Source organism: Salmo salar, chromosome ssa23 (genome assembly GCF_905237065.1).
Source record: "Salmo salar chromosome ssa23, Ssal_v3.1, whole genome shotgun sequence".
Lineage (NCBI taxonomy): Eukaryota > Metazoa > Chordata > Actinopteri > Salmoniformes > Salmonidae > Salmo > Salmo salar.
Genome location: NC_059464.1, coordinates 6,967,329 through 7,075,220, shown reverse-complemented (window position 1 = coordinate 7,075,220; position 107,892 = coordinate 6,967,329). Strand labels below are relative to the sequence as shown.

Below are 107,892 nucleotides of genomic sequence, written 5' to 3'. Positions count from 1 at the left end.
ATTGCTTAAAGTAAAAAATAAGTAAACACGTTTGGTGTTCGCCAAAAGGCATGTGGGAGAGTCCCCAAACATATGGAAGAAGGTACTCTGGTCAGATGAGACTAAAATTGAGCTTTTTGGCCATCAAGGAAAACGCTATGTCTGGCGCAAACTCAACACCTCTCATCAGTGTCTTGCAATCTATGTCAAGTAATGCAAGGGGAAGAAATGGCACAGCAGCCATTTTGGGACGGGGTGTGGATGACCACACACCATAGCAGTCATCTTTTTTTCCAGTTTGAGGCCTGACCACAGTGAACTCAACCTCATCATCAAGATAGATGACTTTGTGTATGTGTAGGGAAGTATTTAAACACTTGCTTAGGTCCAACCTCTGATCTTTCCAAGCATTTTTTTATATGCTAAAACAGGATAAAAATTGTAAGAAAAATAAGAAAACATATCAAATCATACTACTGTATGAAAACGTTTCCCTCAAAACCTTCCCCTCAAGATAACAAATCAATAACCTTTAAAACTATGGTTCTTCCAATCAATCACATAACAACTAGACATAAACGGGCCATTTAGATTCTGTGGGGATTCTGTGCTGTGGGGATGTTTTTCAATCGGCAGGGACTGGGAAACTGGTCAGAATTGAAGGAATGATGGATGGCGCTAAATACAGGGAAATTCTTGAGGGAAACCTGTTTCAGTCTGGGACGGAGGTTCACCTTCCAGCAGGACAATGACCTTAAGCATACTGCTAAAGCAACACTTGAGTGGTTTAAGGGGAAACATTGAAATGTCTTGGAATGGCCTAGTCAAAGCCCAGACCTCAACTTAATTGAGAATCTGTGGTATGACTTAAAGACTGCTCGACACCAGCAGAGCCCATCCAACTTGAAGGAGCTGGAGCAGTTTTGCCTTGAAGGAATGGGCAAAAATCCCAGTGGCTAGATGTGCCAAGCTTATAGAGACATATTCCAAGAGATTTGCAGCTGTAATTGCTGCAAAAGGTTGCTCTACAAAGTATTGCCTTTGGGGGGGTGAATAGTTAGCACGCTGAAGTTTTCAGTTTTTTTTTCTTATTTCTTGTTTGTTTCACAATAAAAAATATTTTGCATCTTCAAAGTGGTAGGCATGTTGTGTAAATCAAATGATACAAACCCCCCAAAAAAATCAATTTTAATTCCAGGTTGTAAGGCAACAAAATAGGAAAAATGCCAAGGGAGGTGAATACTTTCGCAAGCCACTGTAGGCAGCAGCCTCTCTGAGTTAGTATATGCTGTTTAGCAGTCTGATGGCTGCTTGAGATAGAAGTATCATGTGAATGAGCATTCTACATTACCATGGAAATGATTGCATCACAATACCAGGCAGCGAGTGTACCCAGGGTTAAAAGTTCCAAGCCCATTCTATTCATTGTTTTCTGAAACACCTTGCTTGTTTCAGCAATGGGCAACACCGTTTCATCACGCTGTTAAGAGTCCATGTTATCGCAGAAACGGACTCAACTGCACGAATGCCTGGCCCTCCCATCTTCAGTCAGCTGTTCATTCCAATTATTACAGTATATATATATATATATATATATATATATATATATACTGCGGTTCAAAAGTTTGGGGTCAATTTGATGTTATTTTAATTGATTTTCTTTCAAAAACTGACATTTCTAAGGACATTTCTAAGTGACCCCAAACATTTCAATGGTAGCGTATATATATATATATATATATATATATATATAAAAGGTTATACCGGTTATTTTATTTTGATGACAGTCTTCATCCACCACTGTCGGTTACGCGGCAATTCTGCCAGCCCTAGGAATGAGAACACCGCTCCTGCTGTCCTCTTAACTGTGCTGCTGCTAGGAAAGTACATTCATTCCCCTGAGATAAGGAAATAAAACACAACCCATATGTAATACACACACACACACACGCAAATCTTCAACTGGCGTCATCAAAGGAGTACTCACATATCAGCAGGAGGGAGAAAAAGAGAACATTCCTGAAATACTATCTGGATGAAAGGCTAAGAAATGCATAGCTAACGCTAAGTTTGTCATACAGTAGCTACTAGCCCTGACATACACTATGGTTATTACCATTTTTCAGCAGACAAAGCACTTTGAAACATGACAACTTTGAGAAGAGTTACAGCACACTTGGTCGCTAGAGAAACTAAATAAACCAGTAAAAGAATAGTCGCAACAAGAACAGTCACCGAGAGATAGAGATTGAGGAAGAGAGGAACAAATGGATTCATCAGATAGGCTATCCAGTGATTTGCTGTAGCAGGCAGCTGAACTGAATGGCATCTAGTGTAGCAGAGCAGGAGGAGAACTGAAGGCCAGGGGAGGGGGCTGAAAAAGGGGAACCAATTCAATTTCCCCTCTCTAATCAAAGCTCTTACTGATATGGTCTAACTAACCCGATTACCTCATCCTGACTGGAATGGGGAGGATGAGAATAGGGGGAGAGGGATAACAATCCCGCTCAACTGTAGCTGTGTAGCGAAGACTCACACTTTTCTCCTTTTCTTCTCCGAGACTAAGCGCCTGTTCATATTCACTAGTCTTGTTACCAGCGCCGGTCTCGTAAGTCACCAGATATACACATTTTTTGTGTTCCCATTATAATTAGATGGGTGCTTGGGTGCTTTTTCATAGATGTACATGTGTATTATACGCATGTGTGAATTGGAAATGTCTTTTTTGCATATCCCACTGCCCCTGAGACACCCTCGGAGAGTGGGGTCACGGCCAGGGATCAGGCATTATTGACGGCAACCCAGGAGCAATTAGGGTTAAGTGCCATGCTCAAGGACTCAGACAGATTTAGCTACACTTACTGTGGCTTCAGTGACGCTAAATTCTCCCTGCACACATGTAATACCGTAAATCCCACAGTAGACAGTTTGGAAGAATCCTATAAGAGCAGCTTCTCATCTAAACCATCACACTCTTCAATAATACAACATCATACACACCAATTCACAAGCATGTTCAGACATTTTATGAGGGTTTATTTTCCCATTTGCAAACTCAAATTACAGAACGAGTCTGACACAGCTACAGTGCCTTGTGTTTTAGGTTATTGTCCTGCTGAAAGGTGAATTAATCTCCCAGTGTCTGGTGGAAAGCAGATTGAACCAGGTTTTCCAATAAGATTTTGCCTGTGCATAGCTCCATTCTGTTTATTTTTCATTCTGAAAAACTCCCCAGTCCTTAACGATTACAAGCATACCCATAACAAGATGCAGCCACCACTATGCTTTGTGGTACTCAATAATGTGTTGTATTGGATTTGCCCAAAATGTAACACTTTTTTATTCAGGACAGAAAGTTAATTGCTTTGCCACATTTTTTTGCAGTATTACTTTAGGGAATTGTCACAAACAGGATGCATGTTTTGGAATATTTTTTATTCTGTACAGGCTTCCTTCTTTTCAGAGTTAAACATGAGAGAGTTAAACATGAGAAGCCATGTTGAGAAGGCATCACTACAGATTATAGCCCATGTCAACTGTCTACTTTACTAGGGGCCTCAGCGTCTTCAACCCTCAGCGTCTTCAAAGTGAAACACAACGTAAAACAAAAAGGTATTTTAATGAGGTCTTAAGTTTGTGTAATTTTCCAATGCCAGCAAATGATACTGTTGACAATGGATGTCTTCATAGTGCCAGCATGACCTAGGGACATATAGAGTGCGAGAGAGAGAGAAAGAGAGAGAGAGTGTCAAGACTATACACTGAACTTACAAACATTAGGAACACCTGCTCTTTCCATTACATAGACTGACCAGGTGAAAGCTATGATCCCTTATTGATGTCACTTGTTAAATCCACTTCTATCAGTGTAGATTGAAGGGGTGAGACAGGTTAAAGAAGGATTTTTAAGCCTTGAGACAATTGAGACATAGATTGTGTCTGTGTGTCATTAAGAGGGTGAATGGTCAAGACAAAAGATTTAAGTGCCTTTGAATGGGGTATGGTAGTAGGTGCCAGGCGCACCGGTTTGAGTGTTTCAGGAACTGCAACGCTGCTGGGTTTTTCACGCTCAACAGTTTCCTGTGTGTATCAAGAATGGTCCACCACCCAAAGGACATTCTGGGAAGCATTGGAGTCAACATGGGCCAACATCCCTGTGAAACACTTTCGACACCTTGTAGAGTCCATGCCCCAACGAACTGAGGCTGTTCTGAGGGGAAAAGGGGGTGCATTGTGCAACTCAATATTAGGATGGTGTGCCTAACTCAGTCTATTGCCTGGTTTAGGAAGGGAATGTCTGTGGAATGGTTTATGGAAACAAGGTGTTCCTCAAGTACCTAATGCTGAGTGATTAGTGCTTTTTGAGGTCGGTTTGGTTTCGGGTTTGATTATTTAAATAATAATCACAGTTTTCAATTTCGGTTTTGTTTATTTAAACATTAAATGCACTATGCATTCATTATGTGGGTTGACCGCTGTAACAACACAGAATAAAACAATGAATAATGGTCGCATGATGGTACTGCTTATCACTTATTAAGCATCATTTATTCACATTACTTTACATTAATAAAATATTTAAGTTGTGTATATTCCATGTGTTTTATTTTCTAACTTTATTATTTAATTCCAAGTCATCTTTTCATCTCTAATGAGCTGCTGCCTATGCTGTCTGACAACATCACTATTTTGTAGTTCTTCAAAGTAAATAAGGCATACTTTTATGACTGCTGAATACCATCTATCAATCACTTAGATCATGTATTTTCAGGTAGAGATACTTCGCGAAGCAACAGTTGCTCTCTATATGACCTCATGATCAATTGCGCATTCTTCTCTTCCATATCAGGCATAAAAGAAACAGACTGGACAAGTAAATGCGCAATGGATTATTGTCATTGTAGTTAATTACCACATTTTATGCGCTGAACTATGTAGAATATTGGCCTGTTGGAAATAACTCCCTACTACATCGCACGGTTCAGGCTGGATCTGATTTATCTCTATAGAGAAACTTTGCGATGTGCGCATTGAGTTCACAGAAAACAAGTGAACGAAATGGAATTCAAATAATTGAACAGGCGTCAGTCAATTAGTTGTTTGAAAACCAAAATGTTGCTTAATCATTTAACACCAAGTACTGCCAGAATTACTGGCAGAGGAGGTTTAACTTAACATCAGATGTCCATGTATCTGTGGCGATGCCTGCCCAATTGACCTTTAGCACAGACATCATGATCCCCAATATGGCCTGTATATTTTAACACCTCTCTTCTCCCTCCTCTTTCTCTTCACTTCTCTGGCTGTAGGACACAGTGAAGATGAAGAAGGTAGTACCTGCAAGATGGTGTTGTGGATGACAACAGACAAAGGAAAAGCTCATAGACACAAGCCAGCTGTCTGCCACTGTCCTACAAGGTGTGCCACAAATGCACTGGCTGGCTAGGCTGCCTAGACCTTTCATTCCAAATAAATTTACTGAAATTAACCTATCAACATAGTGGTGACATATACTGTGCAAGTACCTTTTTAATTACAGGTGCATACTAAACAATGAACCCTGCATAAAAAGCAAGCTCCGGCCTATTTGTTCTATTGTCAAATTGCAGTTGTCTCTGTGTCTGTGTAAGGGAACCCCTCCTCCCCTTAGTCTCAAATTGAAATTCATATGAACAAGAACAAGGTTGCTGTCGTTCGACAGGTTACTCATCCTCAAGTTGGAACCACTCGTAGCCCACTGAGTGTTTTACAATGTTATGGTTGGAAAACTGTCCCATAGACATCTAAATGTCCTTTCACTATTTATAGGAGTTCAGCTATTCAGAATCAGAACCATAATCATGCTACTATGAGGCTGAACCCGAATTGTTCCACTGCACCAGGGTACAGAGATGGATGAAAGACACCTTCACTCGACATCTTCACATTTCACAAAGTCATTCCAGTTATGTTTAAAGTATTGCCCTTTCTTAAACAAGCCATACAAAGCTGGTAACAAGTTTTATCCTCCAAAAAAGATAGAACAAATATTATGGTTGAGCTCAAATATACTGATTCATAAAAAAACATTCTTTATTGAAAAAATGTTTAAAAATTGTGTTCTATTTATTAATGATAATGTAAATAGAAACGGTGGAGTTATGTCACATATTCAGCTATCGAAAATACATGGGAATGTCTGCTCAACTGATTGCAGCGTTACCAAAAAAATGGAATAGGGAGACGGTAGGGAACTTATTTGTCTTCTTTGTCTGCCATATATTAAAGATACAAATTGGCAGAAAATAATTGGCATAAATGGAAAAATATACCAGTTTTCATTTGAGGAAAAAAAAATCTTGACATACATGTTGCAAAAAGGAAGATATTTTCGATGTACCGATTCCATGGCACATGGTTTATGAACTGATTCAAAAATCAACACAATTTAAATTATTATACAGAATTCTTGCCACCAACAGAATGATATTTATATATATGGGGCATACAACAATCTGTATATTTTGCTGCAAAGAAACAGAATCACTAGATCATTTATTCTGGTATTGCCTCTATGTACAGAGCATTCGGAATGTATTCAGATGCCTTCACTTTTTCCACATTTTGTTACGTTACAGCGTTACTCTCAAATTGATTACATAATTTTTTTTTATCCTCATCAATCTACACACAATACCCCATAATAACAAAGCAAAAACAGATTCTTAGACATGTTTGCAAATGTATCCAATATAAAAAACAGAAATACCTTATTTACATAATTCAAACCCTTTGTTATGAGACTCGAGATTGAGCTCAGGTCCATCCTGTTTCCATTTATCATTCTTTAAATGTTTCTACAACTTGATTGGAGTCCACCTGTGGTAAATTCAATTGATTAGACATGATTTGGAAAGGCACACACTGTCTATATAAGGTCCCACAGTTGACAGTGGATGTCAGAGGAAAAACCAAGCCATGAGCTCGAAGGAATTGTCCGTAGAACTCCATGACAGGATTGTGTCGAGGCACAGATCTGGGGAAGGGTACCAAAACATTTCTGCAGCATTGAAGGTCCCCAAGAACACAGTGGCCTCTGTCATTCTTAAATGCAAGAGGTTAGGAACCACCAAGACTGGTACTGGCTATACAATATCCCCAATCTTTTTCATTACCTTCTGCCAAAAGGTATGCAAGCTTGGACAGTTAGAAAACATATGGATTATGTCACCTGTACTTGACTGACATCTCCAGCATAGGTTGGATTCTATCAAACCTATTCTGTTCAACCTCAGAGGAGTCCAATAAATCTTATTAAACACTTTAAATTGAATTAGTTTGGACCAGGCTTTTCTCATAGGGAGGAGTATTTGTTGTACTATTATATTTATAGTGTAATGCAGGTAGTCCCAGCCCACCCTATCAAAGGCTTTCTCTGCATCTAGGGATAAGGCTGCCACTGAAGTATGCAAATCTTTAGCCTTGCAGATGACATGCAGTTGGCGTCTAAGATTGTCAGATTAATTTCTGCCTTTCACAAATCCCACCTGGACTGGATTTATGATATGACACACCTACCCACTGCCAGAAGTTTTGTAAACAATTTTTGTAAACAATTTTTCCATCACAATTTATCAAAGAAATTGGACGATAGCTCCCACACTCACATGGATTCTTTCCCTTTTCGAGGATTAGGGTCATTACTGCATTACTTATAGAAGGTGGGAGCTCACCTGTGTCAATTGATGTGTTAAATGTTTTCAATATTTCTCGGCTAAGCTGCTCTGCAAACCTTTTCTAGAAATCACTGTGTATCCCATCCAACCCAGGAGTTTTACCACTGGGTGCTGTCTTATAGTTTCGGTCAATTCCTCCAAATAAATGGGGCGGTCGAGCCAATTCCTGTCTTCCGATGTTAGTTTAGGAAGGTTCAAATTCTGAAAGAATACCTCTGCTTTCTGCATTTCTCCGTCTGAAGTATAAAGTTCCTGATAGAAGTCTCAAAATATATTGTTTATTTCTTTATGATTGGTAATCAGCTTGCCTGTCTTATTTCTGATTCCACCTATTTGCCAATCTGTTTCTCTAGATTTCAATTGACTGGCCAGCAGTTTTCCTGACTTTTCACCTGATTCGTACCATCTCTGCTGCAGCCTGTAGAGGGAATATTGAGCTTTTTTACTGAATAAAGTATTCAGCTCGTATTTGGTTTTCGTCCGATTTACCAGAGACATGTTGTTAGGATTGGACCAATATATAAATATGAACTTTATCGAACAAAAGAATGCATGTATTGTGTAACATGACGTCCTAGGAGTGTCATCTGATGAAGATTGTCAAAGGTTAGTGCTGCATTTAGCTGTTTTTTGGTTATTTGTGATGCATGTGGTTGGTCGGAAAATGGCTATGTGGCTACTTTTACGATATACTCCTCTAACATAATCTAATGTTTTGCTTTTGCTGTAAAGCCTTTTTGAAATCGGACAACGTGGTTCGATTCAGGAGAGGTGTATCTATAAAACGATATAATTTTAAATTTTAAAAAAATAATTTAATTATAAAATTTTGTTATGCTAATGGCGATATGATTTTTCGCTGGATGTCGAGGCCGCACAGGGGTTAAATTGAAGGAAGAAGTCTGGGTCCTCCTCATTCAGAGCATAAATATTCCCCAATATTATATTTTGTCCTGAAAGATTCTTCCATCTTTGTCCTTAAACTCTTTTTCCACTTGAACATGTATACTTTTGGAAAGAGACACCTCTTTTTTTGTTGGTTGAATGTATTATGGTAATCACTGCCCAGTCATCTGTCTCCCACTCTAGGAGCATCCTTTTCCAGAAGGTGGGTCTCTTGGAGCATAATCACGTCTGAGTGATTAGATAATTCGATACTTTTCGTCTTTTAGAATATGAACCTAATCCGTTCACATTCCACAGCGTAATTTTAATCACATTTAATCACATTGGTCATCATGTCTACAAGGTTGTAAATATACTATTACCAAAACGTGACGACTGTTAGAATATTTTAAATCAATGCGTTTAGGATAGCCTTTGCTTAGAGAATCAAAGAAAGTTAACAACTGGTAGTGCACCCCACCTAGAACACTAAACTTCCCATAGAACAAATATGTCATAAATATATCCCAAACCCACAAGATACACTTTTTTCTTTAAGTACAAAATAAAAATCACCCTACCCCAAAACCAGGCCTTCATCCATGTGAAGTGTCTCGAGGTCTTCCGTGCACTGACGCTCCAACCAGAATAAGAATGTTTTACCAACGCCAAATATAGGCACGACCATATACATTTTGATATGACAGCGATGACATGTCATAGAAATGACATCGATGTTTTTGGTTGATCTAACATAAAGACAGGCTGATCATTATACTCACACAGAGAAAAGATGACATTTCTCATGAACTGTCTAATTCCATAAGGCAGGAACGTAAGCAGAGAACAAACACCAAAGGGAGACTGGTATAGGTTTATAATAATGATAAAATAAGCTAACTAACACTTTGGCTTGTGCCCATCACGCATGGCACGAACACGCCTGTTGTGGCCTATATTGACCAACTATTGCTGTTATGATAAGAGTGAAAACTTAAAAGAATAGATATGTTTATCGCTACTATGAACATAAAACAGAATGATATGCTTGGAATATAATCCTCCAGAAAGGTAAATTGTAGGCAGCATTCGCAGCATAAACACTCGGTGAGACTGTTACTCACAACATAGGAAGTTATCCTATCAGCTTAGAGATAAATGGCAGTCCATCCGTGATGAACCACTGCCAACACGTGGATCTTCCATAGCCTACCACGCTATTCAGATTGTCTGGCCTCAATGACATCCGCGGCAACCTTCTTTGCCTCCTTTGAGTCTGTGAAACAATGTAGTGATCCTCTCACAGTAACGCAGAACACGGCAGGGTATTGCAAGGAGTATTTCCGTCCCCATTTCATGCACATATGTCTCACCTCCATGAACGCATTTCGCACCTCCTTGGAAAAGTCAGGGAAAAACACCTTTGTCCCTTTCCAGTGAAAAGTCCAAAGTTCTTTTGTTCTGAGCTCCCAGTTTGAATTGTTTTATATATTTTCAAAAATGTATAAAAATCTGTTTTTACATTGTCATTATGGGGTATTTTGTGTAGATGGATAAGGGATTTAAAAAATCCATTTTAGAATAAGGCTGTAACATACAGTTGAAGTCGGATGTTTACATACACTTAGGTTGGAGTCATTAAAACGCGTTTTTCAACCACTCCACACATTTCTTGTTAACAAACTATAGTTTTGGCAAGTCGGTTAGGACATCTACTTTGTGCATGACACAAGTCATTTTTTCCAACAATTGTTTACAGACAGATTATTTCACTTATAATTCACTGTATCAGAATTCCAGTGAGTCAGAAGTTGACATACACTAAGTTGACTGTGTCTTAAAACAGCTTGGAAAATTCCAGAAAATTATGTCATGGCTTTAGAAGCTTCTGATGGGCTAATTGACATCATTTGAGCCAATTGGAGGTGTACCTGTGGATGTATTTCAAGGCCTACCTTCAAACTCAGTGCCTCTTTTCTTGACATCATGGGAAAATCAAAAGAAATCAGCCAAGACCTCAGAAAAAAACTGCAGACCTGCACAAGTCTGGTTCATCCTTGGGAGCAATTTCCAAACGCCTGAAGGTACCACGTTCATCTGTACAAACAATAATACGCAAGTATAAACACCACCGGACCATGCAGCCATCATACCACTCAGGAAGGAGACACATTCTGTCTCCTATAGATTAACTTACTTTGGTGCAAAAAGTGCAAATCAATCCCAGAACAACAGCAAAGGACCTTGTGAAGATGCTAGAGGAAACAGGTACAAAAGTATCTGTATCCACAGTAAAACGAGTCCTATATCGACATAACCTGAAAGGCCGCTCAGCAAGGAAGAAGCCACTGCTCCAAATCTGCCATAAAAAAGCCAGACTACGGTTTGCAACTGCACATTTTATTTATTTTTATTTCGTCTTTATTTAACCAGGTAGGCAAGTTGAGAACAAGTTCTCATTTACAATTGCGACCTGGCCAAGATAAAGCAAAGCAGTTCGACAACATACAAAAACACAGAGTTACACATGGAGTAAAACAACATACAATCAATGATACAGTAGAAAAAAATAAGACTATATACAATGTGAGCAAATGATGTGAGATAAGGGAGGTAAAGGCAAAAAAAGGCCATGGTGGCAAAGTAAATAAAGTATAGCAAGTAAAACACTGGAATGGTAGATTTGTAATTTGAAGAAAGTTCAAAGTTAAAATATAAATAATATGGTGCAAAGGAGCAAAATAAATAAAATAAATAAATACAGTAGGGGAAGAGGTAGTAGTTTGGGCTAAATTATAGATGGGCTATGTACAGGTGCAGTGATCTGGGAGCTGCTCTGATAGCTGGTGCTTAAAGCTAGTGAGGGAGATAAGTGTTTCCAGTTTCAGAGATTTTTGTAGTTCGTTCCAGTCATTGGCAGCAGAGAACTGGAAGGAGAGACGACCAAATGAGGAGTTGGCTTTAGGGGTGACCAGAGAGATATACCTGCTGGAGCGCGTGCTACAGGTGGGTGCTGCTATGGTGACCAGTGAGCGGAGATAAGGGGGGGACTTTACCTAGCAGGGTCTTGTAGATGACCTGGAGCCAATGTGTTTGGCGACGATTATGAAGCGAGGGCCAGCCAACGAGAGCGTACAGGTCGCAGTGGTGGGTAGTATATGGGGCTTTGGTGACAAAACGGATGGCACTGTGATAGACTGCATCCAGCTTGTTGAGTAGGGTATTGGAGGCTATTTTGTAAATGACATCGCCAAAGTCGAGGATTGGTAGGATGGTCAGTTTTACGAGGGTATGTTTGGCAGCATGAGTGAAGGATGCTTTGTTGCGAAATAGGAAGCCAATTCTAGATTTAACTTTGGATTGGAGATGATTGATGTGAGTCTGGAAGGAGAGTTTACAGTCTAACCAGACACCTAGGTATTTGTAGTTGTCCACAAATTCTAAGTCAGAACCGTCCAGAGAAGTGATGCTGGACAGGCGGGCAGGTGCAGGCAGCGATTGGTTGAAGAGCATGCATTTAGTTTTACTTGTATTTAGGAGCAGTTGGAGACCACGGAAGGAGAGTTGTATGGCATTGAAGCTCGTCTGGAGGGTTGTTAACACAGTGTCCAAAGAAGGGCCAGAAGTATACAGAATGGTATCGTCTGCGTAGAGGTGGATCAGAGATTCACCAGCAGCAAGAGCGACATCATTGATGTATACAGAGAAAAGAGTTGGCCCAAGAATTTAACCCTGTGGTACCCCCATAGAGACTGCCAGAGGTCTGGACAGCAGGCCCTCCGATTTGACACACTGAACTCTATCAGAGAAGTAGTTGGTGAACCAAGCGACGCAATCGTTTGAGAAACCAAGGCTACTGAGTCTGCCGATGAGGATGTGGTGATTAACAGAGTCAAAAGCTTTGGCCAGGTCAATGAATACGGCAGCACAGTATTGTTTCTTATCGATGGCGGTTACGATGTCGTTTAGGACCTTGAGCGTGGCTGAGGTGCACCCATGACCAGCTCTGAAACCAGATTGCATAGCGGAGAGTGTGCGGTGGGATTCGAAATGGTCGGTAATCTGTTTGTTGACTTGGCTTTCGAAGACCTTAGAAAGGCAGGGTAGGATGGATATAGGTCTGTAGCAATTTGGGTCAAGAGTCTCACCTCCTTTGAAGAGGGGGATGACAGCAGCTGCTTTCCAATCTATGGGAATCTCAGACGACACGAAAGAGAGGTTGAACAGGCTAGTAATAGGGGTTGCAATAATTTCAGCAGATAGTTTTAGAAAGAAAGGGTCCAGATTGTCAAGCCCAGCTGATTTGTAGGGGTCCAGATTTTGCAGCTCTTTCAGAACATCAGCTGAATGGATTTGGGAGAAGGAGAAATGGGGGAGGCTTGGGCGAGTAGCTGTGGGGGGTGGAGTGCTGTTGAATGCAGTAGGGGTAGCTAGGTGGAAAGCATGGACAGCCGTAGAAAAGTGCTTATTGAAATTCTCAATTATAGTGGGCTTATCGGTGGTGACAGAGTTTCCTATCCTCAGTGCAGTGGGCAGTTGGCAGGAGGTGTTCTTATTCTCCATGGACTTTACAATGTCCCAGAACTTTTTAGAGACTGAGTTGCAGGAAGCAAATTTCTACTTGAAAAAGCTAGCCTTGGCGTTTCTAACTGCCTGTGTGTATTGGTTTCTAACTTCCCTGAAAAGTTGCATATCGCGGGGGCAGTTCGATGCTAATGCAGAACGCCACAGGATATTTTTGTGTTGGTTAAGGGCAGTCAGGTCTGGGAAGAACCAAGGGCTATATCTGTTCCTGGTTCTACATTTCTTGAAAGGGGCATGCTTATTTAAGATGGTGAGGAAGGCATTTAAAAAAAATAACCAGGCATCCTCTACTGACAGGATGAGGTCAATATCCTTCCAGGATACCAGGGCCAGGTCGATTAGAAAGGCTTGCTCGTTGAAATGTTTCAGGGAGCGTTTGACAGTGATGAGTGGAGGTCGTTTGACCGCTGACCCATTACGGGTGCAGGCAATGAGGCAGTGATCGCTGAGATCGCTGAGATCGCTGAGACATGGGGACAAAGATCGTACTTTTTGGGGAAATGTCCACTGGTCTGATGAAACAAAAATATAACTGTTTGGCCATAATGACATCATTATGTTTGGAGGAAAAAGGGGGAGGCTCGCAAGCCGAAGAAAACCATCCCAACTGTGAAGCACGGGGATGGCAGCATCATGTTGTGGGGGTTCTTTGCTGCAGGTGGGACTGGTGCACTTCACAAAATAGATGGCATCATGAGGTAGGAAAATTATGTGGATGTCTTGAAGCAACATCTCAAGACATCAGTCAGGAAGTTAAAGCTTGGGCGCAAATGGGTTTTCCAAATGGACAATGACCCCAAGCATACTTCCAAAGTTGTGGCATAATGGCTTAAGAATAACAAAGTCAAGTTATTGGAGTGGCAATCAAAAAGCCCTGACCTCAACACCATAGAAATGTATGGGCAGAACTGAAAAAGCATGCGTGAGCAAGGAGGCCTACAAACCTGACTCAGTTAGACCAGCTCTGTCAGGAGTAATGGGCCAAAATTCACCCAATTTATTGTGGGAAGCTTGTGGAAGGCTACCCAAAACGTTTGACCCAAGTTAAACAATTTAAAGGCAATGCTACCAAATACTAATTGAGTGTATGTAAACTTCTGACCCACTGGGAATGTGATGAAAGAAATAAAAACTGAAATAAATTCTTCTCTGACTTAAGACAGGGAATTTTTACTAGGATTAAATGTCAGGAATTGTGAAACTGAGTTTAAATGTATTTGGCTGAGGTGTATGTAAATGTCCGACTTCAACTGTAACTGTCACACCCTGATCTGTTTCACCTGTCTTGTGCTTGTCTACCACCCCCACCAGGTGTCTCCCATTTATTCCCGTTATTACCTGTATGTGGTCCTGAGATCCTCCAAAAGGTTCTACAGCTGCAACATCGAGAGCATCCTGCCTTGTTGCATCACTGCCTGGTACGGCAATTGCTCGGCCTCCGACCGCAAGGCACTACAGAGGGTAGTGTGTACAGCCCAGTACATCACTGGGGCTAAGCTGCCTGCCATCCAGGACCTCTACACCAGGCGGTGTCAGAGGAAGGCCCTAAGAATTGTCAAAGACCCCAGCCACCCCAGACATAGACTGTTCTCTCTACTACCGCATGGCAAGCGGTACCGGAGTGCCAAGTCTAGGACAAAAAGGCTTCTCAACAGTTTTCATCCCCAAGCCATAAGACTCCTGAACAGGTCATCAAATGGCTACCCAGACTATTTGCACTGTGCCCCCCCCCCCAACCCCTTTTTTACGCTGCTGCTACTCTCTGTTTATCATATATGCATAGTCACTCTAACTATACATTCATGTACATACTAACTCAATTGGCCCGACTTACCGGTGTCTGTATGTAGCCTCGCTACTTTTATAGCCTTGCTACTGTTACTTTTTACTGTTTTTATTTCTTTACCTATCTATTGTTCACCTAATACCGTTTTTTCACTATTGGTTAGAGCCTGTAAGTAAGCATTTCACTGTAAGGTCTACACCTGTTGTATTCGGCGCACGAGACAAATAAACTTTGATTTGATTTATACCGGTGTCTTCTGTCTTTTGCCAGTGCGTCTTGTCTTGTCAACCAGTGTGTTTTTCCGTGCTCCTGGTTTTCCTAGTCTCTATTTTTCTAGTCCTCAGGTTCTGACCCTTTGCCTGCCCTGACACTGAACCAGCCTGGCTGATCTCGAGACTACTTGCCGCCCTGTACCTTCTGGAATCTGACCTGATTAATGAACTTCTGCCTGTCCTCGACCTGCCTCTTGCTTGCCCCTTGTTTTTCAATAAATATCAGACTCAAACCATCTGGGTCTTTCTCTGTGTCGTTATGATAACAAAATGTGGAAAAAGTCAAGGGATCTGAATACTTTCCGAATGCATTGTAGCTTGTTTCTGGTCACAGGTTCAGGAATGGGTAAAAACAAAAATTACAACATTCAAAATTAACCTTACAAATAGCAGTGTTGGGGGATTTTGAAAGCCATAGTCAGTTAATAAATAATATAACAATACTCGTAGGAAAGGTTTTCATCTTCAGCTCACAATCTGTGGATACTATACGATTAGGTGGTCGATAGTGATAGTGGCTGAGGGGTGGGATTAAGGAGCTTATGTGATTGCTCTATTTAAAAGTACCATGTATGTAAATCTAACAGAAAATCTGTAAAATATGTGTCCTCCAAAGAGGGGGGGAGGGGTGGTGGATGGGTTAATAATTAAACAATATATATATTTTTTTTGCTTCATGCATTATCTCATCCTGTAAAATGTTGTACATGTTCTTTGTTCTCTGACTTGATGAAAGATGATTAATCTCTCTTTTGGTTTCATTGGTAATACTTGCTGTATGTAGTCTGATCTTTTTGGGCGAGACTATGATCTATTAATTTTTAGGGTACTTCATGTTCATGCTTTGCCAAAATTAGGGGGCAGGGAGGAAACTTGCCAGAAGTGAACATGGGTAGTACAGTAGTAGCTAGCTAGCTAGAATGCATGGTTGATTCACATCATTGCCCTACTATCTTATCAGAGGAAATAAATAATTCTTCAGTGGGATAAGGAAATGTGCAGCCTTTAATTAGTTAACTTGTTAATTTATAACAAAAACATACGATTTTGAGTTGATAGCAAGCAAGCTAAAGTTATCTTGCTGGCTTTCCATGGGCTGAACAATGCAAGCTAATGTTAGTTGCTTCTTGCAAGCCACAACATCATAACGTTTAACAGGTTGCAGTTGTCGAATACAGGGTTTCACAAACTCTGTCCTGGGGCCCCTCCTGGGTGCACTTTTTGGTTATTGCCCTAGCCCTACACAGCTGATTCAAATAACCAACTCACCATCAAGCTTTGATTATTTTAATCCGGTGTATAGTGCTAGGACAAAAAACTAAACGTGCACCCAGGGGGGTGTGCCAGGCCCGAGCTTGGGAAACCCTGGCCTAATATTTCACTGGTTTTAGTGTAGAATGTTTGTTAATGTTTTGAAAATGTGTGTGATTTATGTGCCCTATTCATATTAGCGGCAAACGATGTCCAAGCTCCAAAGGTTTGTGCTGGTTTGTATGTGCGTTTTTGTTTATCACATTTGTCGTTCAATTTGAAACGGGGATATCCAACCAGCGTAGGGGGCCGCCTTGAAGTCTGAGGGCACAGCCCTTTCACTGTGGTTGCTTTGTGCTGAAACATCAAAGCAGCCGTTCCAGACTATCAAGTCAAGGATGTAGAGAGGCTGGTGTTAGCAAGATGATGCAGTCACCACTATGCTTGAAAATATGGAAAGTGGTACTCAGTAATCTGTTGTATTGGATTTGCTCCAAACAAGACTTTGTATGCAGGACAAAAATGTAATTTCTTTGCCACATTTTTTGCAGTATTACTTTACATTTACGCCATTTAGCAGATGCTCTTATTGCTCCTGTAAGTCGCTCTGGATTGGGTTAAGTGCCTTGCTCAAGGACACGTTGACAGATTTTTCACCTAGTCAGCTCGGGGATTCGAAATCTGTGCTTGAAATGTAATACTCGATTTATGGACCTTACAGATACTTGTATGTGTGGGGTACAGACATGAGGTAGTCATTCAAAAATCATGTTTACTACTATTGTTCTCTCTCTGGTACAGTATGAGAGATACCGTAGCTTAGGGAGAGCACAGGACAAAGTAACTGCAAGAAAGAGCAGAGCTATTCACAGCTACAGATGCAGCAGCACAACCACATTAGGGTGGAATATTTTCCCAGTATTTTACAAAGATTCCATCCCAAGAATAAATCCCTTTTCTCCCGAGTAACCCGGTATTTCCCGCCAAAACCGGAAGTCTCATTCAAAAGCATTATAAAGCGTAGAAATAGGTGTCACGGGTATCGTCGGTGAAGGAGGACCAAAATGCAGCAGGACTGTGTTTGTTCATTTTGAACATTTATTTAAATCAAAACGAACACAAAAACAACAAATAAGCGAACGAACGAACGAACGAACGAACGAACGAACGAACGAACGAACGAACGAACGATCCACTGACAGTCTGGCAAGGCACAAGGCTAACACAGAACAATCTCCCACAAATGACAAACACACCCTAATATATGGGACTCTCAATCAAAGGCAAATAGACAACACCTGCCTTCAACTGAGAGTCCCAACCCCAATTAACCAAACATAGAAACAGACACACTAGACTAAACATAGAATACATGAAAATCAAACAGTGCCCAAAAACCCCGGAATACTTAAATCAAATGCCCCTTCAACAAACACACCACCCCGAACCACATAAAACGAATACCCTCTGCCACGTCCTGACCAAACTACAATACCAATTAACCCTTATACTGGCCAGGACGTGACAATAGGCCTATGTCTTGATTTAAATAGAGCTTTGATCGTTTATGAGATCATCCAATAGGATAGGCTATATGACACAGGCTACTGCACATTAAGCATGACAAAAAAACATAAAAGCCCATAGATGTAGCTATATGGTCTCTTGGATAAATAAATGAAACTAGCTCCAGTAGGCTAATCTTTCTGATTTATTTTCATTACTGTACTGTACTGTATTATATGGACTGGAATTAGGCACATTGTTCAAACCACATTAAAGCAGGGAGAAAACATAAGATTCTGGTGCAGCACATGAGGCACACAAAGTTAAACGTATGGGCTAGCTAATTATTTGAATTTTGAAATATAATAGGGCCTATTTTTATAGTTAGTAGGCCGATGCATATATACAGATCATAATATTTCCTCTAATGTTATTAGCCTACCTCCTCTTTCTCTATTGTTGCTAAATTATTTCCTCGCTTTCAACAGTTAAATGAAATAAGCTTTGTCGTCATCATTCCAATGACATCCTTGAATAATATAGGACTAGAATTAGATGCAGAAATCTTTCACTTCTCTTCACAAAGATTGAATGGTTATGGGTCTAAATAAATAACTGCTATAGCCTACCACCATCGCATGTTCACTCTTCTTTCAAACTATCCGTGAGTTCTATTGGTTGTTGTATTTAACGTTCAGCAAAAAAAAACTGCTTGTGTCCCTCTTTGAATAGTCTATTGGTATAAGAAATGCTCAAACAATTATGTCCAGCAAGCTATTCTAGTCCAAGAGACAGCGGCTATAAATTAGAAGCTTATTATGCATAACCCATTATTCATTAGCTAAATATAAGGCTAATACTGCATTGAATGTATTACCTGAAAGAGGTAGGCTAGGACATCTATATATAGGGTTATATATCAATCTAGGACAGGGTTACCTAGGTTGGAGTTGATGGAGTTGGAGTTGATGGAGAGAAAAGAGCTCACGCGTGCAATGATTTAAAGTAACGGTATTTTAGTGATAGGCTGTTTTAAAACTCTGCAGTTGCCATAAAAAATAAAACAGTTCTTTACTATTAAAAAATAAGGTGACCACAAAAGCCGGATTGAGATGGGTAAATTACGCGCATTCGGTCTTTATATTACTGTTGCATAGGCTATGCTGCAGCAAATGTAGGCCTGCCTGTCACAAGAAAGAAAGTTACCATGATGAGATGATTGGTCTACATTCATTGTGAACTGCGCTCCATAATACGATGGGCTGAGTGTTGATGATTCTTCATGCAGAGGCCGTAGAGAAGCCATATTTAGACATCGCATATAATTTAACAGTTCCATTTCATGCCATGCTGTTCATATAAATAATGTATTCTAATTTACCGTTTTCTCAGTTATTTATCCTGGGAAAAGGGAGTGGTTTTGGGCAGTAAATCCTGGTAACCGGGTTCCCGCCATTAAACCCTAAACCACATCCATCAGTCCCTGTCATGGCTGTCAAACAGAGAGTCCACAGTGTCCGCTACTCCCTGACAGGTAGGCCCAGCAAGGGGCCACAGGAGAGAGGGGCCACAGGCTGGAGGGATGGAAGTTAGAATGGACTGGTGCTGGAGCAAGGGAGGGAGTTAGCGGTGGAGGTAAGGTGGGATACACTAATATAGATATCCAAGCCTTCAAACTTTATACCCTGTATAACATCATACATTATGAACTTCAAACAGAAAACCCTTTAAACCATACAGTTGAAGTCGGGAAGTTTGCATACACCTCAGCCAAATACATTTAAACTCAGTTTTTCACAATTGCTGACATTTAATACTAGTAAAAATTCCCTGTCTTAGGTCAGTTAGGATCACCACTTTATTTTAAGAATGTGAAATATCAGAATAATAATAGAGAGAATTATTTATTTCAGCTTTTATTTCTTTCATCACATTCCCAGTGGTTCAGAAGTTTACATACACTCAATTAGTATTGGTAGCATTGCCTTTAAATTGTTTAACTTGGGTCAAACGTTTTGGGTAGCCTTCCACAAGCTTCCCACAATAAGTTGGGTGAATTTTGGCCCATTCCTCCTGACAGAGCTGGTGTAACTGAGTCAGGTTTGTAGGCCTCCTTGCTCGCACATGCTTTTTCAGTTCTGCCCACAAATGTTCTATGGGATTGAGGTCAGGGCTTTGTGATGGCCACTCCAATACCTTGACTTTGTTGTCTACAACTTTGGAAGTATGCTTGGGGTCATTGTCCATTTGGAAGACCCATTTGCGACCAAGCTTTAACTTCCTGACTGATGCCTTGAGATGTTGCTTCAATATATCCACATAATTTTACTTCCTCATGAGGCCATCTATTTTGTGAAGTGCACCAGTCCCTCCTGCAGAAAAGCACCCCCACAACATGATGCAGCCACCGCCGTGCTTCATGGTTGGGATGATGTTCTTTGGCTTGCAAGCCTCCCCATTTTTCCTCCGAACATAACAATGGTCATTATGGCCAAACAGTTCTATTTTTGTTTCATCAGACCAGAGGACATTTCTCCAAAAAGTACGATCTTTGTCCCCATGTGCAGTTGCAAACCGTAGTCTGGCTTTTTTATGGCGGTTATGGAGCAGTGGCTTCTTCCTTGCTGAGCGGCCTTTCAGGTTATGTCGATATAGGACTCGTTTTACTGTGGATTTAGATACTTTTGTACCTGTTTCCTCTAGCATCTTCACAAGGTCCTTTGCTGTTGTTCTGGGATTGATTTGCACTTTTCGCACCAAAGTACGTTCATCTCTAGGAGACAGAGCGTGTCTCCTTCCTGAGTGGTATGACAGCTGCGTGGTCCCATGGTGTTTATACTTGCGTACTATTGTTTGTACAGATGAACGTGGTACCTTCAGGCGTTTGGAAATTGCTCCCAAGGATGAACCAGACTTGTGGACGTCTAAAATGTATTTTCTGAGGTCTTGGCTGATTTCTTTTGATTTTCCCATGATGTCAAGCAAAGAGGCACTGAGTTGGAAGGTAGGCCTTCCACATCCACAGGTACACAGGTGCTCCCAAGGATGAACCAGACTTGTGGAGGTCTATCAGAAGCTTCTAAAGCCTATCTGCAGCTTCTAAAGCCATGACACCATTTTCTGGAATTTTCCAAGCTGTTTAAAGGCACAGTCAACTTAGTGTATGTAAACTTCTGACCCACTGGAAATGTGATACAGTGAATTATAAGTGAAATAATCTGTCTGTAAACAATTGTTGGAAAAATGACTTGTGTCACGCACAAAGTAGATGTTCTAACCAACTTGCCAAAACTATAGTTTCTTAACAAAAAAATGGTGGATTGGTTGAAAAACAAATTTTAATGACTCCAACCGAAGTGTATGTAAACTTCCGACTTCAACTGTATATACAAATACAACCTGGATCCATTTCAGACACAAGATAGCTTACCTCAACCAGAGCAGCAGTAGAATATGATTGGTGCTACTGAAGGGTGGAATAAGCATGATGTAGAGTGTGATTGTTTCCCTAAGGGAAGAGAGGACCACAGATAGCACTACTAAACAAACACATCAGGGTAAATGACATGTCTGAGAAGAGAACAGGGTTGGAGATGATGAGAGAGATGAAGTGGAGGAAGAGATATGGAGTCAGCCAGGCGACTGAGACCCTATGTGCATCCCAAGTGACACCCTATTCACTATATAGGGCACTACTTTTGACCAGGGTCCATAGGGGTCTAGTCAAAAGTAGTGCACTATGTAGGGAAAAGGTTGCCATCCGGGATGCAGCCCTGGAGTGGCTCTTATTGCCACACTATGAACATGTTCCACTTTCTTTCCCACCACTTAATACTGACAAGGAAAGTAATAACAGTCTCAGTGGTATAGAAATGACTAGTTCAGAAATGTCCTTAGAGAAGAAAGGCTGTATCAACATAGTCATAGTTATTTGCTAGGTATTCAAATCTGTGAATTCATGACACAATGTCTATCTGGACAGACCCATATCGTTCAGACTTCTATCTACTTCCTTCGCAGTCGGAGCAGTAAAAACATACCATTAGGCATATATCACCATGGCAGAGAGTCAGGCAGGAGCCAAAGGCAGTATGATCATCTCGATAAATGATAGATCTATCTCTGAGCCCAGTGGTAGACAGCAGCAGTCACTGTGAAAGCTAGAACGACCGAAAGCTAATGAAGATCAATGATAGCTCATGTCAATACCGATAATCCCTGTCTAAGGCCCTAAGGGCTCTATTTTAACAAACCTAACGCAATGATAAATCTAGGCGGTAGCTCTATATGTTCAGGGGTATGTCTGAAATATGTTTGCTATTTTAACTGTTACAATTATCAGCACACTTGCTGGCATTGGCGCGAAAGGGCTGGGTTTTGATTACTAAACAAGTTGTGGGTGTGTCGAGGCTTGCCCTAACCAACTGCGCTCCCGCTACAATCAGCTTTCGGTTGGTCTTAAATATCCATACCAGCGCTGCCTGAAATTAGCACTTTTGATCACGCCTAAAATATTTCCAACCACTCCCATCTAAGCGCAAGCGTGCTGATGTTAGACAGATAAATTGCCGAACCTGACGTTAGGGCTGGAAAATGCCAGTGCGCCAGCTTTTACATGACGAAATTGCAATCTAACGTGCATTTGACACTAGCCCCGCCATTAACGCCAGACAAAAATAGAGCTCTAAGAGTCACACTGCACAATGGGCCTATTTCCCCTGAACCAACCAGGCAGTGAGACAGACCCATCCACATCTAGCCCCATCTGATGTGTTAATATCAAGGTCATGAAGCCAGTCGAGGCAGAGTCAGTGGTCAATAATTATTAAGGAAGAAGGTAATCAATAGAGCCCTGCTGCGTACAGTAGCTGCCGTCTTATAGATCAGATAGATGGTCAGTAATATCAAGCACACGGCTTGTCTAAACCTGGCCCATAGTCTCCTCTTCTAAACATATAGGAGGGACCATAGAGAACCTATTAAGTTACTATATTTATTTCTATGTATTCTAATTCCTAATTCTATGGGAGTAACTGAGGGACATAATGGGATCTCAAAAGAACAGGGGCAGTCGATAGGGCTTTGGGTAACTGTCCTCAGTGACCCGTCGAGCTGACCTGATCTGTGGTTGGGACAGGACGGGAGGCCAGCAAGAACTAAGAATACTTTGTATCTCATACAACTCATTCAAAGTGTAGCCTTACTAGCCCATAGACACAGATGTAGTTTGCAGTCATATGTCGTATGTAGTATAAATATATACATTTCACAAAGACTCTAGAGGGTATGTTCAAAGGCATGTGTCTGTTTGAAGAGAGACATAGGGTATCAGTTGAGAGGGGGAGGAGACAAGTGAACAGAGAGAGAGAGAGAGAGAGAGAGAGAGAGCAAGAAAGAGACAGGAAAAAAACAGAAATGTACAAAGAGGAGAGAGAAAGAGAGAGATGTATGGACCACAGGCTGACTGGAGCCTTTTACTAATTGATGTTTGACATTACCCTCAGTACCCTCAGTGTGTGGAGCTGCGGGACAGGCCAAACCCTACCGGATAAATCACAACCCCCAAAATGCGCTAATTTTATAAGGAACCTAATACCTCACTCTCTTAATTAAGCTCCATTCATTTAAAGTGGTGGGGAACCGTCTGTGTGTGTGTGTGTGTGTGTGTGTGTGTGTGTGTGTGTGTGTGTGTGTGTGTGTGTGTGTGTGTGTGTGTGTGTGTGTTTGCGCGTGCATGCATGTGTATTCTGAAAATAGTTATGGGAAAGCAGTCTTCCTAATTAGACCACTGGTTGGTTTCTGATTCATTCCTACGTGTGTCTCTCTCTGGTTTGGGTTAGAGACTAAGATTGGGCGATATCAACCTTTGTACTATCATGATTATGTACCCATAAAACAATGTGATATCCCTCGAAAATCAGTCTTCTCACGAAAACGTCTGTAGCATCCGAATGGTTTGGCCTACAAAACTAATTACCACCACTATATGGAAAGGGGAGACTCTCATGAACATGACGGTGGTAACCCATACAAATTAATGGAAGAAGGGAGGTGGTTTTGTGCCAACAAAAATAACCTTATTCCTCATGAGACTTTTTTTTGACTATCTTTATTTACATTTATGAATGTGTTATTCATTGTGTTTCTATGAGCTATAGCAGTGAAGGCCAAATTCTATATTTTATCAAATAATATAAAAAATATATAATTTGCTACGTAATGGGGTCCTAAAAATCTAAATCAAATAGCTAAATGATCCACGGTATAACCATCTTAAAGCAATTCCATATGTTAGCTTAGTAGTCAAGTTCAAATAGGCTAAACCATTGTCTGTCCCATCACAATGTCGACGATGGATGTCCAAATTAGAAAATATCACACTGCCTACAAAACACTATTACCCATGGTTCATGGGTGTGAGGCTTGATACAATTTACAAGACAGAGCGCTGGGCTAGCTGGTTGGTTTGTTGGCTGGCCGGCAGGCTAACGGCTCACTGGTATATTAAGGTTCAGTGCCTTCAGGAAGTATGTTACAGCCTGAATTCAATATTGATTAAATAAATAAAAACACAATACCCCATAATGACAGTGAAAACATGTTTTTAGAAGTTTTTGCAAATATATTGAAAATTAAAAACAGAAATATCACATTTACATAAGTATTCACACCCCGGAGTCAATACATGTTAGAATCACCTGGCAGTGATTACAGCTGTGAGTCTTTATTGGTAAGCCTCTAAGAGCTTTGCACAACTGGATTGTACAAATATGCACATTATTCTTGAAAAAATTCTTCAAGCTCTGTCGAGTTGGTTGTTGATCATTGCTAGATAGCCATTTTTATTTTATTTCTCACATGCGTTGAATACCTTACCGTGAAATGCTTACTTATGAGCCCTTAACCAACAATGCAGTTTTTTTATGTACTAAATAAACGAAAGTAAAACATTTTAAAATAATAATAACACAATAAAATAACAATAATAAGGCTATATATAGGGGGTACCGGTATCAAGTCAGTGTGTGAGGTTACAGGTTAGTCAAGGTAATTTCTACATGTAGGTAGGGATAAAGTGACTATGCATGGATAATAAACAGCGAGTAGCAGCAGTGTAAAAACAAAGGGGGGTGGTGTCAATGCAAATAGTCTGGGCGGCCATTTTATTCATTGTTCAGCAGTCTTATGGCTTGGGGATAGAAGCTGTTAAGGAGCCTTTTGGACCTAGACTTGGAGTCTTTGACAATTTTTGGGGCCTTCCTCTGACACCGCCTGGTATAGAGGTCCTGGATGTCAGGAAGCTTGGCCCCAGTGATGTACTGGGCCGTACGCACTACCCTCTGTAGCACCTTACGGTCGGATGCCGAGCAGTTGCCATACCAGGCGATGATGCAACCGGTCAGGATGCTCTCGATGGTGCAGCTGTAGAACCTTTTGAGGATCTGGGGACCCATGCCAAATCTTTTCAGTCTCCTGAGGGGGAAAAGGTGTTATCGTGCCCTCTTCACAACTGTCTTGGTGTGTTTGGACCATGATAGTTTGTTGGTGACGTGGACACCAAGGAACTTGAAACTCTCAACCCGCTCCACTATAGCCCACCAATGTGAATGGGGGCATGTTCGGCCCTTCTTTTCCTGTGGTCCATGATCACCTTCTTCGCGGGAGAGGTTGTTGTCCTAGCACCACATTGCCAGGTCTCTGACCTCCTCCCTATAGGCTGTCTCATCGTTGTCGGTGATCAGGCCTACCACCGTTGTGTCTTCAGCAAATTTAATGATGGTGTTGGAGTCGTGCTTGGCCACGGAGTCGTAGTTGAACAGGGAGTACAGGAGGGGATTAAGCACGCACACCTGAGGGGCCCCAGTGTTGAGGATCAGCGTGGCAGATGTGTTGTTGCCTACCCTTACCACCTGGGGGTGGCCCATCAGGAAATCCAGGATCCAGTTGCAGAGGGAGTTGTTTAGTCCCAGGGTCCTTAGCTTAGTGATGAGCTTTGTGGGCACTATGGTGTTGAAAGCTGAACTGTAGTCAATGAACAGCATTCTCACATAGGTGTTACTTTTGTCCAGGTGGGAAAGGGCAGAGTGGAGTGTGATTGCGTCATCTGTATGCGCTATGCAAATTGTAGTGGGTCTAGGATTTTCGGGATGATGGTGTTGATGTGTGCAATGACCAGCCTTTCAAAGCACTTCATGGCTACAGATGTGAGTGCTATGGGGCGGTAGTCATTTAAATAGGTTACCTTCGCTTTCTTGGGCACAGGGACTATGGTGGTCTGCTTGAAACATGAAGGTATTACAGACTCGGTCAGGGAGAGGTTGAAAATGTCAGTGAAGACACTTGCCTGTTGGTCCGCGCATGCTTTGAGTACACATCCTGGCAATCCGTCTGGCCCCGCGGCCTTGTGAATGTTGATATGTTTAAAGGTCTTGCTCACATCGGCTACGGATAGCATGATCACATAGTTGCCCGGAACAGCTGGTGCTCTCATGCATGCTTCAGTGTTGCTTGCCTTGGAGCGAGCATAAAAGTAATTTTGCTCATCTGGTAGGCTCGCGTCACTGGGTAGCTCGTTGCTGGAATTCCCTTTCTAGCCCATAATAGTTTGCAAGCCCTTCCACATCCGACGATCATCAGAGCTGGTGTAGTAGGATTCAATCTAAGTCCTGTATTGACACTTTGCCTCTTTGATGGTTCGTCTGTGGGCATAGTGGGATTTCTTATAAGCGTCTGGATTAGTGTTCTGCTCCTTGAAAGCGGCAGCTCTAGCCTTTATCATGGTGCGGACGTTGCCTGTAATCCATGGCTTCTGGTTGGGTTATGTATGTAGGGTCACTGTGGGGACAAAGTCGTCGATGCACTTTTTGATGAAGCTGGTGACTGAGGTGGTATACTCAATGTCATTGGATGAATCCCAGAACATATTCCAGTCTGTGCAAGCAAAACAGTCCTGTAGCGTAGCATCCACATCATCTGAACACTTCCGTATTGAGCGAGTCACTTGTACTCCCTGCTATAGTTTTTGCTTGTAAGCAGGAATCAGGATAGAATTGTGGTCAGGTTTTCCAAATGGTGGGCGAGGGAGACCTTTGTACGCGTCTCTGTGTGTGGAGTAAAGGTGGTCTAGAGTTTTTGTTCCTCTGGTTGCACATGACATGCTGGTAGAAATCAGGTAAAACGGGTTTAAGTTTGCCTGCATTAAAGCCCCCAGCAACTAGGAGTGCCGCTTCTGGATGAGCATTTTCTTGTTTACTTATGGCCTTATACAGCTCCTTGAGTGCGGTCTTAGTGCCAGAGTCGGTTTCTGGTGGTAAATACACGGCTATGAAAAATATAGATGAAAACTCTTGCTTGATAGTGTTGTCTACAGCTTATCATGAGGTACTCTACCTCAGGCGAGCAATATCTCAAGACTACCTTAATATTAGACATCGTGCACCAGCTGTTATTGACAAATAGACACACACCCCCACCCCTTGTCTTACCAGACGTAGCTGTTCTGTCCTGCCGATGCACGGAAACCCCAGCCAACTGTATATTATCCGTGTGGTCGTTCAGCCACGACTCTGTGAAACATAATATATTCCAGTTTTTAATGTCCCGTTGGTAGGATAGTCTCGAACGGAGCTCATCCAGTTTATTCTCCAGTGATTGCACATTGGCTAATAGAACGGATGATAGAAGCGGGTTACCCACTCGCCGACGAATTCTCACAAGGCATCCTGATCTCTGCCCCCTGTATTTCATTATTTTCTTCATGTGAATGACGGGGATTTGGGCCTTGTCTGGGAGCCACATTATATCCTTCATGTCCAACTCATTAAATAAAAAATCTACGTCCAGTTTGAGGAGTGTCATCACTGTTCTGATATCCAGAAGCTCTTTTCGGTCATAAGACGGTAGCATAAACATTATGTACAAAATACTAAAAAAACACACAAAATAGCACAATTGGTTAGGAGCCTGTAAAACAGCAGCCATCCCCTCTGGTGCCATTCTACATCTACATTAAGTCGAAACTGTAACTATAGGCCACTCACAAACATTCAATGTAGTCTTTGTAAGCAAGTCCAGTGTATATTTGGCCTTGTGTTTTAGGTTATTGTCCTGCTGGAGGGTGGATTTGTCTCCCAGTGTCTGTTGGAAAGTATTCCGTTTCTTTCTATCTTAAAAAACTGCTTAGTCCTTGCCGATGACAAGCATACCCATAACATTTTGCAGCTACCACCATGCTTCAAAATACAAAGAGTGGTACTCACTGGTGTTGGGAGTTGCCCCAAAAATAACGCTTTGTATTAACACATTTTTTGCAGTTTTACTTCAGTGCCTTATGGCAAACAGGATGCATGTTTTGGAATATTTTTTATTCTGTACAGGCTTCCTTGTTTTCACTGTCATTTAGGCAAGTATTGTGGAATAACTACAATGTTGTTGATGCATCCTCAGTTTTCACCTATTACAGCCATTAAACTCTGTAACTGTTTTAAAGTCACCATTGGCCTCATGGTGAAATCCCTGAGCGGTTTCCTTCCTCTCCGGCAACTGAGTTATGAAGATCGCCTGTATCTTTGTAGTGACTGGGCAAATTGATACACCATCCAAAGTGCAATTAATAACTTCGCCATGCTCAAATGGATATTCATTGTCTGCTTTTTAAAATGTTTCCTCATCTACCAATAGGTGCCCTTCTTTGCGAGGCATTGGAAAACCTCCCTGGTCTTTGTGGTTGAATCTATGTTTGAAATTCCCTGCTCAACTGAGGAATCTTACAGATAACTGTATGTGTGGGGTACAGAGATGATCAAAAATCATCTTAAACACTATTATTGCACACAGAGTGAGTCCATGCAACTTATTATCTGACTTGTTAACCTGTTGGGGCTAGGGGGCAGTATTGACACGGCCGGATAAAAAACGTACCCGATTTAATCTGGTTACTACTCCTGCCCAGTAACTAGAATATACATATCATTATTGGCTTTGGATAGAAAACACCCCAAAGTTTCTAAAACTGTTTGAATGGTGTCGGTGAGTATAACAGAACTCATATGGCAGGCAAAAACCTGAGAAGATTCCTTACAGGAAGTGCCCTCTCTGACAAGATCTTGTTCTTCTTGTCTCTGTTTATTGAAGACTGAGGATCTTTGCTGTAACGTGACACTTCCTACGGCTCCCATAGGCTCTCAGAGCCCGGGAAAAAGCTGAATGATATCGAGGCAGCCCCAGGCTAAAACACATTTGCACTTTTGGCAAGTGGCCGATCAGAGGACAATGGGCTTAGGCGCGTGCACGAGTCGACCCCATGCTTTATTTTCTTTCGTCTTTTTACCTAAACGCAGATTCCCGGTCGGAATATTATCGCTTTTTTACAAGAAAAATTGCATAAAAATTGATTTTAAACAGCGGTTGACATGCTTCGAAGTACGGTAATGGAATATTTAGAATTTTTTTGTCACGAAATGCGTCGTGCTCGTCACCCTTCTTTACCCTTTCGGATAGTGTCTTGAACGCACGAACAAAACGCCGCTGTTTGGATACAACTATGGATTATTTGGGACCAAACCAACATTTGTTATTGAAGTAGAAGTCCTGGGAGTGCATTCTGACGAAGAACACCAAAGGTAATAACATTTTTCTTATAGTAAATCTGACTTTGGTGAGTGCTAAACTTGCTGGGTGTCTAAATAGCTAGCCCTGTGATGCCGGGCTATCTACTTAGAATATTGCAAAATGTGCTTTCACCGAAAAGCTATTTTAAAATCGGACATATCGTGTGCATAGAGGAGTTCTGTATCTATAATTCTTAAAATAATTGTTATGCTTTTTGTGAACGTTTATCGTGAGTAATTTAGTAAATTTTTAGTAAATTCACCGGAAGTTTGCGGGGGGTATGCTAGTTCTGAACGTCACATGCTAATGTAAAAAGCTGGTTTTTGATATAAATATGAACTTGATTGAACAAAACATGCATGTATTGTATAACATAATGTCTGATTATTTCTGTCTGGGTACTCTGCTGACATAATCTGTTTTGCTTTCGTTGTAAAGCCTTTTTGAAATCGGACAGTGTGGTTAGATTAACGAGAGTCTTGTCTTTAAAATGGTGTAAAATAGTCATATGTTTGAGAAATTGAAGTAATAGCATTTCTAAGGTATTTGAATAACGCGCCACAGGATTCCACTGGCTGTTACGTAGGTGGGACGATTTCGTCCCGCCGACCCTAGAGAGGTTAAGCACAATTTTACTCCTAAACTTATTTAGGCTTGCCATAACAAAGGGATGGAATACTTATTGACTCAAGGAATTTCAGCTTTTCATTTTTTATTCATTTCTAAACATTTCTAAAAACATAATTCCACTTTGACACTATTGGGTATTTTGTGTAAAACCAGTGACTTTCTGATGGCACAGTAGATGACAGAGAGAGAGAGATGTAGAACACCCCTTAATTAGAGACGGACACATTGAGTGGATAAAGGAATCTCCGCTTGCTAGACTTCCTCAATCCCTGCATGCAATCAATCACCCTGTAAATCAACTACAACTCTGGGTGCTGGGTGCCTGTTATCAACCAAAGACAGGGGAGGAGAAGAGGATAGAGGGCTGTGTTTGTGTGTGTGGCCCATAAATAAAGCCACTAACCGCTCACGGCTACGCGACCGAGCCCAGTCTGAATTAAAGAGCCTGATTTGTGTGCCAATCTAAAGCAACTTGTGGAAAATCAATGAGTGTCAATTCTGAGGAGGGAGGGGTGGCAGAAGGGAGAAGGATGTGTTTGCCTTTTTGCCCGTGACAATGTTCAAGATTAAACTCTGCTGAACAAGAGGATTGAGCAAAGGAGAGGAGAGGGGGAAACGATAGAGATAGAGAGAGAGAGCGAGAGAGAGAGAGAATAGCAGAGCTCCCCGGTTCCTTCAGAAGGGTTTACTACAAAGCAAGATCAACAACTAAGCCAGTTAACTAAATATTATGAAATAACATTTTTTATAAAGATAAGCTTGAAATATTAATGGTCTGATTGACCCAACTAACCAAAAAACAAAGTTTAGCTTTCCTAATGAACCACAAAATGAGTAGTTATTTGTATTTGCTTATCAAAGCTAGCTGGCTAACTCATTGATCCTACTTTGTAGTATAACCCTCAGCTAGTATCCCAAACAAATTATTTACAACAAAGGTACACAGGCAACACACCTCCCCTCCCCGCCCCCCTCCCTTCCCCAAATATTACATCAAGGCAAGCCACATCAAGTCACTGCAATTTCAAACACAAAGACATTTCTAACATCAAAAAGTTGACAGAAAAAGTATTAACAAAAATGAAAGCACAAAAACACTGGCAGCGACAGCTTTGGGGGCATAAAGAAACACAATAATGAAAATATGAAAGCAACAAACAGCAAGCTGTTGGTTTGTTTGGGGCTCTGAGGTCTGTGTTAACTTTATACTTCATGAAAGGCTTTCTGACCGGAGCCTGAATAGTTGGTCTTGTTCCAGTAAACATATAGATCATAGAGGAAGAGCCTTCAGTAGTACCAATGTGGAGGAAGGGAAAAATCTGTTCAACACGATCAACATGTTTGAATAATACATTTGTGTTTGTGCTTTTGCTTAAAACATACCACTTCCGGGGCCTCCTGAGTGGCGCAGCGATCTAAGGCACTGAGGCGTTACTACACTAGGCGTCACTGAGTGCTTGAGGCGTCACTACAGACCTGGGTTCGATCCCAAGCTGTGTCACAACCGGCCGTGACCGGGAGTCCCATAGGGAGGAGCACAATTTGCTCAGCGTCGTCTGGGTTAGGGGAGGGTTTGGCCGAGGGGGGGCTTTACTTGACTCATTGTGCTCCAGTGACTCCTTGTGGTGGGCCAGGCACCTGAAGGCTGACGCTGGTCGTCAGTTGAACAGTGTTTCCTCCGGCACATTAGTGCAGCTGGCTTCCGGGTTAAGCGGGCAGGTGTTAAGTAGTGTGGTTTGGCGTGCCATGTTTCGGAGGATGCATGACTCGAGCTTCGCTTCTCCTGAGCCCATTGGGGAGCTGCAGAGATGAGACAAGATTGCAATTGGATATCACAAAATATATATATAGCTCTGGAAAAAATTAAGAGACCACTGCAAAATTATCAGTTTCTCTGGTTTTACTATTTATAGGTATGTGTTTGGGTAAAATGAAAAATTGTTGAATTCTATAAACTATTGACATTTCTCCAAAATTCCAAATGAAAATATTGTCATATAGAGCATTTCTTTGCAGAAAATGACAACTGGCTTGTAGGCCTCTCCAGGTCTCGCACCCACTGTGAAATTTGGTGGAGGATCGGTGATGTTCTGGGGTGCTTCAGCAAGGCTGCAATCGGGCAGATTTGTCTTTGTGAAGGACGCATAAATCATGCCACGTACAAGGTTGTCCTGGAAGAAAACTTGCTTCCTTCTGCTCTGACAATGTTCCCCAACTCTGAGGATTGGTTTTTCTAGCAGGACAATGCTCCATGCCACACAGCCAGGTCAATCAAGGTGTGGATGGAGGACCACCTGATCAAGACCCTGTCATGGCCAGCCCAATCACCAGACCTGAACACCATTGAAAACCTCTGGAATGTGATCAAGAGGAAGACGGATGGTCACAAGCCATCAAACAAATCCGAGCTGCTTGAATTTTTGCGCCAAGAGTGGCATAAAGTCATCCAACATCAATGTGAAAGACTGGTGGAGAGCATGCCAAGACGCATGAAAGCTGTGATTGAAAATCAGGGTTATTCCACCAAATATTGATTTCTGAACTCTTCCTAAGTTAAAACATTATTATGGTGTGGTTTAAAAATGAATATGAACTTATTTTCTTTGCATTACTCGAGGTCTGATAACACTGCATCGATTTTGTTATTTTGACCAGCTGTCATTTTCTGCAAAGAAAAGCTCTAAATGACAATATTTTTATTTGGAATTTGGGAGAAATGTTGTCAGTAGTTTATAGAATAAAACAAAAATTTTCATTTTACCCAAACACACACCTATAAATAGTAAAACCAGAGAAACTGATCATTTTGCAGCAGTCTCTTAATTTTTTCCAGAGCTATGTATATATACATTTGAGTCATTTAGCAGACGCTCTTATCCAGAGCGACTTACAGTAGTGAATGCATACATTTCATGCAATTTTTGGGGTTTTGTACTGGCCCCCCGTGGGAATCAAACCCACAACCCTGGCGTTGCAAACACCATGCTCTACCAACTGAGCCACAGGGAACTACTATATATACACACACAGATATACACTGCTCAAAAAAATAAAGGGAACACTAAAATAACACATCCTAGATCTGAATGAATACAATAATCTTATTAAATACTTTTTTCTTTACATAGTTGAATGTGCTGACAACAAAATCACACAAAAATAATCAATGGAAATCCAATTTATCAACCCATGGAGGTCTGGATTTGGAGTCACACTCAAAATTAAAGTGGAAAACCACAATACAGGCTGATCCAACTTTGATGTAATGTCCTTAAAACAAGTCAAAATGAGGCTCAGTAGTGTGTGTGGCCTCCGCGTGCCTGTATGACCTCCCTACAACGCCTGGGCATGCTCCTGATGAGGTGACGGATGGTCTCCTGAGGGATCTCCTCCCAGACCTGGACTAAAGCATCCGCCAACTCCTGGACAGTCTGTGGTGCAACATGGCGTTGGTGGATGGAGCGAGACATGATGTCCCAGATGTGCTCAATTGGATTCAGGTCTGGGGAACGGGCGGGCCAGTCCATAGCATCAATGCCTTCCTCTTGCAGGAACTGCTGACACACTCCAGCCACATGAGGTCTAGCATTGTCCTGCATTAGGAGGAACCCAGGGCCAACTGCACCAGCATATGGTCTCACAAGGGGTCTGAGGATCTCATCTCGGTACCTAATGGCAGTCAGGCTACCTCTGGCAAGCACATGGAGGGCTGTGCGGCCCCAAAGAAATGCCACCCCACACCATGACTGACCCACCGCCAAACCGGTCATGCTGGAGGATGTTGCAGGCAGCAGAACGTTCTCCACGGCGTCTCCAGACTCTGTCACGTCTGTCACGTGCTCAGTGTGAACCTGCTTTCATCTGTGAAGAGCACAGGGCGCCAGTGGCGAATTTGCCAAACTTGGTGTTCTCTGGCAAATGCCAAACATCCTGCACTGTGTTGGGCTGTAAGCACAACCCCCACCTGTGGACGTCGGGCCCTCATACAACCCTCATGGAGTCTGTTTCTGACCGTTTGAGCAGACACATGCACATTTGTGGCCTGCTGGAGGTCATTTTGCAGAGCTCTGGCAGTGCTCCTCCTGCTCCTCCTTGCACAAAGGTGGAGGTAGCGGTCCTGCTGCTGGGTTGTTGCCCTCCTACGGCCTCCTCCACGTCTCCTGATGTACTGGCCTGTCTCCTGGTAGCACCTCCATGCTCTGGACACTACGCTGACAGACACAGCAAACCTTCTTGCCACAGCTCGCATTGATGTGCCATCCTGGATGAGCTGCACTACCTGAGCCACTTGTGTGGGTTGTAGACTCCGTCTCATGCTACCACTAGAGTGAAAGCACCGCCAGCATTCAAAAGTGACCAAAACATCAGCCAGGAAGCATATGAACTGAGAAGTGGTCTGTGGTCACCACCTGCAGAACATCTCCTTTATTGGGGGTGTCTTGCTAATTGCCTATAATTTCCACATGTTGTCTATTCCATTTGCACAACAGCATGTGAACTGTATTGTCAATCAGTGTTGCTTCCTAAGTGGACAGTTTGATTTCACAGAAGTGTGATTGACTTGGAGTTACATTGTGTTGTTTAAGTGTTCCCTTTATTTTTTTGAGCAGTATATATATACACATATACACACACATATATATACACACATATATATATATATATGCACACACACACATATATATATATATATATACACACACACACATATACATATTATATATATATATATATACACACACACACACACACACACACATATATAATATATATACACACACACACAACATATATATATATATATATAAACACACACACACACACACACACACATATATATATATATATACACACACACACATATATATACATATATATATATATATATATATATATATATATATATATATATATATATGCACACACACACACACACACACACACACAGTACCAGTCAAAAGTTTGTATACACCTACTCATTCAAGGGTTTTTCTTTATTTTTACTATTTTCTACATTGTAGAATAATTGTGAAGACATCAAAACTATGAAATAACACATATGGAATCATGTGTTAAACAAATCAAAATATATTTTAGATTCTTCAAAGTAACCACCCTTTGCCTTGAGCTTTTGCCTTGAACCACACTTTGCCTTGAACCACACTTTCCCTTGAGCTTTGCACACTCTTGGCATTCTCTCAACCAGCTTTGAAAGTTTCTTCAAGTGCAGTCGCAAAAACCAAGCGCTATGATGAAACTGGAGTTACATTCGAGTTACCAGCCTCAGAAATCGGCAATTAACTGCACCTCAGATTGCAGTCCAAATAAATGCTTCACAGAGTTCAAGTAACAGACACATCCCAACATCAACTGTTCAGAGGAGACTGTGTGAATCAGGCCTTCATGGTCGAATTCATGCAAAGAAACCACCTCTAAAGGACACCAACAAGAAGAAGACACTTGCTTGGGCCAAGAAACACGAGCAGTGCACATTTGACTGGTGGAAATCTGTCTTTTGGTCTGATGAGTCCAAATTTGAGATTTTTGTTTCCAACCACCGTGTCTTTGTGAGACGCATAGTAGGTGAACGGATGATCTTCGAAGCATGGAGAAGGAGATGTGATGATGTGGGGGGTGCTTCGCTGGTGACACTGTCAGTGATTTATTTAGAATTCAAGGCACACTTAACCAGCATGGCTACCACAGCATTCTGCAGCGATACGCCATCCCATCTCGTTGCGCTTAGTGGGACTATCATTGGCTTTCAACAGGACAATAACCAAAAACACACCTCCAGGCTGTGTAAAGGCTATTTGACCAAGAAGGAGAGTGATGGAGTGCTGCATCAGATGACCTGGCCTCCACAATCACCCAACCTCAACCCAATTGGGATGGTTTGGGATGAGTTGGAACCGCAGAGTGAAGGAAAAGCAGCCAACAAGTGCTCAGCATATGTGGGAACTCCTTCAAGACTGTTGGAAAAGAGAGAATGCCAAGAGTGTGCAAAGCTGTCATCAAGGCAAAGGGTGGCTACTTTGAAGAATCTCAAATATAAAATATATTTTGATTTGTTTAACACTTTTATATAAAAAATAAAATAACATACCAGCTCCCAAATCAGTCAGTCGGCTACGAGCCAAACAAAGACAGCTCCTGCTATTGATTAGAGCTGACACATGAAGCTGGTGAAAGGAAAATAGAAAAACAGGGAAAAGTGAATCCATTCAGAGACAACACCTCTTGATAGTTGCCAAGGCGACGCGGGGTGTCTTTTGTTTGTGCATGCTGTGTGCTGCGCTAGCTCTGTGGAGAGATAGATATGGTCTCAGCACTCCTAGGCAACGGAACGGAATCCAGGAGTGGCATCTTCTTGACCCCACATCAACACTGCAGCCGGGCTGATTAGAGTGAGATTGAGAGGCAAACCAGCTCAGGCATAGCTGATGGATGATGTGGTTAAGCGGGGGAAGGATACGGCTCTGTGTGTGTGTGTTGTGACGGCCCTGAATTTGTCTGAACCGTCTCAGTGCTTTTCCTGCCGATGGGGCACTTCCCTTTCAATTCTATATTGAAAAGCCAACATCATCTGCGCAAAAGGGTTTGTGCAGTGGCGCAAGTGAGGAAGTGTTCAACCCTCAGCTTGGAAGCTTGTTGATACCCAGTTTGTTTTGTTGTATTTAAAAGTGTGTACTGTAACCATGTTGCAAGATCAACCAGTATCTTTGTTGGTCTCCACTGTACTCTGTGGCATTTCTCCACTGGAAATCTGTATGGCAGATTGGATTATCTGATTGACTACAACTTTTTTACATACAGTATTTCATTTGTTTTAGTGTGATTTATACTGTGTTGGTTTATGTGTTCAGTTGTAGGTGAAGACTACTGAGATTTCTGATAACCTTTATTATGTGTGGAAGGGGAGTTTATTGCAATGTGATTGTATGAATGAGCCCGGTTTTTACGTATCACATTCTGGAAGGACATTTGCGTGACTGAGGTCACTTGGGTTTCCTGCACTCTTTTACCGGGCTGGACATTTTTGTTATGCCCGAGGTACGGGACATTTACCAGTGAACCAAGGTTGTTTCTATTTTTGTGACTTGATTATGTGATTTATTGTGATAATACAACAAACACAAAAGAAAAGGGGTATTGAAGTTATTTCTGATGTTTTAAGGGTTTATGAAAAGTGTATTTCCATATTGACTTTTACATGAGTACTTTGTATTGGTGTAGACTTGACGGACTAGACAGGACTCAATCCCTCACAAACAAAAAGGAGAAATGTATATTTTCTCTGGTAGGCACAACCTACCTGACACCCCCCCCACAAAAAAAACTTAAGTCAAAACTGCTACAGTGTGTGTGTGTGTGTGTGTGTGTGTGTGTGTGTGCGCGCGCGTGAGAGAGAGAGAGAGAGTTCAGGTCATCAGTTACTGAACTTTCTCGCTCCAGTGAAGTCAGCACCATACATCATTAAGGTAAGGCTCCTTCCACTTCCATCACCTCCCACACCAACAACCCAGGCATAGAGCCTAACCAGCCTAACCAAAGGACTGTAAGGGACATGAACAGGAATCACCAATCCCACCAAAAGGTAGATGTATAAAGGTAATATAAACTCAATAGTGTAGTATTTCTGTACTGAGAATGTCACAATAAAACTTAATAAAACACGTTAATGTCCTCCCATTTGTTACTCAATGTCATTCTCCAATCACCTTGAAGGCTGAAAATAGACCAGACTCATTCCAGGTTCATTAATTTATTCCCTCCCAGCAGTAGCAGACAGACGGGGAGGGACAGGCCCTGAAGCCTGGGGCACGGGTACAGCTGTGCCAGCCATGTGTGCCCCCTTTCCTGGCCATCAGTCTTCTGCTACAGCTTCTAGTTCCAGACACCCTAGCCCCCACACTGGGCTAGACAGAAAGGACACATAGCCCTACATACACAACAGTACACAGTACACACAGTTGCTCAAGCTCTGCTCTTGTCCCATCTTGATTACTGTACGGTAATATTGTTAAGTGCAGCAAAGAAAGACATAGCAAAGCTGCAGCTGACTCAAAACAGAGCAGCATGTCTTGACTAACATCTAACAGCAACAACATGCATGCCAGTCTTTCCTGGTTGAGGGTTGACAAGATATTAACTGCTTCTCTTTCAGTTTTTATGAGGTATTACTGTAATGAAAATAATCAAATAACATTCAGCTCAGACATCCATACATAACCCATAAGACATGTCACCAGGGGTCTCTTCACAGCCTCCACATCCAAAACAAAACAGCAAACTATTTTATTAAAGAACATTTCATTGAATGGCGAGGACTGAGGGAACACACACAAACACACGCACACACAGACACACATCATTTTTTTTAGCTGTATTGTTTGTATATATTTGTATTTCAAATTTGTGTGACTGTCCTTGTCTATCAGTGTTTTGTTATTTGTCATGTTTTGGGTTTTTTGTGGACTCCGCTTAGCTTATCTGCTAGGCTAGCTCTCTGCTTTTGCTCTGTTCTGTGAGTTTGAGGTAGGGTGTAGAACAGAACAGAGGGCCTGGCTGTGTCTCTGTACCAGGGATGAGAATGGGGGTTCGGGGATGGGCAGAGAGGAAGGCTGCGTGTCTCATTGCCCGCTGTGTTGCCTTCACACTAGAAGTGCCCTTGGAGAGGAAGGACTGAGAGTGTAGGAGACAGTCACAGCCAGGCTCACCTGCAGACAGTACACTGGGCTCCAGCATCCACAAGTGGTTAACTGGAGAGTGGAGACGTCTGTGGTTTCATCTGACTTGAAATGTAATATGCAAAGTCAAATTTTCATGGCCTACATGTCCTAGAGTTCTCAAAGTCTAAGGACTTTAATGGATAACTAGCTAATCTGGAATCTCATTGCCCATCGCAGAGTTGTACAAACAAAGAGAGATCCACCCCTCATTAATGTCTGCTAAATCAAAGCCCTTCCATAGCATGCCCTTCTAGAGATGGCAATGGAAGCCAGATGGTTCCTTGGAATTAATCCACTGTTTATGTGAGCTACGCTGAGGCCAAGCCTCCAAGTCCTAGATAGCTACTAAAGATGGATAACTCTGATGCACACTGAACTCGTGCCCACACACACACCTCTACAGTCAACAGCACAGCTGCCTGCAGGTGGCCTTGTTTGGAGCGAAATCCAAGGGGTAAAACATCAAGACCCGGAGAAAGGGAGGGATAGAGGGAGAGAACAAAAGAGAAAAGGGGGAGGATAGGTGAGAAAAGGCAGTAAAGAAGCAAAGCAAAAGACTGTTCTCACTAGCTAACCACTACCTTGTTCAATGGTCACAGTCAGAGGCGACAGGCCATTATGGAACAGCTGGGGGTGGTGGTTATGGAATGAATGGAATGACAGCCACTGTGTGTTAATACTGTTAGTGTTCAGGTAGCGGTGTGTTGGTGGAGGAAAGAGAGAAAGAATTGTGTTGTCATGGTGAGAAAGTAGAGTGTACAAAGTCAGAGTTTAATAGAATCCTACTGACAATTACCACCGTCACAGGTCACTGCAATACAGATAAATCTATTTCATCTATTTCTAAGGGCTTGGGATCCAAGGGTTATCGTTTTACATGTAATCAATGAAATGCTACATCAATAATTCATATTAGGAGAACTCAGAAGGCTTCTATGAACAGAATCATGAAACCCAAAGAAAGGCTTTGGCTGAAAATACCGTGGCACTGCCAAGCACAGGTCAATTCAGCTGTAGCTTATAGACCTTTCTTTAACAGCTTTTTGAAGAGAAACGGAAGTGAGCCTTGGAACCCCAAAGAACTTCCGGTGCATTTGTAAACAGCTGGTCTGTTGCGGCTGTAAACAGTTTAAAACTTGCCTGCATGGATAGTAACGTTAGCAGCAGGAGGTGGCGGCACCAGGATAATGTGTAGCACACGGGTAAGTTGTTTATTATGTTAACCATCTATTTCTAGGTAACGTCAGGATAGACAGACATCCAATGTTTTGCGTTAGCGTGATCTGCTAAAAACAACAATGTGTCAGCTACCTAGATTTCCGGTCGCAAAGAGAGAGCTTTGACAATAAAAAAAAACACAATGCAACGAAATATCAAATGCCACATCACTTGAGAATATTAAAGCAAGTCCTGGTCTAATTTCTATGTTTCCTAACCTCAGACATAGAGACCTGTGAAAGCTGCTAAACCCAGTCTACGGATGAAGGGCTCAAAGAAAGTTCCAAGTCCTGGAGAGACTGAAGGGTATCTCCAATGGGTTATATATGCTATTGGTTTAGTGTAAGAATTGGTTGTTGGACTATAAAAATACTGTTCAAAGTAACAATGCATAGACCTAGAACATGCATAGCCAACCTTGCTCCTAGAGATCTAGCTATTGGGAGTGCAGGTTTCTGTTCCAGCCCAGCCCTGACATTCTGCTTATTATTCATTTAACTTTTCAATCATTTCGTTTTGGAGTAAGATGGATGTCTAAACCCACGAACCATTTACCATCTTTGTATGATATGAAATAAAGTGTTGATTCCTTGAATTAAGTATAGTAGTCAGTGTACATGTCTGTTTGTTATTTGACTGTCACTCTCATTTTGTCTGATATTGCACAGATGTGCAGCTGAAGCTGATGTCCTTGATCATTGGTGTAGGTGTAACAATCCTTGTATGGCAGACCTAGGACGCAACCCCTGTCCACAACAGCACTTCATACCAAGAAAGCAGTGCCCATTATCCTACCAAAACCATGATCTTGGTTGGGCAAGGATAAAAGTACTTCAGGGCAGGTATACACACACTCACTCACACACACTACATTGACACTCGCTCACAAAACCCACACACATATTTGCATACACTACATATGCACACACACACACACACGCATACGGACACAACACAAACACATATACATACACTTTACACACACTTTTACACTCATCATTTGCTGCTGCTACTCTGATCTTTATTTTACTCTTATTATCTATCCTGATGTCTAGTCACTTTACCCTGCCTTCATGTACATGTCTACCTCAAATACCTTACTATTATCTATCCTGATGTCTAGTCACTTTACCCTGCCTTCATGTACATGTCTACCTCTAACTCTGCACATTGATCTGGTACTGATACTCTCTGTATGTAGCTCCACATTGATCTGGTACTGATACTCCCTGTATATAGCTCCATTCTTGTGTATTTTACTTCTATTCCTCTTGTTACTATTTTATGGTAAAGTCTATACCAGTTGTATTCGGCGCATGTGATTTTCTAACATGAATGTATCTATATTTTAATACCATAAGCATCTCAGCTGTGGGAGGATCTCCTCCTGCAATGTTGTGCCGATTCTGCTACACTTACTGTCCTCCTCCTCCAGTGGTTGGAACTCATAAATGACGTTGCTACTTTGCAGCCAATGTAAAAATGATCCTTCACTGTGGTCACTCCTCGGGGTATTTGTCTCTTGCGTCCACTATCCGTTTTCTCTATTTGAAATGACACTATCAGAAATAGGAAAAGCACTCACACATCTGAGATAACTTGTGTGTATGGGAGAATCATTTGCTAATAACTTGAAAGAAAATATAAGGCTGATAATGGCAAGATCAGTGTGTGGGTTTGTTTTTTTCATTAGACAATTCATTTGGCTAACCATGTTGAAGGATACCAGATTTGACTTCTACAGCTACTGCAGCTCATGCAGTCATGAAATGGATTAGTGCAAGCCCTACCCTTGTAATGAAGGTAGGCCTTAAGGATGACATGCACAGGAGAAACATTATTAGCAAATATCACTATCACAAAGGTGTGCAGAAAGGAATATTTACATGTTTTATTTTAATTTCAAAATACATGTCGCTTGAAATAAAGTTACAATTTGTTTGCTTTGTGTTATGTATAATCCTGGTGTGATTATTATCAGTTCAACATTGTCACCACAAGGTGTCAGCATTAGCATTTGTATTATAATCTAGCTTTACTTAATGCAAACAAACCAGTAGCTAGGTCTCCTAACGTGAGGTCGACAATACATGCCTAACACAAGCTAGCGGTTTATTAAAACTACAGTTTCTTAATTGAAACTAAGAGGGCAATACACCTGGGTAAAATATAGTTGCATTTTGGAGGAAGCAGAAGACGACCTAGGAGAGACATTGGTGAGGGGTTAACGTGACTGTCAAACATTGGACTTGTATGCTAGCTACATTTAGTTTAATTTCTCTCACGACAGCCAACAATATAAACTAATCTATCTAGCTGGCTAACAAGGTAAGCAGATCTTTCTCTACCTTTACATCACGCCAACTCTGAGGTTATTTGCTGTGCTAGCCAAATGTAGCCAACACCACCAGAGCAAACGCATAATAAATAGGAAATAAACATTATCTGAATATTTTTGTTAAGAGAATCTGGTAGAAACAATTCAATGTTTGTATATAACTCATTTGTTCTATTTTTTGGTTGGATCAAGAAATACGAGCTTGTTATTTTGTGCTAGCTACTCGACTAGCTAGCTAGCTACTCTGCCCTACCAAGCAAAAAGGCAGTAACTGCTCATTTGGTTGAAAATTTGTTAATGTTATTTTTGATACATTAAATACATGCTTAATCATGTGGACAAGTATCCTGCCTCTTGTATTGTGTTTAGGAGAAAATGGGGGGTCATGTTAAAAGTAACTGCATAAAGTTACTGTGAAACCAAGGTAAATAAAATATTTTTTTCTCAGTTCCACACTATGAGCAGTTACTGCCTTTTTGCTTGGTAGGGCAGTATTATGGTGAGCTGCAGTGCCGGCTGTTTACTGGGGAACCTCTTGGTTGCGCATGCATATACAGTAGAATGTGTTATTGCTTGGACAGATGGAGCCATGAATGATGTTGTGCTTTGTTTTCCTCCCGGTGCTCCAAATGTCCACTGATCTCAAGCAGACGCCTTTAATTCTTCATACCCATCTTAATTGCTATCTGGACGCAGCCAGTCAAGAAGGCAAGCTGCCCCATTGGGGGGTGGAAGGGAAGTTAGAGACCAGATCAGTCTCTGAGACCCGGGTAATTAACTAAATATAGACAAACAGGAGAGTGGAAGTAAAACAGCTCAACTCTGTTCATTAGTTTCCACAAGCCTGGATGGATGGAAGAAACCTTTAGCTAATGGAATTAAACAGAATAACATGGCTGTATGCAGTGGAAAAGAAATATAATTTATTGGACCTCTCGCTCTTACCCTTTCTACTAAACTTGGTAATGCTTGACTGGTGGTAAGCAGAGGCCCCTATTCTGTTGGTAAGAAAGCCCCTGGGTAAAAGTCATTGAGCAGTGGAGGAGGAGGGGATGAGAGAGGGAGAAGAGAGAGAGGGATATGCAGAAGCTACTGGTAATTACAGCGGTAGTTATGGCTGACCTGCCGCCCAGGAACTCGGCTCACAGAACACACTCACATTTCGTCCAATTAGAGTTTGAGTTCTGCCACCCTGAGAAATATTCTAAAGGTCACATCTCCGACAAACGAGGAGAGAAGATTCTGAAGGTATCAGGACAGAGGTGACAACTGGCAATGCATATGGAATATAAATAAGAACTGGGATGATGACACACACAGAGTTGTCTTTGTCTCATTTACAAACAAGGCCTTTTGTTCTCTGGTAAAATTCTCTGGGGTCAACCTGAGTGTTGTTATTGTTTGACTAGAGTTCAGAGGAATTTGTCTGGTTGTTTAGTCTCGTATCACACCTGTAGGGTGTGAGATGTCACAGACACTGTTGATTTTCACCAATGAGTAGGGCTGTTACGATGACCGTATTAGTGCCACACTGGCAGTCACGAGTCATGACGGCAGTCAAATTCCACGTGACCGTTTAGTCACGGTAAATAGGCTTCTCCAAGCTCTGAATCTGCTGATGGTCATGAGTAGCCTACCGAACTTGCTAACTGCCTGGTATTCAGCACTCCATTGTCCCTCTAACCAATCAAACACTTCATGAGAGCCTATGAGCTCATATTGAGCAACATTTCTATAGGCTATGCATGTCGTGTGAAAACAGAGTGATGGCCTCTTAAAAAGAGGATGATCTGTAGACTTAACCTACTATTTATTTCTCAACTTTCCTAAATGTCAAGCACATTGCTTCTCTTTATGCAAGAGTATAGCCTAACTGGCTGGCATGAAAATGAACCACGGGAAAAGTGTCCTCCATTCGCTATTTAAGTGCCTAGATTACATAAAAAACATTTGCGCTGCCCGTTTCGAGACAGGTGCATAATAGTGGTCTATTCTAAATCAAAACAAATTTCACACGTATATTTAGTATACAGTGCATTCGGAAAGTATTCAGACCCCTTGACTTTTTCCACATTTTGTTATGTTAGACTTATTCAAAAATGTATTAAATAGTTTTTTTTCCCTCATCAATTCACATACAATACCCCATAATGGCAGCGCAAAAAATGTTTTTTAGAAATGTTTGCTAATTTATACAAAATTAAAAACTGAAATATCACATTTACGTAAGTGTTCAGACCCTGTACCCTTTACTCAAGCTCCCGAGTGGCGCAGCATATCTCAGTGCTAGAGGCATCACTACAGATACCCTGGTTCGAATCCAGGCTGTATCACAACTGGACGTCATTGGAAGTTCCATAGGGCGGCGCACAATTGGCCCAGCGTCGTCTGGGTTTGGCCCGGTGTAGGCCATCATTGTAAATAAGAATTTGTTCTTAACTGACTTGCCTAGTTAAAAATATATACACTACTGTTCAAAAGTTTGGGGTCACTTAGAAATGTCCTTGTTTTTGAAAGAAAAGCATTTTTTGTCCATTAAAATAACATAAAATTGATCAGAAATACAGTGTAGACATCGTTAATGTTGTAAATGACTATTGTAGCTGGAAACGGCTGATTTCTTTTATGGAATATCTACATTGGCATACAGAGGCCCATTATCAGCAACCATCACTCCTGTGTTCAAATGGCACATTGTGTTTTCTAATCCAAGTTGATACATTTTAAAAAAGGCTAATTGATCATTAGAAAACCTTTTTGCAATTATGTTAGCACAGCTGAAAACTGTTGTGCTGATTTAAAAAGTAGCAAAGAAAACTGGCATAGTTGAGTATTTGAAGCATCAGCATTTGTGGGTTCGATTACAGGCTCAAAATGGCTAGAAACAAAGTACTTTCTTCTGAAACTCGTCAGTATTCTTGTTCTGAGAAATGAAGTATATTCCATGGGAGAAATTGCCAAGAAACTGAAGATCTCGTACAACACTGTGTTCTACTCCCTTCACAGCACAGCGCAAACTTGCTCTAATCAGAATAAAAAGAGTGGGATGCCCTATACATACACACCCACTGTTGAAGCACCTTTGGCAGCGATTACAGCCTTGGGTATGACGCTACAAGCTTGGCACACCTGTATTTAGGGAGTTTCTCCAATTCTTCTCTGCAGATCCTCTCAAGCTCTGTCAGGTTGGATGGGGAGCGTTTCTGCAAAGCTATTTTCAGGTCTCTCCAGAGATGTTCGATCAGGTTCAAGTCAGCTGGGCCACTCAAGGACATTCAGAGACTTGTCCCGAAGCCACTCCTGCGATGTCTTGGCTGTGTGCTTAGGGTCATTGTCCTGTTGGAAGGTGAAACTTCACCCCAGTCTGAGGTGAACATTTTTTGAATCCGGCGTCGCTTTGCGTATCAGTTCATAAACTACGTGCCATGGAATCGGTATATCAAAAATCTCTTCCCAACTATTGTCACGTCCTGACCATAGTAAGATGTTATTTTCTATGATAGAGTAGGTCAGGGCGTGACGGGGTGTTTTGTGTTTTTCTATGTTTTCTATTTCTATGTTCTTAGGTTCTTGTTTTTGGATTTCTATGTTGGTTTGTTTGGGATGATCTACAATTAGAGGCAGCTAGTCCTCGTTGTCTCTAATTGGAGATCATACTTAAGTAGGGGTTGTTCTTCCTGGGTTTTGTGGGTGATTCTTTTTGAGTAGTGTTTGTTTCTCCTCTGCGTCATGGTTTGTTGTTTTGTCTATTCGGTTATTTGATGTATTGCATAAGTTTCAGAGTAAATAAAATGTGGAACTACACACACACGCTGCACCTTGGTCCTCTCCTTCTGACAACTATTTTGTGATCAACAGTGTCTTCAGAAAGTATTCAGACCCCTTGACTTTTTCCACATTTTGTTTGATTTTGTATACATATGAAAGCATTTTAAAAAAAATTTTTGCTATGACATTATGGGGTATTGTGTGTAGATTGATGAGGAAAAAGAACAATTTAATATATTTTAGAAGAAGGCTGTAACGTAGCAAAATGTGGAAAAAGTACTGAATACTTTCCGAATGCACTGTATATACAGTGCAAGTGTAAAGTTTGGACACACCTACACATTCAAGGGTTTTTATTTTTACTATTTTATAAATTGTAGAATAACAGTGAAGACATCAAAACTATAAAATAACACATATGGAATCATGTAGTAACTAAAAATATTTTATATTTGAGATTCTTCAAAGCAGCCACCCTTTGCCTTGATGACAGCTTTGCACACTCTTGGCATTCTCTCAAACAGCTTCACAAGGTAGTCACCTGGAATGCATTTCAATTAACAGGTTGTGAGGACTGTCCTGTGAGGATCAGAATGAGTCAGATCAGCTTGGATATGGATGACAGTAACCAGACCTTCTCTCACCCACAGAAGAGGGGAGGAGGGAACTGGGCCTGTCGTAAATTAAAGGAGAGGAGATCCAGAGATCTCCCTTTCCAAAATCCACCTAGGAATGTGCTTTAAGACTTTTTCCCGCCAAAACTCTAACACGTTCAAAAAGCGAATACTGGAACAATATTTCTAACATAAGAACGTGGGGAATGGTCAGAGATGATCTATAGAAAACTAATGTCATATTGGTTTTTATTTTGTGATGTCATTAAAAAAGTTAAAGGAAATACTGTAACTTAAAGTATATACACTACATGTATGAAGTCTCCATCCTTAACATTGTATATGAAATATGAACAATTATGAATTGATTTATGTTAAGATAGGAATGTGATTGTAGGAGTCATAAGAGAATTTGTCTCCTAAAATCTTTGCATAGTAAGTAGCCACGCCCCGAGTGAGGTCAGAGAGCGTGTCAGCCTGACGGAGACCTCCCCTTTGGCCAGAGTGCATAAAAGGATTGGTGGAGAAATTAACATTAGACCAGAAAAGTGTGGAGCGGTAGCTACAAGTTTGAAATGGTTGGAACTTTGAACCTCAACACGAGGTGAAGAAAATAAACTCACCTCCCAGACTAGACCAGAATATCGCCAGGCTGCAGCTGTGCGTGTAAAGTGGTTCAAAGTCTATCAACATGAGGTGGAGAGAGGAGAACTCCCCTCTTGGACAATCACTGGTATGGCTGATTAGTCAAATATCTAGAAAAGCTCATTTAACCTCTATGGGCAAGGCGGGACGAATTCGTCCCACCTACGTAACAGCCACCTGAATTCAGTGGCGCGATTTTTGAATCGTTTGAAATACTATTACTTCAATTTCTCAAACATATGACTATTTTACAGCTATTTAAAGACAAGACTCTCCTTAATCTAACCACACTGTCCGATTTCAAAAAGGCTTTACAACGAAAGCAAAACATTAGATTATGTCAGGAGAGTGCCCAGCCAGAAATAATCAGACACCCATTTTTCAAGCTAGCATATAATGTCACAAAAACCCAAACCACAGCTAAATGCAGCACTAACCTTTTATGATCTTCATCAGATGACACACATAGGACATTATGTTATACAATACATGCATGTCTGTTCAATCAAGTTCATATTTATATAAAAAAAACAGCTTTTTACATTAGCATGTGACGTTCAGAAAAAGCATACCCCCCGCAAACTTCCGGGGAATTTACTAACAGTTTGCTAAATTACTCACGATAAACGTTCACAAAAAGCATAACAATTATTTTAAGAATTATAGATACATTACTCCTCTATGCACTCGATATGTCCGATTTTAAAATAGCTTTTCGGATGAAGCACATTTTGCAATATTCTAAGTACATAGCCCAGCCATCACGGCTAGCTATTTAGACACCCGGCAAGATTAGCCTTCACCAAAATCCTATTTCCTATAAGAAAAATGTTCTTACCTTTCCTGTTCTTCGTCAGAATGCACTCCCAGGACTTCTACTTCAATAACAAATGTAGGTTTGGTCCCAAATAATCCATCGTTATATCCAAATATCCTCTGTTTTGTTCGTGCGTTCTAGACACTATACGAATGGTAAATAACGGTCGTGCGCATGGCGTGACAAAAAATGTCTAAATACTCCATTACCGTACTTCGAAGCATGTCAACCGCTGTTTAAAACCAATTTTTATGCCATTTATCTCGTAGAAAAGCGATAATATTCCGACCGGGAATCTGCAATAAGCTAAACAGCCGAATTAAATTTCTCCACGGGGCGAATCGTGCACGCGCCTCATTCAATGGTCCTCTGATCGGCCACTTGGATAAGGCGATAATCTGTTTCAGCCAGAGGCTGCCTCGTCATCGTTCAGGTTTTTCCCGGGTTCTGAGAGCCTATTGGAGCCCTGGGAATTGTCACGTTACAGCTAAGATCCTTACTCTTCAATAAACAGATGCAAGACGCACGACTCCTTGTCAGACAGGCCACTTCCTGCATGAAACCTTGTCAGGTTTTTGCCTGCAATAGGAGTTCTGTTATACTCACAGACACCATTCAAACAGTTTTAGAAACTTTAGGGTGTTTTCTATCCAAACCTGAACAATAATATGCATATTCTAGCTTCTGAGTTGGTGTAGGAGGCAGTTAAAAATGGGCACATATTTTTTCCAAAATTCTCAATACTGCCCCCTAGCCCAAACAGGTTAAGTGGGACCATCCTACTAGCAAATTTTCCCCCAACATCGGACACCCCCTAACTTCGGACACTCTCTCGTGGTTGGAGGACTAAATCACCTTGAGCTTAACATTTAAATGGACTGGAAAATAACCATAAGATTTGCAACTAAAGACACCCTTCTAGCTAGCTGACCATTGATTCTTACTGCAATTTATGTAAGTTAGTTAGGTTTTGAGATTTTTGTAAAAAGTTATATGCATACACATTTTGTGGAACATGCTGCATATCATAAGATTTGACTGTGCGACAGACCACACATTTAATATCCAACTTTTTATCTTTAACGGATTTGCTAATGTTGCTAGCTTGGTTGCTAAATGTTGATGGAATTGCTAAGTAAGCAAAAAGGAAATACATTTTAACTGTTAGATAAGACATATCACGAAAACAACTGAATATTGTCAAGTTTAACTGTATCAAAATTGGAGTCCTCTGACAGGGGCGTTTTGCACAATCTGCCATAATGTATTTTGAACTTTGACCCATTAACTTTATAACACCTATCACTGTTGGCTACGTTTCATCTTACAACAGCCACAGTTGAAGTCGGAAGTTTACATACACCTTAGCCAAATACATTTAAACTCAGTTTTTCACAATTCCTGACATTTAATCAGAGTAAATATTCCCTGTTTTAAGAATGTGAAATGTCAGAATAATAATAGAGAGAATGATTTATTTCATCTTTTATTTCTTTCATCACATTCCCAGTGGGTCAGAAGTTTACATACACCCAATTAGTATTTGGTAGCATTGCCTTTAAATTGTTTAACTTGGGTCAAACATTTTGGGTAGCCTTCCACAAGCTTCCCACAATAAGTTGGGTCAATTTTGGCTCATTCCTCCTGACAGAGCTGGTGTAGCTGAGTCAGGTTTGTAGGCCTCCTTGCTCGCACACACCTTTTCAGTTCTGCTCACAAATTTTCTATAGGATTGAGGTCAGGGCTGTGTGATGGCCACTCCAATACCTTGACTTTCTTGTCCACAACTTTGGAAGTATGCTTGGGGTCATTGGCCATTTGGAAGACCCATTTTCGACCAAGCTTTAACTTTCTGACTGATGTCTTGAGATGTTGCTTCAATATATCCACATAATTTTACTTCCTCATGATGCCATCTATTTTGCGAAGTGCACCAGTCCCTCCTGCAGCAAAGCACCCCCACAACATGATGCTGCCACCCCGTCCTTCCCCATTGGCATTTTGTTCTTTGGCTTGCAAGCCTCCCCATTGTTCCTCCAAACATAGCGATGGTCATTACGGCCAAACAGTTCTATTTTTGTTTCATCAGACCAGAGGACATTTCTCCAAAAAGTACGATCTTTGTCCCCATGTGCAGTTGCAAACTGTAGTCTGGCTTTTTTATGGCGGTTTTGGAGCAGTGGCTTCTTCCTTGCTGAGCGGCCTTTCAGGTTATGTCGATATAGGACTCGTTTTACTGTGGATATAGATACTTTTGTACCTGTTTCCTCCAGCATATTCACAAGGTCCTTTGCTGTTGTTCTGAGATTTATTTGCACCAAAGTATGTTTCTCTCTAGGAGACAGAACGTGTCTCCTTCCTGAGCGGTATGACGGCTGCGTGGTCCCATGGTGTTTATACTTGCGTACTATTGTTTGTACAGATGAACGTGGTACCTTCAGGCATTTGGAAATTGTTCCCAAGGATGAACCAGACTTGTGGAGGTCTACAGTTTTTATCTGAGGTCTTGGCTGATATTTCTTTTGATTTTCCTATTATGTCAAGCAAAGAGGCACTGAGTTTGAAGGTGGGCCTTGAAATACAACCACAGGTACACCTCCAATTGCGTCAAATGATGTCAATTAGCCTATCAGAAGCTTCTAAAGCCATGCAATCATTTTCTGGAGTTTTCCAAGCTGTTTAAAGACACAGTCAACTTAGTGCATGTAAACTTCTGACCCACTTGAATTGTGATACAATGAATTATAAGTGAAATAATCTGTCTGTAAACAATTGTTGGAAAAATGACTTGTGTCATGCACAAAGTAGATGTCCTAACCGACTTGCCAAAACTATAGTTTGTTAACAAGAAATTTGTGGAGTGGTTGAAAAACAAATTTTAATTACTCCAACCTAAGTGTATGTAAACTTCCGACTTCAACTGTACATAGAGGCAGTATTTAGTCAAATGTTACAATTTATGCATCAATATTAAACTATTTGGGACAATTTTCATTACAGATAACATCAAACAAAAAATGTGGGTACACTCAGTTATTGTGAAAACGTGCATCACCTTGCAATCCGCCAGGCTGCGAAGGTTAGGCATCTTTTGTTTTTAGGACATTATCACTTGTTTGTGAATTATATCTGCTAGTAACAGTTTTATTTTCTTATCTACCAAGGTGCATGGTGTAGCTCAGCAGACCCTAGCGTACAGGCTGTGCGGCCCGGGTGACCCATGGTTGTCGCAGTGGACCACCCACATTGCTTGCACCAGACGATGAAAATTATCTGGGGCAGTACTGTATCTACTGCACCAGGCATGGGTTCCCCTTCACCAGACAGAGGCTGATGAAATACGCCGACAAAATACACAGGTATTTGGTGCTCTGTGTGTTTATGTATGTAGAATGCTGGACTGACTGTTCTCAATGTGTGTGATGCAAATGTGGATGTGTATGGTGATGCCAAAACAAGCATTTTCATCCTGGTTGGACAATTTTATATTCTATTCTATTGTAGGTTTCGGCACCCATGGGAAACAATCCCACCACTGGGGAAGAGGTGGTGGGAAATGTTTAGGAGGAGGCACAAGAACCTGAGCATGAGGAGGCCAGACACTCTGGACTGGGGGAGAGCTGAGTGTGCTACACGTCTGACGACGGACGCCTTCTTCACTTCTTATGAGAAGCACTTGGAGGAGAGTGGGTTGAGGGAGAAACCCAGACAAAATCTATAACTGCGATGAGTCTGGGTTTCGAAGCGACTAGAGCAGGCACAAAGTGCTTGCTCCCTGGGGTGCAAAACACATGTACCAGCAGGCTCCTGCTTCAACGCAGCTGGGGAGGACGTCCCCCAGTTTATCATCTACCCCAAGTGTTTCTCCCCCCCAGCCTTTGGATGGTAAAACAGTGGCTACATTGACGGGAACCTGTTCAGGAAGTGGTTTCAGCACTTCATTAAGCATGCAGTGAAGGAGCGCCCTCTCCTTCTCCTCTTTGATGGGCACAAGAGCCACATGGACCCGGAGGTGCTCGCTGCGGCACTAAGGGAAGGGGTTATACTGCTTTGTCTTCCACCACACTGCACCCATGTCCTGCAGCCGCTGGACGTGGCATACTTTGGTCCTTTAAAGGCGGAGTTCTCCAAGGTAGCCATTTTGACCACTCCTACATGGTAAACAAATCAGAATTTGCCAGAGTATTCCGCTACCCGTACCAGCGCTGCAAGGACATGTGCTATGTGGTGGAAAGGTTTAAGAAGTGTGGCCTCTTCCCTTTTGACCCTTCAACTATTGAAGGGTCCTGTTGAATGCCGTCTCGGTCCCTACCGGATCCCACCACCGCCTCCCCTGGAACCAGCAGCACTGTGCCATCCATCAGCGCCTCCTCCCCAGCGACCACAGGAGGACCCTCAGCCCCTGATCCAGTCCCAGCTCCAGCCCTAGCTCTAGAAGAGCACCCCCTATTAGAGGGGGGGCTGATAGCAAAGGACCTGGGGCACATACTTACTGTCCTGAAGTATCAGCTAGACCGATAAAGAAGACTCCCTGTGGTCGCTGCATGCCTCACCGGGGAGGAATACACGCGCCATTGGCAGGAGAGGGGCGAGAAGGAGAGGGCCGAGGCAGAGGAGAAAGAACGTCGGGCAGCCCTCAGAACACAGAGGGCAAAGGAGAGGGCTGCCATGGATGAGACCATTGACGCCTCTGCTGGAGGCCCCGCTGGAACCACTCCTGACAGCTGCATCACCATTGCCAGTGTCTCCCAGTGTGCAACACCTGTAGGAGCCGCCGGAGTCCCCAGCTGCAGAAGAAGGCCACGTGCCTACTCTCCTGACTATCGTCGGCCCCTCAACCCCAACATTACACCAGCTCCTCCAAGCCATCGTCAGCGGTTTCGTCCACCACCACGATGCACACCACCCCCCCTGTCTGGCACCAGTAACGCGGCCTACTCTGGCCCAGCTGCCTCCTCTGTCTCCCCTGGTCACACCACCATAGCAGCCTTGTCTGGTGTCCCTGCAATTCGAATACAGCCACCTCCACAGGTAAACACATGTTAAATGACAAAAAAAATATTTGTGTTTTATAAAACTGCAACGTTTAAACTTTTTTTTTCTCTTTACATATCTACAGTCCACAGCACCCGCCCTCAAGGTATGTCCACCTCATCCAAAACTTCTGCAGCTTCCTACAGAGGTACTGATGTAAACAAAAAAGTTGAAAAGGGTTTTCATGAAACATGCCCTGTCTAACACTACTTTTTCTCTGAACCGTAGCACAGAAAAGAGAAAAGCTCCACCGGCCACCTCTGTCACACCACCCATGGCACCACTCTCAGGTACTTCATAATCTGTTTGTTTTTCTCTCTCTCAGTTGTATCAATTACTATTGTTTCTGTAGTACTTCCACATTTTCCAAAACCATGTTAATCAATTTGATGGGTTTATTTTTCTTTTCAAATAAAAGAAGACACCACCTGCTGTGCTCGCTGCGGAGAGCATGATCCACCTGCAAGCTTTCCGCAGGAGTGTAGGTCCGAGGTGCCATGGGTGTGTTGTGACTTCTACCAGCACTGGTTCCACTGCAGGTGTGTGCAGTGGGATCCAGAGGTGGCGGTGAAGATTGATTTTTGTTGTGATTTTGTTGACAATATAGGGATTGAGGTCAAGATTTAATTGTTTGTTTTCATATTAAATTAGTTATTTGTAAAAAGAAATATGCTAAAAGATAATATATATATACATATTTATTCAACCCATCTTGTGTATTTCTTCCTTTACTTTCCAAGTGCATCTCTGCAACACAAACTCATGTCAATGCACATGACTGAAATTCAAGTTTTATTTGATGTAAATTATTCATACTCATTTATATTTTAGTATTAAACTGTGATCTATTTTCTCAAAACACAAGATTAATCTGTAAAACTAATTATGAGACATTATTTGGTTACAACACTGAATATGTTGGTGAAGAACCATTTTTTAAGAGTCCACAGGAGGGCAATAAAAAAGTTGACAGGCAAGTCATTTTTTTTTTTACCGGAAGGCTAGCCAACAAATCAACTTGCTAGTAAACAGGTTGGTGTCTTATTTTGAACAAAATTAAAACGGATATATCTTGTAATTGAACAAAATAGTAAGGTGGCCAAAAAATGGGGACCGCATGCCGATTTTTTTGCTAAGTCGTTTATCAAAAAGCTGATATTAGTAGTATTTCCACTGAAATGTCAAACATGCTAATTGCTAACCTGTTAGCTAACATTTTTACAACACCAATAATCACAAAACATTGATGGCTTGATCACAAGATAACACTGTTTTAGGCAATATATTTCTTAAACGCTGTTGAATATGCCGATAATACAGGGTGCTACGCTACTTCTCAAATCAACGTATCCTACTATTTTCATCACCAATGGGAACCGTCGACACGCCTATCTTCCAAGGAGCATCTTCCAGAGTGAACAACAGTAGAAGACGGGAAAGGGGAGACCCCTTTTTTAGACAATCATAGCCTTACAAGCGTGCCGATGAACGAAGACATGCACATGTAAATACATTCATGATTTCTTATTCCAAACAGGCGGCGGTTCGTGTGCAAAGTATATGATTACTGTGAGAATGGTTCCTAACATGTATCAATGATAAGTCCCGCTTTTTCTCTCTCCCTGTCCATGTCGTTGTGTAACAAGCCGCCATATGTTGTCAGTCCGCTAGGGACCTTGTCCTCATGTATTAAGTGTGTATGTTTATTCTGTGTTATTATTTAGTTAGCTAGTAAATAAATAATTAAACCAATTTGTGTAGTACTGAATCATGAGTAAGGCTGGGGTGTTTGCAGATCCAAGAAAGTTATGACTGTTCAGAATTATATGATAAGAGGTTTTGATTTAATACGTTGACTGTTTCATGGATAGTTTAATTCGGGAGATGGTAACTCTTTAACCTGTTAGGGCTAGGGGGCAGCATTGACACGGCTGGATAAAAAACATACCCGATTTAATCTGGTTACCACTCCTACTCAGTAACTAGAATATGCATATACTTATTACATATGGATAGAAAACACCCTAAATTTTCTAAAACTGTTTGAATGGTGTCTGTGAGTATAACAGAACTCAAATGGCAGGTCAAAACCTGAGAGATTCCTTTACAGGAAGTGGCCTGTCTGACCATTTCTGGAACTTCTTTGCCATCTCTATCATTTACTAAGGATCTCTGCTCTAACGTGACACTTCCCACGTCTTCCATAGGCTCTCAGAGCCCGGGAAAAAACAATGTCGTCATTCCAGCCCCAGGCTGAAACACATTATCGCCTTTCTCAAGTGGCCCATCAAGAGACACTAGCTTATGCGCGTGACCCCGACCGCCCCCGCCTTTGGGATTTTTTCCTCTGTTTGCCGAAAAGGAGATTCCCTGTCGGAATATTATCGCTTTTCTACGAGAAAAATGACGTAAAAATTGATTTTAAACAGCGGTTGACAGTGTGGTTAGATTAACGAGAGTCTTATCTTTAAATGGCTGTAAAATAGTCATATGTTTGAGAAATTGAAGTAATAGGATTTTTAAGATTTTGAAAATCGCGCCACAGGCTGCAAGTGGCTGTTACGTAGGTGGGACGAATTCGTCCCGCCTAGCCTAGACAGGTTAAACAACTGTTCTCGTGGTGCCACAAATTCCTAATTTGTTAACCTCTTACATCTAGACGTTCCGCAAGCGGAACACCTGCTCCAATATCCAATGATAGGCGTGGCGCGAATTACAAATTCCTCAAAAATACAAAAACTTCAATTTTTCAAACATATGACTATTTCACAGCATTTTAAAGACAAGACTCTCCTTTATCTAACCACACTGTCCGATTTCAAAAAGGCTTTACAGCGAAAGCAAAACATTAGATTATGTCAGCAGAGTACCCAGCCAGAAATAATCAGACACCCATTTTTCAAGCTAGCATATAATGTCACAAAAACCCAGAAGACAGCTAAATGCAGCACTAACCTTTGATGATCTTCATCAGATGACACACCTAGGACATTATGTTATACAATACATGCATGTTTTGTTCAATCAAGTTCATATTTATATCAAAAAACAGCTTTTTACATTAGCATGTGACGTTCAGAACTAGCATACCCCCCGCATACTTCCGGGGAATTCGCTAACAATTTACTAAATTACTCACGATAAACGTTCACAAAAAGCATAACAATTATTTTAAGAATTATAGATACAGAACTCCTCTATGCACTCGATATGTCCGATTTTAAAATAGCTTTTTGGTGAAAGCACATTTTGCAATATTCTAAGTACATAGCCCAGCCATCACGGGCTAGCTATTTAGACACCCGGCAAGTTTAGCCTTCACCAAAATCATATTTACTATAACAAAAATGTTATTACCTTTGTTGTCTTCGTCAGAATGCACTCCCATTACTGCTACTTCAATAACAAATGTTGGTTTGGTCCCAAATAATCAATCGTTATATCCGAATAGCGGCGTTTTGTTCGTGCGTTCCAAGACACTATCCGAAATGGTAAATCAGGGTCGTGCGCATGGCGCAATTCGTGACAAGAAAATTCTAAATATTCCATTACCGTACTTCGAAGCATGTCAACCGCTGTTTAAAATCAATTTTTATGCAATTTCTCGTAAAAAAGCGATAATATTCTGACCGGGAATCTCCTTTTTTCGGCAAACAGAGGAAAAATCACAAAGACGGGGGCGGCCAGGGCACGCGCCTAAGCCCACAGTCCCTTGATCGGCCACTTGTGAAAGGCGATAATGTGTTTCAGCCTGGGGCTGGGATGACGACATTCAGGTTTTTCCCGGGCTCTGAGCGCCCATGGAAGACGTAGGAAGTGTCACGTTAGAGCAGAGATCCTTTGTAAAAGATAGAGATGGCAAAGAAGTTCAAGAAATGGTCAGACAGGCCACTTCCTGTAAAGGAATCTCTCAGGTTTTGACCTGCCATTTGAGTTCTGTTATACTCACAGACACCATTCAAACAGTTTTAGAAACTTTGGAGTGTTTTCTATCCAAAGCCAATAATTATATGCATATTCTAGTTACTGGGCAGGAGTAGTAACCAGATTAAATCGGGTACATTTTTTATCCAGCCGTGAAAATACTGCCCCCTAGCCATAACAGGTTAATTGTTACATGATTAATTTAATAGTTAGTTGATTCGATAAATCACAGTCATCAGATTAATTAAAGTAAATCAGTTGTGTTGTGACAAGGTAGGGATAGTATACAGAAGATAGCCCTATTTGGTAAAATACCAAGTTCATATTATGGCAAGAACAGCTCAAATAAGCAAAGAGAAATGACTGTTCATCATTACTTTAAGACATGAAGGTCAGTCAATATGGAACATTTCAAGAACTTTGAACATTTCTTCAAGTGCAGTCGCAAAAACCATCAAGCACTATGATGAAACTGGCTCTCATGAGGACCACAGGAAAGGAAGAACCAGAGTTACCTCTGCTGCAGAGGATAAGTTCATTAGAGTTACCAGCCTCAGAAATTGCAGCCCAAATAAATGCTTCACAGAGACCAAGTAACAGACACATCTCAACATCAACTGTTCAGAGGAGACTGCGCGAATCAGGCCTTCATGTTTGAATTGCTGCAAAGAAACCACTACTAAATGACACCAATAAGAAGAAGAGACTTGCTTGGGCCAAGAAACACGAGCAATGGATATTAGACCGGTGGGAATCTGTCCATTGGTCTGATAAGTCCAAATTTGAGATTTTTGGTTCCAACCACCGTGTCTTTGTGAGACGCAGAGTAGGTGAACGGATGATCACCGCATGTGTGGTTCCCACATGAAGCATGGAGGAGGAGGTGTGATGGTATTTTGCTGGTGACACTGTCTGTGATTTACTTAGAATTCAAGGCACACTTAACCAGCATGGCTACCACAGCATGCTGCAGTGATACGCCATCCAATCAGGTTTGTGCTTAGTGGGACTATAATTTGTTATTCAACAGGACAATGACCCAACACACTTCCAGGCTGTGTAAGGGCTATTTGACCAAGAAGGAGAGTGATGGAGTGCTGCATCAGATTACCTGGCCTCCACAATCACCTGACCTCAACCCAATTGAGATGGTTTGGGATGAGTTGGACCACAGAGTGAAGGAAAAGCAGCTAACAAGTGCTCAGCATATGTCGGAACTCCTTCAAGACTGTTGGAAAAGCATTCCAGGTGAAGCTGGTTGAGAGAATGCCATGAGTGTGAAAAACTCATCAAGGCAAAGGCTGGCTACTTTGAAAGAATCTCAAATATAAAATATACTGATTTGTTTAACACTTTTTGGGTTACTACATGATTCAATGTGTTATTTCATAGTGTTGATGTCTTCGCTATTATTCTACAATGTAGAAAATAGTAAAAATAAAGGAAAACCCTTGAATGATATATACAGTAGCAAACTTTTGACTGGTACTGTATATATATATATATATATATATATTGTTTTTAAATATATGGGGAATTGGAAATGATGCAGACAATTACATTGATGGAAGCTACAATCTATCTGCAATATTAAAACTGATATACCCCTAAAAAAAAACATGAATTGTGGCATGGGGCAGAAATAATGCAGTGCGACTTGAGTTTCGCCATCACCTAGAAGACTGTGTCCCCTTTTCTCAGCAGAGGGAGGGAGAGCGGAGGGATGGTGAGTCGGGTGAGCGGCAGCCTCACCGCTGCTCCCTCCCCTCAGACACAGGCCATCAGTCCAGAAAAAAAAAATATACACAGTGCCTTCGGAAAGTATTGCCCTTCCTCTTTTCCACATTTTGGTAGGTTACAGCTTTATTCAAAAATATATTAAATAGTTTTTTCCCCTCATCAATCTACACACAATACCCCATAAAGAAAAAGCAAAAACAGGATTTTAGAAATGTTTGCTAATTCATTAAAAATAAAAAAGTATTCAGACTCTTTACTCAGTACTTTGTTGAAGCACCTTTGGCAGTGATTACAGCTTCGAGTCTTCTTGGGTAGCAAAGGAGAAGACCAAATAGCAATAAGTATTACTGCTACTTAAGTAATACAATACAATCTGAAATAACTTTTACACAATGAGTGAAGTGAAACCATCCATCATATTAATTTGGGGTTCTGGAACATGCTATCATTGCACAATCAAACACAGATTATGAACTGGGTGGCTCGAGCCCTGAATGATGATTGGCTGAAAGCTGTGACATATGAAACTGTATACCACAGGTATGACAGAACATTTATTTTTACTGTTCTAATTACGTTTGTAACCAATTTATAATAGCAATAAGGCACCTCGGTGGTTTGTTGTATATGGCCAATATACCACACCCCCTTGGCCTTATTGCTTAATTAGATCTCTATCTTTCTGTGACTTGAAAGATTCCCTGTGGGGAGATAAATGATGCTGTGTTGTCATGCAAGGCAGGCCTCTCTCTGCTGTAAAGCCTATCATCTCTCTGTGCACCGCCTGCAGTAGGCAGCTTGATCTCCTACATAAGAGGATATGCTGCAGTAGCTACCTTGTGCTAGGACACTGCTGCACTGAAGGACACACTTCACACACCACGACATGGGCTGCCAGCCTGCTCACCGACCCACTTCATTTCACCGACCAACAACCTTAGCATTCAAGGCAGGCCGAACTAAGACACAGGGATCCCAATAAACAGTACGCTGAACATCACTTTGGTCACGTATAAGCGCTAAAAGTAGCTCTCCCACCAGGTGACTGCAGGTACACGCTGTCCTCCTTTGCCTATGAATTATGAACATGACAACCAAGGAGAGACAGAGACAGAGAGGGAAAGAGATGTAGAGTTCTTTACACTCCATTCACATCTCTTTTCTTTGTGAGCGGGCACTGTAACCTTGGGAGGATAGCGTGAGTCATCACTGCACTTCAGCAGACCTTGGCCAGCCAGGCTGTTTAGTGCTGGAGAAGAAACGGCCTGCTTTCAACTGACAGACTGACAGACAAACAGGGCCCTCTGGCCACAGTCCCAAAAAATACATTGGGACACTGGCGCACAGTTAGACAATGACACATAGTCACTGCAACTCACAGAGAGGCATAGCAGCATTAACAGACACATAAGACACACAGTCCAAAGCAAGGACACAGACCCTACAGACCCAGACAGATGAGAGAAGACACAGATGAGCCACAGACAGGTCTGATGTGTTGGGACGTTGTCTGCCATGTACAGTTGTGTCACTCTATCCTGGTACTGGGAAACGGTTCTGTTTAGGCTCCTATTCACAGTAATTATTCATCATGATCTCATGTATATTTCATACAGCATCATCAGTACAGTCAGCTCATTTTGGTAGAAGTCTTGATGAACTCCTCAATGAGGTCATTGAGTCCAAGTTAAATAAGTTGTCCTTTACGTAACTCAAGTTGATCTTGCTTGAATAGTGTAGCATTTAAACTTGTGTTGAATTTTTTTTTTTTAAAGATCAACTTCTCTACGGGTGTCATCTTACAAATACAATACAGCGATCTGCCCTTGCTCAATGTGTGTGTGTGTGTGTGTGTGTGTGTGTGTGTGTGTGTAATGTGCGTGTGTTAATTCCAGCCCAGTCCCAGCTGTCAGTCATCCTCCAGTGTGTTCCAGCCGTGACAGGCTAAGGTTAATACCCTCTCTAATATTCATCCCCAGATCTTTGAAGTGATCCCATCCACCACGCCTCAGATAAAAGCATCAATACACAACAAGCAGGAGAAAGAAAAACAGCCCTCTTATTTTAAGGCACTTAACCTTTCCTGTCTTGGCAAACCAAAGCAGACATGGGTTATTTAGATCTGCATGTGAAAAGAAAATGGTAATATCCAAGCGAGTAAAATGATGACAATAAGGCAGAAAGACTGTTTTGTTTTTTATGTTTGAATTATGATCTCCAATTTCAAAAGGCCCTGCTCGTCTCCTGAGGCAGGCTGAGTGTTTTAATGATGAAGCTGGGGAAAGATATAAAAGAGCCACGGTGGAACAATAGCACTGACTATTCCCTTTATTTATTTATTCGCGTTTATTCCCGTTCCAGCTAAGCCTTTACATTTTTACACAAATGCAAATAGTATGCAAATGTCACTATGTTAATGCCTTGGCTTACACGCTCTCTCTCTCATCAATCTAGCATTATTCAGCTGATATTATACCTACATCTTAAACTCAGGAAATAGAACTGAGCTGGACTTGAAAACTGCTCGGTGTTGAGTCAACACAATGAGCACATACTATGGACGTGTTTGACAAGCGTCTGGCGCTTTCAATTTTAATAATTCAATGAGTGGAAAGGTTTTGGTTTTCAAGGTCATTCACCTAGTAGTCTATAAGGGATGCTCTCAACTTTTACTTTACTACAACCTAACTTAAATGGCAACCTGGTCTCAGAGCATTTTGTATTATTCTTTACGTTAATCCGAGACGCTCCATTTAGTGTGATATGTTATGTTTTGTATGGAATGCAATAATTAGCAAAATGTACAATATGTTACAAATTTTCAAACGTATAATATGTTACGAATTTGTAAAATGTATGATTTGTTACGAATTCTAGCTAGGTAGCTAGATGGCTAATGTTAGCTAGGTGGCTAATGTTATCTAGGTTAGAGGTTAAGTTTGAGTTAGGTTAAAGGGTAAGGGTTAGCTAACATGCTAAGTAGTTGCAAAGTAGCAAAAAGAGTAGTAAATAGTTGAAAACGTGCTAATTAGCTCAAATGCTAAAGCTGTCCGTGAAGAAACTCGCAACCTTTGGGTTGCTAGACGTTTGCATTATACGCCCACTAACTACCCTACTTTCATTTTTGCCTTAAATAACCGTCTATCTTATACAACCATACCAAACATAACATACTAATTTGGGTGTTCCGGATGTACATTTACTATGTTACGTCTAGTCTATGAGACCAGGCTGTACATGGTGACGGGTGCTGTGGCTTAGATGTTCTGATGGGTGCCAGAGAAAGAAAAACCAATGAGAAATATCCTACAAATCAGTGTGTGTGTGAGTGTTATCCTCATCCTGTCCAGGTGCTCCTCTCTCAGGGGACACTTAAAGCCATTAGAGTAGGCCTTTCTCTGGCCACCTGGGACTCTGATAGGTTACCAGGTGATTTTCAGGAATTATAGGTAACGTATTATGTATTTTTCATGAAAACACACACACACCAAGTGCACACTCTAGGCTCCAAACACACGTTAGCCCGGATGTAAACACCATCTGGCTATGCAGGGATGTTTCCCTGCAGAGTGCAGACCAGACCAGGGACCAGATAGCAGTGCCTCCATCTCCCCTCATCAGAGCGCTGTACTGTATGAGAGAGTATTCAATTAAATGAGTGCCTGACCAAACAAGACAGACCCACCAGGGAAGACAGTGACAGAAGACATGATTTCCACATCCCATAAAGAACTGTGTTAACATGTGTCATACAAGGCACAACATGCCTGTTACACCAGCCAATACGGCAGGGAGCCCAATTCATACATGTGAAGATATCAACAAACCATATTGCACAATGGTGACTATCGCTCGAGGTTGACAGTTACTGATATAATGGGCCATTCAGGCATTAGGTGACATTGATCTCATCATAGCCCTTAGCTAAAGTACAGGAGAATAGAGGGGTTAATGTGTTTCACCAATAGGCCTATGTACTGTAACTGAACAACTAATGTAATTAAAATCAATACCAGATTCAAACCTCTCAGCACAAGACAGGCAGACCTGAGGCATGCCACACAGCTGTTAGGAAAAGGATAAATAAAAATGGTTGTTACTGGAAGCAGTCTAATACTGGAGGACTTAGTCTCAGAGAACCTTACTTGTAGCTAGCTACTGTAGCTAGCTACTGTATTTATGCTACTGTTTTTAAGGCAGAAACCAGAGGGGTGGTTGGGGTGGCAGGTAGCCTAGCGGTTAAAAGCATTGGGCCAGTAACAGAAAGGACACTGGTTCAAATCCCCGATTCAACCATGTGAAAAATCTGTTGGTGTCCCCTTGAGCAAGGCACTTAACCCTAATTGCTCCTGTAAGTCGCTCAGGATAAGGGCATCTGCTAAATTACTAAAATGTAAGTAGAGGAAAACTTTAATAAATTGGCCTCTGAAAAATATAATAAAGTATGATTATTTGCTCAGCTAAAACAGCTCCGCAGGTAATATTTTCCATTTCAGAACGCTTCCACAATTTCCTGTTGGCTGCATTACGCAATAGCTGTGGATACTTTCAAAAAGTCGAAAAAGTTTTGTTTGTGGGCCTTTCTTGATGTCATTCACACAAACCACAACGTACCAGTTTTACTAATCTGTTAAGACACCTTCTCACTGAAACGTGACAACACAATTGATTCATACTGACACTGTTTACAATCAAATTGACCCTGTAATGTTTTAGTGAACCAACTTTTTAAAGGCCATGCTGTGAGCGTATAGAATTAATGCAATGAATGTGAGTGTCTCTCAACCAGCTATAATATATACAGCTTTGTCCCACTGTATCTTACAAGCATTGCCCAAAGACATTTGATAATACTGCCATCTATTGGTGGGTTGAACAGCTGAAGACTGTATTTTATGGATCACATGAATAAACCTGCAGTGCCATGCACCGCCAGTAGGTATAGCCCTAGAGCAGCAATAGCTTGTTACAAACTTATACAGTCAATGGAGGCAACACACACACATCACAACACGACTATCAACATTCCTATCATATTATGTAGGTCAGATGAGCTGTGAGTCATGATACATTTCCTCACACACACTCGTACACATGCATGAATGCCACATGTGAACACAGAGTTAGGGTGGCAGGTAGCCTAGCGGTCACTAGTTCAAATCCCCGAGCCGGCAAGGTGGAACGATATGCTAGTTTATCCTAAACGACAACTGCATCCAGGGCGCTGTTGATTGAGAGGGGTTGGGTTAAATGAGGAAGGCATGTCGGTTGAATGCATTCAGTTGTGCAACTGACTAAGTATCCCCTTTTTTCCACACTCACTCTCCGGTTCTCCTGCTATAGGTCTCAGTTTGCAGACTGTATGGGCAGACAGACTGTGTGTTTAGCGCTCAGAGCAGACAGCTGTCCTGACTAGTGAATATTGAGACAGCCTGACTCAGTCTCTCTCTGCCTACCTGCTGCAGCTCTCTGTATAAAAGGGCAATACTGCACAGCGCTGTGAGATAGATAGATAGATAGATAGATAGATAAAAGAGTAATATAGGCCTAAAGATTAATTTTGTCTTTGGCTAATTGGGGAATATTGGATTTATTGGGACAGTACATACAGTTGAAGTCGGAGGTTTACATACACTTAGGTTGGAGTCATTAAAACTAATTTTTCAACCACTCCACAAATTTCTTGTTAACGGTTAGGACATGACAAGTAATTTTTCCAAAAATTGTTTACAGACAGATTATTTCACTGATAATTCACTGTATCACAATTCCAGTGGGTCAGAAGTTTACATCCTGTGGTGTTCTGCATTAGCATCGAAAAGCCCCCATGATATGCAACTTTTCCGTTAAGTTAGGAACAAATATACACAGGCAGTTAGGAAAGCTAAGGCTAGCTATTTCAAGCAGAAATTAGCATCCTGTAGCACAAACTCAAAAAAGTTCTGGGACACTGTAAAGTCCATGGAGAATAAGGTCTTCGAAAGCCAAGTTAACAAACAGATACCGACCATTTTAAATACCACCGTACCTTCTCCGCTATGCAATCTGGTTTCAGAGCTGGTCAAGGGTGCACCTCGGCCACGCTTAAGGTCCTAAACAATATCATAACCGCCATCGATAAGAGACATTACTGTGCAGCTGTATTCATCAACCTGGCTAAGACTTTCGACTCTGTCAATCACAACATTCTTATTGACAGACTCAACAGCCTTGGTTTCTCAAATGATTGCCTCGCCTGGTTCACCAACTACTTCTCTGATAGAGTTCAGTGTGTCAAATCGGAGGGCCTGTTGTCCGGACCTCTGGCAGTCTCTATGGGGGTGTCACAGGGTTCAATTCTCGGGCCGACTCTCTTCTCTGTATACATCAATGATGTCGCTCTTGCTGCTGGTGATTCTATGATTCACCTCTACACAGACGACACCATTCTGTATACCTCTGGCCCTTCTTTGGACACTGTATTAACTAACCTCCAGACGAGCTTCAATGCCATACAACTCTCCTTCCGTGGCCTCCAACTGCTCTTAAATGCAAGTAAAACTAAATGCATGCTCTTCAACCGATCGCTGCCTGCACCTGCCCGACCGTCCAGCATCACTACTCTGGACGGTTCTGACTTAGAATATGTGGACAACTACAAATACCTAGGTGTCTGGTTAAACTGTAAACTCTCCTTCCAGACTCACATTAAACATCTCCAATCCGAAATTAAATCTAGAACCGGCTTCCGATTTCGCAACAAAGCATCCTTCACTCATGCTGCCAAACATTTCCTCGTAAAACTGACCATCTTAACGATCCTCGACTTCGGCGATGTCAGTTACAAAATAACCTCCAACACTCTACTCAACAAATTGGATGCAGTCTATCACAGTGCCATCCGTTTTGTCACCAAAGCCCCATATACTACCCACCACTGCGACCTGTATGCTCTTGTTGGCTGGCCCTTGATTCATACTCGTCGCCAAACCCACTGGCTCCAGGTCATCTACAAGTCTCTGCTAGGTAAAGTCCCGCCTTATCTCAGCTCACTGGTCACAATAGCAGCACCCACCCGTAGCACGCGCTCCAGCAGGTATTTCTCACTGGTCACCACCAAAGCCAATTCTTCCTTTGGCCGCCTCTCCTTCCAGTTCTCTGCTGCCAATGACTGGAACAAACTGCAAAAATCATTAAAGCTGGAGACTCATACCTCACTAGCTTTAAGCACCAGCTGTCGGAGCAGCTCACAGATCACTGCACCTGTACATAGCTCATCTATAAATAGCCCATCCAATCTTTGTCATCCCCATACTGTATTTATTAATGTATTTATCTTGCTCCTTTGCACCCCAGTATCTCTACTTGCACATTCATCTTCTGCACATTCTACCATTCCAGGGTTTAATTGCTATATTGTAATTACTTCGCCACCATGGCTATTTATTGCCTTACCTCTCTTATCCTACCTCATTTGCACATGCTGTATATAGATTTTTCTACTGTATTATTGATTGTAGGTTTGTTTATTCCATGTGTAACTATGTGTTGTATGTGTCGAACTGCTTTGCTTTATCTTTGTCAGGTTGCAGTTGCAAATGAGAACTTGTTCTCAACTAGCCTAGCTGGACAAACAAATGTGAAGAAAAAAAAATAATACACTAAGTTGACTGTGCCTTTAAACAACTTGGAAAATTCCAGAAAATGATGTCATGGCTTTAGAAGCTTCTGATAGGCTAATTGACATCATTTGAGTCAATTGGAGGATGCATTTCAAGGCATACCTTCCAACTCAGTGCCTCTTTGCTTGGGAAAATCAAAATAAATCAGCCAAGACCTCCACAAGTCTGGTTCATCCTTGGGAGCAATTTCCAAACGCCTTAAGGTATCGCGTTCTTCTGTACAAACAATAGTATGCAAGTAAACAACATGGGACCACGCAGCTGTCATACCGCTTAGGAAGGAGACGTGTTCTGTCTCCTAGAGATGAATGTACTTTGGTGCAAAAAGTGCAAATCAATCCCAAAACAACAGGAAAGGACCTAGTGAAGATGCTGGAGGAAACAAGTACAAAAGTATCTATATCCACAGTAAAACGAGTCTTATATCGACATAACTTGAAAATTTGCTCTGAAAGGAAGAAGCCACTGCTCCATAACCACCATAAAAAAAAGCCAGATTACGGTTTGCAACTGCACATGGGGACAAAGATCGTACTTTTTGGAGAAATGTCCTCGTCTGATGAAACAAAAATAAAACTGTTTGGCCATAATGACCATTGTTATGTTTGGAGGAAAAAGGGGGACGCTTGCAAGCCGAAGAACACCATCCCAACCGTGAGGCACGGGGGTGGCAGCATCATGTTGTGGGGGTGCTTTACTGCAGGAGGGACTGGTGCACTTCACAAAATAGATGGCATCATGAGGATGTAAAATTATGTGGATATATTGAGGCAACATCTCAAGACATCAGTCAGGAAGTTAAAGCTTGGTCACAAATGCATCTCCCAAGTGTACAATGACCCCAAGCATACTTCCAAAGTTGTGGCAAAATGGCTTAAACAACAAAGTCAAGGTATTGGAGTGGCCATCACAAAGCCCTGACGACCTCAATCCTATAGAAAATGTGTGGGCAGAACTGAAAAAGCGAGCGCGAGCAAGGAGGCCTACAAACCTGACTCAGTTACAACAGCTCTGTCAGGAGGAATGGGCCAAAATTCACCCAATTTATTGTGGGAAGCTTGTGGAAGGCTACCCAAAACGTTTGACCCAAGTTAAACAATTTAAAGGCAATGCTACCAAATACTAATTGAGTGTATGTAAACTTCTGACCCACTGGGAATGTGATGAAAGAAATAAAAGCTGGAATAAATAATTCTCTCTCCTATTACTCTGATATTTCACATTCTTAAAATAAAGTGGTGATCCTAACTGACCTAAGACAGAGAATCTTTACTAGGATTAAATGTCAGGAATTGTGAAAAACTGAGTATAAATGCATTTGGCTTAGGTGTATGTAAACGTCCGACTTCAACTGTAAATGAGGATCAACGGGATGGTGTTTCTATGAATGAATAAGGAATTCAGTCATTGTCATGTCTGTCTGTCATTCTGTGCGTGTATTTGTAGTGTACTCACCAGTCCTGCAGTGAGTGATGGTGCAGACTGGCCCAGGGACTGGTTCCTCATGCGGACCAGGTTGTTGGGGGGTTCTACAGGAAGATGCCAGGCTAGCTGACTCACCCGACCGTGCATACTGCTGGACAGGGGAAGAAGCTGCTGCTTACCTGGTGGGGGGACGGGGGGGGGGGACGGACCAGTCAACCAGGGTAAACTACGGAACAACAGCTCATCTAGATCTAAAAGCAGAATGATAGATGCGAAAGCACTCCAGAAGTGCCATGTATGGACTCATCAAATTGTATTTGTCACATGCGCCGAATACAACATGTGTAACACCTTACAGTGAAATGCTTACTTACAAGCCCTTAACCAACAATGAAGCTAAAAAAATCTGAATAACAAATAAAAGGAACAAGTAATTAAAGAGCAGCAGTAAAATAACAATATCGAGACTATATACATGGGGTACCGGTACAGAGTCAATGTGCGGGGGCACCGGTTAGTCAAGGTCATTGAGGTAATACGTACATTTGGGTAGAGTTATTAAAGTGACTATGCATAGATAATAACAGAGTGGCAGTGGAGTAAAACTGGGAGTGGGGGGGGGCAATGCAAATAGTCTGGGTAGCCATTTGATTAGATGTTCAAGAGGCTTATGGCTTGGGGGTAGAAGCTGTTAAGAAGCCTCTTGGACCTCGACTTGGTGCCTGCCACCCTAGTCTATGACTAGGGTGGCTGGAGTCTTTGACAATTTTAAGGGCCTTCCTCTGACACTGCCTGGTATAGAGGTCTTGGATGGCAGGAAGCTTGGTCCCAGTGATGTACTGGGCCGTACCCACTACCCTCTGTAGTGCCTTGCGGTCGGAGACTGAGCAGTTGCCATACCAGGCAGTGATGCAACCAGTAAGGATGCTCTCGATGGTACAGCTGTAGAACTTTAAGGATCTGAAGACCCATGTCAAATCTTTTCAGTCTCCTGTGGGGGAATAGGTTTTGTCGTGCCCTCTTCACGACTGTCTTGGTGTGCTTCGACCATGTTAGTTTGTTGGTGATGTGGACACCAAAGAACTTGAAGCTCACAACCTGCTCCATTACAGCCCCGTCGATGAGAATGGGGGTGTGCTCGGTCCTCCTTTTCCTGTAGTCCCCAATCATCTCCTTTGTCTTGATCACGTTGAGGGAGAGGTTGTTGTCCTGGCACCAACACCAACCAGGTCTCTGACTTCCTCCCTATAGGCTGTCTCGTCGTTGTCGGTGATCAGGCCTACCACTGTTGTGTCATCAGCAAACTTAATGATGATATTGGAGTTGTGCCTGGCCATGCAGTCACGAGTGAACAGGGAGTACAGGAGGGGACTGAGCACGCCCCCCCTGAGGGGCCCGTGTTGAGGATCAGCGTGGCAGATGTGTTGTTACCTACTCTTACCACCTGGGGGTAAGACAAAAGGTGTTCCTTTTGTCAATGAATAGCATTCTCACATAGGTGTTCCTTTTGTCCAGGTGGGAAAGGGCAGTGTGGAGTGCAATAGAGATTGCATCATCTGTGGATCTGTTAGGGCGGTATGCAAATTGTAGTGGGTCTAGGGTTTCTGGGATTGTGTGTGTGTTTCTCTTACCGGTCATAGCCATACTGCTACGGCGTGTGCGGCCATCATCCTGGCTGAGCTGTCGGTGCAGTTTGGTCTTGTTGGCGGCGGGGGACAAGTCAGGGTTACTCAACTTTCTGAACAACAGGGGCGGGGGCGCAGCAAACTCCTACAGAGAGCGTGACAGAGAGGAGGGAGGGAGAGGGGGAAGCGAGGGAGAGAGAGGGGAGGCAAGGGACAGAGAGGGGGAGGAAAGTTAAAAAAGAGAGGAGTTGGAGGAGAAGAAACAAAAGACTGGCCTATTAAAAAAACTAATCTCCAATCCCAACAAGTCAAGTAGCCTGTCCGTCCCAGTCCACTCAGCTATGGAACATGTGTTGCATGGCTGTAGCCAACAGTGAAGTCACACCTCAGCAAAGCCAACCAAGCCCCAGTCAGTCAGTATATCGGTATCAAAGTCAAAATGCTGGTATCGTGACAACACGAACACAGACAGGCACACACACCTGCTCTTCGCATTTTGGGAGACTGTGCTCTGCCTCTGTGCAGATGGACTGAGCAGAGTGCACACATACACACCAGTTGCATTACCATTCACCATAAATCAATCACTGAGGTGTTGTTGGATGATGTTTGTTAGGCTTTGCCCTTAGCAACTGGGCCAGGGACAGTTTAATGGTTGAGAGCTGCTGGGAAAGGACAGGATGAGCTGATTTTAATTCAGTAGTAAAGCGACGACAGTTACTGAAGTGAGATATTGATTTTGTCTGTTGAGACAAATTCCAACTGAAATCACCAGAGACAGACACATGAAGGATGTGATGTACAGCCAGTACGATGAGCCTATTTGTTTTTGTTTCGAAGGCCTCTGAAACAGCCGTCACCATGGAAACCTGGCTTGGCCGAGGGGTCATTCCACCTCAAAAAGCACAAGAAAGTGTATTTTGACACCCACCATCTCAGATTGTTCTGAAATCGTTGAATCAGATAAGATAGCCACTCATGCAACATTATTTTGTTGAAAGACAATTTGAACTCTGAGAAATAAAGCTAATTGATTGCACCCAATTTGGCCATTTCAATTTATAGAATTCATAAATTATACTGAATATAATGCAACATTTAAAGTGTTGGTCCCATGTTTCATGAGCTGAAGTAAAATATTCCAGAAATATTCCATAAGCACAAAAAGCTTATTTCTCTCAAATGTTGTGCACAAATTGGTTTACATCCATGTTAACGAGTGTTTCTCATTTGCCAAGATAATCCATGCATATTAAAAAGCCTAGTCCTATGTAGCACAGTTGGTAGAGCAACGCACTTGCAGCACCAGGGTTGTGGGTTTGATTCCCATGGGGGACTAGTATGAAAATGTATGCACTCACTACAGTAAGTTGCTCTGGATAAGACCGTCTGCTAAATGATGTAAGTATAAACAACAGCCATAAGCTACCAACACAATTGCATTTTATCGAGGGCAATCGAATGCACAGAGAAACAGTGACAAGATTGTGCCATTCATTCACCGCCATCACCTCATGTTTCAGCATGATAATGGACGGCCCCATGTCGCAAGGATCTGTACACAATTCCTGGAAGATGAAAATGTCGCAATGCTTCCATGGCCTGCATACTCACCAGCAATGTTCTAACTGAGCAAATTCTAATTCTTGTGAGAGGAAACTTGATCGTTGTGAGAATTTTGTGCAACTTCCGGTGTGCATTTATAGTGAACACTGAGGATGTACCCTTACAGTTTTAGACAGTAGCTAACAGGCTATTTGAGCATAATGTAGGCCTACCAACAAAACCAATGGAGCGGTTTCCATAAGTTTCACATAGAAATAGCTTTTGATTTCTATGATATATCCTACAGTAGCCTATATGTGGTGTTCAATGCAGGCCTACATTGCACAAGACTTTAAAAAAACGTTTTTACATGATGAAGGGCTTGACATTTATTCATGATGTGTTACTTGGTCTGTAACACCATGGGCCAAATAGGTAACTGTAAATTACAATATTTTGTGTTGTATGATGCAGGAAACCACTTTACAAAATAAAAGTAATTATTATTACCATACTGACAATTAGACAATGTAGGCTACCCCTCTGACTATTGGCTTATTTGCATATTCAAGCCTGTCTCAAAACACAACACCGCCCCTTTAATTAAGACATACAGTGCATTCGGGCAGTATTCAGACCCATTCCTCTTTTCCACATTTTGTTAAGTAACAGCCTTATTCTAAAATGGATTAAATAAAAACATTTCCTCATTAATCTACACCCAATAACCCATAATGACAAAGTGAACACATGTTATTCAAAAATGTTGCAAATGTATTCTAAGTATAAAACAAATACCTGATTTACATAAGTATTTAAACCCATTGCTATGAGACTCGAAATTGAGCTCAGGTGCATTCTGATTCCACTGATCATCCTTGAGATGTTTCTACAACTTGATTGGGGTCCACCTATGGTAAATTCAATTGCACCTTTGGCAGCGATTACAGCCTTGAGTCTTCTTGGATATGACGCTACAACCTTGGTAGCGTCATACCCAAGGCTGTAGTCGCTGCCAAAGTTCCTTCAACAAAGTACTGAGTAAAGGGTCTGAATACTTATGTAAATGTGATATTTCCGTTTCTTAAAATAAAATAAAAACTGTTTTTGCTTTATCATTATGGGGTATTGTGTGTAGATTGATGAGGGGGAAAAAACAATTTAATCAATTTTAGAATTAGGCTGTAACGTAACAAAATGTGGAAAAAGTCAAAGGGTTTGAATACTTTCCGAATTAAGTTTGGTAAAATCGGGTGTAAGGTACTATATTATGTGAATCCTATAAATGAAAAGGCCCAATTTGGGTGCAATCAATTAGCTCATTTCAACAACATATTGTAGCAGGAATGCTCATCTTAACTGCAGAAACCATTTCAGAACAATCTGAGATTGTGGGTGTCATGGCTTGCTGAAATGACATGGAATGACTTCCTCTCTCAAGCCACCAGATCAACCCCTGGCGTCGTGAGGAGTGTTCCAGAAACATCTGGAAGTCCTGTTGTGTGTCAGACACAGCGCGCCCCTCAAACCTCCCAGCCGCACACATCAGAGGGCTGGAATGAACGCATCCACTACTCCCAACCAGCCAGCCGGCAGCACAAACAGAAAACAAACCCTCACTCCCAAATACCCTGAAAAATACACAGATGCAAAAGCACACACAGACAACCTGCATTCAGTAGTTCAAGCTTTGTATATCTATTCAACAATCAAAACTTGTGGCAGAATCAAAGTAGGTCTCCCTGTCTCTGTTTAGTAAAACCACATTCCTCTATACCGTGATCAATGCTGGTCTGCGCATTCCATAGGTGTGTAGGCTACCCCAGGGCAAGGCAGGCTGCCCTCCAGCTCACTAGTGAGCAGCACATATGCGTCTGCAGCATGTGACACTGACAGGTACAGCCTTAGGAATAGGAGATGGGGGGAGAGCTTAACGTACAGTCGTGGCCAAAAGTTTTGAGAATGACACAAATATAAATGTTCACAAAGTTTGCTGCTTCAGTGTGTTTAGATATTTTTGTCAGATGTTACTATGGAATACTGAAGTATAATTACAAGCATTTCATAAGTGTCAAAGGCTTTTATTGACAATTACATGAAGTTGATGCAAAGAGTCAAGATTTGTAGTGTTGACTCTTTTTTTTTTCAAGACCTCTGCAATCCGCCCTGGCATGCTGTCAATTAACTTCTGGGCCACATCCTAACTGATGGCAGCCCATTCTTGCATAATCAATGCTTGGAGTTTGTCAGAATTTGTGTTTTTTTTTTTTGTCCACCCGCCTCTTGAGGATTGACCACAAGTTCTCAATGGAATTAAAGTCTGGGGAGTTTCCTGGCCATGGACCTAAAATATCGATGTTTTGTTCCCCGAGCCACTTAGTTAGCACTTTTGCCTTATGGCAAGAGGCTCCATCATGCTGGAAAAGGCATTGTTCGTCAGCAAACTGTTCCTGGATGGTTGGGAGAAGTTGCTCTCGGAGGATGTGTTGGTACGATTCTTTATTCATGGCTGTGTTCTTAGGCAAAATTGTGAGTGAGCCCACTCCCTTGGCTGAGAAGCAACACCACACATGAATGGTCTCAGGATGCTTTACTGTTGGCATGACACAGAACTGATGGTAACTCTCACCTTGTCTTCTCCAGACAAGCTTTTTTCCGGATGCCCCAAACAATCGGAAAGGGGATTCATCAGAGAAAATGACTTTACCCCAGTCCTCAGCAGTCCAATCCCTGTACCTTTTGCAAAATATCAGTCTGTTCCTGATGTTTTTCCTGGAGAGAAATGGCTTCTTTGCTGCCCTTCTTGACACCAGGCCATCCTCCAAAAGTCTTCGCCTCACTGTGCGATGCACTCACACCTGCCTGCTGCCATTCCTGAGCAAGCTCTGTACTGGTGGTGCCCCGATCCCGCAGCTGAATCAACTTTAGGAGACGGTCCTGGCGCTTGCTGGACTTTCTTGGGCGCCCTGAAGCCTTCTTCACAACAATTGAACCGCTCTCCTTGAAATTCTTGATGATCTAAAAAAATTGTTGATTTAGGTGCAATCTTAATGGCAGCAATATCCTTGCCTGTGAAGCCCTTTTTGTGCAAAGCAATCACGACGGCACGTGTTTCCTTGCAGGTAACCATGATTGACAGAGGAAGAACACTGATTCCAAGCACCACCCTCCTTTTGAAGCTTCCGGTCTGTTATTCGAACTCAATCAGCATGACAGAGTGATCTCCAGCCTTGTCCTCGTCAACACTCATACCTGTATTAACGAGAGAATCACTGACATGATGTCAGCTGGTCCTTTTGTGGCAGGGCTGAAATGCAGTGGAAATGTTTTTGGGGGATTCAGTTCATTTGCATGGCAAAGAGGGACTTTGCAATTAATTGCAATTCATCTGATCACTCTTCATAAGATGCTGGAGTATATCCAAATTGCCATCATACAAACTGAGGCAGCAGACTTTGTGAAAATTAATATTTGTGTCATTCTCAAAACTTTTGGCCACGACTGTACAGTATGTTTCAATGCCTCCACCACTGCATTTCACTCCTTTACACCTAGGTGGCAGAGTTACACATACATTCAGTCAGGCTTGAGAGGTAGGGAAAAATACAGCTGTTAAATGCACACATACCATCAGATTTTAAGGGCATTAGAGGGAAACTTTGAAATTTGTGGAAATGTGAAATTAATGTAGGAGAATATAACACATTAGATCTGGCAAAAGATAATACATACAAAAAAACGTGCAAAAAAATTTGAACCCAGTTCCTACATTTGAATATAAAAATGTATCAAACAAAACTATGCTACATTTTATCTCTGGGACTCTCAGAATGACAAATCAGAGCAAGATTACTGAATGTAAGTACATTATTTACCTTCAGAGGTGAATGTATCAAACGCGTTGCAGTGATAAAAGTTTTGTTGTGCACTCTACTCAAACAATAGCATGGCATTTTTTCACTGTAATAGCTACTGTAAATTGGACAGTGTAGTTAGATTAACACAAATTTAAGCTTTCTGCCCATGTAAGACATGTCTATGTCCTGGGAAATGTTCTTGTTACTTACAACGTCATGCTAATCACATTAGCTCAACCGTCCCGGTGGAGGGACACCAATCCCGTAGAGGTTTTAACAGGCAATCACTAACACGGAACCGGCTGCGCACGTGCACCATCGTGCGCTATCGTTCATAAATGTATTTTGTCCCGCTACACCAAACGCGATCACGACACGCAGGTTAAAATATCAAAACAAACTCTGAACCAATTACATTAATTTGGGGACAGGTCGAAAAGCATTAAACATGTATGGCAATTTAGCTAGTTAGCTGGCACTTGCTAGCTAATTTGTCCTATTTAGCTATCTTGCTGTTGCTAGCTAATTTGTCCTGGGATAAACATTGAGTTGTTATTTTACCTGAAATGCACAAGGTCCTCTACTCCCGACAATTAATCCACACATAAAACGGTCAACCGAATCATTTCTAGTCATCTCTCCTCCTTCCAGGCTTTTTCATCTTTGAACTTATATGGTGATTGGCATCTACACTTTCATAGTATTACCACGACAACCGGCAAAACAGTTAGTCTTTCAATCACCCACGTGGGTATAACCAATGAGGAGATGGCACGTGGATACCTGCTTCTATAAACCAATGAGGAGATGGGAGAGGCAGGACTTGCAGCGCGATCTGCGTCAGAAATAGGAATGACTTCTATTTTAGCCCTTGGCAACGCAGACGCACGTTGGTACGCGCGAGCAGTGTGGGTACAATAATTGAATAACATAGATTTCTAAATTTATTTTGCAACGCGAGCGCACACAACGCGAGCGGTGTAGTCAGGGTATAAGCCTTGGCTCCAGCTCTCCATCTTTCTCTCCTAAATGAAAGCTCCTTATGCTTGGCTTACATTACTCCTCTGTTGCATGACTCCCTCTCTCCCTCTATTTCTCTGGTTCAAATGTTTTCCATAGTGAGCGGTCTCATAACTGTCACCTGGCACAGTGTCTCATTCCTGCCCTCTCCACTAAGGTTGTTTCTCCACTGAGTTTCCTCCATACTAGCGTACTACATACTTAAACTGCATACAAATTTTGCCGTTTGATCTAGTGGAATTCACTCGTCTTTTCCGTCTCATGGGTTTGACAACAGCTGATATCAGACAAATTGACATGCTGTACCAAAATGAACAACACAGTCAACACAATCGCGCATTAGACGACGCAGTCGGGGTACTTCTTTCTACATTTCACATACTAGTTACCCTGACTGACACCCCACCGTCTCAATGGGCCATGGACAACAACATGAGACTATATATAATAATAATAATAATAATAATAATAATAATAATAATAATAAATGCCATTTAGCAGACACTTTTATCCAAAGCGATTTACAGTAATGTCTGCATACATTTTTTAAGTATGGTTGATCCCGGGAATCAAATCTACTATCACGGCATTGCAAGTGTCATATCAACTGAGCAGAGCTAACAGAGGACCACAAAGCTTGCTGTGAGACTATGATGTGAGCCTGGAGCGTGATCAGGAAGATTGCGTGTTCTCACTCAGGCCTTAGAATGTCCTTAGTATGTCATGAAGAATGGGTCTGCATGTTCAGGCAGGGCTTGGGGCTGAGTAGACACACATCTGCACTGGACACTGGCTGATTGACCTCTGCAGCCTTAGAGTGTTTTCTCTCATGTTCCAGTGGTCTCTCTGTATGATATTCTGTGTACAGTGTGGTATGTACAGTATGGTACAGTTTTTACCAAAGCAACTGAGTCCAACCCTAACCAAGGCAGAATATTTTTTCCCTTCATATTTGCGTATGTTGTAGCTTAGACCCTACTTTACATCATCTGAGGGTTTTGTGTTGTGCCTGCCATCGGTTGAAACATGCTCTTGAATACAGGTTGGGCGTCATTTCAATCATAGAAATTTTTGAATGGACCCATCACTTCAGACCATTGAAACTTAGCTGGTACACTACTATCACAAAGATGGCTGCCGATTCATCCACCGTCAAATGTCAACTTAAATGGTCATGTCTATTCTATTATCTACATTTCTATGATTTCAATACATTTTCTATGGAGGATTGACAGTATAATGTAAAACAACAGATATTCACATTCAAGTCAACATTCTCTGATGTGTGGACCTCGAATCATCTTTGTGGTACCATTTGAAAGTCTACATTTTAGACAATTTATCAGCTAAAACATGACACCGACCCTGTCTTCAAGAGCATATGTCTCAACCAATGGCAGGCACAACTCAAAAACCTCAGATGATTTAAAATAGGGCCTAAGCTACAACATATGTGAATATTACACGTTTTGGACCTGAATGCTTAAAGGTAAAAAAAAAAAAGTTGAATTAACTTGTTTTTTCAAGAAAGTTTTAACCCTGTTTGTAAGATTTTAAAATATATCAATCTCAACCATTTATATTTTCCAGTAATGAAGACATGGATGACTCATGGCATGGTGGGGTATGCAAAATAGTTCAACTTTGAGAACCTTTATCTCTTGAATGTTTTGGCATTCAGGTCCAAAAATGTACATTCTGAGCATTTCTACAATGGGCAAATATGTATGGAAGGTTTTGTTCAAATCAAAAAGGGTGCTGTCAAATAGTGATTGAATTCAGATGTCAAAAAGTGATTGAATTCAGATGGATTTACCCAGAGGAAAGGGTGTGTGAGTTCTGCTAAGTGCAACTCCAGCAATGTAAAGCCCCACTGGCTGGGATGTGATGGATCACAGTTACCACACAGGCTGCAGCCACAGCCACAGCCACACAAACACACAGCCAGCCAATCCCTGAAAACACACACACAAACCCACTGCAAAGACAGAATATTTCAAATTAACAGACCACAAACCAGGACGGATTGCCAGGACGTGTACTCAAAGCATGAGCTGACCAGCTGGCAAGTGTCTCCACTGACATTTTTAACCTCTCCCAGACCCAATCTGTAATACCTACATGTTTCAAGCAGACCACCATAGTCCCTGTACCCAAGAGCACCAAGGTAACCTGTCTAAATGACTATCGCCCCATAGCACTCACATCTGTAGCCATGAAATGCTTTGAAAGGCTGGTCACGACTCACATCAAAACAATCATCCTAGACATCCTGGACCAACTCCAAGTCGCATACCGCCCCAATAGATCCACAGATAACGCAATCTCTATTGCACTCCACACTGCCGTCTCCCACCTGGACAAGAGGAACACCAATATGACAAATCTGTTAATTGACTACAGCTCAGCGTTCAACACCATAGTCCCCTCCAAGCCCATAACTAATCAAAGGACCCTGGGACTTTATAATATAGATACTTTTGTATATATAGTATATTTCTGCCTATTGTATGTGGACACCTCTTCAAATTAGTGGATTCGGCTATTTCAGCCACACCCATTGCTGACAGGTGTATAAAAATCGAGCACACAGCCATGCAAGCTCACAGAACACGCGACCGCAGAGTGCTGAAGCACGTAGCACATAAAAATCGTCTGTTCTCGGTTGCAACACAATTTCCAAACTGCCTCTGGAAGCAACGTCAGCACAATAACTGTTTGTCGGGAGCGTCATGAAATGGGTTTCCATGACCCGAGAAGCTGCACACAAGCCTAAGATCAACATGCGCAGTGATGAATCACGGTTCACCATCTGGAAATCTGATGGAAGAATCTGAGTTTGGCGGATTCCAGGAGAATGTTACCTTCCCCAATGCATAATTGGTCGCTCTTGCTGCTGGTGAGTCTCTGATCCACCTCTACACAGACGACACCATTCTGTATACTTCTGGCCCTTCTTTGGACACTGTTAACAACCCTCCAGACGAGCTTCAATGCCATACAACTCCCCATCCGTGGCCTCCCAACTGCTCTTAAATACAAGTAAAACTAAACGCATGCTCTTCAACCGATCGCTGCCTGCACCTGCCCGCCCGTCCAGCATCACTACTCTGGACGGTTCTGACTTAGAATATGTGGACAACTACAAATACCTAGGTGTCTGGTTAGACTCTAAACTCTCCTTCCAGACTCACATCAAACATCTCCAATCCAAAGTTAAATCTAGAATTGGCTTCCTATTTCGCAACAAAGGATCCTTCACTCATGCTGCCAAACATTTCCTCGTAAAATTGACCATCCTACCGATCCTCGACTTCTGCGATGTCATTTACAAAATAGCCTCCAATACCCTACTCAATAAATTGGATGCAGTCTATCACAGTGCCATCTGTTTTGTCACCAAAGCCCCATATACTACCCACCACTGCGACCTATACGCTCTCGTTGGCTGGCCCTCGCTTCATACTCGTCGCCAAACCCACTGGCTCCCGGTCATCTACAAGACCCTGCTAGGTAAAGTCCCCCCTTATCTCAGCTCACTGGTCACCATAGCAGCACCCACCAGCAGGTATATCTCACTGGTCACCCCCAAAGCCAATTCCTTCTTCGGCCGCCTCTCCTTCCAGTTCCCTGCTGCCAATGACTGGAACGAACTACAAAAATCTCTGAAACTGGAAACACTTATCTCCCTCACTAGCTTTAAGCACCATCTGTCAGAGCAGCTCACAGATCACTGCACCTGTACATAGCCCATCTATAATTTAGCCCAAACAACTACCGCTTCCCCTACTGTATTTATTTATTTTATTTTGCTCCTTTGCACCCCATTATCTCTATTTCTACTTTGCACTTTCTTCTACCATCTACCATTCCAGTGTTTTACTTGCTATATAGCATGTACTTCGCCACCATGGCCTTTTTTTGCCTTTACCTCCCTTATCTCACCTCATTTGCTCACATTGTCTATAGACTTATTTTTCTACTGTATGTTTGTTTTACTCCATGTGTAACTCTGTGTTGTTGTATGTGTCAAACTGCTTTGCTTTATCTTGGCCAGGTCGCAATTGTAAATGAGAACTTGTTCTCAACTTGCCTACCTGGTTAAATAAAGGTGAAATAATTATTTTTTCTTTTTAAAGGCCAACTGTAAAATGGTCTGGGGCTGTTTGTCGTGGTCCGGGCTAGGCCCCTTAGTTCCAGTGAAGGGAAATATTAACGCTGTAGCATTCAATGACATTCTAGACAATTTGGGGAAGGCCCTTTCCTGTTTCAGCATGACAATGACCCCGTGCATAAAAGAGAGGTCCATACAGAATTGGTTTGTCGAGATCGGAGTGGAAGAACTTGACTGGGCTGCACAGAGCTCTGACCTCAACTCCAATGAACACCTTTGGGATGAATTGGAACACCGACCATGAGCCAAGCCTAATCGCCCAACAATCAGTGCCCGACCTCACTACTGCTTTTGTGGCTGAATGGAAGCAAGTCCCCGCAGCAATGTTCCAACATCTTCCTAGAAGAGTGGAGGCTGTTATAGCAGCAAAGGGTGGACAAACTCCATATTAATGGCCATGATTTTAGAATGAGATGTTCACCGAGCAGGTGTCCACATACACTATATGACCAAAAGTATCTACTTCAATTACCTCGTACCCCTGCACATCAACTCGGTACTTGTACCCCGTGTATATAGCCAAGTTTTTGTTACTCATTGTGCATTTATGAGTACTTTTCTATTATTTCTCTATTTTCTCTCTCTGCATTGTTGGGAAGGGCCCGTAAGTAAGCATTTCACTGTTAGTCTACACCTGTTGTTTACGAAGCATGTGACGAATAACATTTGATTCGATGTACACAGTATGACTATGTTCTACTGTAAACAACACACACTTGTTATCTCTGGTGTTAACATTGACTTCTGGGCCTCCCGAGTGACGCAGTGGTCTAAGGCACTGCATCGCAGTGCTAGCTGTGCCACTAGAGATCCTGGTTCGTGTCCAGGCTCTGTCACAGCTGGCCGAGACCGGGAGACCCACGGGGCGCGCACAATTGGCCCAGCGTTGTCCGGGTTAGGGGAGGGTTTGGCCGGCAGGGATGTTCTTGTCCCTTCGCGCACTAGTGACTCCTGTGGCGGGCCGGGTGCAATGCACACTGACATGTTCACCAGGTATACGGTATATCCTCCGACACATTGGTGGGGCTGGCTTCCGGGTTAAGGGGGCATTGTGTCAAGAAGCAGTGCGGCTTGGCTGTGTTGTGTTTCGGAGGACGCACGGCTCTCGACCCTTGCCTCTTCCGAATCCGTACGGGAGTTGAAGCGATGGGACAAGACTAACTACCAATTGGAGACCACGAAATTGGGGAGAAAAAGGGGTAAAACTTTTTTTTTTTATAAATAAACATTGACTTCTTTGATGATGCATGTATTCAATGCACAGTAGCAAATCAATGTGCATCTCCATATGAAAGCACCTAGCTTAACCCTTAGCCCTGTTAATCCACTAATGAGTTGAGGGTGAGACTGCCGGACAACATCGAAGCATTGCAGTACATGTCAGTTTTCAATGTGGAGGAAACTCTAAAGCACAATAAGAGCCCTGGAGAAATAGAAAAAATAGCCAAGCTCCTTGGCTACTCCCCTGCAGAGATAGACAAGATTGTCCAGCAATGGCATGCCATCCATCTTAGTAAATGGAATGAAGTTCAGGGATGCAGCTGATATCAACCTGTTTCAAGAACTTGCCATGGCTGCTGTGTCTGTGTTGTCCTTGCCACACTCGAATGCTGAAGTCAAGAGAGTATTCAGCCAGATGAGTGTGGTAAAAAGCAAACTTAGAAATCGGATGTCCTTGCAGACCCTGAACTCCATCCTGTACATAATTGGCCATGTGCATGTAATTGTGATGGACGCTGTAGGAGAGAGGAATAACGTTGTGGGAGAGACAAAGTGAGTAAAAAACATCCTAAATATGTTTAGAACTACAAATGAACTTTATTCTGTCGATTCTTGTTGTTTTTTTTATGTCACAATTCCAACCCTCCTTTATCTGGGCTTGGGACCGGCAAAAGTGTCCCAAAAGAGACACTCTGGCGGAGTTACTTATTTTTTAATTTATTTTATTTTTTTATTTTGTTTTTTAGTTTAGTTTTCTTAATTTGGTTTGGTTTTTAACCTTATGGTCCACTTAGGAGCCTACAACAAGTCACAGTAAAACATGAACATTTTTAACCATAACATTTAAAAAAAAAAATTGTATACAATCTACATTAACAATCTAAATGGACCAAAAGAGACAATGACAGTTTTTTCTAATGGCAATGTGAGAAAATTATGGTAACTAGTCTGGCCCTAATTCAGGTTAATTTTTTTATTTTATTTTGACCCCCCTCCACACACACACAGGCTGTGCTGGCTCACAGAAAGAGTGGGTCATCGTCATTTTGGTCAAGGCTCTCTATGGCAGGTTCAGCAACTGAGGGAGCTGACTTAAATGAGTAAGCAGCTGATGTGCCAAAAAGCTGCAAAACATTATCATGTAGCTGGTGCTCATAGCAAGGCTCACCAGACAGCTTCAGTCCATATCAAATGCAAATTAGGTGATGATGTCACTTAGCGACATTTAGGACAGCCAATAGCTACTTTCCTTACTGAGGAGTTGGTAGTGTAGTGGAGTCCAGTGTTGCCAATGTCAACTGAAGCCATGTCTCATGTGCCCTCATCCACAGGCATATTGAATGTTTCTACTCCAAGCACTTCTCTCATTACTGTATATGGAGTTGATCACATAAACCAACAAACACAATCACATTATTAACCAACGTGATTTTGATCCTTGTGTAACGGTATTGTTTCCGTCCCTCTCCTTGCCCCGAACCCTCTGCACACAGACAACAGTCACCCTCGAAGCACCGTTATCTATCGCTCCACAAAAGCCGCAGAACAACTTCAAGGTCTCAGAGCAAGTGACGTCGCCGATTGAAACGTTACTAGCACGCACCCCGCTAACCATTCCACACCGGTTACACTCACCCCCCTTTGACCTCCTCCTTTTCCGCAGCAACCAGTGATCCGCAACAATGTAACAGTTTTGCTTCATCCCTCTCCTCGCCCCTACCTGGGCTCGAACCAGGGACCCTCTGCACACATCGACAAACGTCTCCCACAAAGCATCGTTACATATCGCTCCACAAAAGCCGCGGCCCTTGCAGAGCAAGGGAAGCAACTACTTCAAGGTCTCAGAGCGAGTGACGTCACCGATTGAAATGCTACTAGTGCGCACCACTAACTAGCCAGCCATTTCACACCGGTTACACTTGCTTAGACTAGCCCAACTCTTAGCTCTTATCTGTGTTGTGTTATTGTTTTGTGTCTTCCTAGTCAAATCCTGTCCTCAGTGGAAGAGTTGAGCTCTTCTCCAACACCATCCATCCATGATGAGCCTGTCCTGCACTGAAGCTTCTGAACACCTCAACTCATGCCTCAACCTCCTTCAATCACTGCTGAGATCACCTCCCAACACTAAGTAGCCCTCTCATTCCTCATAATATTTTACTATAAATGTTTACATTATATATATTTTTTAATTGTTAAAATCATTTGTCTTTGACGAGTTTTGAAACACGCTTTGTCGCCTCCATGCAGTCCGCGCCTATACCTTGGGTCTCCCATCGTCCTCAATTTATCAAGTCACTAGCCTCCACTGGGATGAGGCTCAGCTTGCGCATTGCAGGTCTGGAGGTGGCTGGTTGGCTGGCCAGGCCCTGGTGCTGTCTTTCGGCACCACTACTCCTCTGCCGCCCATGGGTAGCTAGCTGTCAGCAGCACAGACAGAGCAGGCTCACTGACACGCAGCACAGATCGGCCGAGACAGGCTTGATCAATAGAGGCGCACACACACACACACACACACACACAGGCAGTGTTCAGCCTCACAAACACACAATGAGAAAGTGGTGTTGTATCCTGGATAGGAGATGACACACAGGAGACAGTTCCCAGAGCAAAGCTACAGCTTCCTGTTCTGTACAAAAAAAATAATCCAAACACACACGGCAAAACAATGCCCTCATGCGTCAGTCATTCAGTCCCTCTGGGGGCTGCCAATCCCAATGTCAAGCCACCTGAGTCCCTGGGATAGGTGGGTACTGTGTAGTGCAGGGGTTTCCAACCTTTTCTAGCATGAGTTACTTTAAAGAAAATGTAACATGTCGCAAGCGACACATTTTTCTAGATTTCAAATAGGCACATTCTTCTCCCCTTACTGTACAAGAGAAAGTAGTGCACTGTCAATATACCTGTTAAATAATGTCTATAATAAACTGGGTGGTTTGAGCCCTCAATGCTGATTGGCTAACAGCCGTGGTATATCAAACCACGTGTATGAAAAAACATTTATTTTACTTCTCTAATTACGTTGGTAACCAGTTTAAAATAGCAATAAGGCACCTTGGGGGTTAGTGATAAATGGCCAATATACCACGGCTAAGGGCGGTCTCCAAGCACTCCGCGTTGCGTCGTGCTTAAGAACAGCACTTAGCCGTGGTATATAGGCCATATACCACGCCTCCTCTGGCCTTATTGCTTAAATAAACAACTCTAAGGGTGCTGCAAACATGTTGAGTCACTATTTAAAAAGAACATGGAGAACAAGCCATACGATGAAAAATACTGGAGTTTTGGGGCAGGTACAGCTGACTAGCGCAAAATTGTTTGGGGGGGTGGGGTTTTACAAATCGAGAGTACAAAATAATAACGGATAAAAACGATTTTTCCCCCATCACTATAAAGGAAACACAACCCATGCATTACATCGTAATCTTAGTAATAATTCTCCAATAGAGCGGCCTGTTTAATTCTATCTGGATTAAAGTGAGAGTAGAGTGTTTATCCAGAAGCCCACAGTGTGTGTGTTTTAATTACATGGAGTATGCACAGTTCTGTCTGCAGACAGAGATTATCTTAGAACCTAGCTGGAACTTTATATACACTACCGGTCAGAAGTTTGGACACACCTACTCATTCAAGGGTTTTTCTTTATTTGTACTATTTTCTACATTGAAGAATAATAGTGAATACATCAATACTATGAAATAACACATATGGAATCATGTAAAAACCAAGTGTTAAATAAATACACATTTATTTTTTATTTTAAATTCTTTGAAGTAGCCACCTTTTGCTTTGATGACAGCTTGGCACACTCTTGGCATTCTCTCAACCAGCTTCATGAGGTAGTCACCTGGAATGCATTTCAATTAAACAGGTGTGCCTTGTTAAAAGTTAATTTGCGCTACTTGGTAAAAGAGTCCATATTATGGCAAGAACAACTCAAATAAGCAAAGAGAAACGACACTCCATCATTACTTTAAGACATGAAGGTCAGTCAATACGGAACATTTTATGAACTTTGAAAGTTTCTTCAAGTGCAGTCGCAAAAACCATAAAGCACTATGATGAAACTGGCTCTCATGAGGACCGCCACAGGAAAGGAAGAACCAGAGTTACCTCAAACTACATAGGATAACTTCAGAGTTAACTGAACATTGATTGTAGCACGAATAAAATGCTTCACATGGTTCAAGTAGCAGACATCAAAATCAACTGTTCAGAGGACACTGCGTGAAATCAGCCCTTCATGGTCGAATTGCTGCAAAGAAACCACTACTAAAGGACACAAATAATAAGAAGAGACTTGCTTGGGCCAAGAAACATGAGCAGATTTTTGAGATTTTTGGTTCCATCCGCGTGTCTTTGTGAGAAGCAGAGTAGGTGAACGGAAGATCTCCGCATGTGTGGTTCAAAAATAGCCCTTACACAGCCTGGAGGTGTGTTTTGGGTCATTGTCCTGTTGAAAAACCAATGATAGTGGGACTAAGCTCAAACCAGATGGGATGGCATATCACTGCAGAATGCTGTGGTAGCCATGCTGGTTAAGTGTGCCTTGAATTCTAAATAAATCAGACAGTGTCACCAGCAAAGCACCACCACACCTCTTCTTCCATGCTTCACGGTGGGAACCACACATGCAGAGATCATCCGGTCACCTTCTCTGCATCTCACAAAGACAGAGGTTGGAACTAAAAATCTAACATTTGGACTACAGACCAAAGGACAGATTTCCACCGGTGTAATGTCTATTGCTCGTGTTTCTTGGCCTAAGCATGTCTCTTCTTATTATTGATGTCCTTTAGTAATGTTTTTTTTGCAGAACTTTGACCATGAAGGTCTGATTCACGCAGTGTCCTTGATGTTGAGATGTGTCTGTTACTTGAACTCTGTCAAGCATTTATTTGGGCTGCAATGTGAGGTGCAGTTAACTCTAATGAACTTATCCTCTGCAGCAGAGGTAACTCTGGGTCTTCCTCTTAATTGAAATGCATTCCAGGTGACTACCTCATGAAGCTGAGAGAATGCCAAGAGTGTGCAAAAATGTCATCAAGGCAAAGGATGGCTACTTTGAAGAATCTAAAATCTATATACAGTTGAAGTCGGAAGTTTACATACACTTAGGTTGGAGTCATTAAAACTTGTTTTTCAACCACTCCACAAATTTCTTGTTAATGTAACCGATGTGAAATGGCTAGTTAGTTAGCGGTGGTGCGCGCTAATAGCATTTCAATCAGTGACGTCACTCGCTCTGAGACTTGAAGTAGTGTTTCCCCTTGCGTGGCAAGGGCCGCGGCTTTTGTGGCGCGATGGGTAACGATGCTTCGTGGGGTGTCAGTTGTTGATGTGTGCAAGGGTCCCTGGTTCGAGCCCAGGTTGGGGCGAAGAGAGGGACGGAACCTACACTGTTACATTAACAAACTATAGTTTTGGCAAGTCGGTTAGGACATCTACTTTGTGCATGACACAAGTCATTTTTCAACAATTGTTTACAGAGATTAATTCACTCTGTATCACAATTTCAGAGGGTCAAAAGTTTACATACACTAAATTGACTGTGCCTTTAAACAGCCTAGAACATTCCAGAAAATGATGTCATGGATTTAGAAGCTTCTGATAAGCTAATTGACATCATTTGAGTCAATTGGAGGTGTACCTGTGGATGTATTTCAAGGCCTACCTTCAAACTCAGTGCCTCTTTGCTTGACATCATGGGAAAATCAATAGAAATCAGCCAAGACCGCAACAATTTTTTTGGAGACCTCCACAAGTCTGGTTCATCCTTGGGAGCAATTTCCAAATGCCTGAAGGTACCACATTCATCTGTACAAACAATAGTACACAAGTATAAATACCATGGGACCACACAGCCATTATACAGCCCAGGAAGGAGACGCGTACACGAAACAGGAACAAAAGTATCTACATCCACAGTAAAACGAGTACTATATTGACATAACTTGAAAGGCCGCTCAGCATGGAAGAAGCCACTGCTCCAAAACCACCATGAAACATCCAGACTACGGTTTGCAACTGCACATGGGGACAAAGATCGTACTTTTTGGAGAAATGTCCTCTGGTCTGATGAAACAAAAATAGAACTGTTTGGCCATAATGACCATCGTTATGTTTGTAGGAAAAAGGGAGAGACTTGCAAGCCGAAGAACACATCCCACCCATGAAGAACGGGGGTGGCAGCATCATGTTGTGGGGGTGCTTTGCTGCAGGAGGGACTGGTGCACTTCACAAAATAGATGGATTCACGAGGTAGGAAAATTATGTGGATATATTGAAGCAACATCTCAAGACATCAGTTAGGAAGTTAAAGCTTGGTCGCAAATTGGTCTTCCAAATGGACAATGACCCCAAGCATACTTCCAAAGTTGTGGCAAAATGGCTTAAGGACAACCAAGTCAAGGTATTGGAGTGGCCATCACAAAGCCCTGACCTCAATCCTATAGAAAATCTGTGGCAGAACTGAAAAAGCAAGTGCGAGCAAGGAGGCTACAAACCTGAATCAGTTACACCAGCTCTGTCAGGAGGAATGGGCCAAAATTCACCCAACTTATTGTGGGAAGCTTGTGGAAGGTTCCCCAAAACATTTGATCCAAGTTAAACAATTTAAAGGCAATGCTACCAAATACTAATTGAGTGTATGTAAACTTCTGACCCACTGGAAATGTGATGAAAGAAATAAAATCTGAAATAAATCACTATTATTCTGACATTTCACATTCTTAAAATAAAGTGGTGATCCTAACTGACCTAAGACAGGGATTTTTTACTAGGATTAAATGTCAGGAATTGTTAAAAACGGAGTTTAAATGTATTTGGCTAAGGTGTATGTAAACTTACAACTGAATATATATATATATATTTATTTTTTTTATTTATTATGATATATTTTTTACCCCCTTTTTCTCCCCAATTTCGTGGTATCCAATTGGTAGTTACAGTCTTGTCCCATCGCTTCAACTCCCGTACGGATTCGGGAGAGGCGAAGGTCGAGAGCCGTGCGTCCTCCGAAACACAAACCAGCCAAGCCGCACTGCTTCTTGACACAATGCCCACTTAACCCGGAAGCCAGCCACACCAATGTGTCTGAGGATACACCTGGCGAACGTGTCAGCGTGCATTGCACCCGGCCCACCACAGGAGTCGCTAGTACGCAAAGGGACAAGAACATCCCTGCCGGCCAAATGCTCCCCTAACCCGGACGACGCCACCCCGTGGGTCTCCATGTTGCAGCCGGCTGTGATAGAGCCTGGACTCGAACCACTCGGGAGGCCCTCTAAAATATTTTTATGATTTGTTTAAAATGTTTTATGTTACTACATGATTCTATATGTGTCATTTCATAGTTTTGATGTTTTCACTATGATTCTACAATGTAGAAAATAGTAAGAAATAAAGAAAAACCCAGGAATGAGGTGTGTCCAAACTTTTGTCTGGTACTGTATGTAGAAGGTGAAATGGCTGGCAAATTACTAGCATGGCAAATAAAAAAAGAAACAGAAGAAAAATAAAATGTTACAGTAGATCCACTTCAAATTAATGAAACTTTTAAGACAACTCTATGAAGACTTGTACTCCTCTAGTTTGCATTGTAACTCAGTGACTCTTAATGCCTTCCTGAAAGATATCAATCAAGCAACTTTATCCGAAGAAGCAAAGCTAAATTTACATCAAGACATTACTACTGAGGAACCATCACATGCTATGGGTTCCCTCCAAAATGGAAAGGCACCAGGATTAGATAGGTTTCCTTAGAATAATGTAGGCAATTCTCTGAGAGGTTGATTCCTCTTTTTCTCCATTTGATCAAGACTTGTCTGGAGAAAAAACAGCTTCCTCATACTTTACTGAAAAAGAAAGATCACACGGTGTGCTCCTCCCATAGACCAGTGTCACTTTTAAAATGTTGATTATAAATTGATTGCTAAAATATTAACTCTGCGCCTAGAGTCTGTGCTGCCCAATCTCATCCACACAGACCAAACTGGTTTTGTACAGTGTCGTCTCTCCTCTGATCATTTTCGTCAATATGTCGGCATTCATTTTCATAATAATGATCTTAAGACCCCAAATGTTTTAGTGTCCCTTAAGGCTGAAAAAGCATTTGACAGCGTGGAGAGGAATTACCTTATCAAGGTTTAATTTTGGTCCAATATGTATCTCTTGGATTCAAATTATTTACACTTTACCAATGGCAGTAGTTAAATACTCAACCCCCTTCCTGTTGTCTCAAGGGACCAGTCAAGGTTGTCCGGCCAGACTTTTTGCTTTGGTCATAGAACCGCTTGCCGTCAAGATTAGAGCACATGACCAAATTGAAGGAATTACAATTAGAATAAATCCATGTTATATCATTGAATGCCAATGATGTCTTTCTCCAAGACCCCTCATACTCAATTCTATTCCTCCTGTCATTGACAAAGTTAATTGGTCCAATACAGAGATTATGTCTATATATATACACACACACACACACACACACACACCTTCAACCCCAAACCTTTACAAGACCAATTCAATAGAATGTACATGATTTGTATCAATTGAACTACATTCCAGTTATTGAAATGGTTGCCACACAAAAAGCTGATTTCTCTTATTTTGTGCACAAATTTGTTTACGTCCCGGTTAGTGAACATTTCTCATTTGCCAAGATAATCCATCCACCTGATAGGTGTGGCATATCAAGAAGCTGATTAAACAGGGTGATCATTACACAGGTGCACCTTGTGCTAGAGACAATAAAAGGCCACTCTAAAATGTGCAGTTGTCACACAACACAATCCCACAGATGTCTCAAGTTGAGGGAGCGTGCAATTGCCGTGCTGACTGCGGGAATGCCCACCAGAGCTGTTGCCAGATAATTTAATGTTGATTTCTCTACCATAAGCCGCCTCCAACGTCGTTTTAGATAATTTGGCAGTACGTCCAACCGGCCTCACAACCGCAGACCACGTGTGTGGCATTATGGTATGGGCAGGCATAAGCTACAGACAACAAGCACCATTCCATTTTATTGATGGCAATTTGAATGCACAGAGATACTGTGACGAGATCCTGAGGCACAATGTCATGCCATTCATCTGCCGCCATCACCTCATTTTTCAGCATGATAATACACGGCCTCATGTCGCAGGAATCTGTACAAAATTCCTGGAAGCTGAAAATGTCCCAGTTCAACCATGGCCTGCATACTCACCAGACATGCCACCAACTGAGCATGTTTGGGATGCTCTGGATCGACGTGTACGACAGTGTGTTCCAGTTCCCGCCAATATCCAGAAACTTCGCACAGCCATTGAAGAGGAGTGGGACAACATTCCACAAGCCACAATCAACAGCCTGATCAACTCTATGCGAACGAGATGTGTCGAGCTGCATGAGGCAAAATGGTGGTCACACCACACCTGACTGGTTTTCTGATACACTCCCCTTACCTTATCTGTGACCAACAGATGCATATCTGTATTCCCAGTCATGTGAAATCCATAGATTTGGGTCTAATACTGTAATTCAGACACATTTTTTACCTTTTAGCATGTTGTGTTTATTCTATTCAGTGTATGTTTGAAAGCACACAAATGTTCCTACAACCTCAGACACAAACTCTCTCAGTTAAAAATCATTCACAGTGTTTACTATACACCAGAAAAACTTCACAAAATGAATGCTGAAATGTCTTTGCTTTGTTAGCGCTGTAAGAGGCAAGCGGGTACTTTATCACGTTTTAGACATGCAATCTTATTTAAATATTTTGGGAATCAGTAATCAATACATTTTCAGAATGTTTATAGAGTTCTATCCCTCTCACACCCATCGTGTGTCTATTTGGGACTAGAGAACTAGTTCCATGGAACAAGAAAAATATATATTGGATCTGTCTGTGCTTGCAGCAAAGAAATGTATAACATTATTCTGTAAATCAGATAGTCCCCCTACTTTAACACACTGGCTTTGACTATCATTTATTTTTCAACAGGACAATGACACAACACACCTCCAGGCTGTGTAAGGGCTATTTGACTAAGAATGAGAGTGATGGAGTGCTGCATCAGATGACCTGACCTCCACAATCACCCGACCTCAACCCAATTGAGATGTTGCTCAATTGGTGCTCAACAATTGGTGCTAAACAAGTGCTCAACATATGTGGGAACTCCTTCAAGACTGTTGGAAAAGCATTCCTCATGAAGCTAGTTGAGAGAATGCCAAGTCTGTGCAAAGCTGTCATCAAGGCAAAGGGTGGCTACTTTGAAGAATCTAAAATATATTTTGATTTGTTTAACACTTTTTTGGTTACTAGATGATTCCATGTGTGTTATTCCATAGTTTTGATGTCTTCACTATTTTTCTAAAATGTAGACAATATTACAAATATGTTTTTTGTCGTTTTTCCAAATAGATCGTTATATAGCGTGAGTATTCAAAATGTTGCATCTCATTTTTTTTAATCTCTCGTTGGCGAAGTGTGAGAGGGTCTTCAGTAACCAAATGCAGATTCTCCAAGTGTTTAATGTCCTTTTCAGTATATTTTAATTAATCTATAGTGTTCCTATTTAGAGAAGAAGTAAACGCTATGATGTTCCCTCTAATGTAGGCTTTCAGGGTATCCCAGATCATTAAAGGGCATACTGGTCTCGTGTGGCTCAGTTGGTAGCGCATGGTGTATGCAACGCCAGGGTTGTGGGTTCGATTCCCACAGGGGACCAGTACGGGGGGGGGGGGGAAATATAAAAATGTTTGAAATGTATGCATTCACTACTGTCAGTCGCTCTGGATAAGAGCGTCTGCTAAATGTCTAAAATGTAAATGTACTGCTGTGTTCCGGTACACTTCAAAGAAAATATCGAAGTGACTATTAACATACCGTAGTCAATAAATGAATGATTTGCCAGTAGCAATATGTTGAATCTTCAAGACTTGTGTCACAGGAGGTTCCTCAAATTCAATGGAAAAAGTGAAGAGTGGTTAGATAAAATTATAGTATAATAAACACAATTACAAATTATGGAATAAAGAAAAATATATTCTTGAATAGGATTTGTGTACATGAGAATAAAAAGAAAAGCACCATTCATTAGGATGTGTTGTTCTCCATACTTTTTGAAGTCCCAAATCTTGTGTTATGGACAAGCGCTGTAGACATATTGGACAATGATTGGACATTAGTCGATGATTGATCAAAACTGGCATCTAAAATACAATTAAACCCCCCCAAAAGATAGGAAATTGTGACACCATGGCGGTGAGATCATTAACAAACTTGGAGTCATCGTGATTAGGGAAGCAGCAGTTTAGTAAGATGACCTCAACGTTGTCAAGGAAATCTAACAAAAATAAACCGACCATTGTTATCAGACTTCATTTCTTCTGGGGAAAAATACACTAATATACTAATCAGGATGGCAACACCTCTAGAGTTGGATGTAAATGAGGAATAGAACACTTTGCCAAGCCATACAGATCGAAGTTGCTCATGAGCAGTTGGTAAAGAGATGGGTCTCTTGTAGAAAAGCTGTCTACTCTCTCTTTATTCAAATAAAGACAATATTTTTTCTTTTTCAAAGTGCTTCCCAAACCATTCACATTATGTTGTATTTGAGCATTTCATTTTGAAATTCATAATCATTTTCGGAGTGACATAATAAACACAGGAAAAACAAACAAAATAACACCACAACACAATAAGCACATATAACAAGCAAGACATGAGGAAAAAAAGCATCCCCTACACTCCCAATAATGCTCCCTGAAAAATGAAAAGGATTCTTATTATCTGACCGTAATCCATCCTAATATGGCCATACAACTTTAAATGGTATTAGATATTGTATAGGCCTAGATTATTTGGATCGTTATAACCATATACATAAGAGGGCTCCAAACAACATTATTGAATTATTGGTAGATCATCAGTTCAAAAAAAGTTTGTCAACTATTAGACCAAGTCTCAGTCAGTTGGACCAAGTCGGAGTGGTCTGCTCTGCTTGATTCCACAGAGCGGTGCCAAGACGACCAATGATTGTCCATTATGGCCCCAAAAAAAGTCTAATAATAATAATATGCTGCAAAAAAATAGAAACAGCTTGTTGATCATTGGCCTCATTAACAGGTCGTCTGCTCAGTTTGAATCTATAGAATCATTTTACCTATCGACTGATGGGCGAGCAGAAAAATATTTATCCATTGGCCAAATTAATACAGCAAAATAAAAAGCCTTTGTGACGCATTTCGGTCGAAATCATAAGGCGATGGTCTGCTGTAGCCTAGGCCTACTTGAATCTTAAGAGGCTGCATAACCCATCAATGACAGCAGCCAAAATAAAATACATATTTCCATCAGAATGGAAGTAGAGCTAGGCTACTGTCTGAATGATTAGACGGGAGACTGGCAAAGCGGTTGCTCGTCAGGCCAGTTTGATTACCTCTACATGCATTGTGATTCTTGGTGTCTTTGGAGTCCGTGAAAGTAAACGTGATGTCCCGGAAAGTGACAATCAGCCTGCAGGGAAATAGCAGCTTTCTCACTTTTGCATCCCACAAGTGCGTACACACTTCGTTGAACGATGTCCTCTTTTTCACCATCTCAGCAGAGATCCGCATAAATGTGCACTCTCTGGCCCTGGTACTTCATATTGCCAGCAGCCTCACCAGCCAGCCGCATAATGGTCTGCTTCGTCTCCAGGCTAAACAGCCTTGTGATCATACAACTTGGCTTGTATGTGCGCGGCCCGGTGCGGGTGGTAGGTGTCCAAGTTCGTCGCAGCTGAACACCTCGCAGAGAAAATAACAAATTAATGGGTTGTTGTTTTTAATTATGTCGGGAATGCCCAGCACATGGATGTTGAATTTCCGACTATGATCCTCGATTTGTTGTCAGTCTTCCTTTAATGCTCCCAGACAGACTAAACAACTTCTTTGCTCGCTTTGAGGACAATACAGTGCCATTGGCACGGCCCGCTACCAAAACCTGCGGGCTCTCCTTCACTGCAGGCAACATGAGTAAAACATTTAAACGTGTTAACCCTCGCAAGGCTGCAGGCCCAGACGGCATACCCAGCCGTGTCCTCAGAGTATGCGCAGACCAGCTGGCTGGTGTGTTTACGGACATATTCAATCAATCCTTATCCCAGTCTCCTGTTCCCACATGTTTCAAGAGGGCCACCATTGTTCCTGTACCCAAGAAAGTTAAGGTAACTGAGCTAAATGACTACCACCCTGTAGCACTCACTTTCGTCATCATGAAGTGCTTTGAGAGACTAATCAAGGACAATATCACCTCCACCCTACCTGGCACCCTAGACCCACTCCAATTTGCTTACTGCCCCAATAGGTCCACAGACGACGCAATCGCAATCACACTGCTCTAACCCATCTGGACAAGAGGAATACCTATGTAAGAATGCTGTTCATCGACTACAGCTCAGCATTTAACACCATAGTACCCTCCAAACTCGTCATTAAGATCGAGACCCTGGGTCTCGACCCCGCCGCAGCAGCGCCTCTTCAACCTCAGGAGGCTGAAGAAATTTGACTTGTCACCAAAAACACAAACTTTTACAGATGCACAATCGAGAGCATCCTGTCGGGCTGTATCACCGCCTGGTACGGCAACTGCTCCGCCCATAACCGTAAGGCTCTCCACAACGCATCACCGGGGGCAAACTACCTGCCCTCCAGGACACCTACACCACCCGATGTCACAGGAAGGCCAAAAAGATCATCAAGGACAACAACCACCCGAGCCACTGCCTGTTCACCCCGCTATCATCTAGAAGGCGAGGTCAGTTCAGGTGCATCAAAGCGGGGACCAAGAGACTGAAAAACAGCTCAAGGCCATCAGACTGTTAAACAGCCATCACTGCCAACATACTGACTCAACTCTAGCCACTTTAATAATAGAACAATTGATGTAATAAATGTATCACTAGCCACTTTAAACAATGCCACTTTATATAATATTTACATACCCTACATTACTGATATCATATGTATATACTGTACTCTATACCATCTACTGCATCTTGCCTATGCTGTTCGGCCATCACTCATTCATATATTTTTATGTACATATTCTTATTCATTCCTTTACACTTGTGTGTATAAGGTAGATGTTGAGACACTGTTAGGTTAGATTACTTGTTAGATATTACTGCATGGTCGGAACTAGAAGCACAAGCATTTCGCTACACTCGCATTAACATCTGCTAACCATGTGCATGTGACAAATAAAATTGGATTTGATTAATGACATGTGCTCTGCTTTGATTTCCGCATAGTTGTTATCCAGCTCTACAAGCCAGTGGGAGAAATCTGTTGCTAATGTCTCTAGATTTCCCAGATTTTGAGTTTGCACCCATGCTTTTTTGAGCCCTTCAATTGATTCTTGGATCGGATTCAACTTTTGATCAAAACCTATGGCGATTTCTTCACGTAAAACTCTTATATAATGGATGTGCGATCAGTACCGACTAAGTCTTTGCTGCACGTATTGTGGTCGCCTCTGCCAGCCATGTTCGTGGTCTTAGTTAACAGGCTTGTAAAACAGGATAGCTTATACACTGATGGCTTGTATGTTATCTGATAAATCAATTATTTGCTGCAACTTGGTGCAAAATAAATGGAGAGATTTCGCTTTGCTTCTTACATTTTAAATTAAAATAATATGTTTGTTAGGAGAAGACACCTGACGCCTGTGTTCATTGCATGCTGCCGGAACAGGATGTAATTGGAACCGATGGTACTTCCAATCAAAGAGAGAAGTGCTTCTGATTTTTCCTTAAACATTTCTCCTAACCACCGGACAGGGGGCCCAGTTTATGTTGTAATTGGAGCCTGGGATTAGTGGGAATGAGTGTTCAAAGGAACTGCCCTATCTGCATACCCCATTGTCCTAACACACAACACATGGATTTAAATTGGAGGGAAAACGAAGACAGTTTAGTTTAGCCTATATCTAGTGAGGGTGTCTGGCATCCCTGGTGAGGAGTTTATGATACAGTAGTAATGTATATCTTCAAAGTGCACAGAAAGAAGAGCAGCAGCAGCTGCCGTGTTAACACTCACAACCCCAAGAAACAAATCAGAGAAAAGAGGAGAATATCTGTTGCACTTGTTCACATAATCAAACCATAGTTCATGTTTAATTGTCAGGCCCCAGGTGAAGAAAGGGAAAGAAGAGAAGACAGAGAGGAGAGGAGAGAAAGAGGAGATGAGGGAAGGAAGGAGAAAAACATAGGAGGGGTTCCGTTACTACCAGTCAGGGTTGGGTGGATTAATTGAAAAATGTCATCCGTTACCGATTACAGTTACATGAAAAATAAAGTAAATCAGTAGAGCTGGGACAATAAACCGAAAATTACAGACACCAACATTGCCCTCCTCTTACCGAAGCAATTTTCCTTCCGTCGCCATTTTTGGTTACTATGCTACACAACGTTCTTGCAGATTTGTGGGTTCTAAAACCATTATTTGGTCAACAGTAGGTTAACCTGCTTCTTTCGCTGCTGGCTCTAACGCCATCTCCCCTCTTTGCACACAGAATGAAGGGAGAGAAGCATTCTGATAAGCGCAAGCATACTGACAGTTGAGCAACATCTCAAAATGTAATTGCAATTCTGGTCCCTGGGAAGTCACTAGCAGATTACCTGTGATTAGGGGGTCTGAACTGGGCCCAGTTGGAAACTAAAGGACTTGTGTCCAATAACTGAGGGAAGCAGGATGTTTTTCAGCTGGTATGTACTGGGCATGAAGCTCCTATGGATGCTACCCAGGGGTTTATCTAAGCTGACATATGGAATTGTTTTAAGATGGTCATTAGTGATGCACCGATATGACATTTTTGGCCGATACCGATATTTTTCTTGCCAAAAAACCCGATAACGATAACCAATATTTACAATTTTTGCAGCCTTTTAAGCATTCTAGTACAGTTAAATAGTTAACACACACAGATGGACGCAGCGGTCTAAGGCACTGCAGCTCAGAGCAAGAGGCGTCACTACAGTCCCTGGTTGGAATCCAGGCTGTATCACATCTGGCCGTGATTGGGAGTCCCATAGTGCGGCGCACAATTGGCCCAGCGTCGTCCGGGCCATCAATGTAAATAAGAATTTGTTCTTAACTGACTTGCCTAGCTAAATAAAAAGTTTACACACACCACACTGACCAAAAAGTTATTTTGTTGGCATTTACATATGTCCGCATTATCAGTAAAACATAATCAAAACCTATTTATTTCACTTACTTGCTGTGCTGTTTTGTTGTTCATTTTGTTCAGTCATTTCATTCTCAACCAAGATTTCTATGGAACGCTGTTTGGGTCTTTTCGAGTCAAAAAAGATACACGTCAAATAACACACATCTGTTTCAGTAGTTATGGTTAGCTAGCTATCTATATAGCTAGGTGTCATCATCTAAAATAACCCTAATTTATAAGACAGTTCTTATTTGGTTAATGGTGGTCGGACCCATCTAAGTGAAGCTAGCCACAATAAGGATTAGCCACAATAGTGGACTTTGCGTTTAGACTTCAAAATAAAAGTATGGCATAATTCTACTATTTGTATTCATTTGCATTACTGTCAATGACATACTTTTATTTTGAAGGCAAACCGCAAATGTCACTATTGTGCCTAATCCTTATTGTGGCTAGCTTCACAACACATAACCCGGTGCGGTCGAGCCTCACCAGCCAGGTGAAGCTAGCTGGCTGCTTATTACGTTAGCGTTGGGCAACAGAGTTAAGTTGCTGACTAGCCATTTATTTTCATGAACTGAAGTTCAATTTCAATAGGCGAACAACAAGTGGCAACCTAGCTAATATTTACATGGATTCCTAAATCATTGCTAAGAATAATGAAAATGACTGCAGGTTCTACTGGTCATTTTTTTCAGGTTGGTTGTATTGGTGCTAGCTAGGTACCAAGCTAAATCTAGCTTCCCCAGAACTTGCGGTCGAACAAATGATGCTTTATTACCAACGCTGTATTGTAAACACATCGTTCGTGGCCGAAGTTTGCAGACTTTTTTGTACAGCTTTGACAGTGCTACTGTATCTTTTTGACACACAAAGAGCCAAACGGCGTTCCATAGTATGTGTCGTGAAGCTAATCGCAGTGACGCCATTACTGTGTAATTCCAGTAGAGCAACATCTGAAAAATAGCGCACTTGCTAGTTTGTACCGGTGCCCAACCAGTCGGTGAAAACCAGCATCACCCACAACAGAGAACGGTTGATTGTCAAGGGCAATGAATTCCATTATCTTGGCTTTAATGGATTTCGTCTTTGAGTTGTCTCGCTGAAATTTTGTTGCTCGATCCACACAGCAGACATTGTGGGCTAGTTTAGGAATGCTGTGTTGCACGTTTAGCGCAACATTTTACGTGGCGTCAAAACGTCATGTACCTACGTTATATAGGTATGCACGTCAGCTTTGACATCGGTTTTGCACAGAGGCGTTAAACTAGACATCGGCCTATACCGATGTTGGCATTTTTAGCTAATATCGGCCGATTCCGATATGTTCACCGATATATCACGCATCCCTAATTGTCATACTATGGATCATTTGGCTATTTGATTTTGAATTTTAGGACCCCTTTAACACACACACAAATTAATAGAATTTGGCATTTACTACTATGGCCCAGAGAAGTGCATTGAATAACACATTCATAAATAGCAAAAAAGACCGTAAAAATTTTAAAAAAATAATAAGAAACCAGGTTTTGCCGTGTTTGTCCTAGATCTAGGAAATTATATATATTTATTTTTTATTCACTCATACTTAACCCAATTATTCAGTAGGCACACATTTGTTTTTAAACTGGTACTGGTTACCTTCAGACAAGTCCCGTGACACTTGTGGGGTATAGGTTGTAGGTCAAACCGATTTTCGGGATGCTTCATGGTCTGACAAACACCGCCCTTAAGATCTTTAACTTACACTAACGGATTTTTATGGGGAGTTTTTTTATGTTACAATCGACTCTACGGGGTTAAACTAATTAGCATGTCCAAGCAGGAATGCATTATTCAAGATACTTTGATGTGCAACCTTAACCAGTGATTGTCATGAATTTTTGGTTTGACAGACAACAGGGCAAAATTCAAAATTAGGGTTCCAAAATGTTCAGATTTTTTTCAATATAGAGATGAATTTGCTTACATCTTTTTGGGCACTAATATCACCTAAAATAATTAATGTGGGACTAATTCACCACATGAGGAAGTGGTTAGTTTGCCAACTCTAAATATAGCCTAATTATCACTGATAGGTTGCAGTGTAACTGATAGGCCTATCTAACAGTAAATTGAATGTATAGGTCTATGCCAGGGTTCCCCAACTGGCAGTGATTTTATTTGTCCCCTCAAGTTTTCTAAATAAATAAAAAATTAAAAAACATTTTATTTTTGAGACATAAAATTCTCTAAAAACACTAGCAAATCAGCTCCAAATTATTTTAAATTTGGAAATCTGTTCCAAAGTATTCCCACGCATAATAGAGAGATATGTTAAGGTTTGAAATTATAATGTTTTAGCAAAATATTATCTGTTTGGGCGATCAATTTCCAGTTTACAAATTGTTCGTAAATTCACTCTGGTTATCTACTCTGATTTTAGAGCACTCTGGTCTGAGTGTGCCAGAGTGCAGAATAACTGATGAATTTACAAACGCTCAACACCTGTTGAATATGAACAGTGTCAGTAAATGTTGGCAAAACAATGTAATTAAATTGTTGCCAGCAGCACAGTGACAGTCACCAACGCTCTAGGTAACATGAAAACTGCCTAACCAACTCTGCTAGGGTGAGTAAAATAGTCAGAGAGGTGTTCTTATTTGTGTCTGGAAGTAGCTAGCAAGCTAGCCAACTTTAGCCAGCTAGATTGGGTGCTTGACTGCCGTTGAGGTCAGAACACTTGGTTCAAACCTACTCCTCGGCCAGAGCGTCCAGCAATCAGAAAGCATTTTCTCTCCCGCTACTCAGAGACAGAGTTCAAGAGGACTGTAATATGCTACAAATGTCTGATTGACCAGTGGGCCAGGTGTAAATGATTTGGAAACCTTACCTATTCATTCAATCAACTGGAATACAAAAGAAGCCATCTACACTTGATGGGTCATCGATCAGCTGGACAATAGAATCTTGCTGAGTTGAGAGGATGTGAGAAGTCTTGAGGGTGAGTGAAATAACAGCAAGACCGACAATGTTATCAAATTTTCCTATTGATATTAGATTAAGTAATCCTAAATGTAAATCAGCATTTTTTTAAATATTATTATTATTATATTTTTTAAATATAACTGTAATCCTGATTACACTTATTTTTTTTAAAGTAATCCGGGTTGATTAAAGTTTACATTTTTGTAATCATATTACGTAACTACTGTTACATGTATTCCGTTACTACTCAACCCTGCTCCCAGGCTATTCAGTCTCAAAGAATGCTTTAAAAGGGGTCAGCATGATTCAGTTCGGCTGGCGCCTAGACTAGTTTGAACCGAACGAGTGTGCTCGCATACTCCCTTATTAAAAGACCTTCGCTTGAAAAATGAGAAAAAAAGCAGCAATTGTACTGTTTGTCATGGAGACGCCGTAGCCACTATACACTTCCTCAAAATAGTCCAAATGAATCTAAAATAACACATTTTGACGTTTTGGAAAGGAGATTTTAGTCACGCAATTTTACACCTAAAATATTTAGTGCGGTATTTCTCAATTAAAAAATGTGACTTTGGCTACAGACTTCGGCTTGCCTCCAGAATTTTTTTGTGTGTACCCGAACAGCCCCCCCCAAAAAAAAACTCACCAAAGTCCAAAACAAACAAAAATCTCAAAATGACATAACACACATGCACACACTCTTCTGAACTGTTCCGGCTGGGCAGCATGCAGACGCCTTAAGAGCTCATCAGCCACCAGAAGCTCACACACATGAACAAACACACACACACACAAACCCTACGGCTACTGATGGGGGTTTACTCAATATTAATTCAAGATGTGAAATTGTACAAAACAAAACAATGAAGAAGATGAAGAGCAGAGCAATCTACAAATTAAGTGCCTCATCTGAGACACTTAACAGCCCTACTGCCACAGTAACTCTCTCTGCAGTCCTCTTGATAGCCTGCATTGGAGGAGGAAGTGTGTGGGTAGTTAAATGAAGAATTCCTTCACGTCCTAGCCTAGCTGGGGTTCTTGGGAAGTCGTTAGCAGGTTACCTGTGATTAGGGGGTCTGGACTGTGCCCAGTTGGAAACTAAAGGCCTTGTGTCCAATAACAAAGGGAAGCAGGATGTTTTTTTAGTTTTTTTAAACAGTTGGTCGGTACTGGAATGGAAGCTCCTAGACGGATGCTGCCCAGGGGTTTAGAGCCCCAATCAGGCTGGGGAGTGGCAGACAAACACACACACACACTAGACTAAACACACTGTCAAAACACAGTACTCACCTCATGTGACTCATAGATTGTATATCTAACTAGATGTACAAACAAACCCAGAGATGTGCCATGTAACAGTAGGACACAGGCCAATTCAAAAACAATACTTAACTGGTCAGATATTTTCAAGTCAGATTTCCCTGACCCAATTCCATGTAAACCATCAGGAGGAAAAATCCAACTGGCCCTGGACCAGTACTAAGCAGCATACATCATGTTCCACGCTTAATGAGAACGAGACAGCCAGGAGATCTACTTGGCAGTGAATCCCCAATCCTCATGTATCCCTAATAGACATCCCAAAACCCAGTATCCCTGTTTTATGGCTTTGGCGCTCAGAAGAAGTTTCAATTAACAGGTGTGCCTTGTTAAAAGTTCATTTGTGGAATTTCTTTCCTTCTTAATGTGTTTGAGCCAATCAGTTGTGTTGTGACAAGATGGCCCAATTTGGTAAAAGACCAAGTACATATTATGGCAAGAACAGCTCAAATTACCAATGAGAAACAACAGTCCATCATTATTTTAAGACATGAAGGTCAGTCAATGCGGAATATTTCAAGAACTTTGAAAGTTTCTACAAGTGCAGTTGCAAAAACAATCAAGCGCTATGATGAAACTGTCTCTCATGAGGCCTGCCACAGGAAAGAAAGACCCAGAGTTACCTCTGCTGCAGAGGATAAGTTAATTTGAGTTATCTGCACCTCAGAAATTGCAGACAAAATAAATGCTTCACAGAGTTCAAGTAACAGACATCTCAATGTCAACTGTTCAGAGGAGACTGTGTGAATCAGGCCTTCATGATGAAATTGCTGCAAAGAAACCACTACTAAAGGACACCAATAAGAAGAGACTTGCTTGGGCCAAGAAACACAATCAATGGACATTAGAACGATGGAAATCAGGCCCTTGGTCTGATGAGTCAAAATGTGAGATTTTTGGTTCCAACCGCCATGTCTTTGTGAGACGCAGAGTGGGTGAATGGATGATCTCTGCATGTGTGGTTCCAACCATGAAGAAGGAGGTGTGAAGGTGCTTTGCTAGTGACACTGTCAGTGATTTATTTTGAATTTAAGGCACACAACCAGCATGGCTACCACAGCATTCAGCAGCGATACGCCATCCCATCTGGTTTGCGCTTAGTGGGACTATCATTGGCTTTCAACAGGACAATGACCCAACACACCTCCAGGCTGTGTAAGGGCTATTTGACCAAGAAGGAGAGTGATGGAGTGCTGCATCAGATGACCTGGCCTCCACAATCAACAAACCTGAACCCAATTGAGATGGTTTGTGATGAGTTGGACCGCAGAGTGAAGGAAAAGCAGTCAACAAGTGCTCAGCATATGTGGGAACTCCTTCAAGATTGATGGAAAAGCATTCCAGGTGAATCTAGTTGAGAGAATGCTAAGAGTGTACAAAGCTGTCATCAACGAAAAGGGTGGCTACTTTGTAGAATCTCAAATATAACATATTTTGATTTGTTTAACACTTTTTTGGTTACTACATTATTCCATATGTGTTATTTCATAGTTTTGAAGTCTTCACTATTATTCTACAATGTAGAAAATAGCAAAAATATAGAAAAAGTAGGTGTGTCCAAACCTTTGACTGATACTGTATATATAACCAGCATTTCTACCACAGCATTCTGCAGTGATACGCTGTCTCTGGTTTGCGCTTAGTGGGACTATCATTTTTTTTTTATTTTTTTTTACATTTTTTGTGTAAGATTTTTTTTTAAATATATATATATATATATACACACATACATACATACATATATATACATACACACACACTCTCTCTCTCTCTCTCTCTCTCTACCGGTCAAAAGTTCAGCACCCCAACAACGTTCTAGCCATTTTATTTGTATTTATTCCTTTTTTTACCTGGTGAGTTAACTGAGAATATGAATGTGATATGTTATTGTCCCACCTAGCTACTAATATATATTTTAGAATGAATGCACTAACTTGGTCCTCTAACACTACACAGCTGATTCAAATAATCAACTAATTATCAAACTTTGATCAATTAGAATCAGCTGTGTAGTGTAAAGGGATAAACCAAAACGTGCAGTGTTTGGGAAACGCTGTACTAACTGGAAATCGCTCTGAGCGTCTGCTAAAAGACTCAAATGTACATGTAACTTTATAGGTAGTACATTCAATAACCACTGACTGCAATACCCAGTACAAGCAAGAACATATTAATATTTGATCAAAGTAGAAAGAAGATTCTTGTTTTCTGCATTTTTACAGGTAACAAGTTATGTTACATTCGTGGGACCCAAACCTGGCTGTCTTTAGCTACTGAAACTATGACAACTCACATCTTTCTCTGCTGTTCCGGTTCGTTCTTGCTGGTCCGGAATTAGTTTTCTTTTGTTTTTATTTTCGGTTCTCTTCATTTTCTCACGTGGAAAAATAACCAATGAAATGTGTTTCACAGTTACTGTAGCTAGCTAACTTTAGATCTGCTTCTAGCTAACTAACTTTATTAGCATCTTCCTCACATTTCCTTCGAAAACTTGAAATTTATAGCTGCTGACGTTGTATTAAATAGAGTCTAACTGGACCAAATCTGACCGTAAAAATGCATCCCCGTTCAAATACATTAACGTCAAAGCTTTTGACAGGCTGTCAGTCACTTGGTTGCTGTAGTTACAAGCCACCCGGTGGTCGTATTTCCCTGTCTATATACAGTATTTTACGCACAACAGCTAGATCGCTTGCTACTGAGAGAACCTTGCTAGCTACCTATTATCTAGCGCGCAAAAATTTTAAGGCGAGGTCGAAAAATTACAGGAGAAGTACACCAAAAACGATAAACATTTTCCGAGTTCTCCGCAGCCCTGTGACCTCGCTGTCAGTCCCCAGACAGATAGATAGCAAGCTATGCTAGCATCGTGGCTGGCTACCTGCAAAATACACGTTCTGACGTTGTCATTGTCACACTTGTCATTTTTTCTTGACAGGTGATGAATGTCTCTTTCGGTTGTCCTCCCTATTCTTTTAAATTGTCAATCTTCCATCCTCGCCGGTGGTTGGTGATCTGTGTGCACAATTTGCAGTCACGATTCGCTTCCTGCTGAATCTCCTCTCACGTTTCAACCGCATTACCTCCCGCTCATAGTATCATAGACCACTGGTCTAGGTTCTGCATGTCTTCAAGTTGTATTTAACACATACTAAAGTAATTCAGATCTGATCTGTCATCAGCTTTTCATATGTAGACATTGTGCGAATTGAATACAAAACATGCAGCCCTTGGCGTTAGACCCTAGGCAAGAAGAGCGAATGTGTTGGTAACGGCTGCCATCTCATGTTTGAAATGGGTAAAGATCTAACCAGCTGCCAAGCTCATTACTTTTCATTTTTTTTACATGTGACATTTTCCACGTATAATTCTCCCTATCGACCACTTTATATAATTGTTCAGTTATTGAAGTTTATTTTAATAGTGTTGGACAACATTTATAGAAAACGTTATTTTATTCCTTTTTATTGAAAGGCTTCTCCCTAAAACATCTTATTTTGTATAACACATGCAAAAAAAAAATTTTGCTTCTGCCGTTGACACCAGACCCCGACTTCCTGCTATGTACTGTTTTAATGTGCACTCCTGCCAACACTCCTGTTTTAATGTACACTCCTGCCATTCTGATGTGGTTCCTTCTAAACCAGACACATAAAAAAAACAGACCATCATTTTGTTTTTGTTGTTTTAACAATGATGAAGTATATAAACATATTTCTAAAGTGTTATTCACATTGGTTTTGTGTGTCGTAATTTATAAACAAAACAAGAATCCTATGAATACCAGCAATCTCTCCTAATAAAGTAATCACTATAGCTGACCAGCTACAGTAGGTGGCCGACTGATGGCTTCAATGCCTTACATCTACATAGTTCATTAAGTACACCCATCTAGTACCAGGTTGAACACTCCTTTGCCTACAGAACATCCTGAATTCTTCGGGGCATTCTACAAGGTTTCGGAAACGTTCCACAGGGAGGTTGGTCCATTCTGAGGCTTTGGCATCACGCAGTTGCTGCAGATTGGTCAATGGCACATTCATGCTGCGAACAGCCCGTTCCATGTCATCCCAAAGATGTTCCATTGGGTTGAGGTCTGGGGACTGTCCAGTCCACTTAAGTAAACTGAACTCACTGTCATGTTCCAGGCAATGTTTTTCCATGCCTCAATTGTCCCGTGTTTGTGATCGCGTGCCCACTGGACCTGCTTCTTCTTGTTTTAGCTGATAGGAGTGGAACCCGGTGTTGTCGTCTGCTGCAATAGCCCATCCGGGACAAGGATCGATGAGTTGTGCATTCCGAGATGCCGTTGTTTGTCAAACTATTCTCACTGTTGAACTGTGCCATTATTTGTCTGTTTGTGGCCCACCTGTTAGCTTGCCATTCTCTTTCGACCTCTCATCAGCTAGCTGTTTTCGCCCACAGGACTGCCACTGGATTTTTTTCTTTTTTTTCTTCACCATTCTCGATCAACCCTGGACATCATTGTGCTTGAGAAGCCCAGGAGAGTGGCTGTTTCTGAGGTACTGGATCCGGCGCACCTGGCACCGACGATCATTCATTTTGGGTACCTCGTTTTGCCCATTGTAACGTTCAATCGAACAGTAACTGAATTCATCGATGCCTGTCTGCCTGCTTTATATACTGTAGCGAGCCATAGCCACGTGACTCACTTTCTCTAGTGGTGTACCTAATAAACTGGCTGCTGAGTGTATATCTACCATTTTATTGGAAATACAGTGCATTCAGAAAGTATTCAGACCCCTTGACGTTTCCCACATTTTGTTATGTTTCAGCCTTACTCTAAAATGTATTAAATCGTTTTTTTCACCTCATCAATCTACACACAATACCCCATAATGACAAAGCAAAAACAGGTTTGTAGAATTTTTTGCTAATTTATATATTGTTTTACTGAAATATAACATTTACATAAGTATTCAGTCCCTTTACTCAGTACTTTGTTGAAGCACCTTTGGCAGCGATTACAGAATCAAGTCTTCTTGGGTATGACGCTAAAAGCTTGGCACACCTGTATTTAGGGAGTTTCTCCCATTATTTTCTGCAGATCCTCTCAAGCACTGTCAGGTTGGATGGGGAGCGTTGCTGCACAGCTATTTTCAGGTCTCTCCAGAGATGTTAGATCGGGATCAAGTCCGTGCTTTGGCTGGGCCACTCAAGGACATTCAGAGACTTGTCCCGAAGCCACTCCTGCGTTGTCTTGGCTGTGTGCTTAGGGTTGTTGTCCTGTTGAAAGGTGAACCATTGCCCCAGTCTGAGGTCCTGAGAGCTCTGGAGCAGGTTTTCATCAAGGATCTCTCTGTACTTTGCTCCGTTCATCTTTCCCTTGATCTTGACTAGTCTCCCAGTCCCTGCTGCTGAAAACATCCCCACAGCGTGATGCTGCCACCACCATGCTTCACCGTAGGGATGGCCCCAGGTTTCCTCCAGACGTGATGCTTGGCATTCAGGCCAAAGAGTTCAATCTTGGTTTAATCAGACTAGAGAATCTTGTTTCTCATGGTCTGAGAGTCTTTAGGTGTCTTTTGGCAAACTCCAAGCTGGTTGTCATGTGCCTTTTTACTGAAGAGTGGCTTCCATCTGCCATTCTACCATAAAGGCCTGATTGGTGGAGTGCTGCAGAGATGATTGTCCTTTGGGAAGGTTTTCCTATCTCCACATAGGAACTCTGGAGCTCTGTCAGAGTGACCATCAGGTTCTTGGTCACCTCCCTGACCAAGGCCCTTTCTCCCCCGATTGCTCAGTTTGGCTGAGCGGCCAACTCCAGGAACAGTCTTGGTGGTTCCAAACTTCTTACATTT

At 41.8% G+C, this 107,892-nt stretch overlaps 2 protein-coding genes across 3 annotated transcripts; one reads left to right on the top strand and one right to left on the bottom strand.

The window, feature by feature from the left end:
* Positions 1 to 3,395: 3,395 nt before the first annotated feature.
* Positions 3,396 to 106,905, bottom strand: LOC106583985 (microtubule-associated serine/threonine-protein kinase 2). 2 transcript variants are annotated; one of them, XM_045706499.1, is made up of 4 exons: positions 104,364 to 106,901; positions 69,766 to 69,904; positions 68,165 to 68,313; positions 3,396 to 3,681 (listed from the first exon to the last, which is right to left on the bottom strand). In XM_045706499.1, the coding sequence occupies exons 1-4, from the start codon at positions 104,439 to 104,441 to the stop codon at positions 3,664 to 3,666; spliced, it is 384 nt and encodes a 127-aa protein (XP_045562455.1). In that variant the 5' UTR covers positions 104,442 to 106,901; the 3' UTR covers positions 3,396 to 3,663. The 2 variants fall into 2 exon arrangements, with proteins under 2 accessions (XP_045562455.1, XP_045562454.1); XM_045706498.1 differs by lacking the exon at positions 3,396 to 3,681 and adding an exon at positions 31,817 to 32,018 and having other exon boundaries at positions 104,364 to 106,905.
* On the top strand, positions 42,251 to 55,263 carry LOC106584011 (uncharacterized). Its single transcript, XM_014168761.2, has 6 exons — positions 42,251 to 42,384; positions 51,515 to 51,709; positions 51,855 to 53,381; positions 53,470 to 53,490; positions 53,613 to 53,674; positions 53,803 to 55,263. Exons 3-6 carry the CDS (start codon positions 53,019 to 53,021, stop codon positions 53,837 to 53,839), a joined length of 483 nt encoding a protein of 160 aa, XP_014024236.1. The 5' UTR covers positions 42,251 to 42,384; positions 51,515 to 51,709; positions 51,855 to 53,018; the 3' UTR covers positions 53,840 to 55,263.
* Positions 106,906 to 107,892: the final 987 nt, after the last annotated feature.

What these genes read in the sequence shown, in the direction of transcription:
- LOC106583985 (XM_045706498.1), bottom strand. Translation starts at nt 104,441, where the DNA reads ATGAAGAGAACCGAAAATAAAAACAAAAGAAAACTAATTCCGGACCAG. An exon ending in CCGGAACAGCAGAGAAAGAT is followed by an intron (nt 69,905 to 104,363) that starts GTGAGTTGTCAT and finishes CGCTCTCTGTAG; the next exon opens with GAGTTTGCTGCGCCCCCGCC. An exon ending in TAGCAGTATGGCTATGACCG is followed by an intron (nt 68,314 to 69,765) that starts GTAAGAGAAACA and finishes TCCCCCCACCAG; the next exon opens with GTAAGCAGCAGCTTCTTCCC.
- LOC106584011 (XM_014168761.2), top strand. Translation starts at nt 53,019, where the DNA reads ATGGATGAGACCATTGACGCCTCTGCTGGAGGCCCCGCTGGAACCACT. An exon ending in CCACAGCACCCGCCCTCAAG is followed by an intron (nt 53,491 to 53,612) that starts GTATGTCCACCT and finishes TCTGAACCGTAG; the next exon opens with CACAGAAAAGAGAAAAGCTC. An exon ending in ACCCATGGCACCACTCTCAG is followed by an intron (nt 53,675 to 53,802) that starts GTACTTCATAAT and finishes TTCAAATAAAAG; the next exon opens with AAGACACCACCTGCTGTGCT.